Source organism: Emys orbicularis, chromosome 16 (assembly GCF_028017835.1).
Source record: "Emys orbicularis isolate rEmyOrb1 chromosome 16, rEmyOrb1.hap1, whole genome shotgun sequence".
Classification (NCBI taxonomy): Eukaryota; Metazoa; Chordata; order Testudines; family Emydidae; genus Emys; species Emys orbicularis.
This window is the reverse complement of record NC_088698.1, coordinates 14,636,669-14,780,471: the sequence shown is the minus strand read 5'-3', so window position 1 is coordinate 14,780,471 and position 143,803 is coordinate 14,636,669. Positions and strand designations below refer to the sequence as shown.

The window sequence follows — 143,803 nt, the reverse complement described above, 5'->3', positions numbered from 1 at the left end:
CTAATACACAGTAAACAAAGAGGAAAAATGAAGGGGAATATTTTTTCCCCCAATCTCTTTTTAATTATAAAAAGAATGAGGAGTCTGGTGGCACCTTAAAGACTAACATATTTATTTGGGGTTTTTTATCCACTAAAGCTTATGCCCAAATAAATCTGTTAATCTTTAAGGTGCCACCGGACTAGGATGACCAGACAGCAAATTTGAAAATCGGGACAGTGGGTGGGGAGTAATAGGAGCCTATATAAGAAAAAGACCCAAAAATTGGGACTGTCCCTATAAAATCGGGACATCTGGTCACCCTACACCGGACTCCTAGTTGTTTTTGTGGATACAGACTAACACAGCTACCCCTCTGATACTTTTTAATTATAGTGGCCATAATTCTTTGTTTCCTGTCCAAGATTGCAGTGTAACGTTACTGTGCAAGTGCACTGCTCTGCAGTTGCTGGGTTTTGCTCCAGAGCTGGCTGCGTTTCAGCACTGTATAATGTGATACCTATACAGTATATGTTTATAAATGTTTTTCGCAGAGTATTTTGGGATCCTTCAAAATTACAGGTGCTATATGTAACAACATTTTGCGAAAGGGCAGAAAAATCTGCCAGAGGGGGCCAAATGGGTCAGGTTGGATTGTTAACAGTATCTGGACCTTTTCATCTTGGGTTGTTACACTACTAGCCAGGGCCAGATAAGATGCAACAAAGGGTAGGTGTGGATGCAGATTGGCATACAGGCAGTAGCTTTAGTTTAGCTAGTACAGCAGTGGAGATGTGGCGGCAGGGACCCTGGCTCGGGCTAGCAAGGCAAGCGCATACCTGAGGTTCTGGGTGGGCTTGCCCAGCCAGGGCCAAACTCCGTGTCACTGTATCTTTACTGCTATTTTTAGCCGTGCTAGCTAGATGAAAGCTAGTGTGTATGTCTACCCAAGTTGTGATCATGACTTCGATTGCAGCAGAGACATACCCAGCAGAGACATACACTCTGATAGATCCTTAGTGGCCTATTTTAAATGAGTTGGGTTCCATCCATTTCCTAGTGAACAGACGTCTGCTTCACAATGCCACCCTCATGTTTAACGCTAATTGGCACCCTTAAGCGGTCTCAGCAAAGATGCCAAGGATTGAAGGGTGATGGTGATTAATCTCTCTCACTCTTAGAGCTGATCCATCTAGGCCAGAGATTCCCCAACTGTGCACCCCACCACGCGTGTACGATGAGGTTATCAGGGGTGTGTGAGGAATAGATGGGGCTGCACTGTAGGGAGTCAGGAGGGGCTCTGTCCGGTAGGGGAGGCGGAGAGAGGTCTGTGTGGGTGGTCTCAGATGCTGGGACCAGACTCCCTGCCTGTCTCACATGCCAACTGCTTCAGCTATCACCTGGCAGATACCCTCCTCTGCTGGGGAGGCCAGCGGGGAGCTGAAGGCTGCACCTCGTAAGTATTGACTCTTGCTGGACAGAGCCACTTCCTGACTGTGGTCCCAGGACACAGTGCCCGTCCACTTCCCTTTCTGGACAGAGCTTGCCCAGGGGAAACGGACAGGGGCGTGTTGAAGGGCTGGGGTCAGAAGGGACAGGACTAAAGGAATGCAGCCTTCTGCTCCACTCCTGACCCTGCCTCCTCAGTGCAGCCCATTTGCTTCTCCTGTGGGTGGGAGTGAGACAGGGAGGGAGCCAGGTCCTGGGAGCCAAGACCGCCCAACTGCTGCAAGGTGAGTATGGGCCCCCATGGATGTTGGGTCCCCTGGTCCCCCTTAGAAAGAGGGGGGCATGCATGGAACATGAATCTCCGCAGGGGGACTCAGCAAATAAAGTTTGGGAACCACTGCTCTAGATCATAGTCGGGCCTGCTGCTGGGGCAGTGTCGGGGAAGCCAGCACTGGTATTGTTTGTGCATCTGTGGTACCTCTTGTGGATAAATAGGACTTCAGTATTAGTCATGCATTGCAGTCAATCAAGGCCTTTCATGGAACCCTAAATCCTTATCCCCTTCCAAGAAAGCTTCCCCAAACTGATCTTGTTTTTTCTTGCTTGCCAGGTATGCTTAGAATCGTTTGTTCTCTTTTTTTTAACTATAGAGTTTGGAGAAAATTATTCAGAGGGATTTCTTTCCTGATGTTGAGAAGTTACGTGCTCAGAAGGAGTACTTGGAGGCTGAAGAAAGTGGCGACTTAGAGAAAATGAGACAAATCGCTATCAAATTTGGCTCCTCGTTGGGGAAATGGTCCAGGGAGTCACCTGCACCATGTAAGGGCTGGCGCTTCAGTGGCTGATTTCATGGTCAGGCTATTAGTGTGGCTGTGTGTCATAAGTAAAAGATATGAAGCGCTACTGTCTTTTTCTCACTTTTATGGACTGTTTTATGCTAGCAAGGTACATTGTTGTGGTGTTGAGTGACTGGGAACCCAACTTATTTAAGGCACAGAATCTAACCTTGTAGCTGCCTTCTGATCTAATTATGGAAAAGTAGTGATTGCACGGGAGTTACCAGCCTGGATGACACAATGGTGTATTGACAGTGGCTGGTATCAGCTGCTATAGAGGAAGGGTACAAGAAACCATGCAGAGGGGTGGTTATAAAATAAACGGCCCATTGGAAAACTTCTTAACTCCCATTTGTTAGAGGTCACCTTATGCTCTGAAACGTGAGGTGTTACGTCTCTTTGGAAACTCTCGGCTGTCTCTTTCATCCTTACTATTATAACTCCAGATAGTCTTGCTATGTCAAGCCCTCTTCTGAATCCTGCTATGAAGCTTTATTTAATACAATGGGGTATCCTCTTAATTAACACACTCTAGTGGAAATAGATGACCTGATTATCAGAGATTCATGTCGTAGGCCTCCACTGTACTGGTTGATACCGGCTTCTATATCAGGAATTGCTTTTAAAAATAACCCTAGTACAAGCTTTAAAACGTTTTAAAAGCATTTTAAGGTAAGAACTTGTTTAGCATCAGTAAGCGCTCAAGGAAGCAGCACGCAATGAACCGAGGGATGTGCAGTCGCAAAGTATGCCAGCAAACACCAAGTCACACTGTAAGCTGCTGTGAAGATGCTCGTAGGCAACAAATATGTGCTGGTCAGAATAAATGTGCAACTTGTTTATTTATTTTAGATCCATTGCACAAAATCTGTTTGTGTCCCAGTCATTTCAATTAAGTGAGGATGCCATTTACAGGGCTTGTGGGGGGGGTGGGTGTCTCCTTTTGGGTTAATTTCCCTCCCTCCTTCAGCCTGGTTTTAGGTGCTATTTCCCATGTCGGCCTGTAACTCTCATGCTGGGTAATTCACAGGCTTCCCCACAGTAAAACTCATCCCCTGGTTGACTTCTTGCTATGGAGTTGGGGTGTTTGCTCACAAAGGGGCAGCTGCTGCACTAGTGGGGAACTTGCCACTTTGTGGTGGAGGACATGTACCATTGAATGGGTTCCCTCCCCGTGGTATTGGTGTTGCCGTTTGCGACTGGCAGTCCCTGGCATTGCCCTGAGTGAGGGCTGGCATGAAACCCAAATCATTGCCTGCTTTTATTTGTCATTGTTTCAGATAAAATAAAGAATGCTTAGAATGTAGTCTCTTTCTCTCCCCCCCCCCCCCCCACTGAAATCAATGGGAATCTTGCCATTGGTGCCCAGCAGCAGTAGGACCAATTATCTAGTTGAGCAGAAACTTCATCAGTGGTTGGAACCGATTTACACAGAAATCGTTTTAAACTCTTCCCTAACTCTAGTTAAAGAATTCCTCCCTCTTAGTCACAATCTTTAGGTCACCTAAGACTAATGAGAGCTGGCAGACAGGTCCCCTGAAGAGGCTGCAGCTTCTTGCTTATCCACTAGGGGTAACATGATGACGTTCTGCTCCCCAGTTTTGTGTAACATGCTGGGATTTATTTCTCTGGTGCAGATGTTACTCCAGCCACATTTGAAACACCCGAAGTGCACCCAGGCACCTCTTCCTTGTTGAACAAACCCAAGATCGGGCTCAAAGCTGCGGAGGAAGGTAGGGAAGGGGCTATCCTCTTTATTTGGGTTCTCCAGCAGGAGGGGAAATACTGCTGTGCATGTTATCGGGTGTTAACCTTCCACTAAAGTGGCCCCGTCTAATATCTGCTCTAAGTGAAACTCCATCACAGGTTGGGTGGGATGTGGGTCTGCATGGATCAGTAACCGTCTCTGATGTAAGAGCTTCATTGCTTCCCAAGAAAAGGGTTTCTGCCTGTGGGCAAGATGGTAAGAGCACAGCTATTCATGTACAGGACAGTATGAACACGGACATGTCATCTGGCAGCAAACTACGTCTGAATTGTCCTTTAACGTGAATAAACGAATGATCCTAAAGGGGATGGGTGTTGAAAAGTGTCACTGATCCTTCAGTAAGTCAAGTCAATGCTACTACTACTCTGTACTTCATATGTACTTTTATTTTAGATACAGATTCCTCACCAATGCTCAAGTTAAGAGTGGACCAGTGGGGGAAAATACCTGCATGGGGGATTAATAACCAGGCAATGCTCATTACAGAAAGGGGAGTGTGAGCCCCTTCCTCAGACTTATTCCCTCATCTCTCTAGGAGAAGTGGAGAAAGAACAGAGTAAGGATGCTCTTCCCAGCCTGGACAGCTTCTTAATAAAACACACCAGTGAAGATAATGCTTCATTTGAGCAGATCATGGAAGTGGCCAAAGAGAAGGAAAAGGCCAGGCATTCTTGGCTGTACGAAGCAGAAGAGGAGTTTGCCCAGGTGGGGAAATGGCTCCTGAAAGCTGAGCTTTTCTAACATAGTACTGTGGACATGGGCTGGCTTCTGTTTAACCAGATGAGGGAGAAAGATGATTTCTGGTTTCTCCCCTTGCCTTTGACAGGGAGAGGAGAGAGTATTAAGTTCCCTTCTATTGTTGAGTTCCACTTGAACCCATTGTGATTGTTCCTTGTCTCTAGAGATGTGACTGTTGAATTATTCAGACTGATGCGTCAAGGACACAACACTGACTGCTTGCTTTTGAGTTGTGTGTGCATGAGGCAGTGAGATCTAGCTAGTGAGCTAGCAACTCCGGAGTTTAATCCTGGCTCTGCCCCAATTTGCTGTAGTATTTGACAATTCACTAAACCCCTTTGTGCTCCTGTTTTTCCTATCTATAGCCTGGGGAGAATATTGACGTACATCAGGGGTGTTGAGGATATATGTTATACAGACCTTTGAAAATGTGAAGCACTGTCTAAGTGCAAGTGTCAGAATTCTTGGCAACATCCCTTAGCGAGTTGTTGAACTGCTCTTCGTATTCATCTGTCAATGCCTTATTCTTTGGCAGACAGATTCCGGTTCTTTTTCAAGTATTGGCATTCAGAATCCTCTGTGTTGCTGATATGAAATGTTAAATATGACAGAAAACACTGAAAAAGTGTCTTGTCTAGTTACTAAAGTTTTATGGGACTTGGGGATGGGGAAGCTGTTACTGGGAGCTCTGCTGTCAGTATTTCTAGAGGACCGCTCAACGTTTAATCTCAAAGAGCTTTGTGTAATTTAAGTTTACAAAGATTCTATAATGTGCACTTTTTTGTAGCCCCATATACATCCTGTCCACTCAAAATATCTGATACCAAAGTTAAAAGGTCGACACCAGAGTAGCATTCTCAAAACACAGTGATTGAGTCAGCCTAGGGTACAGAAGAGCGATACAGAAATGCAAGAAGCCATTCCAGGGCTAATATTTGTACCTCTTCCTTTAAACTTTATATCTTACTTTATAGCAGTTGTATCTGGTCTCTTCAAATGAATCCAATCTCTGAACTGCTCTCCTCTGAAAGACAGAAGAAGTAAGAGATGAAAAGCAGAGCAACAAGGAGATGAATTATCAAGCTGATTTTCAGTCTGAAATGAGAATCTGAAATTCAGGCTTTGTTTTAAATTTGATTCCAGCGGCGACTTGAGAATCTGGCGCTTCCCTCAGCAGAGCAGCAGGCACTAGAGAGCGGGAAAGCTGGCGTGGAGACCTGGGAGTACAAGGCTCAGAATTCCCTGATGTATTACCCAGCAGGTAAAGCAAACTGTCCCCTTCAGAGGCATCAGCAGATTTGGAAACATGCAGTAGTTCAGGTGGGCGGATGCCACACAGCACCTGCATTTCAGCTTTGCTTTCCCCAACACTTGTTTGGGTGTCTGATTTGCTGTCACTGTGGTAAGATTGCACTTTGCAGCTTTTCCTTCTGCAAGGCTGGGATCTGCTCAGTTTCATTCTTTCCCACGTCATTTCTGCGTCGTTTCGCCCCGGCTGCCATTTGTCATCCTGTCGCTCATTCCCCACATTGCAGTGGGTGTTTGTTTTCAGGAGTCAGAGCTCCTTCCTATTGGGTTTGCCTTGTTAATGAGCACTTTCAGTTCCCCTCTTTCCTCCTACCGTCCTACTCAGGTCTGTATACGTGGGGTTTGCTGGTCCCTTGGCTGCTGTCTAAAAGGCAATGGGACCCTTTAACAAACCCAGACTGGGCCTAGATGCCTTTTTCGGCTATGAATGCATGGTAAATAGCCTTCATGTGAAATGTGGGAACTCTTGTGTGTTTCCTGCTTTTCTAACGTAGCCTTGATTTGTCCTTGTTTTTCAGGCGGTAGGTTAGACTAACTGCATTAGTGTGAACTTTATTTTAAATGCGTGGAAATGGCAAAATATAATTGCATCTGTACATTGCGTCTTGCAGAACTGTGTACTGACCACTGAGATTGTGTGTTTGTTTGGGGCTTTAGGCCAGCCTGCCCGTTAGTGGGCCCTCAGCCCTTTCCTTGATGGCTTGGCTTGCCATTCCAGGTGTGCCCGATGAGGATGATGTGTTTAAGAAGCCTCGAGAAGTTGTCCATAGAAACACCCGCTTTCTGAGAGATCCATTCAGCCAAGCTGTGAGCAAATCCCAGCTCCAGCAGGCAGCAGCCCTCAATGCCCAGGTTGGTTTACAGACAGGACACGCTTGTGACCGAAATACCCTTAATTGGGAGAGGTGCATGAGCTATGAGAACTGAACGTGGTGAATGCGCCTAATTGATGCCAACTTTTCTGTTCTAGTACAAACAGGGCAAAGTAGGGCCAGATGGGAAGGAGCTGATCCCCCAGGAGTCTCCAAAAGTGAATGGATATGGATTTGTGGCCACCCCCTCTCCTGCCCCTGGTAAGAAGAGACTTTTTTGCTCTGATGTAAAAGCAAAGTAGTTTGCAATGCTGACCTGTTCCACTGACCTTTTGATGTACACTCCACCCTAGGAGTCAATGCTTCTTTAATCAGGCAGCTTTGACTTCCATTCTATATGTCTGCTGAGCCAATGGGTCTCTGGGGTAGAGAATATGCCAACTTAGTGTTCTGTTAAATCTCAGTCCAAAGACAGAAACGATGCTGGGCTCGGGAGGCTCTGAGAGCTGTATGCTGCTTCGCTGGACTCGGGCTGAATGGACTAGATCGTCTTAGGAAAGGCTTATGGGAACTCTGAGGGGAGCACGGCACTTGTAACTTTCTGGTGGTGATTGTCCTCTAGTGCCTATATCCAAGGATCTCAAAGCATTTCACAGACATTTACTGCCCCCCCCCCGCCCCCCCGCGAGCAGCTCTATTCTATATAGATTTTTTTTTTATACAGTACTCATCACTGAAGTAGCTGAGTGCCTTCCAGTAGCGCATTAAGCACATCTGTCACGTGTTGTTTATTCTGTCGTCCTCTTCCCAGAGGGAGAAGTGTGTGGGGGAGTGTCATGTTTTGGGAGGGCTTTTTGTCTTGTCTTTTTTTTTTTTTTTTCTTCTTCCATTTTTAATGGTTAAATAAATATACTGGTTGCTACGTGCTTATATTGGAGCAGGCACGTCAAAGGAATGCGCCTTGCACTTGAAGTGGAAAGTGGGGAGGTTTGTGATAGTCCTCGGCTCTGGAGGGAATTCATTCCACAGTCTTGGGCCACCCCTGGAGAAGGCTCCGTCTCCTGCACCGACAAGCTTTACCCGTGTCGTGCAGAGTTCCCTTGTGCCAGAGCAGCGAAGCTGTCCACCACGGGCTTTGGCCTGGAGCTTTAGATGGGCTTTTAGATCAGCTGGACCCAGGCAATGGTGCGCTTTGAAGATATGGTCTGAGACCTTGAACTTGATTGACTATTCTATGGGAAGCCAGTGTAGAGAGCGGAGGACAGGTGCGATGTGCTTGCAGCAACCTGTGCTGCTGAGGAGATGTGCTGCAGTGTTTTGTCCTAGCTGGAGTTTCGGTTTCATGCCCAGGTATATCACGTTGCTGTAGTCCTGCCGAGCAGTGATGAAGACATGAATAACTGAGGGTGGGTCTTCGTCTGCCAGGATGGTACAGAGTGTCCTAACCAACTAGAGATGATAGAAAGCCTTACTCGCAGCTGTTGCTATGTGAGAGTTCAGAGTCAGTGAGGAATCCAAGAGTCCTCCTAGATTGTGGACTGACGTGACCAATTTTGCATCAATCAAAGGAGATTGCACCGTGGCTGCAAACTCCGCAAAATCCCTTTCTCTGCCCACCAGCATCACCTGTGTTTTGTTCAGGTTCTGCCAGCTGTTCTTCGTTCATGAGCTGATCTCAGCCAAGCACTGGGCCATCGTGGTGCTAGTGATGTGGACATGTGATGTGAAGGATAGGAAGAGCTGTGTGTCTTCTGCATGTTAGTGGCACTTGAGTCCATGTCGATTGAGCAGTTCACCTAGTGGCTGCATGTAGATATTGAGAAGGCCTGGAGAGAGAATTGATCTTTGTAGAACCCACAAGTGAGGGGTCTAATAGTGGAGGTGCAGTTTCCCTTCACTACTCTTTGGGTGCATTCCGCCAGGAAGGACTGAGACCATTTTAGCACATTACCTTGCACTCCTGCCACCCTTCTCAGGTGAGATCATAGCATCTCATGGTCAACGGTGTTGAAGACTGCAGAGATGTTCAGGAGGATGAGAGTGGAGTCTCTCTGCCCTCTAGCCACCGACAGCAGGAGAGCATCCAGCAGAGCCACTAAAGCAGTTTCGGTTTTGTATCCTGGCGTGAATACAGATTGTGCCGGGTCTAGAACGTCGACCTCCGTTAGATGAGCTAGTAGTTGGTCTCTGGCTAGCTTCTTTGTAGACTTGCTCAGGAACGGGAGGTTGGACACGGGCTGAAAGATGACTAGGACTGAAGGATCCAGGATGAGTTTCTTCAGTGTTGGTAGGACTGCTTTGTATGTGAAGGAGGAAGGGCAGATTCTGTCTCTGGATGAAGCTCTGGCTGTTTTGGTCAGGAGCGGCACTGTTGTGAAAGAGGGTCACGAACAAGCCTGCAGCAGTGTGGGTCAGATTCACAAGTCTTGTGTTGGGACTCCTTTAGGGTGTCCACAACCTCTTGGTGAGTGAATGCCCTGAACTCTGGGAATGCAGGTGGGCTGATGGGGGCAGGCGGAGTGGATCCATGCTGGTTGAGAAGCCTTCCTGAATGTGTGGGATCTTTTCAGCAAAGTAAGAGAGTTCTTTAGAGCACTTGGTGCCCGGCTCTAATGCAGGTTGTAGGTGGATTAATGATGTGGTTTGCCATCTGGATAGCTCCTTAGGAGAGATTTGGCAGCCTCAGTGGAGGCTGATAGGAAGTTCTCTAGGCAGGTAATACAGCCTCTGCCCAGGCTTTGAGGAATTCATTGTTTCATTCTGTCTGAATCAGCCTTTGTTTTCTGCCATCGGTGCTTGAGTTTGGGCCCGTCTCTTTTCATCCAGTGCAGGGTGTCAGAAAACCAAGGAAATCTGTGAGAGTGACGGGGAGGAAGGGACTGTTTGGAGCCAGTGTGTCAGTGGCTGAGGCCAGTTCAGAATGGTAATGATTCACCATCTCATCCAAAGGGCAGCCCCTGTACTAGGATAGATCCAGTTACAACACGCTGGGGTTTTGTGCCATTCTGATCCAAACAGAGTCTCTGTGATCCATAGTGCATTGCAAGCTCCTGTTCGTTTTGCAATCCATTATCGCCACTCCCAGTCTCCCTCAGCCCTACCGCTTTCTCTCCCTCCCTTCGAATAGATCTGTATCGTGGATTCTGTATAATGACCTCTCTGGTACTTAATCAGAATCTAATGGGCTCTGTTTTTACTGCGTGCTAACTGATCTTATGCTGACCTTCCTGCAACCATTTGTTTTTCATCATTCGTACTGAAGACTGGGGATCCTTGCGTCCTTTCCAGCACCTGGCAAAGCCTGCAGCTGGCATGTTCAGTGTAGATCCTTTCCATGGTGTAAATCTTCTCTAAAACAGAAATCAGCTCGGTGGAAGATCCTATTGTTTATCCTGACAAGCCAGCTACCAGATCAGGCTCTGGGAAATTGTCCTGCAGCTCTAGCTATTGTTAAAGGGATGGTGTCTCTTTCCTATAGTGAGTGTGATTGTCTCTGGAGTAATGGCTTTTCCACTGGGTGACCAGTGATTTATGCTGTTTCATAACCAGCTTCTGTTTACTGTTGTGGGGAGAAGACCGCCCCGGTGTTAGGGCAGAGGGCATACGTTCTGCGTGTTGCAGTCTCTACAAATGTCTTGCATTCCAGACTGACTCTTCTTAACTTGTTGCTAGGTGTCAATGACTCTCCTCTTATGACGTGGGGTGAGATCGAGAGCACCCCATTACGAGTAGATGGGTCAGAAACGCCGTATGTGGACAGGACACCTGGACCGGCCTTTAAGGTATTCCATGTCAGAATACATCACTCAGATTTATTGGGGGGATGGACTGGGGTGGCGGGGTAGGGGAGGAGTCACTAATAGATTAACATTGATTATTATAAGAGTTATGACTTGGCTGTGGTACTGGCTCTCTAGGTCCTATGGGTAGAGTTTAGCTGGATAAAATGCCTGGCCATGAGCCACCTAGTGCTCATGGTCCATCCCAGGCATCCTGAGGTTGGGGGTCGAATATTCTGGGGTTCTCCAGGAGTCTGGAGAAGAGGAGGGTGTCTCATTTTTGTGATTTGATCTATAAGTAGATAGGGAGCCTTAAATCAAACTTCCACTGCTGGGTGGCTTCCTTCCAGCTTCGTCCTGCTGGCCCATCACCACCAGCTGAGACATTTGAGTCCAGTGAGGTTTGGGGAGGTGATGTGGCTCTACTAGTTGCATCTCACCTTAGATGCAGGACGTCTCCCATTCCCTACCTGGAGACAGTGAGGATCTTCGGGTGTGATTCCTGAGGTAGCAGCAGTGGAACTTTTCTGTCTCGGTTTTGTCAGACCTGGGCAGTGCAGTTGGTTGGTTTTCCCGGAACTTAGCAATGATTGGGGCTTGGATGAGAGCTAAGGTAAAACAGAGGTGATACATTTTGTTCAGGGGAGATAGCTGGAGGAAATGCCAGAGTTCAGCTCAGCCAAGGAGGCAGTTACTGTTTTACCACTTTTGTTACACAGATTTTCAGCTTGGAGATCCTGCTGTATCTTCAACTGCCTCTGGCTGTCCAGATAGCAGCAAAGCCAGGAGTGGGTTCTCTTCCCCTCCCATCCTTAATGTAGATCCTTACGGGTTGGACTCCAGCTATGAATGTGACTGGTTAGCAGCCTGGAGACTTACCTGGTTTGGTGTATTTACAGATCCTGGAGCCTGGGCGCAGAGAGCGGTTAGGACTCAAGATGGCCAATGAGGCGGCTGCTAAAAACCGAGCAAAGAAACAGGAAGCATTAAGAAGAGTCACGGAAAACTTGGCCAAGTGAGATTTCTCCATAGTAAACTGTCCCTGGCAGTGGGGGAGAATAGCAAGTGCTGTCTAGTAAGAGAGTTAAACCAGCATGCATAGAGGAAAGGCATTTGGGTTAGGAGAAGGAGTACAAGGATCAGGAGAAGGAGGGGCTTTGAGAAGCAAGAATGGATACACTCTAGCTGGGAAGAGACTTTATATGTGAATAAGCCCAGTTTCTAGGAGAAGGCTGTTGGCAGTATGGTGGAGAGGCATGTACTTTGGGAACTTTCCTCCCAGGCCAAACTGCCCTTGCTCCAGGAGGGTAAGTGCCCCAACTGATCACAAAAGGCAGAGAAGTTCCAGGCCTTGATTGTTCGTGGTGGGGACGGAGAGGACTCAATGGACCCAAAGAAAAGGCCAGGGAGCATTGCTCGCATATGGGGCGCTCCTGCTATTAATCAGAGAGAGTGACAGCGGGGCTGAGGTTTAACCACACAAGTGAGGGGGGAAGAGTTCAGGCATTGCTGCCAGAAGAGCAGAATGGCCAGGTTCTGTCCTGAGCTGTGCTCTGAATGATTCAAGTGATGCAGGAGTGGAAGGAGAAGGGAGTGTGCGAGTCAGAGTTTGCAGGGCCTGGCAGGTGCTGTGTCTATTCAGTGCTCTGTGTACCCTGCTACACAGCATCGCTTTTTATTTAAAAAGCCCTTTTGCTTTTTTAAAACTACTCTGCTTCTATTGCAGCCTCACTCCAAAAGGACTGAGTCCAGCTATGTCACCAGCGTTGCAACGACTAGTAAATAGGACTGCGAGCAAATACACTGACAAAGCCCTGCGAGCCAGTTATACCCCTTCTCCAGCACACCCAGGAACCCCTGGATATAAGACCCCAGCAGGAGGGTCTCACACACCCACTAGCACCCCACCTCCTAGGACTGTCTCTGAGACTCCAGTAACACAAGATCCCGCTTCAATCACAGACAACCTGCTGCAGCTCCCTAAAAGACGAAAGGCATCTGATTTCTTCTAACTACCATCTTCACCAGCAGGGGGCTGCATAATTGGCTGTGCAGGGCTGTGTGCAAGCTGAAGGCAGTATACGTTGCCAGGAGCAAGGGGCATTTGCTTAAAGCTGCTAGAATGTGATCGAGCAGTTGCTGGATTTGGGACCATTTCTGCCCTTGAGTAGTGCATAGTTCCCACACTTGACATGCCATTACTAGAACAAGAGTGGAGCAGCCTGCGACATGCGTTTTGGAAGCAGAATATTTACCAGTGTGGTATAATTTCTCTTAGTACCATGTGGACGTGTTACACAGAATCGGTAGGGGACAAGGACGCTTCCAGAAATAGCATAAAAGGGCTTGGACTTTTGGAAAATAGCCAGAAATGTTTGGGATATTTTTTGTAATTCTCCTCGGTTTTTTAAAAAGCTTGACCCTACTGACTGCATTTGAGTGCTTCTCTTTCTGTACAGATGTGTCTATTTATAAAGTGTAGCGAGCCTTTGTATTAAGGCCTGAACCAAGGTGTGAAACTTCCTTGCTTATGACTTTGCATTCCGCTGAAAAATGCTGTTCTGCTGAGTAAAGAAGAGATGTAGGCAAGTCTCCGTATTCTTTCCTCTTCCAATCCCAATTCTGCATAGAAAGCGCCAAAATACCAGAAAGCCTCTCTAACTTTCCATCCATTTAAACTGCACTCTTCAGTGTCCAACAGGCCCCATGGCGAGCATTAGTCCTTTGAGGACGCAGGGGAGCAGCCTTCAGCGCACACATTTTCTATTAGTCTGCCCTCCTCGATAGAGTCCAGAAACGTGGCGAGTATTTTTGCCCTGCAGTGAAGTACAGCAGGAGATAGGGATGTGAGTGCGCATCTGAAATACCCAGCAAGCTGTAGATGTCATAAAGAACTTCGGAAATCTTAGAATCTGAGCAGAAAAAACAAGTCATCAGTGTTTGGTCTGAAGCACACGGGCATTTTACAAAGCTCTGACATTGAATGCAGTCATTTGAGGGAGAGGCCAGCCTGGGACAGTGAGATTTACTATTGCTGTGGCATCACCTTTCAAGTGCTGAGGCCTTGTTTTTTTAGGATATAGAGGGGGTCAAAGTGGAAAGTCAGCAGCCGTTGTAGTTTCTTGTGCACTAGGAAAGTGCTACGCACTGCCTCTGGTTACAAGGAATGCATCCCTGTCTTTTTGTGTGTCTCAAATATAATCATTGCAAATAGAGCTGCCACTGTGACCATCTGATGTGGCTTAGGGAGCCACAACACAGCTCCATATGGTCCTGATTGGTGAGTGATTGGTGGGAAAGGAAGACCTAGAAAGTTCCCTAGCTACACCTCTTCTCATCCCTCCTTCTCCCTGGCTCCTTCAGCAGCCTGGAGGAGGATATGGAGTAGTGGAGACACACCTCCCCCGGTGGCTCACAGCAACCAGGAGGCTGCAGCAAAGGGAAAAGAGGAAACTCCTCCCTTCCAGCAGCTAGAGGGCTGTGGTGCTTCATGGTGATTTGACACCTAGAACCTGACAATCGATAGAGCCTATAACCAGTGCCCATGGAGTGCGGCTCACAGTAATTGCCAGGACTCTCCCCTTCTCCCCAGGCAGGATCTGTGCTGGGGGAGGGGTCGGGGGAGTGAGTCCTGGACCTCACTGCTGTGCCCCTCTCCCAATCACTTTTGTAGCTGCTGAGGGCTAGTAGGAATCTGGTACTTCCCTCTTCCCCCAACCCTGCTTCTAAACTGTAGTAAAGATTTAGCTCCCTCAGGTATTCTAACCAATCGCTATGCTTTTCTCAAAGGTGGCTGAATGTTTGTAATAGCATCCCCTGGGCAGGGATTGGTGTAGAACTGTAGGGAATTATTTACAGTATATGCAAAAACTACTGTTAACTCAAGCAGTAGTTCAGTTTTTATTAGTGTGGTTTCAAAGCTGTCCCAGTGGGAGTGGGCGGTATGGTCCTTTCCTAGTAGGGCAGTGAGCACCATGTCAGTGTGGCTTTTTTGTAAACCTAACTGGGGCTACTTGCAATCTCTCCTTCAGTGGAAAGGGGTCTCAGCAGTTGACCTTTCAGGCGTGGTGCTAACCAGAACCTGATTTGCCCCATGCAATGCCCAGGAAAAAGCTAACATTGTTCCGGATCTCCCTCCCTGCTCAGGTTGCCAAGAACGTTAAGGCTGGTTATTCCTAAATGGTTAATGTAACACTGGAAAGTTTCATAAAATGGGACAGTTCAGTGGGACATGGTCACTTGAAGGTTGGGCAGCTGGTAGAAAAGAATCCAAAGTCGTTTCACACTCTACAGCTGCCCCTGAGTCCCTCCAGCCAATTTATGGCTTTACAATCACATTTCAAAATGCTCCATCTCCTCCGTGAATTAATCCAGTACCTGCCTCTGAGTCTCTCACAAACAACAGGAGACATTGATTAGCTAGACACACTGCTGTCAAATTTACAAAGTTGAAGTGAAGTGAGGCAAATCTAGTGTTACAGGAATCTCAGGTGTTACTTCTAACAGGAGACCCGTTTCCAGGCCGAGTTACGGTTTGTAAGGGGAGGGCATCCCCTTTGCTGCGTTTTTAAACAATAATAGTTCCCTGTTATTAGAATATGACAAATCGAGGGGTCTTAGTCGTGCAGTTTGCCTTTTCCCTATAGGTAAGCATATCAGCACTTGTAATCAATTGCATATCAGCGCTCCATTTACACTGTGACATGGTTTAGCAAAATCCATTTCTTTGCATCACAAAACGGAGAAAAAAAATTGCCAAACCTGCTGTTGTGATGCTGCTGCATTGAATATTTAGTAAATCTTAGTGAGGTGAGAAATTGCCACACCCAGTAACTCCAGCACCACTGCGGCACTGGACTATGAAAGGAAACAATGACCATTTCTTTTCTATGCACATAACAGAACTGGCTTGGAGAGGGCTAGCTGCCACTCTTAATGCCCAGATGTGAAAGGGGCATGAGATGGTGATGAAACATTGCGCAAAAGAAACCTTAACTCACTGCAGCTCTTTCAGCATTCAACAGTACTTCATAGGCCTTATGTCACTGAGGCATACAAATCTATTAGGTGGCTTGGAAAATCTATCTCCTTATTTAACCCTTCAATTCAGCAACATGGTTACCAAGTTAGAAGAAAATTTAATAGAATTGCTATAAAATAATTGCTTGTTATGAATGGACTTTACTTTCTCCTGTTCTGGGCTCTTGTTTTTCAAAACTAACTTCATAGTCTTATTCATTAGTTGCGCTGAAGCCATGCAATCGACTCTTGCAGGTGGCTATTCTTTAGTCATCGCCATTTGTGATCACTGTTCTTTGCATTTCATCTGTAAGGTCATTAACTTCCGCTTGCTCTTCCTTGGGAACGGCATCCTCTGCTTCCGGTACTGCCTCCAGTCTGGGCACTGCTTTAGGCTCAGTTTTGTAATCTGCTCTATCTGGCTTAGATTCCCACACCGGTTCTATTTCCTGTTTGTGCTCTGACTTCAACTTGCCAAGATTCCGAGAACACTCTCCCTCTTTTACAAATGAAGTTGCTGAAGGAACTCTGGATTTTGGAGTCTGCATCCAAATATGATTTAAAATCTCATCTACGTGCAACCTCCGAGCCACGTCCGGCTGCAGCATGCGGTAAATAAGATCTTTGCATTCAACTGTCAAGTTTTTAGACTTGGGAAAGTGCACTCTGTGTTCTTTCTGAATCTTTAGCATTTTTCTAATGTTTGAGTCGTCGTATGGCATTGATCCACAGACCATTATATACAAAATGACACCCAGACTCCATATGTCATAAATCTTAGGCTGATAGGGAATGCCTTGTAACACTTCAGGGGCTGCATACGCAGCAGAACCACAGAAGGTTTTACTGAGAATAACTTTGCCATTTTCATCTCGAGTCAGTCGTCTGGAAAAGCCAAAGTCTGACAGTTTGATATTAAAGTCTTTGTCTAGAAGGAGGTTCTCACATTTCAAGTCCCTGTGAACAATATCCAAATCGTGGCAGTACTTGATGGCAGAAGACAGCTGGCAAAACATGTTGCGAGCTACATCTTCAGCCAAAGCCCCTTTGCTCTTGATGAACTCCAGTAAATCTCCTTTTGTACCCAGCTCCATCACGATGTAGACTTTGCCATCAGATGTCTCAAAAATCTCATAGGTCTTGACCACGGAGCAGTGATTCACTTTTGCTAAAATCTCTATTTCCCTGGGGAGAAATCTTTCCAGGAAGTCACGAGGAGCTTTTTTCCGGTCTATGATCTTTACTGCTACATCAAATTTCAGTCGATCGGAGTAGGCAGATTTCACTTTAGCGTAAGACCCTTCTCCCAAATTTCCCCCCACGATGTAGCCTCTCTTTTTAAGGACTGCAGCATCATCCATGGTGCCAGAGGCAACAAGTGATTCATAAGTTGAAGTTGACTGTGCATCACGTATGACAGAAGCCTGTTGTTATATATTCCATGGTGGCCATCTGAGATGCCCTGCTTCTCTTGAGTTGGATGTTGTAGAATCTTCAGCATTGTTTAATGTATGATGTGGGGCTATGATGTCACAAAGCAGAGCTGCTGTTACTAGGGCTTAGTGACGTTAAATGCCTTTTTTCAGACCTACTGAAAAGCAACTGGAAGCCAAGAACCAAAGCAACATTCCAGCATATCATCCACAAGAGCTGTCACCTTGTTTGTACTGTAACATCATGGTAAAATGATTATTCCATTCACTCTCACAAGAGGAGAAGAGGAATAATTGAAGTTTTTTTTTTTTCCCATTCTTTGGCTATGGAAAGTATTTGATTCCTGTGCTTTGATATTTATATATGCTTCTTAGCCTGCTACTCCATTCTGTATTTTGTTCATAGCTTGGCTAAGAGAATTGATTAGTTTCAATTATAGGATACTTCTTGTTTGTGTGGCTTATGAAAGTAAAATGAATACAAAGGGAGTCTACAGAACAGCATACACACACAACATTAGGGAACAGCTTTCTCTTTTAAATCTGTTTGTCTAGTTTTAGAAATGTTATTCCATGAGATAATATGAACAAGGAAATGCTTATAATATTGCTTCTAAAATACATTCTATTTGCTGTAGCATAAAAACTAATAAGGAAAATCACCTGTTCAGAAAATACTCTAAAACCTCTTCCGAAATAAGTAGAGCACAGCCAGGAGACATTGTAATTATTCAAAGGCTTGAAGCTTTGCGCTTTTCAAATTTAATAAATCAAAACAATCTTTACTCTGCTTACTACCACTGCTTTTAAATGTTGAGTTTTAATAATCTACTCTAATTTACCAATGGCCATTTTTGTTGTTTCTGTTTATTTTTGCATTTTACTCCATTAGGACAGTCCGAACTAGATGCATGAGTTGCACTATCTGGCATTTATGTCAGAGCTCAATAGGATTGTGTTCTGAGTGTCCAGCACCACAGCAGAATGTTTCAATTACAAAAGAAGATTTTCCCCTAGAAGCTAAAGTAAGTGTGTGTGTGTACATCCACACCCTTTTATCTAGGGCTTCCTTTTGGGGGGGATTATTAATTTCACTTTGGGGAGGTTATTTTTAGCAATTTGAGTTTTGTCCAAAAATTGGGGCTCTCTCTTTGTGTGTATTGTAATGAATAATGTCGATTTTATACCTTACTTATTACAGTAATATATTAATGACTGCAGTACTATTTTAAAGTGCACTAGGGAACCCTTAGTGCACACCAGCAGGGTCTACATGGACTAAGTAAGATGCAGCATGTTAGGGTGTTCTAGAGATCACACCATAGAAGTCCATTCTACTGCTCCATGTAGACAAGTCCTTGGGTACAAGTAACCATTTTTGGTGTTTTTGGGGATAAGCACTGCTTTTTGTTGTTTTATATTGGGGGTGTTTTTCAGTTAAAACTAAAAATCAGAAGCCCTATATATGTCTCACACAACATACACACTTATGTGTATATATGGAGGCACTGGTTATGGTTAAAACTTAACTTACAGTTGAGTTTTGCCCTTAAAGCAGGGATTCAACCAGTTTATGTAGGAAGAATATAGCCCCAAAATTACAGCACTTATTCTTTGTGGACAGAATAAGTTTTTTTCTGAGAATTTACAAGTAAATGGTCTGTTTAAGAAATGTTGTACTTTATCAGCTCATTCTTCATCCTGGACGATCTTAACAGAATAACATACTCTTAAAATGTCCATCTCGTTAAAACGTATTGAAACCTCCTGGATAGGCTCCAGTTGAAGAACTGAAGTTGTAATTGAGCTAAGTTATTAATAAGTGTTATGTCTAATTGTCATTATATAGACTGGGCAGCTCACGATGCTCTGAAAAGGAACCACTGCGCTATAAAAGATAATTCAACTAACTACCAGCTGTTCTGTACAGCTAATGTGCATGATACAGTTCTATTGTTTGAAGGAGTCCGTGATAGAGAGAGTAAAATTCCAGTTTCATATCTTGGAAATGTACGTGCAATGTATAATATATGAATGAAATGTGAAAAAAATATTCTGGATAGCTCAAACAAAGTACAAGCCATACTCCCCACTACACTCCAACTGCTTTGGGCTCCTCTGGAGATGCAGAGCAACTGTAAACCCAGTTTAACCTGCCCCATACACACTGGTTGCTTTGCATTGTTCCAGAGTGGCAGAAAGCAGCCAGAGTATACTGGTGAATCTGCCACTAAAGGTTAAGATTATGAATATTATTTAAGGTTAATATTACATATCTTCAGATCACTAGAAATGTCCAAGATGAGTACTTGTTGGTGTCGTGTTCATGTATGAACTGTTAAAATGGATGAATCTCTATGAATTGTTAAAGGCCAGCCCAAACCGTTAGAACATCTAGTCTGGGCTTCTATATATCAGACGCTGTTACATCTCACCCAGTTCCCTCTCTATTGAACCCAATAACTTTTATGTGTGGCTAAAGCGTATCTTCCAGAGGGCATCCAGTCTTCATTTGAAGACCTCAAGAAATTAAGGCTCTACCTCTTCTTTGGTAATTCATTCCGGAGCTTAGTCCCCCTCCCTGTTAAACATTTGTGCCTTATTTCTAATTTGAATTTGTCTAGCTTCAGCTTCTGGCCATTGGTTTTTGTTATGCCTTTCTCCGCGAGATCAAAGAACCCTTTAGTGTCTGGCGTGTTCTTCATGTGAACGTACTTATTCTCTGAAATCAAATCACCTCTTAATCTTCTTTTTACTTAGCTAACCAGAATGAGCTCTTAAGTGTCTCACTGTACGGCATTTTTTCCTCAGCTAATTTTTATGGCTTTTTTCTGCACCCTCCCCATTTTTCAAAATCCTTTTAAAAATATGGACACCGGCACTGTGTGCAGTACAGTAACTCCTCACTTAACGTTGTAGTCATGTTCCTGAAAAATGCAACTTTAAGTGAAACAATGTTAAACGAATCCAATTGTCCCATAAGATTTCATGTAAATGGGGGGAGTTAGGTTCCAAGGAATTTTTTTCGGGGCAGACAAAAGACATTATACTGTATACTGTACAGTACTGTACTGTGGTTGGGAAGTACCCCTGGCTTACCCCACACAGGCACAGCCCTCTGCAGGCAAGGACGCAAGGAAGCACCTTTGCAGCAGCAGCGGCAGCTTCCCCGGAGAACAGGCTTGGATTTTGCCGGGAATGCTCCAGGCCCGCCTCTTCCTGTCCCCGCTCCGCTCCAGGCCCACCTCTTCCCACCCCCACTCCACCTCCTCTCCAGAGCATGCCACATCCCTCTTTCCCCGCCCCCCCAAAGTCCTAAGCGCTGCCAAACAGCTGTTTGGCAATGCTTAGGACTTTCTGGGAGGGAGGGAGGAGCAGAGACGCAGCGCTTCCCCGCTCCTGCCCCTCCCTCCCAGAAAGTCCTAAGCGCGAAGTGCTGGGAGGGAGGGGCAGGAGCGGGGCAGCCCCGCATCTCCACTCCTCCCCCCCCTGCCCCCCAGAAAATCCTAAGCGCCGCTAAACAGCTGTCCAACGATTGCACTAGCCCTTTGTGCCACAGCCTCCCCCTGGGAGCTCATGCTGAATTGCTGGTCCACTGTGTTCCTTAAATCCTTCTCAGAGTCGCTGCTTTCCAGGATACAGTCCTCCATTCTGTGGATGTGGCCTTCATTCTTTGTTCCTGGATGCGTAACTTTGCATTTGGCTGTATTAAAATGCAGTTTGTTGGAAGGTGCCCACTTCCCTCTGTATGACTGCCCTATCCTCATCTTTATTTGCCATTGCACCAATCTTTGTGGCATCTGCAGATCTGATCAGCAGTGATTTTATATCGACTTCCAGATCATTAATGAAATGTTGACTAATGTTGGGCCTCTGCTGGATCCCAAACTCCCTCCATCCGTTGATGATTCCCTATTAAAGACCCGTCAGTCACTTTTTAGTCCCCTTAATGTGTGCTCATTGTTTAATGCTATTTTTTTAAATCAGAATCCTGTGTGGTAGTAAGTCAAATGCCTTATTAAAGCCCAAGTCTATTACACGTACACAGTTGCCTGTATCAACCAAACTTGTAATCTTCTGAAAGAATCAACTCAGGTTTGTTTGACGAGACCTATTTTCCATAAAACCATGTGGACGGGAATTCAATATATACCCGTGTACAAGAGTTTGCCGGGGCTCAACCCTCTCTGGGGCGGCGGGGAGCCACACCGGCTCACTACACACCGGTGAGCTTGGGAAATTCGTCCAGCCGTGGGGTCTCCCTCGGCAGCTCTTGCTGTAACCGGAAGAACACGGTAAGCCCGGCCCTGCTCAGGGCGGGCAATATTGCTACGTCAGGAGCTCAGGCCCTCAGTCAGGACTGAGCAACAATAGTACAAGGTATTAAGCCCAGGCCCTAGGTCAGGGCGGGGCAACAAACGCTGAGTCAGGAGCTCAGGCCCTCAGTCAGGGCTGAGCAACAATAGTAGGCCCCAAGCCTCAAAAGGCCTGGGAGAGGGGGAGACTGCCACCCACAAGTTGGGTGGCAGGGGGGACGCAGGCCCTCCCACTCCACTGTGTCCCAGCCCGGGGCCCTAGCAGTGGCAGAAGACCCGCTGCTGTCCTGGCCGATCCTAATATACTTAAAGAACACCTTACTGTCTCTAGCCCCGCCACCCCCAGCTGTAGATTTTTCCCTGTCTTTCTACACTTCGTAACTTCTGATTTATAGTGATAGCTATTTCTCCTTTTTTCCATTTGTTATATGTTGCTTTTTTTATTTCTAATTGCTGCTTTCACTTTGCCACTGAACCAGGATGTGCTTTTAGCCAAAGTTGTCCCATTTCTTGATAGTTGAATTGTGGCTTTTTGGCCATCTAATAAACCCTATTTAAAGAACTCCCCATTAAGCTGTCATAGAGGGAAGGCCCTCTCATGGATTGGTAACTGGTTAAAAGATAGGAAACAAAGGGTAAAAATAAACGGTCAGTTTTCAGAATAGCAAGAGGTAAATAGTGGGGCCTCCCAGGGGTCTGTACTGGGACCAGTCCTATTCAACATCTTAAAAAATGATCTGGAAAAAGGGGTAAACAGTGAGGTGGCAAAATTTGCAGATGATACAAAACTACTCAAGATAGTTAAGTCCAAAGCAGACTGCGAAGAGTTACAAAAGGATCTCTCAAAACTGGGTGACTGGGCAACAAAATGGCAGATTAAATTCAGTGTTGATAAATGCGAAGTAATGCACATTGGAAAACATAACCCAACTCTACATATAAAATGATGGGGTCTAAATTAACTGTTACCACTCAAGAGAGAAATCTTGGAGTCATTGCGGATAGTTCTCTGAAAACATCTGCTCAATGTGCAGCAGCAGTCAAAAAAGCAAACAGAATGTTGGGAATCATTAGGAAAGGGATCGATCAGACAGAAAATATCATATTGCCTCCATGTAGAACCATGGTACGCCCACATCTTGAATACTGAGTACAGAGGCGGTCGCCCCATTTCAAAAAAGATATATTAGAATTGGAAAAGGTTCAGAAAAAGGCAACAAAAATGATTAGGGGCATAGAGCAGCTGCCATATGAGGAGAGATTAATAAGATTGGGACTTTTCATCTTGGAAAAGAGATGACTAAGGGGGGATATGATTGAGATTTATAAACTCATGACTGGTGTGGAGAAAGTAAATAAGGAAGTGTTATTTACCCCTTCTCATAACACAAGAACTAGGAGTCACCAAATGAAATTAATAGGTTTAAAACAAACAAAAGGAAGTATTTTTTCACACAACGCACAGTCATCCTCTGGAACTCCTTGCCAGAGGATGTTGTGAAGGCCAAGACTATACCAGGGTTAAAAAAAGATAAGTTCATGGAGGATAGGTCCATCAATGGCTATTACAATGTTCATGATTGATTACCCATTCTGTTCATTCCCTCTGGGGCACCTGACATTGGCCACTGTCGGAAGACAGGATACTGGACTAGATGGACCTTTGGTATGACCCAGTATGACTGTTCTTATGTTCTTAAGTTCATTTTCATTCATGTTTTTCAGTCTAATTTTTTTCTCCCAATCAATTCTGCTCATAATTTTCCTCCTATTTGGAATTGTCCATTTTGAAGCACCAAATATATTTATTACTGGTTGGGACTGTCCTCTGTTTGCCTGTATTGAATGTAATCAGGTCAGGATCACTCATTCCTAGTCAACCAACAACTTCTTTTAGTGATGAATTCATCTTGCTCAGTCATAAAGCGGTCCAAAACAGTTACCTCATGTTGGGCACAATACCTTTTGTGTTTTAAAATTATATATGATGATTTACTTCTGCCTTAAGCAGCCCTCCAGCCTATGTCTCCCAAATTGACATCCCCTGTAAAACAATTCCCCCCCCACCCACATTGCAGATAGGTGCTTAAGGAGTCACTCATCCTATTTTCTAGTTTGATTAGCGGTCTGTGACGGACTCCCACTAGTACTATCTCCTGGGTTTTGTTATTGTAGTTCTGAGTTATCAACAGCTCTAAACAGGTGATGGTGTCTCTAAGGTAGAGTGTACATCTCTCTTACCCCTCCATGCTTCCTAGGCAGTTTATAACCACTAATTTTAACATTCCAATCATTGAATTATCCAACCAGGTTTCAAGAAAGCCAAAATAGATCGATTTTTTTCTACATCACTGAAAATTCCAATTCCTCTTGCTTGGCACCCAGACCCCCTAACATTGCTATATAAGCAATTGAAAATTTTCTTCTTTCCGCAATTTTCTTTGCCACATAGGTTCAATTTGTTCGTGACAAGCTGCGTTTGAGTTTGTACTACGTTTGCCTTCTTAGCTCCCTCCCTGTGTGTTGCTAGTTTAATGTCCTCCTGGCTGGTCCAGCTAGCCTCCAACCAAGATTAGCCCCCACTAACTGTGAGATGCAGGTTGTCCTGTTCACACAGACCCCTCTTGCACATGAATATGGCCCAGTGTTCCACAAAACCGGACCCTTCAGCTTCACACCAGTCATGCATCCAACAGTTCAACAAACTGTCATGATTGACAGGTACTTCCCTGGCCTGGATGGCCCTATTAGCTCTCACCTAGGCACTACAGAAATAATCCACATTCTCAGAGTGCAGGAATTCCTGCCCTACTAGGGGTCCAGAAAAGTTTCAAGATTCCCAGCTCTGTCAATGTCACGTGCTTTCAGGGAGCATTCTCCAATCATAGTCCCTCACGCTCTGTCAGAAGACGACAAGTGGCCTGCAGCTCAGGAAGAATATCAAGAGTTGGAGCCAGAACTCGATGCTGAATCTTCCCCCAGTTGCAAATGTTGGGATTGCTTTGGCTTCCTCTCCTTCTGAGGATGCTTTTCTGTCCATAAGTTCTGGAACTGTAGGGTGACGACGCTGATCACTCTGGAAGAAACCTTCCATTCTGGTTCTCCATCAAAAATAAGATTACCCTTCCATGGACTACTGCACCCTGTGAAGGCAGTGTGGTCTACTCTTTCATCATGTCAGGCTACCTCAAAAAATACTGACACATGATATCATTTATCCTACAAAAGGTTTTCATTCATTCACATGCACCCTACCTTAGCTCTCTGGTTGTGGCAGTAGCTGTCCAAAGATCCAGAGGAGGACAATCACCCTCCAGACTTTCTGATCGGGAGAGAAAGAAGATGGATTCAATCAGTAGAAAGGTGTTTTAATCGGTAGCGCTTGGAATTACAGTGGCAAATTGCCAGGGGCATGAGTAAACTATGTGTCTTCATGGCTGAGTTTCCATTCACCGTCTTTCACAAGGATAAGGTGGTGATCTACCCAAACCCTAGATTCCTCCCCAAAGTGGTACGTGATTTTCACGTTAACCGAGTGATAAAGCTGCCAGTTTTTCCCCCTAGATTTCATGCTCACACAGGTGAGTCAAAGCTGTGTTCTTTGGGTGTTGAGAGCGTTTTTATGCTACAGCAAATAGAATGTATTTTAGACGCAACATTATAAGCATTTCCTTGTTCATTTTATCTCATGGAATAACATTTCTAAAACTGAACAAACAGATTTAAACAGAAGTAAAGGATTTTGTAAGTTTTCTAGTCTCTTTATTTCACGTGGAGACATAAAGGTCATGCTGTCGCTTCACAGATGTTCACTAGTGTCAGTTAATGCACAGCGGAAAGTGTAAACTAGCATCTACTGCACCCTGCATAGGCATTAGGTCACACTCTACCTGAGCAATGGCTACCTCCATTATAGCATGGTATAGATGTATTGCTATTGCAGAAATCTGTAGGGTTGTTGCTTGGAGCGCTGTACGTACATTTACAAAGCACTACTCCCTAGAGCTAGAATCTACATCAGCTGCTCAGTTTGGTAGAGCACTACCTCAGTTCCCAGTCAGTAGGACTCCGAATCTCACCTTCCATTTATGGGGTACTGTTTGCCAAACTACCCCAGGAATGGGAATATGCAGCAGACACTTGAAGAAATGAAGGTTACTTAGGGCTTGTCTTTGTGTACAGCGCTGCTGTAGCGCTTTAGTGTAGACTCTCCTATGCTGACAGGAGAGCTTCTCCCATCCCCATAGCTAATCCACCTCCCCAAGAGGTGGTAGCTATGTTGGAGACCTAGTACTGTCTACATGGGGGGGTGAGCTTGGTACAACTACAGCATTCAGCAGTGTGGATTTTTCTCACCCCGAGTGACACAGTTATGCCGATATAGGTCTGTAGTGTAGACCTGCCTTACCTGTACCTGGACTTCTTGGAGCTAGACCCTGCATAGTCGCACTTCCAACCCATCTTCATCTCTTCCTTTAAGTCCTCCTAGAACTTGACTTGGAGGAGGTGGTGGAAGGAATTGAGGCATCAGAGGACTCCACCCCCACCCCTCCTTTATAGCTTCACCCTCCGAATGTTCAGGAATGGAGAGGGGAGGGTCATGTGAGTGTTCCAATGGCCACTGCTATGAAAACGTTCCATGTCTGAACTGGACCCGCCAGCGCCTCCCAGGAGTGTGAACGTGTAAAGACCACCTCAAAGAACTCCAGTTACAGGTAATGAACCATCATTTCTTTACTGCCCGATCAATACAGCCTCCCAGGTGCCTCCAATATTACACAGTTTAGATCTCTTAGGAGAAGACAGTGACCAGCTGTGCTGGGAAGGGGTCATCAGCAACGTTTCTGTTTTGTCTGTGTTCATCTCAAAGTAATCGTTCATCTTCTAAACCTTAGTCTCTGCAGAGCTTCTGACAATGAAGTAGTAGGAGCCTGTGATATCTGAAAGGGCGTAGGTGAGGGTACTGCCTGGAGCCAATAGACAGTGGCAGGTAGCGATCACACACTGTGTCTGACACAAAACAGAGTAGGCAAAGCCCTATGGTTGGCTGCTGCAATGTCAGAGGAACTGAAATAGGGGCTGGGAGTCATTGACTAAGCTAGGGCCATTAGTGACTCCCTGAATGATGACTGCCAAGGGGCTGTATGTAGATGTAAAACATGTTCCAGTGAAGATGTGTAGAAAGCCAGTGGATACAGAGGCCTGAAGCAGCTCACTGGAGGATAGACCAGATAAGATCTATATTAATACAAAGGTGTGGTTGCCAATATCACACATGACAAGGGAGTCTGAGAGAAGCAGAACGCTGTTCCCCAGCTGTGCCAACATTTCTACAGAGCCAGGCTCGGTAACCAGAGAGAAATCTGTTCAATAGACTAGTTCTGTGGTGGGCTGCCCCTGGAGCTGAAGGCATTTTGAGCTAGTGTCTTGTATTTGGGATTAGGAACCAGGCAAACCTGATTTCTAATCTTACCTCTGCCACTGATTTGCTGTATGACCCAGGGTGATTACCTTCAGGTTTTCGTGCCTCAGCTGACCCACCTGCAAAGTGGGGGTGATTTTGCTTGGATGCTGCACAGGGATGTTGTGCAAATGAATTAACGTCTGTACAAGCTCTCAGAAGATGTAAAGCGCCATGTACGTTAATATGTAGGTTGCAATCAGGTTGATCTCTGGGGAAGCCAAAGGAACGCTGGAGAGGATCTGATAATTAGAATGGTTGTTTTTGGCACAGTGTGAGCTGCTTTTGTGAGAGGGAGAAGTTACCAGCATGAGGGATGACAGTACTTAAGAGCCAAGGGTCCAAGCTGAGTGCAGGTCCTGGCTAACCCTGGCATAATCCTCCGTAGTTTGCCGAGAAACAGAAAAATATCTAAGATCCATAGAGGATAGAGAGAGACAGAGCAGTAATGGGCCTATGTGCTGGAGTCTGGGGGCACATCACTGCTATCTCTAACATGCCCTTCTGGACATTGGAAAGGCATCAGTGCTTCTAACTTGCCGCCTTCCTCCTCCTCCTCCTCACCCCACACTCTTTTTAAGGGCTTGGGGGAGTTCTTCATTCTTATGAAAGTGAGGCAGTGATCTAGTGCAGTATGTTGTCCATGTTTCACCGGCATTGCTTTGCTCAGAGACATCCCTCTGGAACGATGTCAGCCCTTTTAATATGTGCTTGGGACCCTGGTGCTAATGTCTACAAAACCACATCCACCCCGTACAATACTTCCACCTGAAATCTTTAAAGGGGAACCAGTACTAGAAGACCTTGTATTAATGCTTCGGTGGGGTGGATAGTCAAACCTACAGCGAACCCATCTGACTTCTTTACGCTTGCCTTAATCAGGCTGGGCATCTGGGTCCCCAGAGATGAGATTAGAGCATTAACCCACTTTGCCAGGAAACCCCTTAGGTGACATTACATTAAAATAATTAGGCTAGTGTGAGATCCTGTGTGAAGCAAGACTTGCTGCATCCTTACAGCTTTATGGGTCAAGCTTTATAGGGCAAGCCTTACATGGGAACAGCTTTGCACAGAACTAGGAAACTTGGCAGAATAATTCCAATTAAGAGGCCGACGTTCAGGACCAAATAAATGTTGGAATTCTGCAAAATCAATCAAAAAAAATCCCTTGGCTGGTTCTATAGACCTGGTGCGACAGTCAGGGCTGCCAGGAATAGGCAGAGTTGGGGTAGGGAGGCTGCAGCTACTTGTGCTGCTGTCCATATAGACCAGGCAACTTTTGATTCTTCAGCCCAAAGAGACACTCCCATGCAATTGTTTTGTAAATTGCAGAGTTTGACCTTGGTTTTCCCCCCCCTACATTACACTGATGGTGCAAACCGCAGCCCCCAGGACAGAAAGAGGTGGGAGAAAAGAGGTGCCCTCGAGGTGCTCACAAGGGGCCATTCCAGAGCTTGGTAGGGAGTGGCTATTCAGATGGAAGTTTGTCTTTGCAAAGCCAAGCCTCCATCAGAACACGCAGGGGGTGTTTTCCTTCCAACCCCCTGTGAACTGAACAACAGAGCTGATTTGATGGACACCATCAAAAATGAAACCCCGCAGGGTTCACGTAGCTATAGCAGAGAGACGCAAGTCTGTGTCAAAATGTACCTTTATGCTCCTGCCTGCATAGGAGCCACGTAAGCACAGTTGGAGCCCCATAGTGTTTTGGTGGACCTAGATCTTGTTAAGCCTGAATTCATCCATGTGGGGAGAACTGGCAATGCTGACTTGCCTAGAAGCCTGAGGTCTTTCCAAGTACAACTGTGCATTTTCAGATGACTTCAGGAATTGGCACTGAGAACCAGCTCAAAGGTACGATTAATGGAAGGAGACAATCGCTTTTTGTTCCACTGCTTCAGGGAACAGGCTGTCAGAGGCTGGCTACAGCTCAGTGAGTTCCCAAACATCAAAATGATGACAGATCTCATAACAGCTTCACAGTGACAGGAGACATGTAGCAAAAGAAACCATGCTTTGTAGCAGTGTCTACACCATTCTACAGCCGGATCTGACTAGGAGAAAAAAAATACTCCTTTCCTTACATTTACACTTTTATTATGAATGTAGTGATTTATTGATGAATTGTTCAGCCATGTCGCTACCAATATAGAGATCTAAAAGAATTCATAAAATTGTTTTTTACGTCTTTCTGCTTTGGTCCCTTTTCATACTCCTCACTTCATAGTCTTGTCAATTAGTCCTCTGGGGGCTAGATAAAATACTATCCTTGGCTATCCTTTAATTATCACTATTTTTGATCCCTGTTCTTTGCATTTGATCTGTAAGATCATTAACTTCTGCTTGCTCTTCCTCGGGAACAGCAGCCTCTGTTTCCGGTACTGCTTCCAATCTGGGCACTACTTTAAACTCAGTTTTGTAATCTGGTCTATTTGGCTTAGATTCCCCCAGGGGTTCTATTTCCTGTCTGTGCTCTGACTTCAACTCTCTGAGATTCTGAGAACACTCTCCCTCTTTTACAGATGAAGTTGCCAAAGGAACTCTGGGTTTTGGAGCCTGCATCCACATGTGATTAAAAACTTCCTCTATGTGCAACCTCCGAGCCACGTCCGGCTGCAGCATGCGGTAAATAAGATCTTTGCACTCAACTGTCAAGCTTTTGGACTTGGGAAAGTGCACTCTGTGTTCTTTCTGAATCTTTAGCATTTTTCCAATGTTTGAGTCGTCGTATGGCATTGATCCACAGACCATTATAAACAAAATGACACCCAGACTCCATATGTCGTAAATCTTAGGCTCATAGGGAATTCCCTGTAACACTTCAGGGGCTGCATACGCAGCAGAACCACAGAAAGTTTTACTGAGAATAAGCTTGCCATTTTCATCTCGAGTCAGTCGTCTGGAAAAGCCAAAGTCTGACAGTTTGATATTAAAGTCTTTGTCTAGAAGGAGGTTCTCACATTTCAAATCCCTGTGGACTACATCCAAATCGTGGCAGTACTTGATGGCAGAAGACAGCTGGCGAAACATCTTGCGAGCTACATCCTCAGAGATGGCACCTCTGCTCTTGATGAACTCCAGTAAGTCTCCTTGTACGCCAAGCTCCATCACGATGTAGACTTTGCCATCGGACGTCTCAAAAATCTCATAGGTCTTGACAATTGCGCGGTGATTCACTTTGGCCAAAATCTCTATTTCCCTGGGGAGAAATCTTTCCAGGAAGTCACGAGGAGCTTTTTTCTTGTTGATTATCTTCACAGCCACGTTGAATTTCAGTCGATCAGAGTAGGCAGATTTCACTTTAGCATATGACCCTTCTCCCAGATTGATTCCCAAGACATAGCCTCTCTTTTTAAGGATTGTAGCATCATCCATGGTGCCAGAGGCAACAAGAGATTTCTAAACTGAAATTGACTGTGCATCACACACGCTAACAGCTTGTTCTCGTACATTCCATGGTGGTCAACTGAGACACCCTAGTTCTCTTTAGTTGGATGATGTAGAACCTTTAGCATTGTTTTATATGTGATGTGGGCACATGATGTCATAAAGCAGAGCTCATATTAGTGGTGACTGAATGTATAAAATATGACTTATTTCCCACAAAACTAGCTGGACAGGGAGGGAAGATAAGGAGGCCTGGAAGAGATTTTTAGCTGTATGGAGACACAGAAAAAGGTTGAATCCTTGATATTTTATGGAGGAAGAAGAGGCAAGATTTGGATACAGTGTAGATATATGGGGCAAAGGAGAGGGAAAAGTCAAAGAGGATCCTTAAGTTATGAGCCTGAGTGGACAAGAGGAGAAGTGGGTGGTGTTAACAGTGACAGAGAATGAAGGGAGAGCTGTGTAATTTGGAGGGAAAATAAGGCGTTCAGATTTGGCCATGTCAGCGTTTTGATAGTGATAGGAGATCCAGGATGAGATGTGGGATTGGATAATGCTTCTTTGCATGGAATGTGATCAGTATTGCCTATAAAAATGGGAAGTCCAAGAGAATTATTTCTAATATATAAAAGCCGTGAATCCCACCCAGCAACTTTCAGGCCGTAAAGAAGTAAAAACAAGAACAAATCCCAACTTGTTTTTTCTTTGCAGGTCACTAGTAAGACAATGGTGAATGGTAAATCCATTTTCCAACACACAGGAACGAATAACGTGGTGAGACTAATCTGGCAACACAGCGAGGGCTATGACTGAGGGGTGCTCTGTGTAAGCATCCAGTCCAGGTGATGCAGTCCCGACTTGAGCAGCGGTCATGGATGGAACATGGAATCTTACCAGTATTTGAATCCGGGTCGTGTAAAAACAGTGTTGTAGCCTCATGTGTCAGGCCCGGGTTTATGATTCTTGTGGTGGAAGTGCAGGAGTGAGAGGCATGGGCTCTAATTCTAGACTTCTTTTGTGACTTTGAGCAAATTCATTAATCTCTCCCTGCCTCATTTTCCTCCTCTGTAAAATCTATGTAGAAATCCATCCACTATGGCCCCCATCGCCTCTCCTTTTCCTTAGTGACTTGCACAAAGTCACACAAGAAGTTTATGTCAGAGCAGGGAACTGAACCTAGGTTCCTGTGTCCAAGGCTAGTACTTTAACCACTGGACCCTCCTTCCTTGTTGGAAAGGACAGTACTTTCCTATATCAGCAGGTTGTTGAGGCCAAACTACTCGGATGTTTGTCATGAGGGTTGAGATCCTCTGATATTAGGGACTATGCTATAAAAGTGCAAAGCGCCATTATAGAGTTGCTTGAGAACGGTTTCATTGTTTAGATTGTAAACAGGATTTAGGTTGAAACACATCTCCATTAAAAGCTTGATTTTTTCACTTCCCTGATTACTTAGCTCAGAAAGGAAGCTGCGGTTTGAAACACTTCTTTCTTGGTATTTTAAAGACCTTTCCGGGGTCTGTTACCTTTTCATTTCAAACTCTGATCCACAGTCATTGGGCTTTGGACATGCTCTGGTCTGACTGCAGCCAGATTGCTAACATTAATTTATAGGAAATGACCCCTTGGCCGAGACTCCAAGCTGGAATTAGGTCTAGATGCCCAACTCTGATCTCCTCCTCTATAGGCAGAAGGATCATTTACTTCCCCTCGGAATAGATGGCAGCAATAACTCCTCAAACCCTCGCCAACTCTGATTTAGCTTAAATACAGTACGTTAATTCAACAGGGAGAACGGAGAGGGAGTAAAGAAACGTAAATTGCAAAGCCATGTCAGAGTCGAAGGTTACGCGCAACCTTGCTGGGGAGGCAGAGATTCTATTGAACAGGAAGGGCTAATCGTACAGGTTATGTAGAGATCAGTGAATCTTAGCATGAGATCAGCCATGTCCCTATTTGGCCTTCTGAGCTGAACTTTCCTGTTCTCACTCCACATCTGGCTCCCATGTGTCCCCTAGTTTGATCTCTGCTTCTCTCGCTCTCTCTCGTCCCCTGCCTCCCCCCCTCTTTTCTAGTCAAGTGATTCACTTTTGTTCCTGTCCACTGGTTGACTCCTGTTCACGCTGCCTGATCAGTTTAGGGGATGGTTTAGTATTCTCCCGAGCCTTCCTTGGATCTAGTCTTCTAGACCAGTGGTTCTTAACCAGGGGCCTGGGGCCCCTGAGATTTAAGGGGGTCCACCAAGCAAGGTTGGTATTAGACTTGCTGTGGCCCAGGGCAGAAAGCTGAAGCCCCACCGCATGGGGCTGAAGCCCGGGGTTCCAAGCCCCGCCACCCAGGGCTGAAGCTGAAACCTGAGCAAATTAGCTTCACAGGGCCCCGTGTGGTGTGGGGCCCTGGGCAATTGCCTTTCTTGCTACCCCCTAACGCTGGCCCAGCCTTTTATATGCAGAAAAACAGTTGTTGTGGCACAGATGGGCTGTGGAGTTTTTATAGCGGGGGTGGGGGCTCAGAAAGAAAAAAGTTGAGAACCCCTGATCTAGACCAGTCTTTTGTCTGAATCAAGAAAAAAAAAAATCCAGACATAGTGACTCTTCTCTGTGCAGATTCTGTATTAGCTCTTTAACTAGGCAATACCTTGCGCCATATAACATTGCTGATCATTCTATCAGCTGTGGCTGATTTTTCAGACCATGCCTCTGATTTAACAATGAATTAGATTATAACCTCATAATCTCATCACAGGATGGTTATGGGAAAAAATATGGAAAACAGAGTGATAAGCATCCTTTGTTATCCCTGTTTGGCTCTCTATCCTGTGGCCAAACGGTCAGCATCTAACATGCCAAAACCTCAGCATGTTGATGGGAGCCGATTCAGCTGGGAAAAAAGGCTTCTTAACATTGGAAATTTCCAGATTCCACCATTTAAAATGATCTATGGGCCTATGTGACATTCTGTACCTCGGGGGAACACCCAGCCACCCCCATGTTCATCCTTATAATGTGATTGCGTGGTATCTAATGCAAAGTTTGTCATGTTGGGTGTCTTTGGAAGGCTCATGATGCACTGAGAGCATTGTTGTTATAATAATGTTATAGCAATGTTTGTTATAGGTTGTAATTTCACGTATATAGTTATGAGGCTGAGAATGTGTTCTCATGGCTTAAAGCAAGCCCAGGCAAAGGCTCTCCAAGAGCAGAGGGGCAGTTCACACCTCATCAGGGCATGTATGGGACAAACTCAGCCCAGCCTCACAGGAACAAAGGACACTGGCCTAGGCAACAACAAAGGATCTGTTGGACTCTCGAGTGAGTCACCCCCCTTCCTTTGGTCAGTTTGGAACTGCGAGGAGGTCATGCTCACCTGACTCTGAAGGGGGCAAAGCCAAGGGGGAAGAAAGGACATGATAAAAGGGAGAGACGTTTGCTATGCGCTTCCTCTTTCTTCCACCTACATCTACAGTAACTCCCCTTGGGATAACAAGCCTGATGCATATCAATTTCTTTGTTAAATTGACGAACTCATATAATCTTGCAGCATCCAGTGGGCATAACTGGACACTGCAAGATGGAGGTTCCTAGGGTTGTGTCTGGGACCGGAGATATTGGCTAGTGGCATTCGGTTGCACAATCCAAGGAGCAGCTTACATGCCAGAGGCTGTGCATGAACAGCCCAGGAGTGGGGGTTCTCACAGCAGAGCAGGGTAAGGCTGGCTCCCAGAGTCAATGATTGGAGTGACCTAGCAGATCACCGGTCCAGATAACACCAGAGGGGAATGTCACAGCCTAATCCTGCGAGATACTGAGTACTCGCAACTGCCGTTGACTTCAGCGACTCTCTTCTTCTGGCCTGTGTGAGGAGTTTCTGTAGGGTAATAACTGTCTGTGGGGGGTGGGGGAAGGAAGAGGGGTAGCCTTGTGTGAACAAGTCTCTAAGCAAGTGCCCTCCTGCAAACATTGCCCATTAAAGCTGATATGCTGAACAGCTCCTGTTGCTTCCCCATCTAGCTACTGTTTAAAAGTGTGGGGAGGTTTATGCAGAACCAAGCATATAAGGGCTGATCCCCAGAGTTTGCTGAGTACCTGCAAATTCCATTTGAAATCAGTGGGATTTTCAAGCGCTCAGCATCTTTTCAGGCTAGGCCTACACAGAAAAAGGTGCATGCTAAAAAAATGAATTACTTATCTAAAGTATCTTACACATGCACACCCACATGCAATACTTTACCACAGAGAGACATCACATTTTCTTTAATATCATGAGTCAAGCACACATGAATACTTTACAGTCATTTACTTCATAGTTCAAGGAAGACTTTGATCATTCACTTATGAACTTTTCATACATTACACAGCAAGACCGGCCTAAAATGTATAAACAGTGAAATCAATGCACAATTGGGCAAGAACTACAAAACCGTAACAGCCAAAAAGGGAGGCCAAGAACCTGTAAAACTTAGAGTGGCCAATATTTAAATGAAATGCTTGCATTGACTGACAGTTTTTCTGGGCATTGTTAGCTAGTTACAGATTGTGTATACAATGTATGCACAACATTTTCTGCTTGTTTCATAAGCTTAATGCATGTATTTTATCTTAATTCTGACATTGCTAAAATATGTATTTGGATTCTAATATAAAATAATTGGAAAGATTTTCTGGCACTCTGGAATAATGAAATCTATACGTTAGTGACAGTACACCCAGTTTTATGAATGGGTAAAGCCCTATCTGCAATATGTGGCTTGGTTGTGGATGCAGAATCTGGCATTATATTAAACCGGCCAACTAAAGTAGCTTATAACAAATGTTTGAAAATATCTTGGCATTCCAGCCTCCTAAGAATTACATCAGACACTAAATGGGGCCAGCAATGAGTGACTTGATCTTAAACTACAGTGAGTTGGGGACAATGCACGCAAAGTCTATGGTGTGTATTTATTAGACAGCACAAATCTTTGTGCATTTGGGTAAAATGTCAAAGCTGAATTAAACAGGGCTTTTGAGACAATTGTTATTAACGAAGATCAATATTTTAGCAGCAGCACACTGCAGGGAGGCTCGTGTTAAAAAAATCCATCACTAGATTACAGGGAAGTGGGGATGATTTTCCTGCCTCAGGTGCTTTGCTAAATCATCCCTGCCAGAGGTGACATATCACTGGGCATTGTAAAAATACTTCAGCAGCATCAGTTTGTCTTTGGAATGGACCAGATTGCGCCGAGTGTGGAGTATTAACAAAGAATGCCTTGGGAAGGATATAGCCAGACTAGACTCCTCCCGCCTCTACCGTTGAGACAAGCTGACCACTGATACACGACCAATATACTCAAGCTATCTTCCAGGAACGCATTCCCAGCAAAGTGCCGCTTGATAATATTTGGTTGTTCAGTCGTGTTGCTTCACGAGGTTCAGAGAGAGCATTTTTTAAAATGTGAAAGTAAATCAATGGCATCTTCAGGCCTTTATCCTGTCCCTCTGCAAGCCTCCGTCCTACTCTGTCTTCCGCCCAGCTGCACAGGGGCGATCATGGCTCTTTGCCGAAATATCAGAAGGAGAAAAAAATGCATATTGTCAACAGAGAGTGATGATTGTTATTCTTTCATGCTGTATATTACAAGTGAGCAAGTTACAAAGAAATTGACACATTCCTCCCTCCTCCCCCCAGGAGCCGCCTCTTTCCCTCCTTTTCTAGCAGTGGCTGCCTTTTTGGTCTTCTTTTCCACTTTGTTCTCCTTGGGTGACTCCCCTCTGATGTTGTGGCTCCAGTTCTGGTAGGGTTACCATACGTCCGTTTTTTCCCGGACATGTCCGGCTTTTTGGCAATCAAACCCCCGTCCGGGGGGAATTGCCAAAAGGCCGAACATGTCCGGGAAAATGCCGGCCGGGCACTTCCCCTCCCGCGGCTGCTCTGCTCCTCCCCTGACTCTTCGGCTCTGTTTAAGAGCCGAGCCGCCCGAGCGCTATGGGCTTCAGGCGGCCCCCTTGCCTCCGGACCCCAGCCGCCGGCCGGGCACTTCCCCTCCCGGGCTCCGGCGGCGCAGGGTCCGGAGGCATGGGGGCTGCCCGAAGCCGGTAGCGCTCGGGCAGCTCGGCTCTTAAACAGAGCCGAAGAGTCAGGGGAGGAGCAGAGCCTCTGGCCGCGGCGGCTCTGCTCCTCCCCTGACTCTTTGGCTCTGTTTAAGAGCCGAGCGCTACGGGCTTCGGGCAGCCCCCATGCCTCCGGAGCCCGGGAGGGGAAGTGCCTGGCTGGGGGCGCAGGGTCCGAAGGCATGGGAGCTGCCCGAAGCCCGAGCGCTACCGGCTTCACGGTTTGCCGGGCAGCCTCCAGACCCTGCGCCCCCGGCTGGGCGCTTCCCCTCCCGGGCTCCAGCTGCGCTGGGGAAGCGCCGGCCGGGGGCGCAGGGTCTGGGGGCTGCCCGGCAAACCGTGAAGCCGGTAGCGCTCGGGCAGCCCTTTTCGCGTGGCTGGGAGTGGGAGGGAGGAGGGGGTGGAGTTGGGGCGGGGCTGGGGGTGGGAAATGGGCGGGGCCAGGGCCCCGTGGAGGGTCCTCTTTTTTTTATTTGTTATATATGGTAACCCTAAGTTCTTGTGGCAGTTTAAGTGGCCCCCTTAGGGTATATCTACACTGCATTGTAAATGTGGGTCTGTGGGTCCTGGGCTTGTGGACTCAGTGTTTCCAGGCCTGTGCTTAAGGCCACGTCTACACTACCCGCCGGATTGGCGGGTAGTAATCGATCTATCGGGGATCGATTTATCGTGTCTCGTCTAGACACGATAAATCGATCCCCAAATTGACGCCCGTACTCCACCTCGGCAGGAGGAGTAAGCGGAGTTGACGGGGGAGTCGCGGCAGTCGACTTGCCGCCATGAGGACGGCCAGGTAAGTCGAACTAAGATACTTCGACTTCAGCTACGCGAATAGCATAGCTGAAGTTGCGTATCTTAGATCGATCCCCCCCAGTGTAGACCAGCCCTAAGTATCCACATTTCACTCTAAACCTGGGCTTACAATTGCTGGACCTGGGTCTCACTGCACTGCACTACACAGCCGGAGGCAGAGTCCTGAGCAAACCATGCCTCACTAGGAAGGGAAAGAGACCAATGGAAAGCTATATAACTCCTGTCTGTACATCTCTTCCCCATGATTTTGTAACTGGTGAGTGGTACAACCCCCTTGACCAGTTACAACTTGTGCGGTGCAGATTGTGTCAAATGGCAGCTTTCCTGCCATCACAGCTGAGTTTGTGTGTTTTTCCTCACCTTCCATGCCACCTAGTAGTGTTGTAATAGTGCACTCTAGGAAAATTGGGACAGCTATCCCATAGTGACTCAGCAGGGGATAGAGCACCCATAGGACACAAACCCAACGGAATCAGCAGCATGTGCAGCAATGCATTCTGGGATGTCCCATTTCATACAGCTGGGAAGGGAGGAACACTGACCAAATTTACAACACAAACCTGATTAGAGGATTCTGTCCACACTGAAACAAAACTAAACATCCTGTACTGAACTGATGTCAGCTTAGGCACTGGCAGGGGCAAAAAAATCCTAGCTGGCATGGCTACTAACAGCTTTCACCAGATTGGGCATGACAGAAACCCTGTGTAGGGCCAGCTGTGACAGATATAGCAAGTTCCTGCAAAATCTCATTGAATTAAGTTTTACATCTCTTTGGGTCCATTTTAGTAAATGAATGGTGTATGTACTATCGTGGGACAATGTGCCAGACAGGAATAGACTTTTGGACAAACAGTGTCAAGTGTTTTTTTCCTAGGGAGTATCTAGGGGGAGGGGAATGCAAATTCCCACCTTCAGTTATGAAAAAAACAAGCCTTTTGAAGCTACGCCCTGAAGAGAGGACCATTGTCTACTGATTAGCAGTTCCCGGAGTCTCAAGATCAAAGGCCCAAGCTGTCTAAAGGAAAAACTGAGCTTCGGGGGGCGGCGGGGGAGCTAGTTCTGAGCTAAAGCTGCTATGAACTTGTAACCACAGAAAAATCCCTTGGTGTGATTTGAAGGACTGACTCCTACCAGAACCCCTGCTGGAATTGGGGGGTGACCTCTGGTAAGCCTGTTAGCATGCATATAGGTTCTTTTATTGCTTTAGTATGTTTTCTCTGTAATGAATAAATGTGCTTGCTTAGAAAGAGCTGTGTGGTAACTTATAACTGGGGGCAATTACACTGTGTATAGGCTCTGAAGAGAGAGAGCAAAGCGCAGACGCTGGCCTGTTTAGGCACTTTGGCTTGCTGGGAGTATCACAGTGTAGGCTGGGAACTCTGAAGCCTGGATGAACTCTGGGTCAGGAGGGAGAGAGCCATGGGTCTCTGCCCAGAGAGGTGACGGCTCAGAAGAAGGACCATGGAGGGGAAAACCAGGTGCAGTAGCTCTGAACTGTGACACCAACCCTGGCACTAAGTGATCACAAGTTCAAAGTTGGAGTGAGAACAGGGACTTAGAAGCCAGCAGCTCCCATGACTTCTGGTCAGGCTGACTACAAATTACCTTCTTCACTAGTAGATACCAGCAACAAAGGAACAAATTCCCCCTGCCCTGGGTTCGGATCCTGAGCCCCTCTCTGATTGGCAGAGGGTTCTGTTTGAGGATGATTAGGAGGAGAAGCAGGAAGAAACAATATTTGGAGGTTGAGAAAGGCAAACAGCTACTCTGAGGAGCTTCCCGGCCTTTCTACCACGACTGCCCCTGGAATCAATAACCAAGCCCTCTCTCCTGCCGACACGAGTCCTAGGGGGTCACTATGGGAGGCCCCTTCCTACTCTGCTGGTGTGCCCCCATCTCTCATCATCCTGTGTCAACCTTAACTTGTAAGCAGCTCTTTGGGGCAGCACAGAGCCTCTGCCCATAGAGCACCAAGGCATGTTTATGACACACTGAATAAGTCAGGTAACAGTGGGATGGGCAGAGGCTAAAATTGCTGGCTGGCTCACTGGAGGGAGAACAGGTAACCCCAACTACTGCTAAAAATCGGAGTGCCTTGAGAAATTGTCATTCATGTTGACCTCAGCAGCAAGGCAAATAAAGGAAATAATAGCTTCCACACAGCAGCTGGCTGCAACGGAATTGGTTTCTAACTATGAAAGTGGATAGAAATCTCACCATGAGAATGACAGGGCACATTGAGCAAAGGAAACCATGGATCACAGCCGCAGTTACAGCACTCTGCGGTGTGACAGCCTCTAGAAACAGATATGCCTTCCCCTTTGTTTGTGCTTAGTGGTTTATTGATTGATTATTCAAGCATGGTGTGTGGCTTCTGGCGCTTCCCCTGCACCCAAGCATGGTTCAAAACATCTTCGATTTGTAGCCGGTGAGACACATCGGGCTGCAGCATACGGAAAATAAGATCTTTGCATTCTTGTGTCAAAGACTCAGGGAAGATCACTCGGTGTTCCTTCTGAAAGCGGAGCATTCTCTTAACGTTGGAGTCATCGTATGGCATGTATCCGCTGACCATCACATACAGAATGACGCCTAGGCTCCATATGTCATAAACTTTGGGCTGATAAGGAATGCCTTCTATCACTTCAGGAGCAGCATAAGCAGCAGAACCACAGAAGGTTTGACTGAGGATCACTTTCCCATTCTCATCCTGGAAGCACCGTTTGGAAAAGCCAAAGTCAGACAGTTTGATGTTCATGTCTTTATCCAAGAGGATGTTGTCACATTTCAGGTCCCTGTGGACAACGTCCAAATCGTGGCAGTATTTGACGGCACAAGATAGCTGGCGAAACATCTTGCGTGCTACTTCTTCAGGCAGACCTCTGTTTCTCTTGATGAACTCCAGTAAGTCTCCTTGTACACCAAGCTCCATGACTATGTAGACTTTGCCAGATGTCTCAAAGATCTCATAGATCTTGATGATAGAACAGTGGCTCACTGTTGCCAATATCTCCAATTCCCTGGGGAGAAATTTTTCCAAGAACTCAGGAGGAACATTTTTCCTATCTGTAATCTTCACTGCCACGTGGAATTTCAGGCGCTCAGAGTAGGCGCATTTCACTTTGGCAAAAGAGCTCTCTCCTAAATTGCTCCCCATGATGTAACCTTTCCTCTTAAGGACTGCAGCATCATCCATGGTGCCAGAAGCAACAAGTGCCTCGGAAGGTGAAACCTACAACTCATCTGTACATAAGCTAGCAGTGTATTCCTTTGCACTGCATGATGGTTGACTCTGGTGCCTGAGTCCTTTGGAGGTTACTGATCTGAAACCCCTTGGCATTGTTTAATAGATGATGTCAGCAGGTGAGGTCATAAAGCAAAGCTGTCATGAGTGGTGACAGACTGTATAATTCAGTGGCATTATAAAGTGAAAGCCAAGCACAGGGATAATAAAGTTTCATGCATCAACGAAAAAAGACATCACCTCGTGTTCTGGAACTCCTTAATAGAGGATTGTTCTATCTTGCAAGGGGAAAGAGGTTGGTTTTAAAAGATCTCCTGTTTGGTTTTGAAACTAAAATCGCTTCATTCCAATTATTTGCTCAGCCTAGTACGTAGGTATTATTTATCCCTGCTTCTGAGCCTGCTACTCTGTGCCTCTACTGCAGCCTCAACACACTTGAATTTTCTAGCCTAAAAATCTCCCCATCCTTTAATTTGGTCTAAAGTACTCTTCTTAGGGTGGATAGCGGTACCGATGCCAGGTTTGTACATAGGAAGGAGAGGTTATGTAAGGGGAAAGATAAGGCAATGCTCATTCCTTGCTGTTCATGACCCAATCACATAAGCACTAAAACTTCAGTATGGATATTGGGAACTCCATCACAGGGATTTGTGACAGACAACAGCTATGCGTGGCTGGGGATGTCCAGCACTGGAAAAGGTTGGCCAAACCCAGAACAGTGGGGGGGGAAACTTCAGGGAGTTTAGGTGGTTGTGAGACCAGTACGTGTTGGGGGCAGAATCCATGAAACCAGCCCTTTACAAAGGCAGGTGGTATTGTCCCATTTTTCTGATTGAGAAACTGAGGCCCAAAGTCAAGTAGCAGAGAGCAGAAGAAAACCCAGATCTTTTGACTTCCAGTCTGGTGCCGTAAACCCTGAACTCCATACCTTCATATCATGGCTAAAAATCCAGACCCACTGCCGCATTCCTAAAGAGGTGAGCTATTCCTCGGAACTGGCCTACAGAATTTGCAACAGGTGTTTCAAGATGTGCTTTGGATACAAGTCTTGTAAACATGTCCATGTGGAGTCTTATATGTTAAAAATCCCAACAGCAGACCCAAAAGCCAGCTATCAAAAGGGAGCTGGTGTCTTACTTTTAGAGGTGAACTATAATTCTTCTTCATCATCATCTTCCTATTACGCCTCTGGTGTTTAGGGCAGTGACAAAGCTCCTCCACTCCGGTCTGTTTCTGGCAAGTCTTTCAGTGGTTCCCCAGCTGTGCCCCACGTTTTTCAGCTCGGCTTCCACAGCTCTTCACCATGTTGTTTTGGGGCGACCTCGTTTTCGCTTGCCTTCAGGTGTCCATCTTATTGCTACTTTGGTGATGGAATCAGTTTCCATCCGAAGCACATGACCGATCCATCTCCACCACCTCCTGCCAATGATGGTGCTCAGATCTTCTTGACTGCACTGTGTCAATAGATCTTGGTTTGAGATTGTTCTGGGCCAAAAGATATGGAGGATTTTTCTGAGGCAGGTTGTATGGAATGAAGACAGTTTGGACACGTCATACTTTCTCATTCCCCAGCATCCTGCACTATAAAGTAGTGTTTTAGATTAATAGATTCTAGGACTGGAAGGGACCTTGAGAGGTCATCAAGTCCAGTCCCCTGCCCTCATGGCAGGACCAAATACTGTCTAGACCATCCCTGATAGACAGTTATCTAACCTACTCTTAAATATCTCCAGAGATGGAGATTCCACAACCTCCCTAGGCAATTTATTCCAGTGTTTAACCACCCTGACAGTTAGGAACTTTTTCCTAATGTCCAACCTAAACCTCCCTTGCTGCAGTTTAAGCCCATTGCTTCTTGTTCTATTCTTAGAGGCTAAGGTGAACAAGTTTTCTCCCTCCTCCTTATGACACCCTTTTAGATACCTGAAAACTGCTATCATGTCCCCTCTCAGTCTTCTCTTTTCCAAACTAAACAAACCCAATTCTTTCAGCCTTCCTTCACAGGTCATATTCTCAAGACCTTTAATCATTCGTGTTGCTCTTCTCTGGATCCTCTCCAATTTCTCCACATCTTTCTTGAAATGCGGTGCCCAGAACTGGACACAATACTCCAGTTGAGGCCTAACCAGCGCAGAGTAGAGCAGAAGAATGACTTCTCGTGTCTTGCTCACAACACACCTGTTAATGCATCCCAGAATCATGTTTGCTTTTTTTGCAACAGCATCACACTGTTGACTCATATTTAGCTTGTGGTCCACTATAACCCCTAGATCCCTTTGTGCCGTACTCCTTCCTAGATAGTCTCTTCCCATTCTGTATGTGTGAAACTGATTTTTCCTTCCTAAGTGGAGCACTTTGCATTTGTCTTTGTTAAACTTCATCCTGTTTACCTCAGACCATTTCTCCAATTTGTCCAGATCATTTTGAATTATGACCCTGTCCTCCAAAGCAGTTGCAATCCCTCCCAGTTTGGTATCATCTGCAAACTTAATAAGCGTACTTTCTATGCCAATATCTAAGTCGTTGATGAAGCTATTGAACAGAGCCGGTCCCAAAACAGACCCCTGTGGAACCCCACTTGTTATGCCTTTCCAGCAGGATTGGGAACCATTAATAACAACTCTCTGAGTATGGTTATCCAGCCAGTTATGCACCCACCTTATAGTAGCCCCATCTAAATTGTATTTCCCTAGTTTATCGATAAGAATATCATGCGAGACCGTATCAAATGCCTTACTAAAGTCTAGGTATACCACATCCACCGCTTCTCCCTTATCCACAAGACTTGTTATCCTATCAAAGAAAGCTATCAGATTGGTTTGACACGATTTGTTCTTTACAAATCCATGCTGGCTGTTCCCTATCACCTTACCACCTTCCAAGTGTTCACCTTCCCTGGTACAGAAGTTAAACTAACTGGTCTGTAGTTTCCTGGGTCGTTTTTATTTCCCTTTTTATAGATGGGCACTATATTTGCCCTTTTCCAGTTTTCTGGAATCTCTCCCGTCTCCCATGATTTTCCAGAGATAATAGCTAGAGGCTCAGATACCTCCTCTATTAGCTCCTTGAGTATTCTAGGATGCATTTCATCAGGCCCTGGTGACTTGCAGGCATCTAACTTTTCTAAGTGATTTTTAACTTTGTTCTTTTTTTATTTTATCTGCTAAACCTACCCCCTTCCCATTAGCATTCACTATGTTTAGGCATTCCTTCAGACTTCTCGGTGAAGACCGAAACAAAGAAGTCATTAAGCATCTCTGCCATTTCCAAATTTCCTGTTACTGTTTCTCCCTCTTCACTGAGCAGTGGGCCTACCCTGTCCTTGGTCTTCCTCTTGCTTCGAATATATTGATAAAAAGTCTTCTTGTTTCCCTTTATTCCTGTAGCTAGTTTGAGCTCATTTTGTGTCTTTGCCTTTCTAATCTTGCCCCTGCATTCCTGTGTTGTTTGCCTATATTCATCCTTTGTAATCTGTCCTAGTTTCCATTTTTTATATGACTCCTTTTTATTTTTTAGATCATGCAAGATCTCGTGGTTAAGCCAAGGTGGTCTTTTGCCACATTTTCTATCTTTCCTACCCAGCGGAATAGCTTGCTTTTGGGCCCTTAATAGTGTCCCTTTGAAGAACTGCCAACTCTCCTCAGTTGTTTTTCCTCTCAGTCTTGATTCCCATGGGACCTTACCTATCAGCTCTCTGAGCTTACCAAAATCCGCCTTCCTGAAATCCATTGTCTCTATTTTGCTGTACTCCCTTCTATCCTTCCTTAGAATTGCAAACTCTATGATTTCATGATCACTTTCACCCAAGCTGCCTTCTACTTTCAAATTCTCAACGTATTCCTCCCTATTTGTTAAAATCAAGTCTAGAACAGCTTCCCCCCAGTAGCTTTTTCAACCTTCTGAAATAAAAAGTTGTCTGCAATGCAGTCCAAGAATTTATTGGGTAGTCTGTGCCCCGCTGTGTTATTTTCCCAACATATATTTGGATAGTTGAAGTCCCTCATCACCACCAAATCTTGGGCTTTGGATGATTTTGTTAGTTGTTTAAAAAAAGCCTCATCCACCTCTTTCACCTGGTTAGGTGGCCTCTAGTATACTCCTAGCATGACATCACCCTTGTTTTTTACCCCTTTTAGCCTAACCCAGAGACTCTCAACACTTCCGTCTCCTATGTCCATCTCCACCTCAGTCCAAGTGTGTACATTTTTAATATATAAGGCAACACCTCCTCCCTTTTCCCCGTCTATCCTTCCTGAGCAAGATGTACCCATCCACACCAACATTCCGATCATGTGTATTATCCCACCAAGTTTCAGTGATGCCAACAATGTCATAGTTGTATTTATTTATTAGCACTTCCAGTTCTTCCTGCTTATTACCCATACTTCTCACATTTGTATATAGGCATCTAAGATACTGGTTTGATCTTGCCTCCCAATTTTGCCCTGACCCTCCTTTCTCTCTGCCATTATAGCCCACGCTCCCTCTTGTTTCCGACCCATCTCCCAGGTCTCCATGTTCCCCACTTACCTGTGGGCTTTGCTCACCTGTCCCCGTCAAACCTAGTTTAAAGCCCTCCTCACTAGGTTAGCCAGTCTCAACACTCAACACTGTTGAAAATACGCAGCTCTGCTAAATCTTGAGTTTGGTTTTGGTGTTGTATTTTGATGATTTCCAGACTGTATATAAGCTCCTGAAGGTGTTCCTGGCTTTATTGATTTTGTTCCAGATGTCCTGGCTTGTTCCACCGTCCTGGCTGATGGTGCTGCCCAAGTATGTGAATGTTTCTATACTGATGAGAACATAATCCTCGATCCATACTGGTGATGGTGAGGCAATATTAAAGGTCACGATATCTGTCTTATTGTGGTTCATTTTCAGTCCAATTTGCTGGCCGAATGCGTTGAGTTGAGTTGTTTTTTCTTGTATATGGTGTTGGGTATGTGATAGGAGAGCGAAATCATCTGTGAAGTCCAGGTCTTCAAGGGATGAAAGAGTGTCCATTTAATGCCTCTTGGCATGTCTTCTGTTGCACGCCACATTACCCAGTCGATGGCAATGTTGAAGAGGATTGCAGACATGACACACCCCTGACATACTCCTATTTTGACTTCAAAACTGAGCTCACTGTGATCAACACTGCATGTAAAGTTGAAATAGAAGCTTTTGATGATGTTGATTATAAGGAAAGAATGCGCCATAGGCTGGTCTTGTGAATGCTATCAAAAGCCTTCTCAAAGTCTCTGAAATTTATGTAGAGTTGCCATTGCCATTCTAAGCACTGTTCTATTATGTTTCATAGAGTGAAGATCTGGTCTGTGCATGCCCTTTCCAAAAACCAGATTGCTCTTTTCTGAGAACGCTATCAACTGCCTCTGATATACGCTGGACTATGATCTTACACAATACTTTGCTTGGCACAGATAAAAGTGTGAACTATAATTAGTTTGCCATCAAATTAACCCTGTTTAATGTTCAGTGCTCAGGATTGTTGCCATAATCCCTCTCTGAAGTTAAAGTGATGGCCTCAAAGATGGTCACATTAAAATGCTTCACTCCTTCCATGATCACTGTTCCTTAGGACTTAGAAGCAGCAGAGACAAAGTGAGAGCCCAGGCCTTTTTCTTATGTCTGATATAACCACACTACAGGTATATAATACAAGAAAACACATGTTTTATAAAAGCAATGGCAGAACTATACGCACTTTATAACTAGAGCTGGTGGAAAATTTTCGGACACAAGCGTTTTTCTGTTGGAAAATGTTGGTTTGTCAAAATCAAAACAGTCTGAGGGAAGGTGGCAATTTCAACAACATTTAATTTTGAAAAAAAAATGGAAATGAAGCATTTTGATAAGGTCAAAATGTTCCATAATGAGAACATTTTGCTTTGAAATGATTTTTTGGTTTGAAATTTATATTCTAAATTACAATATAATATAACAAGATCAAAATAAACAAGGTCAAAACAGAGACAACACTTTCAACTTTACCAAAGAAAAACTTGTTTCATGAGAAATTTCAAAATATTGTCTTTTTATTCTGGTTCTGAATTAATTTTGTTTTAAACGTCAATTTCCCACAGAGTGGAAATTCTGGTTTCTGACCAGCTCTAATTATGACAGGCGGGAAATACCTTGTATTAACCTTTCACAGAGATTTAGATCAGGCTGGAGACTTCCTCTGCATTTCTTTTAGATCTTCTGGGGAATTTTCTTTACACACCTCAGCTAGAGTTGTCTCAGGTAGGAGAGGCTGAGCTCATGATTAACTCCCCAGTTTTTTCTTATTAATTCCTCTGACCTCCCAGAAAGCAAACAAATCCTTTGTGTGACTTCAAGCTCCCAGCTTCCCAGAGTGGATCAAAACAACTTAAGACTCTGGTGTCCAGCTCCCTCCAAATTGAATTTGGAAGCAGTTAAGTCTCCTTGAAACTGATTAATGCAACATGCATCTGTGTGCAGCCATGCAGACACCTTGCAAACTTCTCTTTGGGCTGTACAGCACCCATTTGTAACAGTCCTACATGGCAGTTAGGAATGTATTTATATCTTTATGCTAACTTGTGCTCTATAGATATACATTAACATCACTGATTTGCTCTCTCACTTCTTGGGAAAGCAGAAGGGACGGCCTGTCCAACTGCCAGGGAAGGGTTAACCATACTTTGCTCTGCAATGATACCTAATGGGGGTGATCTCTAAGGGTAGCTCTTTCTCCTAAAGGGTTGCCAAGCACTGGAAAAGGCTGGTCAAACCTGGAGTTTTAGAAGTTTCTGAGAATGGCAGTTGTGGGCAAAACAGTCTCTTGGGTTGGGCTCAGGGCCAGTGCTACCATTAAGGCAAACTAGGCGGTTGCCTAGGGCGCCAAGATTTGGGGGCACCAAAAAGCGGTGCCCCCAGTTTTTTTTACAGCGTTCCTACGCCCCCTCCCCGAGTGTGCGGTCGCCGCTCCACTTCTTCCACCTCCCAGGCTTGCAGCGCCAATCAGCTGTTTGACGCCACAAGCCTGGGAGGGGAGGAGAATTAGAGAGGAGGCGGAGCAGAGGTGAGCTAGGGTGGGGAGCTGCCGCGGGGGGGTGGCGCCTCAGGGCAGAGGGGGGAGTTGCTGCGGGGGGGCGCCTCAGGGTGGGCGGGGGGCAGGGAGCTGCCGCAGGGCTGGGGGGAGGGGCGCAAGGTGGAAGTTTCGCCTAGGGCGCGAAACTTCCTTGCACCGGCCCTGGTTGGGCTATGGCCAATTCCTGCCAGCAGAAACCAGCCTTTTACCAAGGGAGTGAGTTGCACTTGTTCATGTTACTACTGACTTCTTACTTAGGTGGTAGAAGCTACTGTGGGAAAAGGAGTAACGTCCCTGATCACTTTATATCTACCTGCCAAATTGTAGCATGTTATTAAGAGCAGGTCACTGTGTGAGATCGGTCTCTCCCATATTGCTTATAAACTAGGCATAATCAGTCAGAGGGTGAATAAAAAGATACAAGTGGATTGCTGTACTGTAGCCCAATAGATGTATACAAATATATTGGAACAGTATGCACCTAAGGTGAAATTCTGGCCCCATCAAAATCAATGGCAAAACTTCTATTGACTTCAGTGGGGCCAGGATTTCACCTGTTCTTATGAACCAAAGAGACAGTCCTATACTCACTGGCCCTTAACTCTAAACAAATTATTAACAGACTAATCCTCAACAGGTCACAGAAGCCTTCAGGCATTTAAACTATAAGAAGCATAGCTCAGGTATGATCTTAGTGTGGGTTCCGGAAGGTGCTGTATAAAAAGCATAGTTTATTTTGTTTTAGACAGCACCCATAGTGTGAGGCATTTTACGAAACAAAGGCAAAGACTGGGTTCCTGCCCCAAGGAGCACGCAGTCTGATTACATATGTGATGCAATGCGTGACAGTAACAAACCAAAGGAGTAGGATGGAGTGAAGAAGGAGAACGAACACAGAAAGCTTCATTAGAAAGGAGTTAAGGCTGAAAGTGGGTTTGCATGGACTGCGCTATTCTGCAAAGCAATATTACTTACCTTACAAACATTCCACATCTTTAAACCCCCCAAACATCAGGCTGCCAGGTAGTGAACTTTGAAGTCAATTTTTAGATATTATAATTTAAAAATGCCTTTTCTGATTTCCCCCCCAAATGTCTCAGAAAAACCCTAAGCAGGACTGAGACATGGCATGCAAAGTTTCAAGACAATGGTTTATTATGGCAGAGTGGGAGGTCAGTTGTTTGAATAATTAGGCTTACAAAGGGAAACTAGCTTCTGCTTAAGTATTGGGTGGTTACTGCTACTCTATATCAGGATCACATGGTTACTCATTTATAGTGTGCACACATCTTAATGGAAAGAATTAATTCATAATAACCTGCTGAAATTAAAACTCACTCTCCTCTCCCAGCTTTATAGGTCTGCAATTTGTGATACTGCAGGAAGTATTGCTGCACCCAGGCAGTCCAGCCTCCTTCCTTACCAGCTTGACTAATTTCCAAGATGCTCTGAATTGCATAATTAGTTTCCTGTATATTTTCTTCTTTTCTTCCTCCTGGATGGGCTTTGACACCTGGGATGAACTGTCACCGCAGGTATGACAAAACAAACTGATTTATATTATTTTGCTTTAAAATGTAATGCTTTTTGTAATTATTGAGCCTACACATACAGTGAAACTAATGCATGATGTGGCAGTGTTGGATACTTGATTGCAGTAATAATTGTTAGCATGATTTCTGCGATGCTGAAAAACTCTTTTGGGGAGTTGGCAGTATCAGCAGAGGCATGTGAGAACATGGAGTCACTCACTCCCAGGGCCGGCTCCAGGCACCAGCTTAACAAGCAGGTGCTTGGGGCGGCCAAAGGAGAGGGGCGGCACCTGCGGCAATTCGGGGGCGGCAGGTCCCTCACTCCCTCTAGGAGCGAAGGATCTGCCGCTGAACTGCCGCCGCCGATCGCGGCTTTTTTTCCCCCCCCAATTGCCGCCGCCGATCACAATCGCGCCTTTTTTTTTTTTTTTGCTTGGGGCGGCAGAAATGCTGGAGCCGGCCCTGCTCACTCCCATATTGTAGCTCAGACAGCATGGCGATGGGCTCCCTAGGAATATCTTAGAGTGGTTAGACAGTAATAATATTGTTGCCAATTGGCCCAAGTGATAGTCAATTTCAGGGCATAGCAGCAAGTCAGTTTCCATTGAGAGAGAAATTTGGATTGTGGAGTCAGGTATCTTTCCTGTGATTGATTTATTTACAACAAATTCATAAGTGATCACAAAGACTGGACAGGAAACTCCTCAAACCTCAGGTCAGTCCCAACTAGACAGGAACAGCTGCCTCCATCTCTGTTGATCCACCTCGGAAAACTGTATTCTGCTCTAACTGTCCATTCCCCTACCATGACCAGACCCCTGCTTGCTCTATCTGGGTGCACCTTAGTCCAATGCCTTAGCACCAACCTTTTCCATAACAATATTTAGCGTGTACATTATGTCATGAAACCAGCCCTTTACAAAAATGGGAATTGTTGTTTCCATTTTGTTGACTGAGAAACTGAGGCCCAGAGAGGTAACGCTGACTTGCCCAAAGTCACATGGTAAGTCATTAGTAGAGTGAAGAATAAAAACCAGATCTCTTGACTCCTGGGCTGGTGCCCTATTCCTTGGCCTCTCTACTTCCAAGGCTGGCTTGAGATGTATTGGCGAGGAAGGTTGAACTGCTGCTGCCTGTACTTTTCTGTTCTCTAGAGAGAACTTAAATCTCAGTGATTGTCAGGTTGGTACCTTTAATCATCACTAACATGGGGACAGACTGTGATTCCCTTACTCAAAGTGATTCATTATTTACTCCACAAGGACTACAGATGGCTTGTAGTGTAAGGTAGTATTCACTGTGAGTGATGGTATCACAAACTGGCCCCTATCTGGAGTTAACATTTCATTGAATTAAATTATTTTTTAAAAAATACAATCTTTTGCAAGAAAAAAGCCATACAAGGTGGGACCTTGCTTTCAGATGTGCATTCTTCCAGTCGAGTTATATCTCCCAGCACTGGGGGCTTCTGAACAGCTGACTGTGCTCTGTGTCTTCAGTGCAATTTGTGATTGTCAGTGTTTACATACAAAGGTAATTCAGGGATATATGATCAGTAAACTGCAGCACGCTGTATTGCAGCAGCTTTAACTCTTTTGTGGGTATTGGAACTACTGTGCAGGGGAGACCTTGCAAAGAGTGTAAATGCTCTCTGGAGATAGCACATCAGCAGGAATTGCCTGCATGCTGCTGCACAGGGGGAAATGGGGGCTGGCTATGTGAGGGGCAAGACTGGAGGATCTGCTGCTACCAGTACCACAACAGATCTTTCTAGGCATTCATGACTTGTACTATGACATAGTAACAAAGCTAGGCACTCAGATCCATGGTGATGAGCATGATATAAATGCATAGATGGAGAGATGAGTTAGACTGTAAGCTCTTCCAGGAAGTCTTGGTGTTGTGCTTGGATAGTGCCTAGCACAAAGGGGCCCTGATCGGAACTACTAGGTGATACCACAATATAAATAATTAGTCCTTCTCCATGGCTGATGGAGAAGACTCCGTCCCTCCTTTGGGCCCAGGGAGTTCCCCTGCTCTTCAATGTACTTGGGCTGGATTTGGACCTACAGAAGGGTTACTGAGGGACTAACTATGAAATGATTGTTTACCACCTCAAAGCTTACTTCACTGAGTCACTGATCTACTAGAACCTATATTAAAAATCATAGTGGAAAAGAAACTACATACTCCCCAACTGATTTTAAATTACGTAGCCCAGCAACTGACTGATGGCCACTAGCTACAATTCTTACTAGCAGATTTTTAGTTTTAGAGGGACTTTCATTGTCCTCAGAGAGATGAGGTGCTGTCTCTCTAATGTCCTGGGACGGACACAGCTACATTTCATTGTCCTTTTCATTTTTAAACACTATTGTGTACAAAGCATCCCATTTGAGATGTTTGGGGTGTGTGTGTCTGCACACCACTTCAAAGACCATTCATTTAAAATACTGTAGCAGGGGGAGGACCAAATTGTCTCTAGTACTGGTGATAGCCAATCAAAGATTTGCACTCAATGCAGATTAAATCTTGGGTTCTCAATGTGATGAGGGCAGCCACGAAACAGATCATAATATACGCACACTCGATGCAACCAAGTCTCAATTCTGCATCTGCACTAATCCTGAACATGGTTTTGTCCCGTCTCTTCCCCAGTCCCCTCACTGTTTGCAGGATGAATGGACAGACACCAATACTAGAACTAGGGGCAGCTACTGGTCAGTTTCCCAGGTTGTGTCCGCAGTAGACTTCCCCCCCCCCCGTGGCAATTCCACCAGGGGTAGCAATGTCTGGAGCTCTAGTGCAGACAGAGTCCTGCAGCCCCCCCCCCCCCCGGGGTTTTAACCGCCGCGTCCCCTCCCCGTGTTCAAAGCGGCCACCCGCGCGCCCAGAGCCGCTCGCCTCACCTTAGTTGGGAGGCGCATATGCAGATTACCACCCGAAAGCCCCGCCCCCCGGCGCTGATTGGCTGCCGGTCTTTGTTGTGGGGAGGAGGGGCCGGAGGGGGGGTGCGGCCGCCATCTTGTGTGGAGCCGGAGCCGGAGCCAGAGCCAGGCGAGCGGCCCTCGGCGCGCGGAGCCTGTTCCTGACCTTCTTGCCGCCCCCGCCAGCCTCTTGTCTTCTCCCAGACCGGGTGTCAGGGCGAGCCGCAGCAACAGCAGCGAGAGCCGCGAGCTTCCAGCGGGGGGGCTCGGTGCGGACGGGGCCCGAGCGGCCCGGCGGCGGCTCCTCCTCCCGCTTCCTCTCCCCTTCTTCCCCCGGGTTTATGGTGCTGCGCTGGGGGAGGATGAACGGAGGATAAATGGTGCCCAAAGCGGACAGCGGCACCTTCCTCCTCCTCTTCCTCCTGGTGCTGAGCATCACCGAGCCGCTGCGGCCAGGTACGGGGGCCGCGAGGGGCGGGGCCCCAGGGGTACCCAGGCGGGGGGCGCCGGGGGAGGGGGCCGAGGGAAAGGTGCGTGTGAGTGGCTTGCAATTTGAGAGGGGCGCCGGGAGGCTCACGGTGATGCAATAGGGCCGCTAGTGGAAGAAGAGGGCCAGGGAGGGGCGAAGCTTGGAGGGCAGGGGGCGGGCTGTGCAGTGGGGTGTGCTGGCCCTGCCTGCGGAGCAAGTCAGGGTTTGTGGGGTTAACCTTCTCAGTGGAGGCATGGGGTGTGTGTGTGGTCCTTTCAATGTTCTGCTTGGGGGGAGGCGGGGAGGAGTAGCATTGCACACAGGGATGCTTTATTTGTAGTGAGGACTGTGCTGCTCAACGTTTGTTTGCAGGCTGCGCTAGTAAATTTTGTTTATACCACCGTTGCCAGGTAGGAGGACTTTGTAGCTGATCTGCTTCTGCCCCTCACTGCATTCAGGGGCTGTTTGCTCCCCTCATTCCCTTATCCCACACAGAACTTCATGTTGTAGTGGACCCTTCGTTAGCAGCTGGGAGTTGGATTGCGTTATTTTGCAAAGTGGTTTGTCGTTGTCGTAAAGATTTTTCAAGTTAATAGTGTTTTCAGTTGTCTGAAAGTTTTGTACCTATTGTAGTTACATGTAGAGATGACTTATAAGCCCCTAGTTGGGTAGTAATAGATCAGTTTGTATATTGGATTTTGTTTTGTCAGAGGAATTTGGGCTTTGCACATAGGTGTAGGAAAACATACTGTGATGTTTTGTTTTAATGAGCAAGAACTTAGTTCTAGCTGGAAATCATTTCTTGTATAATAAGACTAAGCAGGCTTTTATAGAAAATTGAACATTGTTGGGGTTGTATTTTTAGCGGAATACATCTGCGTTAAAACTAGTTTGTATTATATGTGGGTTGCTGATGTGGCCAAGAACTGAGAAAAGTTCAGTTTGCCTCCATCTTGGGGCCTCGGAGCTGATTTGAAATTCAAGTTCTTGATGGGAGAACCCTCGCTGTGTTAAATTGTGCATGCAGATTCTACAGCAGTCTTCACTGTTAACTCTTCAGTAAATATAAAATGATGTTGGCTGTGATTGAACAAGGGGAAACGTCAGTCACTCAGTTTATGTTGGTCGGTCTTCTTGATGAAATTGGCATTATGTGGATTGGGAGTTAATATTTTATAACCTTTGAAAACTTCAGTAGAAAATATGTAACTGTTAGTGTTGAAAGATCTCCATGTGCTACTGCGGTGTGATTCAAAGTTTCCTTTCCTACCAGAGTCCCTAAATTCCATTTGATCACTTAAAGGATTCTCTTCTCCTTGACCCCTCAGTCCCCATTCCCTGGTTTCCCAGTTGTGTTTGGGTAGTGATTGTATTAAAAATTAGGTCAGTGGCTTTTTTAAATGGAATTTGGTCCACTGGGGAAGCTAATGATCCAACCAGCGGACCAAATTCAGTGACGAATCCTGGTCATGTGCCACCTGAAGCACGTTACGCATATGCTAAGAAGTGACTCATTAAAATGTTAGTCAAGATATGGAAATTTGAAAAGTCATTACTGTTTACCTCTTGTAGCTGCTGCTTATCTAAAAGTACAGTCTATTTGTATTCTTATTCATGTGTGTCATGGCAGGACTCTCTCATCTCTTAAAAAGTATTGACACCAGAGAGGAGCTGTAGCAAGGCATAGGTTGAGCCAGGACCCTACTGTTTAACACTCAGTTCATTCTTGAATGTGGTTGGCCATTTTTGAACTGAGATAAGGGTAAAGTTCTAGTCATAATTTTGAATCTTCTTGGTTTTGCCTGTTTGCATCATAACTTTGACTTTCAGACAAACTGTTTTATGAAACAGTGATGTTGGGAGACCTCTTTATGAGACAGTATTTCCCAAACACAGTTAAAACATAGCTGGATCAAATAATGTATTCAGTCCCACCAACACAGTTCAGTGCCATGTTGTAACTGGGTTCTCCTGATGAAATTGGTTTTATAGTGTAGTAGGAGCTTGTATTAACATTTCTATAGTCATAAGTTTTCTGCATAAGAGAATATACTGTTTTAAAACTAACTAACAAATTAGCTGATAGTAAAAAGACTGAGTATAAATCAAGTCATCTAAGTGTAATAGTCAGCAGAATTGCTATTTACAAATACTCTATAGAGATACAGACTTTCTACATACTCTTGCAGATTGTGAAATTTGACCCTAAACACTGATGGAGTGAACATCTGATCATTGTAGTCTTTTAGAAATTCATGAAACAGAGTGATCCATATTGGATAAGACCATTGGTCCATCTAGTATGACATCACACCTCTCAGTGGCCAATCCCTCATGTTTCTTAGGAAGTTCCGACCTTCATTGCGGTATGTTGCACTGTTGCAAGCCTCTTCTTACATTGGTGCAGTATGTCTACTTCAGGGAGTTTGTGCTGGTGTAGCTACACTAGTGAAAACATCCCCAATGTAGACAAACTTTAACTCCCCTTGTCTCCTCTTCAGGTCAAATAATCCTAGCTTTTGAAGGCGATAACAGGTTCTCCTATACCTATAACCGTATCCATTTCCCCCTCTCTGGACTCTGATCTGTTATTTTGAGGTAATCAAAATCAGATACAGTATTCCAGATGGAATGTGCCATTTGTTGTTTGTGGAATTTCTTAATCCGATTGTGAATATACCCAAGCATCCTATTTACTTTGAATGCTAATGCTGTGTGGGCAGAAATCTTCATTGAGCTGTCCATGGGATAAAAGGGAAGGTCCTTTCATGGATTGAGAACTGGTTAAAGGACAGGGAACAAAGGGTAGGAATTAATGGTAAATTCTCAGAATGGAGAGGGGTAACTAGTGGTGTTCCCCAAGGGTCAGTCCTAGGACCTATCCTATTCAATTTATTCATAAATGATCTGGAGAAAGGGGTAAACAGTGAGGTGGCAAAGTTTGCAGATGATACTAAACTACTCAAGATAGTTAAGACCAAAGCAGATTGCGAAGAACTTCAAAAAGATCTCACAAAACAAAGTGATTGGGCAACAAAATGGCAAATGAAATTTAATGTGGATAAATGTAAAGTAATGCACATTGGAAAAAATAACCCCAACTATACATACAACATGATGGGGGCTAATTTAGCTACAACGAGTCAGGAAAAAGATCTTGGCGTCATCGTGGATAGTTCTCTAAAGATGTCCACGCAGTGTGCAGAGGCGGTCAAAAAAGCAAACAGGATGTTAGGAATCATTAAAAAGGGGATAGAGAATAAGACTGAGAATATATTATTGCCCTTATATAAATCCATGGTTCGCCCACATCTCGAATACTGTGTACAGATGTGGTCTCCTCACCTCAAAAAAGATATTCTAGCACTAGAAAAGGTTCAGAAAAGAGCAACTAAAATGATTAAGGGTTTAGAGAGGGTCCCATATGAGGAAAGATTAAAGAGGCTAGGACTCTTCAGTTTGGAAAAGAGAAGACTAAGGGGGGACATGATAGAGGTGTATAAAATCATGAGTGATGTTGAGAAAGTGGATAAGGAAAAGTTATTTACTTATTCCCATAATACAAGAACTAGGGGTCACCAAAAGAAATTAATAGGCAGCAGGTTTAAAACAAATAAAAGGAAGTTCTTCTTCACGCAGCGCACAGTCAACTTGTGGAACTCCTTACCTGAGGAGGTTGTGAAGGCTAGGACTATAACAATGTTTAAAAGGGGACTGGATAAATTCATGGTGGCTAAGTCCATAAATGGCTATTAGCCAGGATGGGTAAGAATGGTGTCCCTAGCCTCTGTTCGACAGAGGATGGAGATGGATGGCAGGAGAGAGATCACTTGATCATTGCCTGTTAGGTTCACTCCCTCTGGGGCACCTGGCATTGGCCACTGTCGGTAGACAGATACTGGGCTAGATGGACCTTTGGTCTGACCCAGTACGGCCTTTCTTATGTTCTTATGTTCTTATGTTCTTATGGTGACTCCCACATCTTTTTCTCAAAAAAGCCCACAACTTCAAAGCCTGTCAGTATATATAAGAACTTTAGACTTTTTGCCAGTGTTGTTTTCTTTACACTTAGGCCTGGTCCCCACTAAGCCCCCACTTCGGACTAAGGTACGCAAATTCAGCTACGTTAATAACGTAGCTGAATTCGAAGTACCTTAGTCCAAACTTACCGTGGGTCCAGACGCGGCAGGCAGGCTCCCCCGTCGATGCCGCATACTCCTCTCGCCGAGCTGGAGTACCGGCGTCGACGGCAAGCACTTCCGGGATCGATCCCAGAACATCGATTGCCTGCCGCCGGACCCTCCGGTAAGTGTAGACGTACCCTTAATGTCTTCAAATTACCAGCCACAAACAAAGCGCAAACTGTAATGGTGTAAATGAAATCATCTTGCTGTATCCCACTTGTATTGGATCTGATGACTCCAGAGATGCAGACTGGAAAAGACTTGCTCACTTAAGTGAAAGGTGTGTACGAAGTTCACTTCATATTGCCTTAAAATCAAAGGTGTTGGAGGCACAGTGCTTTTATTGGAAGTCAATAACAGGCTAGGAGATGCATGTTCTGGGGCCAGGTCCACCTTTATTAAGGTGGTGGTGGGGGCAGTCTTGGAAAGGTTTTGGAACGCTGAGGACTTCAGTCTTCCCAACAATGGTTCTCCTGTCATTTTCTGAAGGCTCCTGTGTTGCAGCAACTGTCTCATTGATTTAGGAAGGATGGCTGCAGCTTACGTAAGGCTGTTCTCCGATAACCAAAAGGGTGGTTACAGAGCAATATGAGACTTCCTACCTTGGGCAGAAGGTGCTGCTTGCATAACTCAGTCCATTCTAGTCACGCAGCTCCATATTCTATTGTGTTAATTCTAGACTTGCCATGTGCCCCTGTTGTTGCTATAGAATATTTTAAAAATAAAGACTCAAAACTTTCCTTATTTTCTCCAAGCCTTCACACAACCTTTTTAGAGCAACCTCACAGAAAATAATTTGAATGGACCTACATCTTGTATCTGGCATGTTTTGTTTTTTGCAAGTTAGTACTAAGAGCAAAGCAAATTAGAAGAAAAATCAACCATGCTATCTTCCTAGGGTTGTTATAAATTTGTTTGTTTTAGGCTATTGTGGTCACCCATGACTTTATCAAGCACTCCTAAAGCACTAGACATTAGGCCTGTCCTTAGACACTTGGGAGGCTTTCAAAGGCAAAAGGCAGTTGGGTGCCTAACTGCCATCAAAAGTCCATGGGAGTTTGGCACCTAACTGTACCTTTGAGACTCAGTTATTCTGTTGTACATTTAAAAAGTGAGATTCTATTTTTGATCAAGAGAATACATTTAAAAATGTCTAAAATATTCGGTATAAGGCACTGATTAAGTATTCAAGGGGCATTACTTTTTTTTGCTCCGGACAGTACTTGCATTATTGGCTGTGTATTTTTAAAAGCTGAGGATGTGAACTTTGAACTATAAAATATCAGAATAGTCCATTTATTAGGGCTGTAAAACTATTAAAAAAAGTCGCAATTAATCACAGTTTTAATCGCATTGTTAAACAGTAATAGAATACCAGTTTAAATTTATTATACATATTTTTGGATGTTTTTCTGCATTTTCAAATATATTGATTTCAATTGCAACATAATGCAAAGTGTACAGTACTCACTATATTTTAATTACAAATATTTACACTGTAAAAATGATAAAAGAAATAATATTTTTCAATTCACCTTATACAAGTACTGTAGTGCAGTCTCTTTATCATGGAAGTGCAAGTTATGAATGTAGAATTTATTTTTTACATGGCTGCACTCAAAAACAAAACAATGTAAAACTTTAGAGCCTACAAGTTGAAACATGAAGGGGCATACAAATGTTTAGCATATCTGGTATGTAAATACCTTGTAGTGCCAGCTACAACAGTGCCATGCGGATGCCTGTTCTCATTTTCAGGTGATGTAAATAAGAGCGGGCAGCATTATCTCCTGTAAATGTAAACAAATTTGTTTGTCTTAGCGATTGGCTGAACAAGAAGTAAGAATGAGTGGACTATATAGAGTAAATAATTTAATGTTTAAAATCTTGTGTGACTGAGCTAATTAGCATTAGTTACAAGACTTGCCAGTGCAGGTAGTTTAATTAAAATTTGATTTCAATCTTATCGTTAGCTGTGAGGTTAACATTTTGATTTGCTTTGATGCAAGCGTACTGCCGGTGGGTGAATGTTGTGCTACGGTTTGCCTTACGCATATGCTGACGCATGACATGCATTTAAATCACCAAGAGTTTAATTGTCATCCTCTCCCATGTCCCAAACAGTTTTATAGGTCTTAACATCACTTTTATAATTCAACATTTTTGTATTTAATGTACTAACACTAAAATGTCATAGATATGAAATACAGAATTGATCCCTTTCTTAGATGAAGAAAGCTAATCACAAGACATGTTAAAATTGTTTATGAATGATCACCCGTATTTGTGTGTTGTGTAGAAAAAGTGCACTTTTATGACTGAATGGTTTTTACCCTCTCTTTTCCAGTTAAATTAAATACGTTCTTCAGATACTAGCAACAGGGCCGCCCGGGGGGGGGGCGGCAAGTGGGGTAACTTGCCCCGGGCCCCACAGGGGCCCCCACAAGAGTTTTTCCTGACAGCCGGGACTGGGTGGGGAGTGGAGGGGGCGGTACCAGCTGCTTCTCACACTGGCCGCTCTGGGTCACTACTCCGTGCAGTGCAGCAGCTGCCTGAGAGAGCCCGGTTGGGGCGGCGGTCCACCCTGCCTACAGCTTGGGCCCGGCTGCCGAGGACAGGGGCTGAGTGAGCCAGAGGCCCCCCTCTCCACCGGCACGTTTCCGGCCCGCTTGGCCCCAGTCTCCAGCAGCTGGGGGAGAGGAGGAGGGAGTGGGCCGCCACCAGGCTCTCGCAGGCAGCTGCTGCCCCGCACAGAGCAGCGACCAGGGATGTAAATAACGTGAAAACAGTAACCATGTAACTGATTAAAATTCTGTTGGTTACACAGTTAAACGTTTACCCAGGGAACTAGGAGTGCGGGGGGTGCTGCAGCACCCCCACGTTTTACGTGGGAATCCCTGTCCTGTATCCCAGCGGGCCCGGGGTCTCAGGATGGGGTGCAGGCCCGCGTGCGGATCCCGACAACTGGGATGGAAGCTGGCAGCCCGGAGGCTGATCAGAGCGCAGTGATGCAACACCTCATCCACACTGGCACTGTGGCACTCCAGAGGGGGCGCAGCAAATGTTATTCCACTTGCCGAAGTGGAGTACCAGCAGCGCTGTAGCCGCGGAGTCAAAGCGCTCTACGTGCCTTGCCAGTATGGACAGGTAGTGAGCTAGGGTGCCCAGGGCTCCTTTATTGCACTGTAACTCGCAAGTGTAGCCAAGCCCTAAGTTTGATATGAAAGATGGAGAAACCCTTAGCTAGGTCCCCACTCAGTGTATGGAAAAATATATAGTGTAAGACTTGAATTAGCAAATCGATTCTCTGGAATTAATCTTGTCCTTTTCTTGGTTTTGATCTTTATCTGTAATGCAAGAGTTGTAACTAGCTCTAGAATCTGTCTTCATGAGTAATGCCTCTTAACTTCTGAGCTCTCTTTCTAATATGAATTAGATAATTTTTTGTAACTTAATCAAAGAAGTTTGTTGTTATCCTGAGAGATGATTATAGCTGACATTTTCTACCGAGTTTATTAATTGTAGCAAAACTTCTGTTTATATTCTATATGTTTATCCAATAGAAAATTGTCTACTTCATTTATCGTCTCATTATGGGATACAGAATATAGAAATAGCTCAGTGGCAGTTATACTGTGGACTAAATAATTGACTGAAAATTAGTGTTTATAAAGTGAATTGAGTGTTCATGAAAAGGGCAAGATTGACAGCCCCAGAGAAGGAAGTATCAAATCCTCTGAAGAAGTAGAGCGTGCCTCTCTCCTAATCTAGAAAGACCACCTCTGCTAGTGAGGTTTGTTGAGATTCAGTGCTAATCATGCTTTGTCCTCGGAGATTATCTACAAGAGAACCAACTGTGGTGGTAGGTTTTTTAGCATAGACACTTATTCACTGAGTAGTGGACTAAGCCCCCGACTAATTTGTCTCTTGAAATAACTACTGGATTATAACTCTGTTGCTAAAAACCTGGGCTGAAGTTTAACCTGCAACCTAGAAATGGTATGCTCTGTTATCTCCCAAGCCAGCGATTTCTGGAGACTCCAATGTCTAGGGTGACATTTTAACCTATTGTCTCTTAATTAAAAAATCAGTCTGCTAACCCTTTATGAGGTAACAGCATTTTAATGGTATTTGTTAATTGTATGGAACTTTTGAGAAAATGAGCTAGATATTGTAGAACAGGACAGCATACAGGACTTGATGCCTATAAGCACAGATTTTTTTTTTTTTTTTTACTCTGGTCACCGTGACACCCTCCGTTCCATTCAAGTCACTGTTGTCATGTTTATTGTTTATGGTACTTAAATGAAACATTAATCCATTTCCTAATTAATATTTTTAAAAAATTGACTTACTACTTGGTCATACAGCAGAACAAAATATTCAATGAATAGGTTCAGTTAATTTTACTGGCATTTATCCCTTAGTACTTGACCATTTGTAGAGATGGTTGACCATTGCAAAGTGTGTCTAATAAAATCTTCAGTCAATACTGGTGGAATTAGTCAAAATTTATTCGTCAAATGCTATTTGACTGTACTTGCTACATCTCTCACTTTTCTATGTCTTGGCTTCCCGATTTCAGTCCACTGCTTTTTTTTTTTTTTTTTTTTTCCTTCTTCTTCTCTGTAATGGATCACAGTGTGTCTTCTCCTGAGTTGTCATCTACTCTCATGTGCGCTACCTCCTTGCCATGGTCAACCATGCCTTTCTATCCATGAGATAGGACTACTGTATGCACTCTACATTGGGCTACACCTTAAAATCATTTGGGAAGTAAAGCTACTGAAAAAGGCATCTATGTTAAGTGATGTTTCTCTCGGAATGCACATCTATTCCATGTTCTGTACTGGCTGGATCATTAAAAAAGATCTAAAAGTGTGCATATGTTGATCTAAGACTTTATAGCACTCACGTATATAGTGTATTATTCTTTAAAGGGAAATTACCAGAGGGCTGCAAGACAATTCTGCCTACTGGTTACTAGTGCATTTTTGAAATGGAGTATACTGAAGCCTATCTATAAGGGTGGATTGATCTAAATCACTGACTTTTTAATCATGATTTAAATAATAAATTGTAATCTTATGCATTCTTACATTTTAGGTATTTTCGTAAAGAAAGGTTGATTATCATTGGTTGGTAATCATTAAAATATGATTTGCAAAAAAAATAAAATAGCCTTTTTACTAAATTTGGTACTTTTTTGCTAACCAAGAGGATATACTATATATACACACTTATTTCAGCAATTATATAGCTTAAGTTGTTTAATGTTAGATGGTGAATGACATATTTCTTATTTGTTAGATTAATTTTTTTTACTCATGATTTGTGTCAACCATGTGCACTTGAATGGAAGTTGGAATTCAATAAAAAATGCACAAAAACATCATATTAGAATTGTTTTTTAAAATCTACCTTAAATGTGCTGGCTACATTTTAAAAAAAGGTTTATCAAAATATTTTGTGTTTAAAAAAAAAAAAAAATCACTTTTAAAGCAGAGGAAGTATAATCCGTAGTTAATGAATTTAACTGATTGTTTCTGATCACCATGTTCAAGATTTTTAGAACTAGTAGAGCTCGTGCTCTCATATCTCATTTTTATTCATAGATTGGAAGATTTCCTGATTGTTTCCCAGTAGATTTTTCAACTTTAAGTGAACTAGTCATGAACTGAACTAGTTAAATGAACTGAAATGAAGAAAACTTTCTTTCTGCATCTGCGAAAGAGGCTACTACTGTCAAAAGCTGGTGTAGCACTTCAGCAAACTCTGGCTCAAAGTTCATTGTTTGACTTTCTTTAAAAGTTCAGCAGTTAACATTAAATGAAATGGTAAATTAAACACAAAAATATTAATTCTAATTACTATAGTAAGTTTAGGTCTTTACAGAAGTTATCATTTCAAAATTATTTGAAATTATAAATTTATTTAAAAAATCAAATCCAACTTAAATAAAAATATCTATATTTTTTATCCACCCTGCTGTTTGGTCTATATTGTCATTTGGATTGTACAGAAAAAAATTATACTTTGAACAGCATTCCTTATTGGATAAAATTTCCAACTTCTTGAGGATGCCAGTGCTCTTGTCTTCCTTCACTGAGTTTTTTACTCCTATGTCTGTTGGTCACATCTTTTGGAGGGATTAATATGATGCAGGTGTAAAAGATTGCAAAAATATAGTTTAAACATGAAGGTTAGTTCTAATTCCGCTCACTTGCTTGTATTGTTTTGACCATCTATAAAATTCACTAAAGGATAAGAATCTTGGTCATTAGGGACTCCCTTTTTTTCCCCCCCTTTTCTTTTGTAGTAAATATTTAAACATTTAAAACCCCACTACTGTGGAAAAAAATTGGCATTATGCAGATTGCATTCACTTTGCAGTTTCATTTTAAAATTCTAAATTTAAACATTGAGCAATAAAACCTTACAAAAATGTGTGAAGTTCCAAGCAGCATGATCAGTGGAGTGGACATGGAGGCTTTAATTCAGAACTTTCTTAAAGGGCCCTGGAGCAAAGGTGGTGGTGGTTTTGGTTCAAAACTTATCATAGATTGCTCTCATTTGACTTGTGCCAATATTTTTGTTACACACTTGCTCCTTGTTTACTTGCTGTCATGATGTAATAGTTACTCAGGAAAGGTAAGCAAGCCTGTTGATTAGTGGGCCTCCTTAGCACTGACTTAGAGGTAAAAAACCACTGTTCCATCCAAAGTCCTACATTACATAATCCACAATATTTTTGTTTAATCGAGGCTGCGAGTTCTCTCCTTACTTCGGCTTCATATTAGGAAGCCTGAGGAATTCGGAAAAATATATTTTTCCTGCCTTAGCATAAGAAATGTGTCCACATTTATAAACCATTGAAAGTCTGTTTTTAAGAGCACAAGGGCACAGCATCTGTCCTCTTCAGAACAAAGAATAGAAAATGAGTTGGAATGTGACACTTGTGAGCAAGAGGAATCTGGCTGAGTTCCGAGCTTATATGTATGAGGGGCAGTTAAAGGAAGGTCGAAAATGTTCTATTAGAATTTCTTGGAATGATGCAAATTCCATGAATGGAATTGAGGTTAATCTGGCAGTAACTTTTTGTGCCAAAACACAACCAATAAATAATATATAAAATGTATTAATTAGGGCTGTCAACTAATTAAAAAAAATTAATTGCGCAATTAATTGCACTGTTAAATGGTATTCTATTATTGTTTAAATCAGGGGTCGGCAACCTACGGCATGCGTGCCAAAGGTGGCACGCGAGCCAATTTTTGATGGTGCGCGGCGCGGGCTGAGCCACTCAGCCCGCTGCCGCTCTGGGGTTTCCAGAGCGGCAGGCTCCTGCCAACAGGGGTCCCACCGCCGGTTCCACTCAGCACCTGCTGCTGGCGTGGGTGAAGGAACCCCAGGCTGGCAGCGGGCTGAGACCCTGGCTGGCAGGAGCCAGCGGCCGAAACTCCAGAGGGGCGGTGGGCTGAGCCGCTCAGTTGCTGCTCTGGGGTTCTGGCTGCTGGCCCCTTGCCAGTCGGGGTCCCCCCCCGCCACTGCCCCACTCACCTTGCGCCGGCCCCCTGCCAGACAGGGTCCAGGCCTCTGGCCCTGCTCAGCCCTACCAGCCACCCGCTCCACTCACCTCACCTGCCGATCTGGGGTTCCAGCCGCTGACCTCCTGCCAGCCGGGGTCTGGATCTCCAGCCTTGCTCAGCCTGCTTTCCGGCCTGGAGTCCCAGCAGGCCGGCCTGGGCTCTGCTCCTGGCCTTGGATCAGTGCTCTGCAGCCTCCCCGCTGTGGCCCACTGTCCCCAGCCTGGGACAGTGAGGGTTGCACAAAGGCAAGAGGGTCCCTGCCAGTGAAATTTAACTGTTTGAAGAAAATTGCGTTTGCAATGCTTTCAGCATTTGGATCCACATACCTGTGTGAACAGGTATTTTCACACATGAAATCTGTCCTCTGTCCCTCTCGGAGCCGATTAACAAGTGATCACTCAGAAGCCTGTGTGCAGCTTAAAGTATTCAAGTACGTGCCAGACATTGGAAAACTCAGCAAGGAAAAGCAAGGGCAAGGATCACACTAAACTGATAAGATCTGCATTTTAATTTAATTTTTAAATCTTCTGAAACATTTTGAAAACCTTGTTTACTTTACATATAACAGTAGTTTGGTTATATATTATAGACTTATAGAGTGACCTTCTAAAAAATGTTAAAATGTATTACCGGCACGCGAAGCCTTAAATTAGAGTGTATAAATGAAGACTCGGCACACCACTGCTGAAAGGTTGCCGACCCCTCGTTTAAATATTTGTGGATGTTTTCTACATTTTCAAACATATTTATTTCAATTACACAGCATACAGTGCTCACTTCATATTTATTTTTTGCTTACAAATATTTGCACCGTAAAAAACAAAAGAAAGGAGAGATTAATAAGTTTGGGACTTTTCAGCTTGGAAAAGAGACGGCTAAGGGGAGATATGATTGAGGTCTATAAAATCATGACTGGTGTAGAGAAAGTAGATAAGGAAGTGTTGACTACTTCTCAGAACACAAGAACTAGGGGTCACCAAATGAAATTAATAGGCAACAGGTTTAAAACAAATAAAAGGAAGTATTTCGTCACATAATGCACAGTCAACCTGTGGAACTCCTTGCCAGAGGATGTTGTGAAGGCCAAGACTATAACGGGATTTTAAAAAGAACTAGATAAATTCATGGAGGATAGGTCCATCAATGGCCATTAGCCAGGATGGGCAGGAATGATGTCCCTAGTCTCTGTTTGCCAGAAGCTGGGAATGGGCAACAGGGGATGGATCACTTGATGATTACCTATTCTGTTCATTCCCTCTGGGGCACCTAGGCACTGGCCATTGCTGGAAGACAGGATACTGGGCTAGATGGACCTTTGGTCTGACCTAGTACGGCCATTCTTATGTTCTTATGACAGTGATTTCTTGTCAGTTTTACAAATTCTGCTACCCAATATGAAAATTGGGCAGTAGTGGTGGTTATCAAAATGTGCTTACTAAAGGCAGGGCCTTGTGTTTATAAAGTACATAAACAGTCAACAATTTATGTAATATTTATGTTTATCGTTGAAAAGTCAAGCTTTCAAAAGCTAGGCAATGGCAGAAATGACAATTGTTTGTAAACCCTTACTTCTGCTCCTTTATGTGCATTATGATGCAGTCTTTAATTAAAACAATCACATACTAGTTTTTCCCCACAAGATTCCTGACCATTTAATGAGCAGAACACCATCACATGCAATTGTACAGTTAATCCACTGAATAAATAATCAGCAAGGTTTGAACCTAGAACCTTCAGTGGTGCTGCAGAAACCTCTGCTACTTGAATTCGGGAAGTAATAACCACCTTCTTTCTGCTAGCTACTGTAATCTTCTGTGGAATAGCTGGAGGGTGCACATGTAACTCACTGAAACACTGGACTACTTATATAAAAGTAGTCCCATTTTACTGATGACAATACTTAAAGTGCACAGATTTGGAGTTGCTTTCTGATGATAGGCAGTGTGGCTAAGTGGCAGAATGTAGAGTCTGGCGTATTGGAGACCTGGATTTTATTGCTAGCTCTGAGAGCTGACTTTGTACAACCTATTGGATTTTTCTTCTGCAAAGTGGACATGGACAAGGCAGAGTGTGGAGGGGCTGATGCTTTTCCTTCTCATAGACTCATAGACTTTAAGGTCAGAAGGGACCATTATGATCATCTAGTCTGACCTCCCGCATGATGCAGGCCACAAAAGCTGACCCACCCACTCCTGGAATAATTCTCTCCCTTGACTCAGCTGTTGAAGTCCCCAAATCATGATTTAAAGACTTCAAGTTGCAGAGAATCCTCCAGCAAGCGACCCCTGCCCCATGCTGCGGAGGAAGGCGAAAAACCTCCAGGGCCTCTGCCAATCTACCCTGGAGGAAAATTCCTTCCGGACCCCAAATATGGTGATCAGCAGAACCCCGAGCATGTGGGCAAGGTTCTCCAGCCAGACCCTCATTGACCATTGTTACTAATTACCAGCGATGGCACGTTATTGACCTATTGACTAAAATCACGTTATCCCATCAAACCATCCCCTCCATAAACTTATCAAGCTTAATCTTAAAGCCAGAGAGGTCTTTCGCCCCCACTGTTTCCCTCGGAAGGCTGTTCCAGAACTTCACCCCTCTGATGGTTAGAAACCTTCGTCCTTTTTCAAGCCTAAACTTCCCGACGGCCAGTTTATATCCATTTGTTCTCGTGTCCACATTAGTACTGAGCTGAAATAATTCCTCTCCCTCCCTGGTATTTATCTCTCTGATATATTTAAAGAGAGCAATCATATCCCCCCATAGCCTTCTTTTGGTTAGGGTAAACAAACCGAGCTCCTCGAGTCTCCTTTCATACGACAGGTTTTCCATTCCTCGGATCATCCTAGTGGCCCTTCTCTGTACCCGTTCCAGTTTGAGTTCATCCTTTTTAAACATGGGAGACCAGAACTGCACACAGTACTCCAAATGAGGTCTCACCAGTGCCTTGTATAACGGAAGCAGCACCTCCTTATCCCTACTAGAAATACCTCGCCTAATGCATCCCAAGACCGCATTAGCTTTTTTCACGGCCACGTCACATTGCCGACTCATAGTCATCCTACGATCAACCAGGACTCCGAGGTCCTTCTCCTCTTCCGTTACTTCCAACCGATGCGTCTCCTCAGTGTTTGAGCATTGGCCTGCTAAACCTAGGTTTGTGAGTTCAATCCTTGAGGGGGCCATTTAGGGATCTGGGGCAAAAATCTGTCTGGGGATTGGTCCTGCTTTGAGCAGGGGATTGGAGTCACTAGATGACCTCCTCACGTCCCTTCCAACCCTGATATTCTGTGATTTGCGGCATTGCTTATATTAGGGGTTAGGGAATTCAGAGAATTAACACCAGTCAGAAGAGCTGTTTCCAGCTCAGTCCTCTGTAGGACAGGTTATCTCTGTAAAGGTGGCGATTGTCTCTTTATCTATGTGATCTGTTCTGGTCTGTGTGGCTGCTCTAGAATGTTTCAGGAGGGTAGGCAGGACTGGGGAACATATGCACAGTGCAGATTGAATGCTCAGAATTAAATACAAGCTTCTAACAAGTTCTTCTGTGCATGCAAATAGGAATTTTCTGTGGCTTATTCCTTGGTCAAATCTGTCTTGATTTTCATGGGGATAGCAAAAGGCACTTTTCTAACCGTAGGACTATTGCTCCTTGTAACTTCATGTTCCTACTCCAAGCCCCTGAGATGCTAGAAATATTTAAAAGAAATAAATCAAGTCGTCCATTTGCCAACAATAACAAAATTCCCCAACCAAGGTAAAAATTGCCTGTTTTTAATTAAATTCATTCAGCTAAAATGGTGCAAACATTTCTGAGAAACTATCAAAGAAAATCAACTGGAGGCAGCAAACGTCCACTGAAAATTTGCCTTACTGTCTTAGAGCTGCTGTAAACCAGTGGTTCTCAACCTTTCCAGACTACTGTACCCCTTTCAGGAGTCTGATTTGTCTTGCGTATCCCCAAGTTTCACCTCACTTAAAAACTACTTGCTTACAAAATCAGACATAAAAATACTAAAGTCTCACAGCGCACTAGTACTGAAAAATTGCTTACTTTCTTATTTTTACGATATAATTACAAAAAAATCAATTGGAATATAAATATTGTACTTTTATTTGTGTACAGTATATAGAGCAATATAAACAAGTCATTGTCTGTATGACATTTTAGTTTGTACTGACTTAGCTAGTGCTTTTTCTAGTCTATTGTAAAACTAGGCAAATATTTAGCTATGTTAATGGTACCCCCTGGAAGACCTCTGTGTACCCCCAGGGTGAGAACCACTGCTATAAACTACCAGGACCTATGTAAATGTACAATGTGATGTCACTAGGGTGCATCAGAAGGAAGTACAGTGGCAATGGTCAAGTGAAGCAAAGAAACCAGGTTTTGGATGAGTGGCTACAGATGGAGAAATGTCTCTTTGAGGCCTATAGCTGAGAGGAGATCCCATTGAGCTATGACTTAATTTTTGTATCCTTCTTTTGAGACCAGTGTTTTGTATAGGGACTTTGTACTGTAGAGCACTCTTGATCAGAAATGAAAGATGAGCTTAAAGTGGACAGACATATTCAAGAGACTGTTCTTATTTGACAACCTCCCATCTGAATTGACCACTCGATAGTATCCTGAAATGTATTGAGTACAATGTTACATGTCTTTCATTAGAAGACTAGCTCCATTTGAGCGCCTGATTTTTGTTAGTGCCTTGAGTGATCATTTAAGACAGGTTTCATGATGTTTTGTTTCATGATCCTTTATTTAGGTGCTGATAGTTTGATTGTTGTATAAGACACAGGGGGAGACAGTTCCTGCCCCAAGAAGCTTTCAGTCAAAACCAGAGACCTAATTAAAGTGGATAAAAGCAAGAAAATTGATTTCTCTGTTACCTGTCCTTAATTTTGTCCATTGTGCTTGAAAGATTTTCAGTCCTCTGAAAAGTGGGTAATTTTAAACGCAGACAACTTATGGTACCACTGCCACCATGCTGGATCTATCAAAGATATTTTGAAGGATTCTCTTGCCTTGATACTGAAGAGCATGTAGATTTAACTGTGACAAGTTATCAGTAGAATTGTTAGCATTCTTTTCAAATGTATGTGTTAGGTCATATGCAGAATACATATAGAAATATAAAGTACCACTTATGTATGCATGGCACTTGCTTTTAAACTTCTATAAACAAGATGTGTATGTAATATATAATGGTTATGATTTTCAAAAGTTATTAGTGATTTTGTCTGTATTAATATGTAATCCTTAGCCAAATTATTGGCTAAGATAAATATTTGGGTAAGCACATGCTTAGTTCCTATTGATGTTAGTGGGAGCTAATCATAGACTTGAAGTTAAGCATGTGCTCAAGTGCTATTCTTAATCGGGACCAAAGCATCTGCACACCTTGTTTGAATTGAGAGCCAGCTGAAGTCCTCAGACCAGTATGGTGTATGTTGCATCTCTTTTAAAAGTGGTAGTGCTTCAAGCTCTTCTTTTTCTGAGCTGGTAACTTTGCTAGATTTCAGTATGATGCAAATTTAATTCAGTTTTCAAAACCTTATACAATTTTATCTATATATTTATCACATATACCTTTTTGAGTCATGTGGCCTCTGGTATTTTTATTGGAGGCATAATTTATGACTTGATTAAACGGAAGTAATTCGCCAAACTTGGATCCCGAGTTGAGTTTCGATGAAACCGATCTCAAAAGGCAGATTGGTAGGTGAGGGAGAATTGAGATATTAACTTCAGAGAAGCATTCTTGTAGATAAACTGCTTTCTGGTCTACGAGGGATCCATACTTCTGAAGCTGAAAAAGTAAGAGTGCTGTTGTAAACTGGTGGAATAACTTGGCAGAAAGTCCTAGAAGGATTCTTCTGCCAGAGATAGTGATTATAATTAGTAAAATAATGTAATATTAGAAAGTATACACTCCCTAGACTGTACAACGGAAGGGGGAAGATGAGCTGGAGTTAAGTACTTCTTCACTAAAGAGCAGATAGTGCTCCTGCCATTCAAACAACTTAAAATACATATGAACTAAACTGGAAAATACAAGTTACTTGCTTTGGGATTTAAAGTAACTGATTCTGGTTAGCTCAACATGATGTTCTTGAGAATTGTGCTTAAGGACGTGACCTTTTAATGTTCAGGCTTCTGTCTAGTAAGAATAATGTAGGGAAAATGTCCTACATAGTGCAGAAGAGTTAAATCAGATGATACAAAGGCCTCTTGGGGCCAAAAATACTGTATTTGTAACTGAGGAAAGGTGTTAATTTACTGTATGAAATTTGTGGAACTGTACCAGGTTTTGGGTTAAACAAAATTATCTTTTTATTGTCCAGGAATTCCAAGAACTTGCTAATGTTAAACTGGGACCCATTTCCTGCTACAAGTTCTTTCCTCTCACATAAAGACCTAGATTTCAGAGAAATGAGATGCTTGTGATTGGATTACATACACTGGATCCTAAATTTTCTACTGTGTGTCATTGACTTGAAAAGTAGTACTTGGCAGGAAATTTTTATCTCCCTCGACCATCTTGTGTAAATGATATTGTTTTAACGTACTGACAGTTTTATCCTTTATTTCTGGTGTTTGATCAATTACGTTTCCAACTGTTTTGTAAGTTTTCTTTTAAATTTCAAATTACAGGTTCACGACTAGCTCTGGCAAGACTTCTTTCAGGTGAGTGTCTCGTCTGGACAGATTACATTACTACTTAATACATTGACCAACAGGCTGTCTCTTCTTGGACTCGTTAGGCTTTTGAAGTTTAATATTGGGTTCCATGTTTTCCTTTTATAACTGACTTGAAAACTAAATTAATATTCCAAATTCATTTTTTTCCATTTCCTATCTACCTCACCCCTCATGCTTACCCCATTGGTCATCTCACAGCTATTGATAAGCTGTTGCTATTCCAGAAAATGTACTACCACATTTGATGAGCATTGATATTGTCTAAAGGACAGAGTTTGTTCTATTTAGAAATATGCTGATGAATTGAAAAGCCATAGTGGTGATTGATAGGGAGGAAATGTGGCTTTGTAGTGAGTATGGAACTGGTAGCCAGGACTCATTGGTTCTGTTTCCAGCTGTTGCTGACTTGAACTCTGACCTTGGTGTTACCAGTTTTGCCCATTACTTTGGGGTACGCTCATTTATTAGGGTTACTTTTCTGGGGTGGGGGGTGTTTCTGTAATTCTATCAATGTACTGCTTGTCATTTGTGTTCTCATATGGAGCTCTACTTCTCCGTTCTGCAAGTTCCCTCCCAATGGAGCTATCCTGCAGGACCCCGGTTCCCCAGGGCTGGGTTCTTCCAGCCCCAGAATCAGACGAATACACACACATTAACAGAGCGTGTCTGAGAGGACCAGGTTAATCAACACTCCCAAGCTGACTCCTAATATGTCCCTGGACTTGGTAGGCTGGGTCGAGCAGCACTTCCAAGCTGTCACCCTCATATGCCCCAGGTTCAGCATGTCCCTATCCCCACTTTCATGTTATAATTGTTCTGGTGGTAGGGTGTCCAGATGTCCCGATTTTATAGGGACAGTTCCGATTTTGGGGTCTTTTTCTTATATAGGCTCCTATTACCCCCTGTCCCGATTTTTCACATTTGCTGTCTGGTTATCCTATCTGGTAGTAACCTACTTCTATTTGCAAATATAAGCAAACCCCACAGGATTTTTGGGCACTGCCGGGATCTTTAGCTTAGTTACGAGGAGTGTTGCTGCAGAGCGAATGGGGAAGCCAAAAAACACCTACGAGGGGCAGAGGGGAAGAGAAAGAGAAGCAACCAGCTTAACCATGAAAGTTAGTTATTGCTCGGTAATAACCATACACGGGGAGCCAAACAAACACAACAGTTATAATATTAAATCAAACTTAAATTTGATTATAAAAGTCAGGTTTAGAAAACTCAACTGTAACTGATCACACAAGACCAGGTCAGAAGGCTATGCCTAGAGAGAGCGAGAGCTGGGTTTTCACCACTTTGTGAAGCTTGAATCGATCAGAGTTCCCTGGTGGTGGTGGTAGCTGAGGGTCTGGAGTGCTGGAGACAGGCAGAGCCCCCAGCACGATCAGTCAGGAGAAGATGCAGTCCCAATGGAACTGATGCAGATTTTGGATCCAGGCATCAGAGCACTTACTTGAGCATGGGTAGGGGCTTTTGTAGGGGAAAAACAGTGGTTCAAGGGAGAACACTAGATTTGTTTCAGAGTAGCAGCCGTGTTAGTCTGTATCCGCAAAAATAACAGGAGTACTTGTGGCACCTTAGAGACTAACAAATTTATTAGAGCATGCTCGGGGGTCGACCCCGAGCATGCTCTAATAAATTTGTTAGATTTGTTTGTGGGTAAACTGATGTCTCAAGGGAGTATACCAAAGTTGTTTTTTTCAGGCTAGACAATAGGAACTGCTCATTCCTGGCTATGGGCAGTGTTCATTCAAGGGAGCTCACCACACAATTAGGCAGCTTCAGTATTTTGGATACCAATAAAGGATTTATACTAGAATTGGTCTGATAACTACTGAGCTGGGTGTGTGCAGGCGTGCATTCATTAACATCTGGAGCAGAGATTCCCCATCATGCAGTGCTTCCCTGCTTTTCTGGTCCCATAGTCCAGTGCGGTTCTTGCCTTGGAATCTCTGTTCTCCATTCTGTATGCTAATGGAGATGCCTCCCTGTCTCATCTTCGATGCAAATGAAGCTGGTCCGGAGGGGTTTAGGTGTCTTTTCCACTGCCTTTTCATTGCTTTTTGTAAGTTTTTTTTTTTTTTTTTTTTTTTTTTTTTTTTCCCCCCCTTCTGATCGGCTTTGGCTCAAGCAGAGGCTGGGGCGGGGGGAGGTCTTTCGTGAGTCAGACAGGCTGGGTATTGTGCTCTGGTTTCCCCCAAGACCACGGAGCTGATAGGCTAAATGTTGCCCAATGTTACCTTTCTTTTCTTCAGTTTACCCACTTGTAAAAAAGATATACTACTTAATAGGGTTCTTGAGGCTTGATGTTTAAGAAGTACTGTCTTTATATAGTCCCTTTATTCAGTGTTCTGAAGGTATCTTGTATATATGTGATCTTGTGCCTCATGTTTTTCAAGTCTATTTCTACATCCTCAAAATTAAGGGAAAACCAAACACTCATGAACCTTCTGTCCTATTAGTAAATTCAAACTAAAGATGTCGGTTAAAACTGTTTTTTCATGGGCTATTTCTAGCACTATTTTTGTCTTTTTGAGGACAAATGTCATCAGAAATCCATCCAAAACAATTTAAGCTACTTTCTACATTTCACGTTCTAGCACAGTGATTGTGTGTTTGACCCTTATAAGAAAGGTTTCAGAGTAGCAGCCGTGTTAGTCTGTATCTGCAAAAAGAACAGGAGTACTTGTGGCACCTTAGAGACTAACAAATTTATTAGAGCATAAGCTTTCGTGGGCTACAGCCCACTTCTTCAGATGCATCCGAAAGCTTATGCTCTAATAAATTTGTTAGTCTCTAAGGTGCCACAAGTACTCCTGTTCTTTTTGCATTATAAGAAAAAGGATCCTGCAAGAACAATAATCCTGCTTCTGAGGTGTCACAACAATTGGCACATACCCTAACCCAAAGATGTCTGTCAGATTAAGTTTTTTACAACTAAAACTTCCCAAAGCATACTAAAACAGCAAGCCCTACATACAAAAATCCCTCCCATATTCATCCTGACACTTTTTATCTCCTTCCAAAAAAGTCTGCAAGCTCTCTTCCTGGGTTTAATGGCCTAGCAGCACTGCTAAAGTAGTGCTTAGCCCAGGGGTGGGCAAACTTTTTGGCCCGAGGGCCACATCAGGATTGCGAAATGGTATGGAGGGCCGGGTAGGGAAGGCTGTGCCCCCCAAACAGCCTGCCCTGTGCCCCCTGACTGCCCCCCTCAGAACTCCCAACCCATCCAACCCCCTCCCGGGATCCCTGACCGCTCCCCGGGACCCCCTGCCCCTAACCGCCCCCCTGGGACTCCCCCATCCATCCCCCCCAGCCCCTTTCGGAATGTGGCCCTGCGACCATGGGCGGAGGACTCAGGAGGAGCAGGGGCAGCCGCGCAGCCAGAGAGAAGCGGCGGTTTCCCCTTCAAAGCGCTACTTCTCTCCAACCAGCTGCATGGCCTCCCAGTGCCACTCCTGAGTCCTCCGCCTGTGTTCCCTGTGCTCCCACACCCGCCTGCTCCCCTGCCCCCGCAGTGCAAACCCACCGTGGGGTGTGTGTCAGTGCCGAGCTGCCCGAGTGCCCAGCCCTGGGGCCCCCTGTTGTTGGGGGGCCTGTGCCAGGGCACCCTGGGTTCACTTGTAAATCTGCCCCTGAGCCACGCCGCCCGTCCGGAGCCAGCCATGCCGCTGCGCTGCCGGCACGGCGAGCTGAGGCTGCAGGGAAGGGGGGACAGCAGGGGGGGGGCCGGGGCTGGCCGGGAACTCAGGGGCTGGGCAGGACGGCCCTGTGGGCCGGAGTTTGCCCACCTCTGGCTTAGCCTCAAAAGGAGAGAAAACGGTAGACTCCTTCAGCTAGAAGTCCCATCTAGTCCACTTTGGCTGGAGGTTTGTGGAAGATGAGAAGTTTTTAAATGTGTAAAATATTGGGCTAGAGTTGGTATATAGAGATGCCACTTGTGTGAAGAAGGGGGAGATCCACAAGACTGACAACCTGGGTATTTCTGTGTTGTCTATACTGGTGTTTGTACATCACCAGTGCGTTCTCCATACTTTTTAGTTAACAATGGGACTTGAAGAAATTACTTGATACTGTGCACTTGCTTCTTGAGAGAGAGCACTTTTTCTACATATAGACTTTTTGTTTATGTAATCTCCAACAAGATATTAAATGCAAAATAAATACATTTTTATACTTGAATGGTTGAAAGTATTACTTCTAAAAACCAGCAAACTTCTTTAATCAGTTTTACATTTTACTGAGCACTCTATCTTGATCTGTAAAGGAGGGAGAATTGAGAGGAATAGGGGGAATAGTACAGAAGAGATTTTTCTAATATTACCATAATTATGCATATTATTGATACTGTATCTTGGATATTTGGTATTTCTAGTATTTCAGTCTTGCTATATTTGGTTTCCCCAGGGTAAACACAGTTTTTTGTTTTGATTTTTGAAGACAAGTAAAATATCTAGTGTCCCTCCTCCCACCATTCTTAGTAATCATTATCGGATTGCATGCAAATACATAAGGGATGAGAGGGATCAGTTGTTTGAGAAATCACATAAGCATAACTGGTTTTAAAAGTGTGCAATGATTAAATATGTGCATCTCGAACAATTCAAATGTTGTGACAGCTGCTACCAAGTCTTCAGAAGGACCTCTGTATGATGTAGGATATATAGGCATAGTCTCCTACTATGACCTAATGTAGTTGAATCAATGTGTTCCATACATGCTATGCATAATTACCTTTTACAAAAGCTCTGGGTGGTCAAAAGATGTTGCATTTCTCTTTGCTAATGCTAATTATTCTTCAGAGGTGCAAGGGAGTTTTATTCTATTACATTTCTGGTGAATTATTGCCCTGGCCTTTGCAGCAAGGGACTAGGATTCCCTGAAGCATTATTTAGTTTTGTGCTGTTATGACCTAGAAATAGGCTGTCAGTCAGATGGGATTCTTGATTTGAATCTAGTGATTACTTACACCTTGTATCTGTGCCTTGCTTTTAGATTCTAACTTTGGAGCAAGTGTTCAGTTTCCCATTGGTTCAGTACCTTCTTAGAAAGAAAACATTTAGTCTCTGCAACCAATTCATTCAAGTCTTGGCTTGGTATTCTTGAACACAGTATATAGCACTGTAACTTGGAAAGGGTGTGTGTAGAAATGGAGAGAGAGTTTTAAGTCAACATAAGTGCAGAAACGTTAGCTGCAGTGCTAACAAATTCTCTTGTAATTTTGGGGGGTATTTTCTTTAATTCAATAAAAACATTTTTTACTAATAAGTTATGTAATTGGAAGAACTGTCTCATAATACTATAGACAGAGTACATATTGATGCCTGGAGCTAAGATTGTCCAAAAGTTTTAAGTCTAGAGGATTGTAGATGTTTGTAACTCTTCTTTCTCTCCCCCCCCCTTTTTTGGGGGGGGGGAGGGGATTGGTTCAGAAATGGCACATTTGATTTCAGCCCAGAAGCAAACTTCGTTTAGAAAAATAGAGTTAAGATGTTTGAGAATGCCTACTGGAAGGAGATGCCCTTTTCCCATTTTAAAAACTCTGTATACAGTATTTAGTACCTTTATTTTGAACACTTGCTCTGGCATTTCAATGGTATTTACCAGAAACTTGGAATTTGGCATGGCTTTAACTGCTAGGTCACAGATGTATCTCTTTAGTGGTTTAGTGGAGATTGGTTGTGGTTTGTTACTATTGTAAGGATTTAAAAAGTCCACTTCTTAGACCATTCACTGATTGTATTTTTATCAGTGTTATTTCCACCCTGCACTGAAGTGTGAATGTAAAGAAACTTTTTATGGAGTCTTGCCTTCTTCCATATGGTGATTGAAGGCACATAGGTAAAGGAGTTAAGACCCCCTGTGGAGGATGGAGTTCCGTCAGTGCAGTAATGTGTTAAGTATGGGCACACATCAAAAAGTGAAGATACAAATATTTCAAAGCTTTCATTTGGACAGTATTGTCCAAACTGCATAGTGAATCAGGCAGTTCTGTGTAGTGTTTTTAAAAAAAAAAAAAAAAAAAAAAGGTGATCTTATCATTAAACTTCAAAATGTAGGGAAACAAGGGTTCAGAGCTAAGACTGACAGGAACCTTATTTTTGGTATTTCCAGAGAGAGCTTCACTTTGTAGTCAGTGTTCCTTTAGTATAATTTCTTTGTATGGAATCGAATCATATTACAGTTCCTGCTTTTCAGTTTGAAACATTTTGTTATGTGGCATTGGTAGTGTGCTTGGCATTTGGAGAAAATTATTCATTGATACATTCTGTTGATTATTCTAAACTTACTTTTTTAAAAAAAATTCTCTACTTAGACTTCTAAAATGTAGACACATTTGTGATAAAAATAGTCTAATGTGGGAGGTATCGACACCGGGAAGATAGGTATGGCATGTAATTTGCAATCACTTACCTTTCTTGCTTGAATATGTAGAAGAGAGATCAAATGAATAATCAAGGCAACATTATATAAACCTAATTATTTAGTGCATTTACGATCCATATAAGGCTGTAATTCCATTGAGTATTTCTGTTGACCTCATAAACTACTTGAGCATTGCTTAAGTAGTTTAATGCCACTAATGACAATATCCTTTTATCTTGGCCTCTGAGTGTATAATTATTTGTGCATAAAATAGTAACGCTTTGGTTGTTTGCTGTTAGTATTGTACTTTTGCTTCTTCTACTCCTGTCATTGCATCCCTTTTCGCCTCTACAACCGCTCCCATGCGGTGTCCTATAATCCTCATTCTGTTGATTCTGCAAGTCAGACAGAGATTTCTCTTGTTACACAGTGCGGTAGAATATCTTAATTTACATCCCGCATGTGTGGTTTGCATTTAAACAAAAGTACTCAAGAATTATTTATTTTTATATATATTAAAAAAACTGGTGTGATAAAGTGCAAATTAAACTCTGCCACAGCTGCAGATAAAGAGTGATAGAAACTTGTAGCTGGCTAGAATGTAAAGGGTTTATTTTTTTTTTTAATTTAATTTCTGCAGCATTTCCATTCACAAAATTACCATCGTCTCCAATGCAATGCCACATTTGCAATGGCAACAAGGTATTTCCGACATCACTAAGTTACTGACATTGATTTCATCATTTTAGTGCTGAAGTGTGGACATAATACCATAAACTTATGAATAGGAATATTTGGAAGTTTCAGCCCTACTGCTTACATTAACTGGATTTTTCAAATGTGGCCCTTGTGATTTTTAATCTCAAAAACCTTCTGGTTATCTAAGCTTCACCTTTCCTCCCAACTCCTCCTTTTTCCTCTCTCCTTTTTCGAGACCAGTTGGTACTTGCTATAGTTATATTCTGAAAAACTTAGTTTTCATTCTCACTTTTCTCAGTATTTGCATTATTTCTTATGGTGTTAGAAGTGGTTCATGCATTGTTTTTGGATTGTTGGATATGTTCACGCTGAATAAAATTCTGTAAATGGGTCAGAAGTGTCTTGCCTAGTTGTACCATATGTTGTTGTCAGTTGTAGTCTAGCAGGTCTGTCTGAGTTCTTAGCTATTTTGTGACCTGAGTGTTCGTTCTGCGTAGGTGGTGTGTTAAGAAGAGGATATGCCTATTTTTATTTTCTAGCTCTAATGTGAACATTCCTGTGCTCTGTAAGGTAAAGTGATGCTTATAAAGAAACCATTAAACTTTGGTATGCTGTAGGAATTTATCCACACGGTATCTAAAGTAAGTCTGCCTTGATTTGTGTTTAGTTTGGAAGTATACATTTCAGTAAGAAAACAAAAAACATAATAATCCTTATTTAATTTAAAAACAAACTTCATTAAGATGGAGCTCAGGTTGAGAATACATGTTAATAATTGAAGGCTTAAAAAAATAAGGATTTTGTATCTTAAATTTAAGTCACATAAAAAGCCCTTGTAAATCTACATCTTTCAGAGTTAAGATAAGGTTTTTTATCTTGTTTGGTTTTTGGGTTTTTTTGTGCCTAAAATTGTGAAAATATAGAAATGCAGCTGTTCTCCAACCTAGATAAACTGGGAGAACTCTAGTTCACTAATAGGAAAGCAGAAATGTTAAGTTGTTTATAACATAGGAGATTCAGGGGCATATAGTCACCTTCTTTAAGAGATTTTAATTGCAGTGACAGATGGACTTCTGGTGATATGAAGGTGAGTCCACTGAGGTTAATGACATCTTGCAGTCAGATGAACAGCTCTAAACTCCCCTTTAGACTGAGTCGTTTGTATTGATCTCTGCAAAATATTTCAAGGAAAATTGAAAGAGCAGCAGAATTCTTAAGCTGTGGTATTTGATAGAAGGGAATGATGAGAGCTTTGGAAGTCTTTATTTCTATAATAGTTACTTTTAAGGGCAGCAAAACCATGATGTGAAATAGTGTAAATATGCCCATATAGTTAGTGTTTCATTTAAAGGCTGTACTTGTGTAGAAATTCCGCAACGGGTGTCTTAGTAAATTATAAAAAGCAACAGAGGGTCCTGTGGCACCTTTAAGACTAACAGATGTATTGGAGCATAAGCTTTCGTGGGTGAATGCCCACTTCGTCAGACGCATGTCAGACATATTTCGTATTCACCCACGAAAGCTTATGCTCCAATACATCTGTTAGTCTTAAAGGTGCCACGGGACTCTGTTGCTTTTTACAGATCCAGACTAACACGGCTACCCCTCTGATACTTAGTAAATTATGAAGACAATCGTGGATATGAAAGCTAGTTCACAATGAGTCCATGTGTTCAGAAGAACTGCAAATTAGATCGGAAATTGTAAATGCATAGGTCCTGTTGTACATATGGCTTGATAATAGTAATTTGGAATTTGTAGTGTCTCGGTAGGTATAACTAGTTTTTTAAAAAAATTACCATAATAAGCTCTTTATTAATCATCACTGGTTCTAAAAACCAAGTAAGTATTCTAAAAAGTGGTAATGCAAAAAATGAGCAAACTTTAGGATAATGTGCATTCATAGGTAGCTAGAAGGGCCCTCTTAATCTGTAATTGGTATTGGAAACATTCTGATAGACTAGGATCTGTGGGTTTTAATTTTTTTTTAACTCTGTTTTTCAAAGCACAAACTATTTGGGAATACCTGTAAGGAGTGGAAATAAGGATGTACTCGATCTCACTTGGGTGGGTGGGAATAATCTCACTTAATTTCAGATGATGCTTTTGTTCTGATGTTATCAGCATATTTTCATTAATCGATTTACAGAAAGTTGGGGAATTGCTCTAATCAGTTTGCATGTTCTTCCTAGAATGAAGAAAAGTACTGATCTCTGAGAATACTGAAATTAAAAATATAGGGTTAGAACTTCAGTTGGTTTAAATTAGAGAGTTAGGTTGATTTAATTGGGGCTATCTATGCCTACATGGACCAGCTGAGGATCTGGCCTGTAAATTTTACACGTGGCTTTAAAATGTTGACCGCTTCAATATAAGGCTCTTGCTGTAAAGCTGTCTGATAAAGTGCTTCCTCAAGTGGTAGTCTGGGCAAAGAAAGTCCTATTAATCTTCCCCTTTAAAACAGGGAGACAGTATGAATTAGAGATCTTATTGAAGGGCCAAGTTGCTTAAATATTGTCTGTAGTGTGCATAGTGGTGGACAATTAGTTTTCTTTGTAGCCTTATTCAGGATAGAATATATCTCTTTAGGGGGAAAAAACTTTCCTTTTTGTTTCCATAGAGCTCCGCTGTACCCCAGGGCAGTTTGCATGTCGCAGTGGTACCATCCAATGCATCCCTTTGAACTGGCAGTGTGATGGATGGCCCACCTGTGAGGATGAGAGTGATGAAGTTGACTGTCCAGGTAAGTAGAACTAAAAAGAATGCTATTCTCTGAACTGTTACTTTGTGTGGCAGTGTTATGCTTCAGGTTTGGTTTTTATAAAATGACAGTTAGCAATTCCAGGTTCAAACAGACGTCACTATGGGAGGACACTATTACGTTTGGTAGAGGATGTTCCTTATGATAAACCTTGACTCAGCTTTGCTTTTCAGCTTATACAGTAACATCACAAGCAATTTTTCCTTGATTGGGTTACACCTCCATTCTTGCAATCTATGTGTAGGTATTCTAAATGTGAAATGAGTTGCTAGACTGTTTTAATTCTTAAGGGACAGGAAAAACTACCTTTACAATGGAATCAAACTGATACCCTTATCTGCAGTTGAATTCTAAACTTGTCTCTTGCCCTTAAAAATGTACCACACAGAAACTGGATTGAGGCACACTGTTGGACAGTGTAGGGGAGGTTGCCCTGTTGTTGCCTATGCTGTGCTGTTCACTTGCATAAACAGAACATGTCAGTGCAGGAAGCAATCAAACTGTTATTTTTTGCCCTCAAACTTGCATAGGGTCATTTTTCAAGAGTTGATCACCCATCAGCTCCATTATTCTAAGTGGGAACAGCTGTGCATTGGTCTCTGAATATTTGGCCTCAGTTGTGACCAAACACTCTTGGAAATCTGGCCAGTACAATTTAAGATAATTTAAAAACAGGAGGAAATGCCCAAGGCTTTCTTTTGGGATAGCGAAGTAGAAATCTGGAAATGACAACTAGAATTAAATTGCAGCTTGGGTTAGATTTTTAAGTCAGGGTCTTTAGGGAGACCCAAACTACACTGAAGTATTGCAGTTTTTGAGTTCATTCTCTGTTTGAACTAATGAATCAGAACTGTTGAGCATCTAGTGAACTCCTTTGGGCTGCCCAGCTGCATTCTGAATTCTGGGCCTGAGAGTTATTTTTACAGTATTTCCAATACCTGCAGTAGAGTAAGTATTTTATAGGAACAGTCTCTGCCAAACTTTGCTCATTTCTTACATCCTTTACATATCTGTATAGAGCACACTTTGTGTGGATTTCATGAGCCTGACATCCATAAATCCAGAGCTTGTGTCTTAGCTAGCATCTATGCAGCTATCTTGCATATTGTGTTCAGGGTTTTACCTGAACAAAATTCATGCTATGCATATGGCTAAATGGGGAAATCAGTCTCATTAGGGTTAACATTTTGTCAAATGTAGCAGATTTGCTGGGTAAAATAGTTTTTACTAGAAAGCATTTCAACTTTCAATTGAAGGAAGGATTTATGAAAATGTGGGGTTGATATCTCCTATTCGCCATAAACTTAAGATGGTTACTCATGCTGTCATAATTGCTCTTTAATATGGAAAGAAGCTTTACAGATATGGAAATGGGAGGATTGTTGGACTGCTGTAGCAGTCCAGAGGCTGGAAATTGTTAGTCATGCAATTTTATACAGTAAAGGTTAATGAAAGGTGATTAGGTTCTTGTCGTCTCGGAGTGAATGCACACTATAATGACTTGTTACTGTGGTGTATTTCCTTTTCCAAAGGTCAATGAAAGGCCATTATCAGCTATATCCTATTGCCTGCCTATTTCTTTTAGGGCCTGGTTCTATTCATGTTAGCAGCAAAACTCCCATTCACCCCAAGAGGAGTTGAATTGTGCATGATATGGGACTTTCCCAATAAATTCAGTATGTTCTGAGTTTAGCTATTGTCCCACAAGCAACAATTTCCTTTTGCTAGCAGCAGTTCCAATCTTTTTTTTCCAAAACCCATTTTGTCAATAAATGGTTAATTGCCATTAACCAGTCAGGATAAGTATACAGGATGCATATTTTTGTTAGTGAGCTGTAATATTTGTCTTTCAAAAGCCAATGTTAACTTGAATAGCCTTTTTGTCTTATAACATCCCGTTTTCCCTCTCTCTTCCCTTCCTAAAATACAGATTTATTTTTAAGATAGAATTATTTTCAATTCCAAACTTTAGTTTTAAGCTCTGGTATGTAGAAATGCTTACTTTTCTTCCATACTCTTGCATAAATATTAGTGGAATCTTTGCATCTGTATATGTCCTTGATCCATGGCTCTAGTAGGATAAAGCCCTTTGACTGCTGATTCTGTCTGCATACTAGAAATTATTGGGAGGATTTACACAGCATGTGCTTGCAACTCCTTTCTGCTTTAGTCTTGGAGTCGCATGAAATAATTCTTTTCTGATCCTTATCAGGAGTAATAGATTTGAAAATAAGTCATGCTGAAACAGTATTTGCTGTAAAATTTCTAGTAAATAAGAAGGTCATATCTATTAAGGCCTTTACCATTTTAGTGAGTTTCAAGTAGTAATTTCTTAATTGTTAATACTAGTCTCTACTTCTAGCTACTTGCAGTTTAAACTTCGATGTAAATGGTAAGAATCTAAGAATGCCAATATATATTCAGAGGTAGCAGTAGTTGTGCTTTTCCACCTTCACCCTCTGTAATTGTACCAATAGGAGATGAGAACTTTGATATTTTTCTTACTCCTCTTTGGATTCCCCAATTTCTTTTTTGCCACTAAAAGAGCTCAACTGTGTGGATCAACTTCGTTCAGTAATGAGAATAGTGGGAGTGGGCAGATAAACAGCCAGAATTGTGCAGAACGTCTTCAGTTCGTTCTGCTTATACTTTATGTAACGTGGTAAACAAAATAAAATCTGTTCATGGACAGGGAATGTATGTCCTAAATTTACCCTGTTAACTCTTTTTCCAAATCTTCTCAACAGCAGTTGCTTCAAGCAACTATAGTTGACAATCATCTCTGTCTCTTTCTGTTTTCTATAGCACCTATCACTGGAGTAAGCAGTGCAGAGTTAGCAGTTCGTGTATTTCTGACTGTTAACATTTAAACTCTTGTGATCAGACACTGTATCACAGCCCTTTTGTATAACTTCATCTTCACCCTGAACTAATTGCCCTACAATAAGGCTTTTTCCAAGGGCCCTTGGTCAGGAGACCTCAATGTTTCAAAATGCTCTCCAACAGAACTTTATGGTTCCATTCCTGGGTCTGCAATCCAACTGGTAACAAGGTGTCTGTGATGAACCCAGTAATCTAGGAGCAACATCTTTGAGAGGAAACTGTGTTGGTCTCATCCAACATCCACTCAATTATTTTTCGTAACATGACCTTTTGTGAATCCATAGGAAGAACTCCTATGTGGTCCTGCACTCCTTCCCACCCACCCTTCTTCACAGAAAAACTCCTAGATACAGTCAGCCAAAGATATGGCCAGCATTAAATCTTTATAAACATAATCATTTAGCAGTAGTCTGATTGCTGTGAACTCAAGCCTTTTGAAATTATTCTTCTGACTTGGTTCTCATGAAAGCTTAAAATACACATGCACTATATGTGACCTGAATTAGTCGTCCCATGATGTTAAGTAATGTTAGCCAATAGGAATTTATTTGCATAATGTCTGGGCTAAACTTATTGAATGTCCTTTGCACAATGAAAGTAGAAAACAGGTAAAAAACCACTTACAATTGGAAGTATTTAAAAAAAAAAAAATGGTGGGTTCATTTTGGGCCCAAAAGGCAGTTAATCTTGAGATGATCTAGTTCCCCTCCCACCTCCACTATAAATGAGAATTGGAAACTTTATTATCCAGTAGGTTGTTCTGTGCAGTTAAAACTGTCTTGTTGGACAAAACAGCTGGAGAGTGTGAGCGTGTGTATGCTTTAAAAACAACAATAACAAAAAAATTCCAATAGCTCCTGCATTTCCCACAGATGAGCACATTAGCAGCTCATGTATGGAAACCAGCAACCTTTATGGAAATGTCATACAGAAATCTACATTAAAAGAATGTTTGGGTCACAAAGTCTAGCACTGAAATTAGGAAATGCCAGAATGTAGGTTGCCTTTTGTGTATGCATTGAGATGGTTAATTACATGATTACTATTTTCTTCCACAGGAAGTCGGTCTCATTCAGCACATCGGAGGGAGGGTGTTTGCTGAATGAGCAGCTATTAAATAGCTTCATCCTCATTGTGCGGTCCGAGGACTACTTTATTGCACACTGTTCAAATCCTGCTCTGAACATAATTAGTAATTTCCTTCAGGGCTGTTCTGTAGCACTTATCACTATAATATTGGAGTTACCTATCAGCAGTTTAGCTGTACTTGTTTATTACACCATTTTATCTTGTGATATAGGGTCACTCCTGGTTAGTTGCTCATGTAGAGACTTTTAGGCCTTTGGCCTCAGTTAATTTGCCAAGGCTATTGTCTTACAGACTTGAGGCCTGTAGGCTTTTGCGCTACTGCCTTAATTCATACCTATAGGCTATAGTCCCTCCTCTTTTGTGGATCCCCAAAATCAAAATATCCCAACTGAAGTGTCTCTTTGCAGGCTCAGTTCTTCTGCTGGGTTGATACAGGGCCAGTTCAGTCCCAGCTTCAGTAGCTTCCTGGCCTGTCCCCACCTCAGTCTGTTTATCCTGTTTGAATCAGGGCACTCTTCAACAATATTGAGCCTGGGGAGGGCAAAGTGGTTTTTTCACTCTCCATGGGTTTACTTTAGTGGTCCTTCTGCATGTACCGGGTTATGTATGAGCTGATACTTATCTCAAGTAATTAGACCTTCATCTGCCTTGGGAGTAAGTGGAAAGGTGTTAGCCTGTTGTCTGGAGATTTCCTTGACAACCATCTTAATTTTGTCCAAGAGTTTTAAAAAGCTTTTGAAAATGTATGGAACAGAGAAAGCTCTCGAATAACCACACTCATGTAACTGACAAACTGAGCAGCAGGAGCGTGGACTGTTCTATGCAAAGAAGAATAGATAAACTCTGGGAATGACGCATCTGCTGGAACAGCTAAAACTGCTGCTTGTCAAGCTCTGTGCTGCATTGATGGAAACCCTGCCACAAATATTTAGCTTAATCAGCAAGACTCATGTAACAGTTTGGCTCTTTTCCGTGGTAGGTGTTTCACATTGGCATCGTCTGTATAGTTTGTGTGTCTTCTTACAGGCAACTACAGTACAACTGAAATATATAATTACTATTGTCATTTTTTATTTTGTCTGTCTTGAATTCAAACCTAGAGAGACATTCATGAAAGAGTTTACCTTTTGGCTAAATGAAAAACTGCCTTGCATGTGCGTTTCTTTTCTCTTTAGGCTTGACAGGGGACCAACGATCTTATCATGGGAAAGAAAACGTGGACTCCAGGTACAATCGAGGAAGAGGAGGAGACACAACCCGCTTTCACACTGTCAATGTGGCACAGCCTGTCCGGTTTAGCAGTAAGTTGCAGACTGGGGAACCTGGTTCAAATTCCTAGAAGTCAGTTCACAAAATTAGGCCATTTCCTCTCAAGACAAAGACTTAATACTTCAGGATGCAGGATTTTTTTTTATTATTTATTTTTTTTAAATATTAAAAGTAGTGGTTCCAGAGTTAGTAGACAGTAAAATGTCCAAGGACTCTTAACTTTTTTTAAAGTTGGCATTAAATTGCATGCTTTTCTTGAACTAAAGTGCCCCGAAGAGCATACATGCCAGAGATCTAAATATTTGTATACTACCCTTTTGACAAGGTTATTTGTAACACTGGTATATATAACATGGTAATTATGAATTGTTTCTTTGAGAATGGAATCCTAAAATACATCTTTGTCCTTGTGTTTTATTGTTGCTAATATATTAATATAGAATAGTACTTCATAATAGTGGTTTTGTGAAAAAAGAGTTGCAGTTTTCTGTTGTAAATTATGGGCTTTAATTTTTCTGGGCTGCTTTGTCTTCAGTTGGAAGTATGGGTCTTCAGCGGGTGTGAAAATCTGGTCTTTTTTTGTCTTGAGAGACTAGTTTCAGCACAGAAGCATTCTTTTTAAACCAGTGCCCCAGTGTTACAAATACTTATGCACGTGCTTTAAGTAAAGCACATGAGTAGTCCAATTGGCTCATTAAGGGTAAGTTCAGGTGCTCACATTTATAAGTGGGGAATAAAATCTTACTTATTTGAGTTTGCTCTAGAAAAATGGTGGGATAAAAATTAGACCTAAGTCATTCACGTTTGATACTTTAAATTTTCAACAGTGAGTTCCTAGGGAAATAATTTAATTTTTAAGAAAACTGTGAACTATAATAGCAGTTTATCTGATAGTATGAGTGTTAGCCTTTAAGGAAAAATGTTCTTAAGAAATAAAGCACTTTGGAAATTTGTCACCTCTCACCCCTCTAAAGAAAAAAAAAACAACCACTCAGAAGTCAGTTACCTAAATTTGTTAATGATCACTTTAACCTGTCCTTGCTCAGCTGTCGTGAATATATGCCAACCTTGGCACAGGTGCTCTTTACTTAACCTTGATGATGATGATAACTAGGCTGAGGTACTTGCCAGTCAGAAAATGACCCAGTCTTGGTAAATGGGAATACTGTGTAAAACTTTTTGCATGGCTGTTTTAGCCTAGGTTTTTAATCCCTAGCATTCTTATTGTGATAGAGACTAAACTAAAAGCAGATACATAGGAGTGGAAAATCCAAATAAGTAAGGCTTAAGAATTTCTTTTATTGGAAGCAAGATGCAGAAAAATGTTGCTTCACCATTTAATATGCTATTTAAAATAAAATCCCTTTTGACTAGAGTAGAGAACTCTCCTACCCTATGCTGAAATGACTAGTGTTAAACTTCTTAAATGCTGCTTTTTGGGTGGTTAATGCAATTTCTGGATAGTAGTTAAGTAGAGTTGAAGAGCTAGATTCCAGCAGGAGAACTAGTCTGTAACGTGTGTGGTGGTAACTTTACACAGAATGCATTTTCTGTAGAATGAGGAATTTCATTGATAAGTGGGTAAGGGGACAGGTGTTGAAAGCGGTAGTGAAATTTTTCAACCATTCTTTCATTGTTCTGATCGGTCTTTATTTTTTTTATAGTATTGCTATAAACAGAAGCTGTGTCACAGAGGCAGACAGCTAACACAAGCCAAAATTAAAATAAACATTTCACTAAGATTAAAGAAAAGCAAACAGGTTTTTTAAATATATTTTATAAAATTTGTTATGGATTGATGGACTTAACTAGTTTTGGTAAATTGTTGATTTTTGAAATTACTTAATTCTTTTATAACAAATTGGTATGGAAGTAGTTCTGGTGGCTATAACTTAATATGACATGTAATCCAGTGTGTTGGCAGACCATTCTATCTGTTCTTACGCCACTGTGGTAGCGCTTTGTCTCTGAAATGTAACTGCAAATAATAGTCAAGGAAACCCTATTTTATAAAAAGGCTTGAGAGCTGTACTTCAGGAAGTAAGTGGTAACTGTGTTAACCCACTGCATAAAACTTTTCCTCTCTTCCCTGAAAGCAAGCTGTTGATCATGCACTTAAAAATAAATCAGGCAGAAGAAGGGTACTGAGATTTGAGTATTTAAACATGATTTATCAGGTCATGGATTCAGTTATGCTATACTACCTATGTCTGTTTCAATGAACTCCGCATAAATGTGACTCCTCAAATCCTGATTACGTCATTTTCGTATTTGGGTCAATAATATGATATTGCATGCAACTTGTATTTATTATTTCATTCAAAGCATTTGAACGATTACAGATTAGTCAGATTTTTATTCGTTTAAGACATTAAGTAATTCTAAAGACATGGGTTGGAAGATCACAAAAGGACTTCAGAGCTGTAAAAACCTTGATAATTCTCTAGCATGTGAAAAATGAATATTCCACTTTGTTGAATTTTAGCAAATTTAGAAAGAACTTGGGTATGGTAAATAGTTGTATTATTTCGCTACTTTGATAGAGATCACTGTAATTCCAAAGAAGGTTTTGGGGTCCTTTTGGTTATGAACAGAGACCAGATAAATGCTCTAGCAAGAGTTAAATAACTGGTGAGGTCACTGTGCCCTGGCAAGTGTTGCAGAATTAATGTTGCCTTGCTTCCAGTCCATACCAAATGCAACAGCTAAGATAACCTTTCTTCCTGTTAACTCTGATTGTGCGCTCTCTCTCTCTCTAAGTCCCGCCACTGGATGCTCATCCACTCCAGTAGTGTCAGCCTTGAATGTCCATTTCTTCCACAAACATTTCCATGCTTTCTTCTGCACTTCACCTTCCTTATAAATTGCCCTCCCTGAACTAATCCATAAGACCACCTTCACATCCTTCTTAAAGACCCACTTCTGCTGTGAAGTCTACAAGAAATGTAACTGGTTACCAGTGGCTGTGTTTAATGACAATAGAGGAACATGGATACTATTTACTTAACAATTATTACTTGTAATAAAAGAAGGAAAAATCTTTGGAAGCATCAAGTTGTGCATGTTGCTGACTTGTGTAACTGCATGATCATATCATTCTCTTCCTCCTGCTCCCCACTTTTTTCTTCCTACTGTTTATTACACTTCTTGCTGCTTGTTTCAAATTAGACTAAGATCTTCAGGGCAGTGATGGGGTGTGATCAAGACTTTTTTTATGTTTGGTGTCTTGCGTGGTAGAGCCTCTAACCTGATCAGGGCCTTTGAGTGCTACCACAGTGCAAGTGAAAAGTGGTGAAAAGTAAATCATGTTTAAATGAAATCCTAGAAAGACAAATTTTGTCAAGAAACTTTTTCATCAGGAAACGTCACCGTGTGTGTGTGTGTGTGTGTGTGTGTGTGTATGTATGTATGTATGTATGTATATCATATATGTGTACACACACATCTCTACCCCGATATAATGCTGTCCTCGGGAGCCAAAAAAATCTTACCTCGTTATAGGTGAAACCACGTTATATCGACCTTGCTTTGATCCGCTGGAGTGTGCAGCTCTCTTCCCCCCCCCCCCCCCGAGCACTGTTTTACCATGTTATGTCTGAATTTGTGTTATATTGGGTCGCGTTATATCGGGGTAGAGGTGTATATAGTGTTCTGAAAATATTTATAATATATACTGGCTTATTTAACTAGTAGGTCTATGTTGTCTCAAGTTAAGATCCTAATTTTGGGGGATGGTTTTCCCTTCTATTCTCCATGTTTCCTAGGAAAGTGCCCAACAGGATGGCATCACTATGAGGGCACAGCCAGTTGTTACAGGGTGTATTTAAATGGAGAGAACTACTGGGATGCTGTGCAGACATGTCAGAGGGTGAATGGATCGTTGGCCACTTTTACCACAGATCAGGAGCTCAGGTTCATCCTGGCACAGGAGTGGGACCTAGAAGAGAGAGCCTTTGGAAGGAAGGACCAACGTAGGTGAGTCAGGAGGAAAAATAACCATTTCATATTGGATGAAAGTGATTTTTACATGAATTAACAAATAACTGCTAATGTTGTGCAAACTGAGTAGTTCACTTTGCTTAGAATTTAATAAAAATTTATTTAAGTAACTCTGTTACCATTCTGACTAAGCTACTGCCAATTGTCATCAGTTTTATATATTAACCAGCATTAATGAATAAACTGCAAACTTCATATGATTGTTTGCAGTCAAATAACTTTTTTCAGTCTGAATGTCTTTGCATTGCTGAACAGAAAACAACTGTAGCGAAGAATGAATTATTTTAGTGCGGTGTGCATTATGCTGAGGTTTTCAGTGGAGTACTGGGAGAGTTCTAGTTTTCTCTAAACGTTTAAACTGAATGTTCAAGTTTATTGGCCATAAAAGACCAATAACACTGACAACGTTGCTAGCGTGAGATAGGAATGAAAGGGCCATTCTGAGAGAAGTCTCTGAACATCTGCACTAGTTTAGTTTGAGGCGAGGATGTTCTCAGCTGTTCTATTGGAGAGAGGACTACTCCCCCAGAATATAATTACTTAAAAAATAGAATTACCATTATTTTATCCATGGTCTTTCATCAGTTCTCTGCTGTGCTGTCCTGTCACCAGTACTATTACTCTTTTGTTACTGTTGCTACTTCTGGTTCTAATTCAGCATCAGACAGGAAATGCATTTGACAGATATTTTAAGAACATGCACTGCAGTAAGTTGTATTTGTGGTGCTTCAAGATATTTCAGCGCTATCACAGCAACAAAATTATGAGCTTGATCTTTGTGTATAGTTTTTACAAATCACAACATAACGTATATCAGTAAAATAAATACTGATATCTATGTAATATTATCAATCCCTTTTTAAAAAGAAGTTACTGTTGGTGAATATATTCCCAAAATGTGGACTTGGAATATAGCAATGTAAAGCATTAAAATATTTTTAGGTCAATTTAAAAGTGGAAAAACAGGAAATTTAGTAGTAAAGTTCTGTATTACTTGTTCTCATTTTTATGGTAGTATTTTTCCCCTCTTGCTTTTTGGAATCGTTTAAAAATGCCTATTTTTTAACTATCTAGGTTCTGGGTTGGATATCAGTATGTCATAACCAACCGAAATCGTTCTCTAGAAGGTCACTGGGAGGTGGCTTATAAAGGTAAGTTTCTGAAATTAGATGCTAACTTCCATGCAGCTCGCTTAAAAATAAAGCTAGTTAAACATAAGCTTAAAACAGCTATCCTCAAGCATGAATGTAATCTATAAAGATACTTCTCTCCCCTTGAATGAAACTTGCTGTAATTCAAAGGGAGAACTGGTTCACAACATCAATTGGAATGGTAACTACCACTTTAGTTTAGGCTTTAGAAATTTCCTGGTACTAAATGACTGCAAAATATAATAGAATGGAAGATTTCTATCCTATGTGGGGGTTTCCTTTGAGAAAGATGGGAACTACATTTGGCTGAATTTTGTAGTTCCATATACTAGCGGTTAATCTTATTTACAGAATCTCCATAAAAAACATTGTAGTCTGTGGGAAACCACTTTGTAGAATAAGTAGGTTTAGCTGTGATGAGGTAAGTTTGTGGTTTCAGTGTAAAAAGAATAAAGAACACTGAAATGCATGGGTATTGCCTTCTCTCATTTTGTAATCTGACCACATTTTTGGAAGAGCCACTCAATTCTCCAGACACCTGTGAAAGTATTTCTACCTCTTTTATTACTCAGATGTTAATCAGAAGCTCTTTGCAGCAGGCTCAGTGTTAACAAAAATAAGTAAACAACTGAATAGTTTTATTAGCCCAGGAAATTCCAAGATTAAGCTTTGAGCAATCTCAGAGTTTTAAATCTGCAGTGTTACCAAAGTGAATGTTACATACAAGTAATCTACAGTTTAATTTCCCACATTCCCATAAAAATTAACAGGTATCATAAACAGGTAGGTATTGAAATAGGTGTCTGTACCAGAATGAGTGGCAAAATTGTTTCACATTGGTGTTTTAAAGTGAGTCTAGTTTGTACGGGCCAGAATTTTCCATATAGCAGGTATCATTTGATTCCTCTGATACAGAGTTCATTGAAATAACTCTTAAAAACTCAGCGACACTATCACCTGTTTCTTGTTCTAGTTTAATTTTCAAATTGTTTGAAATGGAGATTGAAATATTATTTGCATTTATACCTTCTCCAGAACAAAGATAAAGCACATTGACTCCTGGGTACGAGGAAGCTTGCACCTACGTTATACTATTTATACCCAAACAGAAAGCTTCAGTCTGCAAGGCTGTCCGTTTACAGCTCTAATAGCTGTAAACCTCCTTAAAACTTTTTCAAAATGTAAAAGAAAACTCTTCTGAAATGCTGATGTACAGTGTTGTCTAGACTGTAAATAGTTTGTCTCCCTTAGTTTATCCAACTGAACGAAATGCTCTGCCAGTGCAAGGCTGCCAAGCTGATTGACTTTCAAAAGCAGCTGGACTCTCAAAAGTGAATGTAGCCTTTTGGGTTCTGTTTTTTAAACCACCCTGGATGTTTGCTTGCAGTAACGTTCAGATCAAATCTGTCCACTGCCCCAGTACAGCAAAGCATGTCAGCATGAGTCGTTCCATTAAAGTCAATGAGTCTACGTGTTTGTGTAGAATTAAGCACGTGCTTAAATGCTCTGCTGGACTGGTGCCTTGACATGTGGAAAAACAAGCTTTCGGATAGGCAGTGCTGCAAAGTCACCTCATACACACCATGCATTTGACGTCGCACCTTTTCAAGGTAAGGTGGCATGTTCTGCAAAATGGCATCCTCTGTGCATGATACCAGACAAAACCACATCCAGTTTTATGATAGAACTGGGTAGGGGACAAACCATACAAAATCAGGACAGTCCAGCTTAAAACCAGACGAATGGCCTGCCTAAGTAACATACAGCTCAACTGTTCCACAGTAACATTGGCTTTACAGTGCCATCAGGAATCGAAGTACTTAAACCTATTTTTGCCACGAAAGTGAGCAGATCTGACTCTGAATATTCATAGAGCACTTCTCTGTTAAGCCAGGAAGTACCACTTTCACAGTTGCTTTAGAAGAATAGAGCAGCACTTCAGTGTTTCTCAAGGGGGGAAAAATTGCAAACTCTTTATATTAAATTAATGGATCTTGATGGACAAAAAGTATCAGTTAACCTATAAAACCTGGGGAAAATACAGATCTCTATTTCTCCTGAAGGGAAATGTCATTGCTCTTTACTGGGAAGCTGACTCCACTACCATCTGCTGGTGAAACTATTTAGAGCAGTTATAACTTTATTTTTTTCTTAATGTGTACCATTTAATAGTTAATGTTACAATTCTGACTTTTCATTTGTCAGATGGTGGCATCAATTCATGTTTTCTTGATGCCATAGAACCTTGCTTTAAGAAAGTTTATTAAAAGTAGACTATGGGGGAAAGTTTCAAAAGTACCTAAGTCCCATTTTCAAAAGTAATCATTTAGCTACTTTTGAAAATTTTGCTCCATGACAATTCTGTATAGTTTGGTGGATGGACTCTCTTCTTAGGAGATAGCAGTAGAGATCCTAGTTTCATAAAAGAAATCTCTCCCATCAGGTCAAACACTACTTCAGCAGGCTGTCAGAGGATCATTTTATCATTTAACCATATGATGTGTGGGAGTCAGGGCATTAAGACCAACATTTTCAAGCCTGGGTACCTAATGTTGGGCTCCTAAATCCATATGCACTGATCTAATTTTTTTTCACAGCTGCTGACCCTGGAAGTCAATGGAAGGGTCCAAGTGCCCCTCAACTTTGAATATCAGGCCACTTACGCTTGATTGTCTAAATATTAATTTAGACACCTTAACTTTAGGCACTTAGGTTTGAAATTTTTGACCCTATTACAGAACACACGCTTGGCGCCTCTAATCTCCAGCTACATTATCTGTATCACTTTCGCTTGTCATTAAAATGTATACATTAGAGAAGTTGCCAATATGGAACATTCATGTTATTTGGATTGTGTCATGAATCACATTTAATCAGTGTGTTCTATATTTCAATTATACTGAATTTCTCCAGTTGAACAGATTAGTAGTTTAGTATTGCTGATAGCAAATCTGAGTTTAACAGACAAAGGTGATTTATATTAGTATTAGGGCTGTCAAGCGATTAAAAAAATCAATCGCGATTAATTGCACTGTTAAACAATAATAGAATACCATTTTATTTAAATATTTTTGGACGTTTTCTACATTTTCAAATATATTTATTTCAATTACAACACAATACAAAGTGTACAGTGCTCACTTTATATTTATTTTTGGTTACAAGTATTTGCACTGTAAAAAAATAAAAAATAGTATTTTTCAATTCACCTAATACAAGTACTGTAGTGCAATCTCTTTATCATGAAAGTTGAACTTCACAAATGTAGAATTATGTAAAAAAAACCAATGCATTCAAAAATAAGTGTAAAATTTTAGAGTCTACAAGTCCACTCAGTCTTACTTCTTGTTCAGCCAATCGCTCAGACAAACAAGTTTTTACATTTGCAGGAGATAATGCTGCCCGCTTCCTGTTTACAGTGTCACCTGAAAGTGAGAACAGGTGTTCGCATGGCACTGTTGTAGTCAGCGTCGCAAGATAGACATGCTAGATGCATTAAAAATTAGTATGTCCTTTCATGCTGTCGTCAGACGCCACCAGTGTGGTGCTCTGCTCTGTTCAATGATAACAGTTGGCTGCGTGTGTGTGTGTTCTCCCTGTGTGCTGTCCCAGCTCTGCGCAGATCACTGGCACAGCAGATCTTGAGCGAACCGCTCAATGACCACAGACTCTAATAAGGTACGAAGGCACCCGGCCAGGTTTATTGTCAAACGAAGCACAGTAATAGTTTCCTGCAGACTCTACAGGACATACTCCGAAGACGTGCCCCCTGACAATGGACCGGCTCAGTCAGTGGCGGGATTTGCCACTGCCCCCTAGGCCAGACAAAGACGTCCACTCAGGGAAGCATTCTTATACACCGGTACAAACAGGTTTTGCATCATTGAATGCACTGAGGTACAGCCCCTCTATGCATTACGGTGTTGCCTTTCTCATGGTGCAGATTGGTTAGAACAAATAAGTCTATTCATCATATTGTCTATTCATCGTATTGTCCTTTCATACTGTCTTTAGACTGGGTCTGCCTGTTCCTTGTTATCTGTGTGGGTGCCATCCTGGCATACGTTCATCTTATTAGTACTTACATGTGTATACGCTCTTGCCAACTTCTGTGAGCAGGGCCTGCCTCTGGCTCACAGCCTAACTTTGCTTTATGTTAGCAATGTCTTGACCATTACTTCAGTTCAGGCCTCAGGCCTTATACCGGGCCTCTGATACCAAGGGTTTATGTTTCAGGGCCTCATCTTACTACATTCCCTCACTTTTTGTCTTTTTATGGGGAGGAAGTTTACCCATCGTCCCAGAAAAGCATAATGCATGGACTGAAGATAACAGTGTGTAGCCCACTGGGTTATGTGGTCCCTTCATTTTACCATCCATACACTTATGCCCTATCTGTCCTTAGTCTGCACATTCCCTCGTACGACTGATGGACAGATTTTATTATTTAATTTATTTTTAGTCCCTTATGGTGGGCCTGGGAATGTTGGGCCCAGGACCATGACTGAGGAATGTAGTATTATGATTGAGCCTTAGAGGCACTCTCAAAATATATATAAATAATATGGATATGGCATATATATTTATAGTCTGTATGGACATATGTATAGTATGTATACATACATATAACACCACTTTATATTTAAGCATAACAATTCTTTTTCAATCTGTTGTATTTTGGCCCTTGTGGTACTGCAGATAGCAACCAACCCACTTTTATTAGGGCAATTACAGTTACCATTTGTGTTGTTAGTAGTAGGCTGAGTGTTTTGAAATACTGGGATAGGGATTGTGATAATGTGTTCCACGGTGCTATGTATATGAGAAGTAAAACAGAAATTTGGAGTAGTGACACTACCACTGAGGCCTTTATATATAAATATACTGTAATTAGTTACTACCCAGTACTGCCCATCCATGTTATAGATTACCCTTACTGCTTGTTGTCACCCTCTGGTAAGCTTTACTGGGCAGGAAACAGAAGTGGCTAGCTTCTCTGTTCCATTGGTTGAACTGCTCTGTGATACACCAGTCGATGTAGATCCAGTTGTTTTTTATGGATGCTGTCTTCCAGATAACCTACTGAATGGACAGTAACCAATTTATCAAATATTGCGGTGTTAAGATGTAGTATTGGTATTCAGACACTGAGCAAGATTGTTTTGAATAACATTTGTCTTAGTTAGGATGCAGTGTCAGTAGCCCAAATTATGACGGGTACTAACACAGAATTTGTTTACCCAATTGCAGTTACTGTGTAACTTAATTTTTTTTTACCAATTTGTTTTTTTTCCTAGCCTTCATGTTTGCTGCCATTCATTTGTTGGTTTTTACCTGTGTGTTGGTTAAACAGTTTAGCAAGGTTATGCTGAACAAGAAATAGAACTGAGTGGACTTGTAGGCACTGAAGTTTTACATTGTTTTGTTTTCGAGTGCAGTTATGTAACACAAAAATCTACGTTTTAAAGTTGCACTTTCATGACAAAGATTGCACTATAGTACTTGTATGTCATGAATTGAAAAATACTATTTGTCATTTTTACAGTGCAAGTAATTGTAATAAAAAATAATATACACTTTGATTTCAATTACAACACAATACAATATATATGAAAATGTAGAAAAACATCCCAAATATATTTAATAAATTTTAGTTGGTATTCAATTATTTAACAGTGCAATTAAAACTGCGATTAATTTTTTTAATTGCAATTATTTTGAGTTAATTGCGTGAGTTAACTGTGATTAATCGACCACCCTAATTAGTATATTATTTAAACTGTTTGCACTCACAGCAATTTTTTCATAGTTTTTGAAAGGGATTAGTATAGATGGGTAAGTGTAATCCCCATTTTACAGGTAGGGTAGTTGTGGCACAAAGACCTTGAATTATGTCGTCTCTTGCAGTCAGTGGCATTGCAAAATAGAGTCCAGGAATGTTGACTCCATGCATTGTGCTCAGTCCACTAATCCACAGCTGCCTCTCATGCCCCAAGACATACACAAATGTGGGAAAATGAGATTACCTTGTGAAAACATTAGCATGAAAAACATAGGGTTAGATCCTCAGGCCTGGCTGTTGGAACCCATCACAGTTGCTGCGGGTGGGAGAAATAAAGATACTGGTTAATGACTCCAGACGGCCATTACAGCACTGAGGGATCAACCCAAACATGGCCAAGAAACCACAATGGCTACAATTTCCCTAGCTACACTCTGGGCAGCTTAAGAGCTGTCAGATCTCTCACTTGGGATTCCTCCATGATGATGGAATCCTCAGATAACCAAACCAGCATTGCAGGGTGGGCTGGAGCAAATCAGCTGCAGTGGGATCAGGATCTGTCCATGTTAAGAATAAGATTACAAGGGTATATAAAATGACATTTTGGCACCTTAAAGTGTAGCTACGGCAGCCTTTCCTCTTAACAAACACCTTTTATCTTAGGAGACAGCAAGTTGTCTTCCTGTTCCTCCCAACTCCCTTCCACCTCAAGGAGCATTGCTAAAATTAAAGGATAGTAGCCTTGTACTAGAAGTTGGCTGTGCATGGAGTAAATGACACTCTAGAGAGCTTTTCTAAAGCTTCATAAACCTGCAGGCTGCTCACACCAATAATAAATTCTCACCCTAGGTTCCTCAGAAGTATTCTTGCCTCCGGATCCTATCTTTGGTACGGCTATGTCTGAAAATGAAAACGTTCTTTGTGCCCAGCTTCAGTGTTTCCATTTACCCACCCTTCGGCACCATGGTTTACACAGCTGGTACGCTGAAAACTGTTATGAGAAATCTTCGTTCCTCTGCAAAAGGAGTAAGTTGTAATACAATGCAGACAATCGGATAAAAACGTTTGTGCAGATGACTTATAAACACGCAGAGCTCTGAGTAGAAGTCTGTTTTGTCCTTTGTGCCTCTTGTCCTGCACCAATGAATTTCAAACAGCTGCAAAAGTTCTCTGAATTAGTTGCCTGTTTAAGTGGAGAATTAACACCATTGGTTGCCAGTTGTAGAAAAAACGATTAAAGCATTTGAATGTAAAGAAGTAAGGCTTTCTTATTCCCTCTCAAGCTGTGTAAAGTCGTCTCTTTAGAGGGATGCCCCTGCTTCACAATCTTTTCCGATGGTATTGAAGATGAATGGTATTAGTGGCCCTTTTCGGGAGAAAAGTTACATCATTTTGAGCTGTTGTTGAAGTCTGACTTTGTTATAAAGGAAACAGGATAAGATTAACTCTCACAGAAAGGGAGGAGAAAAATAACTTCTATCTCTGGTGCTTTCTGCTGCTTGCACTCTAGGTGCTGAGAAATTTCAGACACAGCACATGGTCTTGACTGCTACTCCTGAGACCTGCCAAACTTCTAACATCTGACTGTTTAAGGCATTGTTTTTAGCTTGCCTTTCTGGTCACTAGTTCTAAGCACAGTGTTTCAATGACTGGAGTTGTCTTGTCCAGCTAAGCAGACTGTTAATGGACAGAAGGCAGGAAGAGAGACAGGAAAGAGGAGAGAGAGAAGATGGGGAAGAAAAACAATACATAAGGGAAGGAATGACAGCAGAAATTGAAGACTTACATCCTAGGTGGTCAGACAGTATTACCACCTCCACCAGCTTTGGCTAAATTCTGTTTTCCTCTCTCTGACTTGGTCTGATTAAGGCATCTTTCAGGATCAGTACAGCAAAGGGCCCAACAGTGGCATTTATGGGTCCTAGGAGATGGCAGGAGCAGAAGTCCACTTGCCCTGCTGTTTTTCAAATGACCCTCAGATAAGAGATGTCTAAAAGATTGGCAGCTACGTCCTATTAACATTGACTAAATAAAACACACTTTGCCTTCAATTATTAAAAAAAAAAAAAAACCAAAACAACCTTGCATGTCTAGAATCTTTCAGCTTTCTGTCATGCCAGCCCATGGTATTACCATAACCCTTGAGGATTGCTTTTCACAGTTCTTTTAATGTAAACAATCCAGTTTGTACTTGTCTTTTCATTTCCAGCTTTTGCTTATTTTTAAACAATTTTACATACAGGTTGAGTTGGGTGCCTGTTACTCTGGCAGGAAGAGCTGCACAAACGATTTCTTTTGGTGAGGTATTGATACACATTTCTGTTCCAGGCCAGACCTGTGTTGATATCAAAGACAACATTGTTGATGAAGGCTACTATTTCACCCCAAAAGGGGATGACCCCTGTTTGAGCTGTACCTGTCACAATGGGGAACCAGAGATGTGTGTGGCAGCCCTGTGTGAACGGCCCCAGGGTTGTCAGCAGTATCGCAAAGACCCAAAGGAGTGTTGCAAATTTACATGTTTAGACCCAGGTAAATGTTTTAAATTGCATATTTTCGGCTGAGTGAAATGAGATCTAACGCTCAACTTGATGGCGTCTTTGTAACATGATAACTTTGGAATGCTATTTCCCATCAATTACCACATTCCAGGGAAGGTTCTAGGTATCAGTGGGCACAAACCTCTTTAATTTGGTGCAAATTTGGAACACTGGAAAAGCCTAACTTACAGGAGAAGCAGGCTCCCACTCTGCCTGGTGCTGCAGGCAGAGGAATGTCTCCTGTGGCCCCCTGCTACATACAGGTACAGGTCAGAGGCAGCAGCTTGACTTGTTGGGTGGAGTGGGGAGTACAGGTGGTGGAGGGAGGAAGTAGGGAAATGGTACTGGTGGGGATCTTCTGGGGAAGCAGGGATATGGAAGGGGGTGGACTTGGTGACTGGTGGGCAGCAAATCTGGGACCCTCAAGGAAATGCAGGGGGGCTGGGAGGATTGGAAGCAGGGCCTGAAGTGGGGAGGGGGGCATCTGGAGATGGGTGGAGAGCACAGACCCTTGTGTGAGGAGTGACAATGTGGGACTCTGGCATGAAGGAAGGGATGAGGAGACTTGCAGGGGCCTTGTGAGGGTGGCACACAGAAAACTGAGGAGAACCAAGATATTGCTCTTCATCTTGGTGGGGCTTGGTATGTCCTTGACAGAAACATTAATGTTAAGATGATCTTGCCAGGAACGGATTAAAAGTATTTGAATCTGTATTGGTAGAAAGTAGCCTTTTATTAAACTTGTGGTACACAGTGCTCCCTCTCCTCTTTCCAGGTGCCTCTGATGTTGCTGACACAGAGTGCCCTCCTTTCTCCTCATTTACCCCACAGGAATAGCTTCAGGTTCAGTCTGGAGGTGTAACCCAAGAACTTAGACTGGCCAACAGTGGCTAAAAGCCTGCTGCTGGTGGGACTGAGTAGGGGCCCATGTCTGCCCCCTCCCTCCCGAGTGTCCTGATGGTACCTGCTGGCTATCTATGGATAAATGAGGGCAAAACATTCTGCAGTTTTGAGCCTGTTCTTTATATTAGCTGCTGTGCCTAATCCCCAGAGTGTATTTTAATGTATCTTAATTGTATGTGTAACTTTGAATGTTCGTGCTCAGTGCATTTGCAGTGTTGGAGCTGTGTTGGTTCCAGGGTATTAGAGAGACAAGTTGCTCAGTATAGACAATTATTTCAGTCTGGAGATGAGCTCATAAGAAGCCTCTTCTTTCTATGTTCATCAGCTCTCCAGAGTTGGGGATATTCAATGACATTGAAAGGCAGCAGATTCAAAACTTGTAAGGTTTTGACACAACATGTAATTAGGCTGTGGAATTCATTGCTCCAGGATGTCACTGAGGGTAAAAACATAGCAAGCTTCAAAAAAGGGTTGGATACACAGATGGATAACACGACTGTTCAGAGTTGTTACAGTTAATGTTATGCTGGAGTCTTGGGTACGTCTCCTTTTCTCTGGTGTCTGGGTGTATAATCTTATTCATGTACTTCTATTATTTTTGTTCTTAAGTTGATTTGTTTCAAGGGCTTTTTGGTGGTGGTTGGTGTTTCAGGTTAGAAAGGGGTGTCAGTGGTGTGTGTCATTCTTACCATATGGTGGAAAGTTCTTGGGAATATTGATACCCAGGAAGGCGGTGACAATGAAAATTATTTGGTTCCTTGCCTGCCACGTGTATGTGGTCAGTCTCTCAAAACATGTAGACAGAGTTCTAGTGAGTGGTGGGCAGGGGCCTATCATGGTACATATTACCACCATTGACTTGGGGGGATAGAAGAGAAGTCCCAGCACCTTAATTCAGATTAGGAAAGTCTATAGGTTCAAATGCTTTTGGTTCCCTGCACAGGACCAGCTAGATGAGGAAATTCAAAGTCTCAGTGTTAGGTGATGTAAAGAGGGTTTAAGTTTATATGGCACTGATGAACTTTTGGGGTAGAGGAAAGCTAACAAGAGATGTTTCCCACAGAATCAAAGTGAAAACAGCACAGAAAATTGGCAAGTGTTTGTTGTTTTTAAACTGGAAGATAGGGAACTGATCCACAGGGTCTGAGGAGCATTCAGGTCCCAGTAATATCTACTGGGAATGTTGGGAACACCAAGAACTCCATATAAACATAAAGGAGTATCTGTAGATGGTAGTGAAAGATAGGACAGAAATTACTACTGAAATGGAGAAGGGACGGGTTGAAATCAGTGGTACAGTTCAGGGCCAAAATACCCATGATGTCTACTATGAGGTAAATTTAAACCTGATAAATAAACCTGTATGTGCCTGTATACCAATGCAAGAAGCTTAGAAGCAGAAATAGGTGACCTAGAATGCCTAGGAATGGAAGGGCACTTTGCCATAAGTGTTGCAAGGATTCTGAGAATTATAAACTAGTGAATTCTTATTTCAGTACTGAGTGAATTGGTTGAAAATTTAGAAATCTAGATCAGTGGTTCTCAGCCAGGGTACGCAGAGGTCTTCCAGGGGGTCCATCAGCTCATCTAGATATTTGCCTAGTTTTACAACAGGCTACATAAAGAGCACTAGCGAAGTCAGTACAAATTAAAATTTCCTACGGACAATGACTTGTTTATACTGAACTATTTACTATATGCTAAAATGTAAGTTCAATATTAATATTCCAATTTATTTATTTTATAATGCGCTAAAAATGAGGAAAGTAAGCAATTTTTCAGTAATCTTGTGTTATGACATTTGTATTTTTAAGTCTGATTTTGTAAGCAAATAATTTTTAAGTGAGATGAAACTTGACTCCTGAAAGGGGTACAGTAGTCTGGAAAGGTTGAGCCACTGATCTAGATGCGGTAAATCAGCAGGGTTTCTATAAAGAAAAATAATCTCCAGTCCAGAACTCTGAGCATGTCATCATCTAGTGCAGTGGCTCTCAAACTTTTTTATTGGTGACCCCTTTCACATAGCAAGCCTCTGAGTGCGACCCCCCCCCCCTTATACATTAAAAACACTTTTTTATATATTTAACACTATTATAAATGCTGGAGCAAAGTGGGGCTTGGGGTGGAGGTTGACAGCTCGCGCCCCCCCCCCTGTAATAACCTTGTGACCCCCTGAGGGGTCCCGACCCCCAGTTTGAGGACCCCTGATCTAGTGGATAAAAGGGAATTGCTAAACTATAAAGAGAGAGAGTCTTCCTTCAAGCAGGCCAGCAACTGCTGCAGATTAGGGGAAAAAACCTTCTCTTATGGACAGGTTTTCGTAATTGTCCATTACTGAAATTCTTGCACTTTCCTCTGAAGCATCTAAGTACTAGCCACTTCTAGACCCTGAATGTTGGACCAGATAGACCACTAGTGTGATCTGGTATGGCAATTCCAGTATACCTTGGTTCAGACAGCAAACAGAAGCTTTTGAGCTTGTTTTTGTGTTTTTTTTCAGTAATGTTAAGTAAAGACTGAGTTTATTTTTAACAAACCTATTCACTCTTCAGTTTCCCCTGGTTTTCGTTGAGAATAGCATGATGCTACTGTTTGTCAAAATTCAATCAGAACAATAGCTTTGAACAAAGCAGCCTGGACTAGAACTCATTTTGTTTTTTAGGCCTGGTCTACACTAGGAGTTTATGTCGAATTTAGCGCCGTTACATCGAATTAACCCTGCACCCGTCCACACCACGAAGCTATTTAGTTCGACATAGAGCTCTCTTAAATTCGACTTCTGTACTCCTCAAACGAGAGGAGTAGCGCTAAATTCGAAATGGCAATATCGAATTAGGCTAGGTGTGGATGGAAATCGACGGTAATAGCTCCGGGAGCTATCCCACAGTGCACCACTCTGTTGACGCTCTGGACAGCAGTTCGAGCTCGGATGCTCTGACCAGCCACACAGGAAAAGCCCCGGGAAAATTTGAATTCCTTTTCCTGTCTGGCCAGTTTGAATCTCATTTTCTGTTTGGACAGCGTGGCGAGCTCAGCAGCACTGGCAACGATGCAGAGCTCTCCAGCAGAGATGGCCGTGCAATCTAATAGAAAGAGGGCCCCAGCATGGACTGATCGGGAAGTCTTGGATCTCATCGCTGTGTGGGGCGATGAGTCCGTGCTTTCCGAGCTGCGCTCCAAAAGAAGGAATGCAAAGATCTACGAGAAGATCTCTAAAGCCATGGCAGAGAGAGGATACAGCCGGGATGCAACGCAGTGCCGCGTGAAAATCAAGGAGCTGAGACAAGGCTACCAGAAGACCAAAGAGGCAAACGGACGCTCCGGATCCCAGCCCCACACATCCCGTTTCTACGAGGCACTGCATTCCATCCTAGGTGCGGCCGCCACCACTACCCCACCACTGACCGTGGACTCTGAGGATGGGATATTGTCCACGGCCGGTTCCTCGTCGGAAATGTTAGCGGACGGGGAAGATGAGGAAGGAGATGAGGAGGACGAGGCAGTCGACAGCGCTTGCACCGCTGATTTCCCCGACAGCCAGGAGCTCTTCATCACCCTTACCGAGATCCCCTACCAACCGTCCCCATCCGTTACCCCGGACACCGAATCAGGGGAAGGATCAAGCAGTGAGTGCTTTAAACATCTAAACATTTAATTTTAACATAACTGGAATATTTATATTGTTAACAATGGGGTTTTCATTCACTCATTTAAACATAGAAACTTTTATTTATAACACAACAGGAATATTAATAATATCAGCAATTGGGTGTTCATGATTTCTTTGCCTTAGACAACTATTTAGTCCCAACTATGTATAAAAAATCAAATAATGTCCGGATTTTCATGATTAGGCAACCACAGGACGCTCCACTCTGTAGTCCCTTCCAGTACAGTTACACCAAAATACGGTCTATATGTCCGGGAATTGACAGAGAGTCCTCCTGGGAGAGCTCAGCATAGCTCTCCTGGAGGTACTGCTCAAGCCTGCGCATCAGGTTCCTTGGCAGGGCGATCTTGTTAGGTCCACCGTGGTACGACACGTTCCCACGCCATGACTCTATCAAGTAGTCCGGGATCATAGCACGGCAGAGCATGGCGGCATACGGCCCTGGCTTCTGCATGCTCTCTCGAAGCATCCGTCCCCTGTCGCTCTCCGAGATCCTCATCAGCGTGATGTCGCACATGACGCCCTGCTTTGAATTAGGGAGGGGAATGTTAGTATTGGGACTGCTTTACAGCCACGCGGTGGAGGCGGCAGAGGGGCAGCATACAGGGATCTTTCCCTGGGACAGCCGCGAGGTGGTGGGACAGGGGCAGAGCTCATGCTTCCCTGATTGCTGCCAGCAGAGAGTGGCATTGCTTTCAGTGCGAAAGGAGCCCAGTGCTACTATTAAAGTTTTAAGCTGCCACAAGTCTACGGCTTACCATGTTTTCCTGCTACAAAAGTAGAGGTGTCCTGCCACGCTTTTCAGATCGCAACTGCAAGACCCCAGGCACTGAAGGCGAGGGCCGAAAATTCGACCTTGTCCTGAGTGCGCATGTGAAAGGTGCAGTGCATGGTGTTGTTCACAGAGAAAGACTATGTTCTTTGTTAGCAACTTCATTTATCTGTCTCAGGAATTCACTCCCTTTTTCCCATTCCCACAGACACATCTGCGACTGTCTCCCAACCCAGCCTGGCATCACACTCCCAGAGGCTAGCGCAGATTAGGAGGAGGAAGAAGAAGACGCGTGAGGACATGTTCTATGAACTTATGGACTGCTCACGAGCCCAGGCAGCCCAGACGACACAGTGGAGGGAGAACTTGTCACAAATGCACCGAGCAGTCATGGAACGGGAGGAGAGGTGGCGCCAGGAAGACCAGCAGGCTACTCAAACCCTGCTTGGACTAATGAGGGAGCAAACGGAGACGCTCCGGCGCCTTGTGGATGTTCTGCAAGACCGGAGGCAGGAGGACAGAGCCCCGCTGCAGTCTATCTCTAACCGCCCTCCCCCGCCACAAAGTCCCACACCCCCCTCACCAAAAGTCCAAAGAAGGAGGGGCGGCAAGGGCCGTTAAAACTTTCAGTCAACCCCTGCAGACTGCTGTAGCACTAGAAGGCTCTCGTTCCACAAAGTTTGAAAAGTCCTTTCCTACCCATCTCACACAAGCCCCCGTCCAAGTTTCCTCCCCCCCCTTTTCATGTGCGGTTCATAATAAAATATCTGTTTCTGTTAAGTACTGTTTCCAAGATTTTCTTTTAGAGGAGATTCTGTCTGAAGGGGGGGAAGGGGTTTGGTAATTGGACAGGACAGTCACCTTTAGCAGGCTACAGAGGCGGGGGCAGGTCCAGCATCAGGACACATACACAGTGCAGTCACCAGTTACCCTGGTCAGTCTGGGAGGTGGTTTTCATGTTCTGGGGGGCGGGGGGGTTGATCTGTGACTTTGTGGCGGGGGAGGGCAGTTAGAGATCTTATGCCGCGGTCCTTATCCTGGATCACAGAGCCACGCAGCAGGGGGTCTGTAACCCTCCGCCCCCTGCCAGAAAGTCACTTGGCCGACACATACACGCAGTCCCGCCCAGGACTGCTGGCAGGCTCCGTTGAAACAACCAATCCACCACTGCGGAGCCTGTCATTCCCGGAGTTTAGAAGCATCATTTGCATCAGAACACTAAACCCGCCCCCCGCCACAGTCTGCGTCCCCGGTTTAGAACATTCCCGCGAAAACAGTAAGAAAGAGAACGTTGTTCATTAACAAAACGGAACAGATTTTATTTGTTGGGAAGGTGGTGAAGGGGGTATGTAACTTGGAAGGATAGTCAACAGTAACTGGGTAAAGAAACGGGGGCAGGTTCAGCATCTGTGTCCACAAACTAAACAGTCACTGGAGACCCTGCTCAGTCAGGAACCTAGCTTTCAAAGCCTCCCTGATGCACAGCACGTCCCGCTGGGATCTTCTAATCGCCCGGCTGTCTGGCTGGGCGTAATCAGCAGCCAGGCTATTTGCCTCAACCTCCCACCCCGCCATAAAGGTCTCCCCCTTGCTCTCACACAGATTGTGGAGCACACAGCAAGCAGCTATCACAATGGGGATATTGGTTTCGCTGAGATCACAGCGAGTGAGTAAGCTTCTCCATCTCCCCTTGAGACGGCCAAAAGCACACTCCACCACCATTCTGCACTTGCTCAGCCGGTAGTTGAAGAGTTCTTTTTCTGAGTCCAGGGCGCCAGTATAGGGCTTCATGAGCCAGGGCATTAGCGGGTATGCAGGGTCCCCGAGGATCACTGTAGGCATCTCCACATCCCCAAGAGTTATTTTGTGGTCCGGGAAGTAAATACCTTCCTGCAGCCGTCTAAACAGACCAGAGTTCCTGAAAACACGAGTGTCATGAACCTTGCCCGGCCATCCAACGTTGATGTTAGTAAAACGTCCCTTATGGTCCACCAGTGCTTGCAGCACCATTGAAAAGTAGCCCTTTCGGTTGATGTACTGGCTGGCCTGGTGGTCCGGTCCCAGGATAGGGATGTGAGTCCCATCTATAGCCCCACCGCAGTTTGGGAATCCCATCTCCGCAAAGCCATCTATGATGAGCTCCACGTTTCCCAGGGTCACTACCTTTGATAGCAGTACCTTGACGATTGCCTTGGCTACTTGCATGACAGCAACCCCCACGGTAGACTTGCCCACACCAAAGTGGTTCGCGACTGACCGGTAGCTGTCCGGCGTTGCAAGCTTCCAGAGGGCTATGGCCACTCGCTTCTGGACAGTCAGGGCTGCTCGCATCCGGGTGTCCTTTCGCTTCAGGGCAGGGGACAGCAACTCACACAGTTCGAGGAAAGTCCCCTTCCGCATGCGAAAGTTTCGCAGCCACTGGGATTCATCCCAGACCTGCAGCACTATGCGGTCCCACCAGTCCGTGCTTGTTTCCAGGGCCCAGAATCGCCGTTCCACAGTATCCACAAGACCCAGTGACACCGAGATGTCCTGGGCGCAGGGTCTCGTGTTTTCTGAGAGCTCGGAGCTACTCTCCGACTTCATGCCCTCACGGTGGTGCCGTAGCCTCCTCTCCTGATTTGTCTGCAGCTGCCTCTGGTAAAGGTGGATGAGAAGCTGCGAGGCGTTGAGAACTGCCACAACTGCAGCGATGGTCGCAGCGGGATCCATGCTCGCACTGCTGTGGCGTCCGCGCTGTCACTGATCAGAAAAGTGCGCGAACTGATTTCCCGCCGGCGCTTTCAGGGAGGGAGGGAGGGAGGGCGGGAGTGACGGACGGATGACGACAGGCACCCAAAAGCACCCTCGACACATTTTTTTTACCCAGAAGGCATTTGGGGGCTCGACCCAGAATTCCAATGGACAGCGGGGACTGCGGGAACTGTGGGATAGCTGCCCACAGTGCACCGCTTCCAATGTCGACGCTTGCCCCGTTAGTGTGGACTCACAAAGTCGAATTACTGTCCTTCGTCTGGACACACACGTTCGACTTTGTAATATCGATTCCACATATTCGATTTAACTAAAATCGAACTACTCTCGTAGTGTAGACATACCCTTAGTGTGTGCTAGCCAGTAGATGGTGCTGTTTATCACTGAACAGAATTTGGTGCAGATAATCTGATAATTTTATTAGATTCACTTATTTAAAAAAGCAAATGTCCTCACTGTTTTCATTCTTCTGTACCAGCCCAGTCATTTGGATATACTTCATTCAAACCAGCAAGTGGAGAGAGAGCACTCTATGCAATTTGACATCCCCTGCTATGTAAGGTGCTTGCCAAGTCAGATTCCCCACTTGTTTCATCTTCATTAGGTGGAATAGTTCTCTAGGTAACTGAGGCCTGGTCTACACTAGGCTTTTATGTCGAATTTAGCGCCGTTACATAGAATTAACCCTGCACCCGTCCACACCACGAAGCTATTTAGTTCGACATAGAGCTCTCTTAAATTCGACTTCTGTACTCCTCCCCAACGAGAGGAGTAGCGCTAAATTCAAAATGGCCATATCGAATTAGGCTAGGTGTGGATGGAAATCGACGGTAATAGCTCCGGGAGCTATCCCAAAGTGCACCACTCTGTTGACGCTCTCGACAGCAGTCCGAGCTCGGATGCTCTGACCAGCCACACAGGAAAAGCCCCGGGAAAATTTGAATTCCTTTTCCTGTCTGGGCAGTTTGAATCTCATTTCCTGTTTGGACATCGTGGCGAGCTCAGCAGCACTGGCAACGATGCAGAGCTCTCCAGCAGAGATGGCCGTGCAATCTAATAGAAGGAGGGCCCCAGCATGGACTGATAGGGAAGTCTTGGATCTTATCGCTGTGTGGGGCGATGAGTCCGTGCTTTCCGAGCTGCGCTCCAAAAGACTGAATGCAAAGATCTATGAGAAGATCTCTAAAGCCATGGCAGAGAGAGGATACAGCCGGGATGCAACGCAGTGCCGCGTGAAAATCAAGGAGCTGAGACAAGGCTACCAAAAAACCAAAGAGGCAAACGGACGCTCCGGATCCCATCCCCACACATCCCGTTTCTACGAGGCACTGCATTCCATCCTAGGTGCGGCCGCCACCACTACCCCACCACTGACCGTGGACTCTGAGGATGGGATATTGTCCACGGCAGGTTCCTCGTCGGACATGTTAGCGGACGGGGAAGATGAAGAAGGAGATGAGGAGGACGAGGCAGTCGACAGCGCTGGCACCGCTGATTTCCCCGGCAGCCAGGAGCTCTTCATCACCCTTACCGAGATCCCCTACCAACCGTCCTCATCCCTTACCCCGGAGACAGAATCAGGGGAAGGATCAAGCAGTAAGTGCTTTAAATATCTAAACGTTTATTTTTACAAGAACTGAAATATTTATAATATTAACAATGGCTTTTTCCTAAAGTGCTTAAACATGTAAACAATTATCTGCAAAAAAACTGGAATATTTACAATAGTAACAAAGGGTTTTTCATGATTTGTCTGCCTTAGGCTCTTCACAATTTAGTTCCAAGTATTTAAAATTTTTTTTACAATGTCCGGTAAATCATGATTCTGCTGCCCAAGACGCTCCACTCTTTAGTCCCAGTGCACCTACGTGAAAATCCGGTCAATATGGCCGGGGATAGAGGCGAAATCCTCATAGGAGAACTCCTCGTAGGTCTCATGAAGGTACATTTCCAGCCTGTTCATCAGGTTCCTGGGTAGGGCGATCTTATTAGGCCCTCCGTGGTAGGACACGTTTCCGCGCCACGACACCATCAGGTACTCTGGTATCATTGCCATGCAGAGCATGGCGGCAAACGGCCCTGGTTTCTGAAGGCTTTCTCGAAGCATCCTTTCCCTCTGGGACTCCGAGATCCTCAGCAGGGTGATGTTGCTCATGACGCCCTGCTTTGAATTAGGGAGGGGAATGTTAGTATTGGGACTGCTTTACAGCCACGCGGTGGAGGAGAGGGGCAGCATACAGGGATCTTTCCCTGGGACAGCCGCGAGGGGGTGGGACAGGGGCATAGTTCATGCTGTCCTGATTGCTGGCAGCAGAGACTGGCATTGCTTTCAATGTGAAAGGAGGCCAGTGCTACTAGTACAGTTTTAAGCAGCCAGAAGTCTACGGCTTACCATGATTGCACGCTACAGAAGTTCAGGTGTCCTGCCACGCTTCTCAGATAACTGCAAGACCACTGCAAGACCCCAGGCACTGAAGGCGAGGGCCGAAAATTCGACCTTGTCCTGAGTGCGCATGTGAGAGGTGCAGTGCATGGTCTTGTTCACAGAGAAAGACTAGGTTCTTTGTACACAACTTCATTTATCTGTCTCAGGAATTCACTCCCTTTTTCCCATTCCCACAGACACATCTGCGACTGTCTCCCAACCCAGCCTGTCAGCACACTCCCAGAGGCTAGCGCAGATTAGGCGGAGGAAGAATAAGACGCGGGAGGACATGTTCTCAGAACTAATGAGCTGCTCCCGAGCCCAGGCAGCCCAGCAGACACAGTGGAGGGAGAACTTGTCACAAATGCACCGAGCACTCATGGAACGGGAGGAGAGGTGGCGTCAGGAGGACCAGCAGGCTACTGAAAAGCTGCTTGGACTAATGAGGGAGCAAACGGAGACGCTCCGGCGCCTTGTGGATGTTCTGCAAGACCGGAGGCAGGAGGACAGAGCCCCGCTGCAGTCTATCTCTAACCGCCCTCCCCCGCCACCAAGTCCCACACCCCCCTCACCCAAAGTCCAAAGAAGGAGGGGCGGCAAGGGCCGTTAAAACTTTCAGTCAACCCCTGCAGACTGCTCTAGCACTAGAAGGCTCTCATTCCCCAAAATTTTAAAAGTCCTTTCCTACACACCTCACAGAAGCCCCCGTGCAAGTTTCAACCCCCACGTTTCATGTGTGGTTCATAATAAAATATTAGTTCCTGTTAATTACTGTTTCCATGATTTTCTTTTGGAGGAGAGTCTGTCTGAAGGAGGGGAAGGGGCTTGGTAATTGGACAGGACAGTCACCTTTAGCAGGGTACAGAGGCGGGGTCAGGTCCAGCATCAGGACACATACCCAGTGCAGTGACTAGTGACCCTGGTCAATCTGGGAGGTGGTTTTCATGTTCTGGGGGGGGGGGGGGTTGCTCTGTGACTTTGTGGCGGGGGAGGGCAGTTACAGATCTAATGCATCACAGAGCCGCGCAGCAGGGGAGCTGTAACCCTCCTCCCCCTGCCAGACAGTCACATAGCCGACACATACACGCTGTCCCGCCCAGGAGGGCTGGCAGGCTCTGTTGAAACAACCAGTCCACCACTGCGGAGCCTGTCATTCCTGGAGTTTAGAAGCATCATTTGCATCACAACACTAAACCCGCACCCCGCCACAGTCTGCGTCCCAGGTTTAAAACATTCCCGCGAAAACAGTAATAAAGACAACGGTGTTCATTAACAAAACAGAACAGATTTTATTTTTTGGGAAGGGGGTGAAGGGGGTATGTAACTGGAGAGGATAGTCAACGGTAACTGGGTAAAGAAACGGTGGCAAGTTCAGCTTCTGTGTCCACAAACTTAAAATTCACTGGTGACCCTGCTCAGTCTGGAAACTGTCTTTCAAAGCCTCCCGGATGCACAGTGCGTCCCGCTGGGCTCTTCTAATCTCCCGGCTGTCTGGCTGGGAGTAATCAGCAGCCAGGCGATTTGCCTCAACCTCCCACCCCGCCATAAAGGTCTCCCCCTTGCTCTCACAGAGATTGTGGAGCACACAGCAAACTGCAATAACAATGGGGATATTGGTTTCGCTGAGATCACAGCAAGTCAGTAAGCTTCTCCATCTCCCCTTGAGACGGCCAAAAGCACACTCCACCACCATTCTGCACTTGCTCAGCCGGTAGTTGAAGAGTTCTTTTTCTGTTTCCAGGGTGCCAGTATAGGGCTTCATGAGCCAGGGCATTAGCGGGTATGCAGGGTCCCCGAGGATCACTGTAGGCATCTCCACATCCCCAAGAGTTATTTTGTGGTCCGGGAAGTAAATACCTTCCTGCAGCCGTCTAAACAGACCAGAGTTCCTGAACACGCGAGCGTCATGAACCTTGCCCGGCCATCCAACGTTGATGTTAGTAAAACGTCCCTTATGGTCCACCAGTGCTTGCAGCACCATTGAAAAGTAGCCCTTTCGGTTGATGTACTGGCTGGCCTGGTGGTCCGGTCCCAGGATAGGGATGTGAGTCCCATTTATAGCCCCACCGCAGTTTGGGAATCCCATCGCGGCGAAGCCATCTATGATGGCCTGCGCGTTTCCCAGGGTCACTACCTTTGACAGCAGTACCTTCACGATTGCCTTGGCTACTTGCATGACAACAACCCCCACGGTAGATTTGCCCACGCCAAACTGGTTCGCGACTGACCGGTAGCTGTCCGGCGTTGCAAGCGTCCAGAGGGCTATGGCCACTCGCTTCTGGACAGTCAGGGCTGCTCGCATCCAGGTGTCCTTGCGCTTCAGGGCAGGGGACAGCAACTCACAAAGTTCGAGGAAAGTCCCCTTCCGCATGCGAAAGTTTCGCAGCCACTGGGATTCATCCCAGACCTGAAGCACTATGTGGTCCCACCAGTCCGTGCTTGTTTCACGGGCCCAGAATCGCCGTTCAACAACATCCATATGCCCCATTGCCACCGTGATGTCCTCGGCACTGGGTGTCGTGGTTTCAGACAGGCGTGTGCTACTCTCGGAGTTCAGGTCCTCACCCCGCTGCCGTAGCCTCCTCGCCTGATTTCTCTCTATCTGCCTCAGTGAAAGGTCGATGATGAGCTGCGATGCGTTGACAACGGCCACAACTGCAGCGATGGTCGCAGCGGGATCCATGCTCACAGTGCTGTGGCGTCCGCGCTGTCACTGACCAGAAAAGTGCACGAACTGATTTCCCTCCGGCGCTTTCAGGGAGGGAGGGAGGGCGGTAGTGACGGACGGATGAGGACAGTTACCCAAAAGCACCCTCGACAAATTTTTTTACCCAGAAGGCAATGGCGGCTCGACCCAGAATTCCAATGGGCAGCGGGGACTGCGGGAACTGTGGGATAGCTGCCCACAGTGCACCGCTTCCAATGTCGACGCTTGCCCCGTTAGTGTGGACTGACAAAGTTGAATTACTGTCCTTAGTGTGGACACACACGTTCGACTTTGTAATATCGATTCCACATATTCGATTTAACTAAAATCGAACTACTCTCGTAGTGTAGACATACCCTGAGAGTATTTGGAGTTCTCAAAGACTAGGCAGACTGACAACATAGGATTTTTTTTAAGTCACTTAGAAAGATTTTCTATAAGTTTCTTCCTGATGTCAGACTGGTATTGCACTTTTGCACAGTGTCTAACTGAAGCTTCAGTGCCCATGGCCTCTCATGCATTAACTACTATGCAAATAGGTATACAGACTGGCTAAGATCCAGAACTCTCTCTAACCAGGGTTACAGCCAAAATGAGAAGGTGCAGTCTCTGTGGAGCCACAAAGTTTAACCCAGCATGGCCAATTCCTTTTGCCTCAATTATTTTAAGGGGCTTTGGCCATCTAAAAGCACAAGATAGGAAATCTATACCTGGGGTACCTGGGACCTGCTCCTCTAAAATTGTTTGGAAGCAGGTGCCTTTCTCTCACTGATAATCCCTACCTCACTGAAGCTTATGTTCTCTGCTACATTACCTAACTGGCACAAGAGAAACCTTTGCCCTAGAGCACTCATACCAGAATGTTTTGGGGGTTTTTTTGCTTAGGGGGAGAAAGGACTAATGTTCACTTGGTATTAAGGTACATCAGACTTTGTGTTGGTACAAATACTGTGTACTGTGAGTTATGATTTTACAGGATGGTCCAGGAGAAATTGATCTAAGTTTTCTTGCTTGCATTTGTCTAAGCATGTATTGATTCTGTTTTCTCAAGGGAGTTATTGGATGATTATGGCTTTGTGTTCCAGGTATTAGCTACCTATATGTAGGTATAATGCAAGAAGTAGTTATAAATTGTGCAGAAGAGCTTCAGTAATCACTCAGTACACATGCAACATACTGATCACTTGAACAGATACTTGAAAGCTGGTTGTTTTTTTGTTTTGTTCTTGGGCCGTACAAATTGAAGTTCATTCTGCACTGTATTACTTGTAAGTTGGGATGTGAATTTAAGTCTTGGTTTCCCTTTAAAAGGGGCTTATCCAAAAAAACAATTTTTTTATTTATTTGGCATTTTTCTGCATAATAAAATCACCTAATTATATTTCAGGTTACAAAAGATGTGGTTGTGTTTCAGAACACCCTACCGTATGGAATGTGTGGAGATTCTTCTCTTCCCCCTCCCCCCCCCCCCCCAAAAAAAAAACAAAAACAAACCAACCCCCAAACTCTTCTACTGAGTGTGTGGCAATAGAAACCTAGCAAGTGCTTATCGGCTACAAATCTGTCCAGAAGCCATGCTTATCATAAGACTGATGTGTAAGTCATGTTCATGATTAAAAGCTGCTAGCTTCTTCCTGTTTTATCAGTCACATTCAGTATGAAAGTTAAGCTTAAACTTGCACTAGGAAGGGGTCGGGGGAATGACAGCTTTCCTCCTCCTATTATCAGCAATGTTAAGATTTGCCTATACCCTAGCACCAAATTCTTATCTTAAACTATTTTAGTGCAACATCAGCCAACAGACAGAATTGAGATGACCTGGGATAACCTTGTTGCGGTGTTCTTTAATCCTTGTTTATGCTGTGGATTTTAACTATTTCATGAATGCAATTTTTGAAGAGTATATTTTACCTCTCTGTACTCCCTGTCTTAAGACGCTTCATTCTCTAGTGAAACTGAAGACACCTTAGAAATAGCATTGTATTCTTGTCTGAGAAGCTAGTTTTATTTTATTAAGTAACTTAATTGTTGGGGAAGAGATTCATTAAGCAGCTGTAAAACTTAGTTCATAATGAAATCTGCGCTGGTGGTGTTCAACACTGACATTTCAAAATGAAGCATGTCAATTTTCCCCTCTGGGGTTTTACAGATATTAGGTGACTAAACTAGTAAGTTGCTTTCTTTAATCAGCGCAGATTTGTCTTTGTCAAATATTTCTGGATATCTTCCCAAAACCCCTATCTCAGGAGAAACTGTTTAATTTACCTACTGTTGATTAGTAATCATCCAAAGAGAGACCATGGGGAAATAAATCTTGCTGCTGAGTTGGCAGATTGTAAGCTCTTACTGTCTGGGTAAGCAGAACTGTAATAGTACACAAGACTATTTTTTAAAGGAATTGGGAAGGGAGGAAACACTTCAGTGCTAGGAATTTGCTGAGCAGTCACATCTGCAATACTTCAGAAGACACTTTATCCATTTTGACTTGTTGAGGAAGAATTATTGTAGTGCCTTGCATTTACAATACCACAGCTGAGGGGAAGTATGTATGTGGTTCTATTTGCTCTCTGTGGGTGTGACAAAGTAATATATTTGTGTGACATCTGTTCAGACAGATCCACCCGTATCTTTCAGTGTATTTTGTTTCTTTTAATATTTCTATGAATTGGAGAGCTCAGTGTGTAGAAGCCTCTGTAGTGACTGTAAATTGATGCATAGTCATAGGATACTGTTGCTGTCTCCAATTCCGGAAAGCTGTTGTACACTCAGCTGCCAGCATTTGGTGCAATATACAATTTGGGAATAAAATGTCACACTAGAGACCTATGTTCTGTACCTCTATAAAAGTAGAGTAGAATGTCTTCCATTCCCACCTTTTATCCAGGACTTGATTTATGGTACCAGGACAAGCAGGCAGAATTTCTAGGCAGACCTTTCAGGACCGTGACAAGGATCACTTTGAAAGAGGGCTGTGACCAGAAATGGGCTGAGACTTGCAGCTGTGGTAGATGTCAAGAGAATACATGGAAGCAGAAGCAGGCAGTATATTGTGTTGTGGGCAGGGGTGAGGGGGTGAGTTGGGGATGACCACAAACTCATGATTGCGAGCAAAAAGAGGAAGGCTGTTGTGTTAATGTGTTCACACTGAGCAAATGAGGTTAAAGGGGCAGCTTTAGATAAAAGTGAAAATGAGAATTTGATAAATCCACTTAACTTTTTGTTGTGTGCCATTAGGAGGAGGCAGTGGCGAGCTAAAGAAGGGGATACTGGAGAGGAAGATAGATAGGAGAGGGACGCTGCAGAAGCTTGTTAAAGCGAAAGTAGAGAAAGTACTGTTTCATTTACGTTGTTAAATGCAGAAAACTAGGAGAATAGCAGAAAGGAAAATCAGATGGCAGGTGAGGTAGGTTTTATATCCAGATTTATTGTTGATACATTTTCAGTATTTTAGCTAAATGTAAGTCATTTGCAAACCCTGCATGTGATTTTTATAGTTGTTTGGGTGGTTGCTTAGTTGCTGCTTGTGATTAAGCTTAGGGAACCAAGATAGTTCTGGGTTACGGTGGCGAGTCAGGAGGGTTGGTAAAGCTATTCGGTCGAAATACAAGATACATCTCACTTGCTGAATTTGACAGAAAATGAAGGAAAAGACTTGGAAGAGCCTCATCCTACATCCCCACTTCCACTGCCTTTTCAGAAAAACACACACACGCTTTGTAAAATGGCACTTAAACTATTTCAAGGTAAATTTTGCTATATTTCAAATGTCAGGCAGCAACTAAAGAGCAGTGCAAGCTGGGAATGGTGGCTTGGGATGCATAAGCTTCTGAAGGGGGAGGCAAATATTGTCACTGGGAGTGGAGAGCCCAGTTGGGATTGTGGATGTTCTCCGAGGTCGTTGGACAGCTGGGTGGGAGATTTCTGGCTAACTTGTGAGGGGGCACATATCGATGAAAGTCCATTGCGTGGGGTGGGCTTCTACTAAGAATTAAAAATAAGATTGTGTGTTAGCTGTGAGACAGTAAATTATAGAAACAAGCAGTGTGTATAAACACTAGAGGTGGGTTTCATAACCTCATAAACACATAGAAAATAAACCCATTTGAAATATTTCACAGCTATAACCTCATCTGACAGTTTTATTACTATAATAGCACCAACGCAGAATACTAATAGGAGTACATCATGCAGAGGAAATGTTTTTTTGTGTTAATTTTATTATCTAAAGTTAAGTAGTTCGATCTTAGAATCAAACTGTAAAGTGTAAAAGACCTTTTGCAAAAATTCCTTGTAGTAAGTCTCTCTAATAGAACCTTAGCACAAGTCAGACTATTTTGTATGTGGATGTATTAATCTGTTGTGAGTGATCCATAAAATGCAACATAGGAAGTTGGGAAATGTACAGCTGTAAAAGAGCAGCCCTTCCAAGGAACAGCAGCACTGAAGACAGTGCCCAATTAGTAATTCCTTAGCACAGTTGCTTATGTTCCCATGTTTTCTGGCTGTTCTAGTAGGCAGTCTTTGGATCAAGTGATTTGTTTTCAAAATCCATTATAGAATTGTGCTCATTTTATAAAATAACTTGGTGCATGACATAAAAAGTGCTGGAGATTTGTGGTGAAGTTCATTCTAGAAGCACAATACTTAGGATAAGGTTTCAACCCTTCCAACAGCTCATGCGCAGAAGTTTGCAGAGATCAGTGTAATCACTGCTTTTATTTAACAGCAATATGCAGGTAATATACAGCTGTGTTCTCTTCATCCAGTGCAGACAGTCTTGTCTCTTAGCCATTGCTGTACCTGAAAGAGAAAAAGCATGGATAAAGCTAAATCCAGGCGACTCTGAACGGCTAGCCTTCATTTGATACAAGACCTGCTGCTAATCAAGATAGGATGCAGTCTTTGAGTCATGTAGAACTCATCTCTGTTACCTGGATGTTCAGGATCAGTCACTAAAAATGCTTTCCATCTTTGGCTAGCAAGAAGACTGCTGAATCCTTGGACGGTGGATCTAGCTTTTGTGGACTATCTGATGGACATCTTCAGGTTGGACTGTTGTAATTGCTTCTGTGTGGGAATAGGCAGAAAGTTCACAGCAGCTCATTCCTGAAGTAAAACAAGCCAAACAGAGCGTGTCTGCAAAGTGCACTGACTCCATGTTCATGTCGAGGTTCTGATGCTGATCTACAAAGCCCTTAATGGATAGGTCCACATTATCTCGAAGATGTCCTCTCCCTCTGCAGCCCACCGCCGGAATTTCAGTTGTCTGGCACGCTGCACCTAACAAAGCCATGGGGTCCCAAGAGCTAGAGGCAGAACCCTCTCAACAGACCAAGTCTCTGGAATGGAGACCAGGAAGAGTTCAACACTTGCTGTCTAGAAGTTTCATGTCAGACTCTTTGCCAAAGCATTTGTTAAATAGCCACAGTGACTGCATAAACTGGCAGCGCTTGCAGATGTAGAAGCTGACAGCTGAAGTGAAAGTAGAATGGAGCATTGACTATCACTTTTGGGCATATATCACTATTTTGTTAATATTTGTTCATGTAAAACACCAAAGTTCTGCTGTGGTACGCGCTTTATAAATGCCCAGATTCAGCACTGGCTGCCAGCTTTGGTATCTCAGCATCCTGTCTTGCATGTTTTGAAACAAAACTTATTTCCAACTTCAGTGAGTTCATTTAAAAGTTAAAGTAGCTGTAATAACATGATTTGAATTGTGACCTTATCAAGTTTCAATATGTACGGCTAACTCAGTTAAAAATTTAAACCTTTTTAAAGATTAAAAAACTCCTACTCTATTTTAAAAAGGCTGTATATTAGAGCCAGGTAATGCCATTTGTAGTGTCAGCGTTACTGTGTTCTGATAGTAGGACCAAGGGAAGTCTCCAGGCTGTTGAGGAAGTTATACCGGAACCTTCAAGCAGTCTGTGGTGAGCACTACCATTCTGTGATAACAGTGGAGAAGATTTTATGGCTTGCAGAAGTTTTACTTTCTATACCTGTCATGTTTGGCAGAGTATTATGGCATATGGCTTTCTGTGGAGTGGTGTCTAATTAGAATATGGGGATGGTACATTCAGATGGACAACCTAACCTACCACTGTCTTGGGATTTGAAACTGCTTAATTACCAGGCTTCTACATCATCTCAATACTTAAAAAACCCTTTTATCTTTATTAACATAACACATGGGTAGCAATTCAAAAGTGAACGAGGCAATAATTTGTGCAATAAGTGATTAGTCAGCTAAACATGATATTTAACAAAGCATTAGTTAAAGGTGGTATTTTGTGATATTCGTTAGCACTTGTGACAACAAAGATTTGCAGTTTGGCCTTTCATGCAGGCCTTCTTTTTAACTATCCTCTTCCTATAAATGGATTCTCCCAGCTCTGACGTAGCTGACGGGAGAAGGCATGTGGGAGACATAGTCTGAGTTGGGTGGGCCAGGTAGTGGCTAGTGGATCTGTGAGCTGCCCTGATTCAGTGGCTACAAACCCGTCGGTGGAATGTTTATTTGGGAGAGATGTGCACACCTGGGCTTCTAGTTAGTAGAGCTTGTGATCTGCAATAACTGCTGTGGCCAAGTTGGATAAATGCCCATGTCCTGCTTCAATCCCCTCCTAACCCTGTGGTGGTCCTCTACTTAAAGGCCTCTAACATGAGATTTATGTGAGGGGACAGGATTTGGCCACTTGTGTATATTTTCATACAAAAAATCTGCATGTGTACCCTCCTTAAAAATGATGATGATTCTTATTTATGGTACAAATAATACACTTCTAGTGCATGCCATTTGAGGAACATGGAAACTTTCTCAACAGGAGGTCCAAGGATCTGGAACTAGTGGATATGGCGTAGAAGTGGGAGTGTAGATATCTGGTACAATTCCTGGATCTGCCATTGGCTTGCAGTGTGACCTTGAGCAAATTGGATGGATTTCCTAATAACTTTTTTATTATACAATTTTCTGCATGTATGAAATATAGATAAGTTTAAAACCTAGTTATTAATTTTCACTCTAGGTTCATACTTCCCCAGTATTGAAAGAAAACTTCAAGAAAAATAACACTTGGTCAAAGTAGTAATTGTTTTTTTGTTTTTTGTTTTTAATTTAATTCACCTAACAGATGGCAACAGTTTATTTGACTCGATGGCAAGTGGAATGCGGCTGATAGTAAGCTGCATTTCCTCCTTCCTTATCTTATCTCTGCTGCTCTTCATGGTCCACCGGCTGCGCCAGAGACGCAGAGAGCGCATTGAGTCTTTGATTGGAGTAAATTGTAAGTATTCTGTAACTGCAGTTTTAGCCAGTTGTGTTGTGGCTGTGTTGGTCCCGGGATATTAGAGTGACAAATGTGGGTGAGGTAATATCTTCGTTGGTGAGAGAGACCAGCTTTCGAGCTTACACAGAGCTCTTCAGGTCTGGGAAATGTACTCAAAGGGTGTGTCTGCACTGCGATTAAACACCTGCGGGTGCCCTGTGTCAGCTGACGTGGACTTGTGGGGCTCAGGCTGCAGGGCTGTAAAATGTGTAGGCGCTCGGACTGGAGCCTGGGCACTGGGATCCTCCCCCGTTTACTCATCAAAGGATAAACCTGGGAGCTTAAATTCATAACTTTGCTAGGTACTAAAAATTATGGACTGAATAGAGACACTGATTTATAGCTGTCCCCTTCACCTTGATTGGTTCCTTGAAATATGTGTTTACTACTTATACTAAACAATCTGTTCCACCTTGTATTTAGCTGTGACACTGAGTACACTTCCCAGCTGAAGAGCAGCTCTGTGTAAGCTTGGTTCTCACCACCAGAAGTTGGTCCAATAAAAGATATTGCCTCACCCACATTGCAGCTTTAGCTCAGTTATATAAGCGTGCTTCCAACGTGGATTAACCTAAACTGCACACAGGCATCTTAGTGTGGAATCCAAGTGTCCACATGGGGTGATAGTGTGGAATAGCTTCTGCGCCTTACATTCACAGCCTAGCTGTTGCACACTAACTTCCCCATGAATTCCCTGTGTAGACAAGCCCTTAGTAATAGAATTACAAGTCTCTACCATGTAAAGAGAGCAAGTGGAAATGGGAGTCTGGCTATGAGCTGACCTGTTCAGTGGCTGTATCTGAACACCTCTGCATACTGGCTCTAATTGTCATGATTTTCAAAAAAATTAATTCGGTGGGGCACGCCTGATCTTTCTAAAGATCTTGTACTGACACCAGTCTTGTTTCTCCTTCTCTGATTGGTAGGCTAATGGGTAGAAATGTTAGTTAATGTGCCTGATTAGTATACTTGCTCACATGATAAAGTCCTCATTTGACATGGTACCCTTATCAAGAGTTCCAACATTCTTCTCTTTATCCATTCGTTGAGGGAATATCAATGGTAATAACATTTGTACCATGCCCCAAGGTGTGCTTGGGCACCTTGTAGAACAAATAGACAAGATCCCGACCTTAAAGAGCTTTAAAGTCTAGAATTTAGATATGACATGGGTGAGGACAAATGAGTGGGGGGAGAGAGAAATGATAGATGTTTCGTGGTGGTTTGCTAAGGTTTATATATGCTTCTGGATGACTGACATTTAGGCATGGCAGTAGCATTGTGGGATTTAGGGTGAATTTGAATGAGGCAAAAGTATGGCTTCATTATGTAGGTTTTAGGAGAGATTCTGTGAATAAGGGGCAGAATGGAAGAAGGCGCAGAGGTCGGCCTTAGTCTGGAGGGAAAGGAAATGGGATAAAGCCACACATTTTCTCATATTTTATTCTTTTAAACAGTGCACCATTTTAACTTGGGCCGCAGGATGCCTGGTTTTGATTATGGTCCAGATGGTTTCGGAACTGGCCTTACTCCGCTGCATCTTTCAGATGATGGGGAAGGCGGGGCATTTCATTTCCATGACCCCCCACCACCCTATACAGCTTACAAATATCCTGATATTCAGCATCCTGATGACCCGCCTCCTCCCTATGAGGCGTCCATCAATCCAGACAGTATCCTTTGTTCTACTCCAGGTACGTGGGCAGGAGTTTTGATAATTTTACAAGCTTGGTAACAAATATCTTACGAGGAACACTCCAGTCCTCTTTTGTTCTGCTTAAAGGGAAGATAATCTAAACTAAACTGGAACGTACACCTATTTTAGGGATTCTATGATAGAAGAGCAATGATATATTTCAGGATCGAATCTTTCACTTTTTGTGGCAAATGTTTTAATACAAATCTTGTTCTATAATAATTTTACTCTTAATACTAAAATTCGCTGGGCCTCTAAATCCGTATTTGTATGAGTGCTGCAAACTTGTTTTTAGCTCTTAGACTTCACCTCTTTAAAGTTTTTTATGACTTAAATATGATGGAGGAAACCTAAACTACAGCAGCTGGAGGCAGGAGAGTGAACAGTCTCTTGATAGGTAAATTTGGTGTATGCTGGCGGAGTAATCACAACAGGAGGGTTCTTGATGCTGGAATTCGTTTCCTCCATGCCTTACAGAGCACACCTTCTGTGCACAGCTCATCTATTCATACAGGCCTTTGCCTGATGAAGGTTGTGTTTTGTTTAATTGAAGGTTTAGTCCTTTAGTTGTCGTAGGTGGTCAACTAAAAGTTGATATTGTTGTATTACATCCTGAGCTGAGATGAAGCATGAATTTTTATAAAACAAACGGTAGGTCACTAACACTTCAGTACTCTTGATACCAGGATGATGGACACCTTAGGGTATTTCGAAGTTCAAAAAAAAATTGACAAGTGTCTTCAATATAAAGCTTTTTTGAGGAATGTTTTTTTATTTTGTTTTGGGTTGAATGTTTATAAAGGTAACTAAAATGTAAACCAGTAATATGCTCTGAGAGCTCTACATATACATGCAGTTACCATCACCTTTGAGTATACTCTTGCTATCCTGGAATTCTTGAAGTGTGCATATGTTAATGGCACACAAACGAGGAACACATCCAAACAAAACTACCTAAATAGGGGAGACTCAAATGCAGCAACAGTCTCTGTACCCTGAATTCTGAGCCATTGAAGTTATAAATGCCAGTATTTGGCATCAAGGAAGAGCAAGGTGGAGTTTAGGGTTCATAGTTTAAGAGATACTGACCTTAAATTTAGGTTTTGCAGATGCTATCTATCAGAAGCTTTTATGAAACTTCAAAACAAAAATAATTTTGGTGAAAGCAGTTAGTATAACTTTAAACATTTTTCTATAATAATTCCTAGCCAAAGCATTACAGCACTTTCAGTGCTTGAGAACGTTGCAAGTAAAACTAACTAGAAACATGAAACTGACTTGTCTGTTTCAAATGTCCTTGGATGAATAGCCTACAAAAATAGCAGAGTAAACTAGACTTTGCAAAATGTTCTCATTTTTAATAGATTTGTATGTTAGTGATACAGTAATGGTATTTATATTTCTAAAGTGACTTAAGCAACCAATCCCTTACTTATTTTAAAAAGTGCACATTCATGAAGTGCTGCACACTCAAAGTATACGTGTTGACTAATGAGTCACATCCTGTCATGTTATTGCTTATACCAAATATTGTCTCTTTGGACCGACTAGCTAGATTTAACTCCTGCAATGTGTGCCAGTTACTTGTTTGGTCTTTCTGGGGTTAGGTGTGAGGAGCACCTCATATGACAATCAAACAAACTTAAATGCAACTTCCTCATAGAATAACCACCCAGAGTACACACTGATAGGCCAGAGCTTTCTGATTCTTCTTGCCTTTCTCCCTTGCAGATGGCGTTCTCTCCCAGACAGTGCAGAGCAGTCAACCATCACTAGGAAACAGTGATTTATCACCACAGCTTACTGAGGAATCTCATCCTCCCTCAGTTGGCCCTTCTTCCGTGGAACTAGAAGATTCTGCAGATAGTAGCACCTTCCTTGTACCTCCCGACACGCCCCTCAGCGAAAACACACCGGCAGACACTCTTGCAGGAAGCCGCCACAGTCACTGTTCTCTTAACACCATTGTATAAAGGATAAAATGCTTACTGCTGGCAGAAATAATATGAGCAACTGTTTGCACACAGGTGTACAAGCAAACACTAATCCATGGGGTGAACTTCAGAAGGAAGCTCCACTTTGATTTTGAGCACCCTGCTTTTATGTTCTAGTATAGGACTGTGCCTCTTGTTTTTGGCTGTCATTCATTCACTAATTAGTTTGTCCTGTAAATACGGATTGTGGAACCTGTACTTTTTTTCCACTGGCTATGGGAAAGAAGGTGCAGAGAATTTTCTTTGACTTCTTCTAAAGAGGAAAAAGCATGGGTAGCTTTTTTCTTTTTTAAACACAGAGCAGAAACAAAAAAAAATCGACATCAGAAAAAAGCTTGTTTTGAATTTGAATACCGTGGGACCCAGGAAGTGGACACTGACAAGAAAAGAGGAGAAGGGGCAGTCGCCATGTAATCTGTTGTTGTCTCTTGTGCTCCAGTGCTACACTCATGGAAAAACTGGAGGATGAAAAGGATCAGCATAACGTTTGATTTCTTCTGCTTTCTGTGGAAATGGGTATTGAGCAAAACAAAACTGGGATTTGCAGTTGCAACTTATTTATTTCTCTGTAGCTGCAAATCTTGTACTGAGAGGTAAACTTCTGATTCATAAACAAGGATGTGTCTATAATACTGGCATCTCTTTAGTAGAGGCACAGCACATGTTAGGTAGTGCTTTGGGGAAGAGATGGGAAGGGATTAACTCCCTAATTGATACTTCAGTCATTTGAGATTTGTTCCATTGTGTTAAACCTTTAAATCATCCCTTTCCATTAAATCTAGCTTCATTTAAATTAGCAAAACTAACTTGTGTACTACAACATGAGGCTCTTGTCAATCACTCACTAAACTTAACTTTCAAATTAGGCAAAGATGGATTCTATTGGCTTGGATTTTATGAATATTGAATACTTTTTTTAGTTTTAGTGTTCTCAAAATGAAGTGGGATTTTAATGTACACGGGATTTCCTTTCTCTTCTACCCCATCTTTCTTGCATCTGATTCTCCCTGACTTTCTGTAGCAGTCCCCACAGTCAGAGCAGATCAAGTTAGTCATATAAGGAATTTGTACTGAACACTTCTCATGAGTGTTGTCCTGTTGCCTTATGAAAGGTAGCAAGCCTAGAGGGACAGGAAGAAAGCACTGCATGGGAAGGGTATTGTGCTGTTTTGGTTAATTTTGCTAGTTACAGAGAAATGGTACAGGATTGATTAATGGGATCCTATCCCAGCAATGTGCTTTCCCAGCGTAGCTGACCTTCCCCCCCCCCCCCCCATTGTAAATGCTGCTACTTTCTATTTGGTATCTTGCTATCTGCCCTATTGTACTTGGGGAGTGGCTTGATAGTTCAACCTGTTCGCACAAAACACCTGATTTTCATCACCCAGGTTGTATTTAGTGTCTCTTGAAATTCAGGCACTTGCTAACAATCTTAAACCCCTTGGAGTGTAAAACACAGCTCTCACATGTGCTGCTAATGCAGGTGTGAGTGCATTAGGAAGCACTGTTAGAAAAGTCCCTCCACTTGGGGAATCTTGTAAACATGGCTTGTTACCATTCACTGTTTAACTTATAATCTGTTTTAAAATGAGTGGCACAGTTCTCCACCCAATGGAGTCATTGCCAGTTCCTCCTCTTAATTCGAGTCCTGGTCCAGTCAAGTGGAGGGGATAGCAGAAGTCAGAGCCATGCATACAGCTTATGACTATATCAAGCATTTCTGAAGTATGAAAATAAAGCGGGTTTTGTGCACTTTTGGAGCACATTCATACGTTTTATACATTGTATGTACTGATTTTTCTTTAGTTTTATCTGTACGAGTGCGTGCGTGTTTCTGGGTGGTGATTAATAAATACATGCTGTAGATGGTACCCTTTGTGCTGCATCAAACTAGGTGAAGCTAAGCTCTGGGATATGAGTTTGTCTCCCAGGCTGCAGAGTTAACACTTCTATAAAGCTGGCTACACTATGTGATAGGACAGAGTATCCCAGTTCACATGGTTAGGATACAAAGTCTCTACTCCGAACTGTTCCAGAAAGGATTTTGTTAGCACCGGCCAATGGCAAACTTCTTTCTTATCGTTCCTTTAAAGCCAGGTGGAATATTCATTCTATATAGCTTCCTAGCGCAATAATGAAAGGCCTTTAGGCTTGTTTTTGTCTCTTCTAATAGCTTCCTGGCTGAGGTGAACAGATACCTTACCTCACATGTCTCACAAGACTGCGTGAATCTGACCTCAGTCAGTTTTTACTTTCACGTGTTTCTCAGTGGTACATTTATATGAAGATAAGCTTGGTTTCAACTCAATTTCGTGATGGCTCATGGTTGTAATTATTCCAAATACGGACTCTTTTCTGTAGATGTCTGAGTGTAATATTTTTCATAGCTTCTGATCTATTCCCACTTCAGTGGTGGAGTAAAGGCTACAGCTTTTCCCTGTTTTTGTTAAGATTAACAGTAAATGGGAAAACTCTGCTGTGAACAAAGCAGCTCACTCAGTACAGATCTTGTTTACCTCTCCATGAGCATCTAATTTGGCAATAAAATGGTCATATTTCCCTTTTTACTAGATCACTGTAGCATTTTTCATATATAATACTCCATCTTGGAGTAAGATCCTTTGTCTCTGAAAATGTCATTTCTACCAAGACTTCAGGACCAACTGGGGAAGAGTTAGTTTCTATGAAAGCAGTTGACTCCTTATCAGAACTTCCGAGCCAGTGGAAAGATGGCAGCTGTGAAGCTCCTGTTATGAACCCAATTCAAAAGACACTAGTGCTCAGCCTAGGAAACCCTTCCTCTTAATGCCAATGGGTTGATTATTTCTTTGGAATTCACATTTATTTTACACATTGATTCCTTATCACCACACTCCTCTGGTTGCTGTTATTAAATAATAGTGGTGTATCTTGAACCTTTCTCCAAGCATGAGGGAGCGAGTTGAAAAGATTCCTGTTACTTCGTCATTCCTGGCAGTGCAAGTGAGTGAAAAATGTGCACTTCTCTCCAGTTTGAATAATTGTTCATTGCAGTTAGTTTTGCAAGGTTCCAAGACTGTTCCATCTAGGGTTGGCTAATGGGCTCCATTTTGGCTTTGTACAAAATACTCTTCCTCAGATCTCCCTCCCCTACAACAAAATGTGGTGCCATATTGTTACGGTTTTTGCTGTTCCTCCAAGAACTGTTTAGATATCCACTTGTATCGATGTTATCAACTGTGCATGCCCATGTATTCTCACTGCAGCGTCTAGTGTTCTATTGGGTGGGTTAATAGCATATTTTAATTTCAGAAAGCTAAATGGTTTTAATTCTATACCAGAGATTAAAATTATGGTCATGTAGGTGTGGCAAGAGTTATTTTATTTGCATAATGATGAGTCTTGGAATAGTTTGAGGTTCAAAATTAGACCCCTGTCCTCTCATGACAGGGCATGATTGAACAGAAGTGTGAAACGGATTTAACATTAAGGCCTAATTGTGTGGCCCTTGCTCAGGCAGTCATCTCGTTGAAGTCCCGGTTCAAGGGGAGCTTTCCAGTGTAAGGATTGCAGTATTGCACTCTTAAACGTTGTCAGTCTTCATTTGGAAAAATCAGCTTCATGAACTTTAAACTGCTCTCCTTCCCCACTAAAGCTATAAGGGTGTTTTGAGGATTTTTATCAAATAATGAATTTCTGCACACACACTGAGTTTGGCAAACTAAGTGTTCTTCCCTTTAGTGGTGGATCTCAGTTTCAAAGCACTAATTTTTTCTGTACAAAGCATAGTTTCTTTCCTCTAGAAAATATGCTTTCCCATTAAGTAGGTGGGGGAAAGAAAAGTTATCCAACAGTTTTGTTTTATGTGAAATTTCCCTCTAAAGCCCTTATGCATGACTTGGAGGCTAGACCCTTAAATTACAACTTGCAAAGATAGTGAGGGTGAATCAGTAGCAGCCCATGCATTTGGGTTCTGACGTTGATTCCACTCCGGATAAAATATTGGATAGATTGTCGTTTAATTAAAGATCTGCTTCCCATATCAATATTCTGGATCAACCAGCTGCTGAGGTACAACATAAGATTTTTTTTTTTCAGTATTGTGCACCTTGCAGAGCAGAATGTGTTGGAGGTGGTTCTAGAAGAGACATGCTGCACTCTCAGCCACTTTCATCACCATGCTGTATTGTGATCTGAATGCCAGACTTTTGTATGCCTGGGAGGCTGCGAGAGAGAGAGAATGAGACCCAGCTTTTTACCTTCTCTTGAAAAATACTTTCAGCCAAGGCTGCATTTGCAGACTCCTCCTGTGTAGTTGATTTGTGACTGAATGTAACCGTGGCAGTGTATAAAAGATTTTGATATTCCATCAAATTACCATGTAGAAATGAAATTTGATACTGTAATAATTCTGTCTGTGTGACATTTTATGTTTTTATGTTTTAATTTCTTCTTTGGGGTTGGCACTAAATCTTTTTTTTTTTTTCTCAAGATGCTGTGAGAAACATTTCATCCAAATGCCAAATAAATGGTGTTCTGTAAGAGAAATGGACTGTTAATGTTATGGTGTTGTTTGAATCCGCTCTGTTCTGAACAGTAAAGGATCCGCTGGTCAAATCAGTCTTAAACCCAGATCTTGCAAAGTCTTGTGCACATGCTTAACTTACACACTACGTGTAGCTCCCTAGAAGTCCCCTTGAATGAGTATTGATATACTGTTAACTATCACAATAAATTCCATTGATACCATTTCTTTGGAGAAAGGACCTTGTTTCTATCCCTCAACTAACCAATTGAGGCAAAAGCCCCACCCATTGTTGCTGACCTGGCTTGGAACAGTGTTTTATCATTACAGTCTGTGGGTTAAAGCAAGTCATTGAGTCAGTTACATGCCTGATCCTGCCACTGTTATTTACCCACAATGCATTGGGACAGGAGGTGAGGCATAGAATTCATAGAGCCAGTGTCAAGTGTCCTATAGATGGCAGTCAGCTCTCTCATAGAGGTGCTGCGAACAAAGTCTTTCCACAGTGTGTTCAGTAAAGAGATTGCACTGAAAGTGAATTAGGTTTAAAATTTAAACAGTTTTTAGCCCCTCCCATTGTTGTCAGCTGTTGGCCAAATGGTATTTGAAATGTCACTTGGATCTACACTTCTCAAGATAAAACTAGACACATTAACATATGTTTGCCCAGACCTACCTGCATGAGCTTAGTAAATATGGAGACCTTCATATGTAAAGCTTTTGCATGGTATCTGGATAAAATAAAGTGGGCACCTGCTGCATAACTCTTGAATTCATCAGCTAACCTCGCAATCCATTCCGTTCCCTTCTCCACATACCTCAGCGAGTCTGTTCATGTAGGATCAGGTCTCTGGGCTACTCAGCAGCAGCTGCTGGACCATTAGCTGGTCTTCCCTCTCTTCCCCTTGCCAGTTGCTTAGTGCTCAGTGTGCCACTGGGGTAACCAAAGGCAGGGAGTGACTTGTTTGGCTGACGGGGAGGCCCCTAGTTCCACCTACCTAAGGCCTTTTGTTATCTGTGTTTACTGATTTTTCTCTTCTCCCCCCCCCCCCACACAAAAACCCCTCTCCGCTTTTGAAAACCCACTCTTTAAGTTTTAAAGATGTTTTCACCCAAATTTTAGCTTTTTCTGGATTTTTTTTTTCCACAGGGGAAGCATAGGAGGCCCATGCTGAAGGGCTGGCAAGGTCAGGAGAGGGCTCTGTCCAGCAGGGGGCCAGTACGGACGGTGCCGCCTTTCACTTCCTTCCTGACCCCAGGCCTTCAGTGTGGCCCTGTCTACTTCCTCTGTGCAGTAAGGGAGTGGGACGGGCAGCCAAGACAGCCCAACTACTGCAGGGAGTGGAAAGGTTCCTTGACACCCGCATGGTGGATATCTCCTGCCTTCCCTCATCCTACTGCCCTTTGTTTTAGTTTTTACCGATTTTTTTTTTTTTTGGCCTTTTTGTAATTTAATAAAAACTGGGAAATTAAAACACTTCCCCCTGATGCCCACCTCAGTAGCCTGCCAAAATCTGGAGAACTCTGTGGGAGGCCAAGCTGGGATCGGGTAGCCAGAGCTTCTGGCTGGAAGCTGAATGCCGCATGGGCCTGATGTTCATTCCCACTCCTGTGCTGTCTCTAGAGCCAAGACTGGCATCTGGGTGGGTGGCGTTTAATGCTGGTTTATATAGCAGGGGCGGTAACTGAGCTTCAGCACAACTTGAATGGTTGAGGTGTGCGGGGCTCCGTGGAGTTGGGAAGCCTGGCTCCTCCTCCTCCCCAAGCTTCCATTTTATCTGTAAGAGGCAGGCGTGAGTACGACAAGGGTGGGAGTTTTGGTAATATTTTTGATTCCTATCTGCCTCAGTTTCCCTCTGTGCTTTGCATTGCTATGCACAGATTGTAAAAGCTGCTTTGGAGGCAGAGCGGGAGGCATGAGGTGTTGGGTCACCCAACTGTCTAGGGTGGTGTGAATGGGGTCTTTCAGGACTGGCTGAAACCCACTCCTATGAGTGGAGACTAACAGGCAGTGGAAGCCCCAAGGGCAGAGGCATTCCCATCCAGTGACTGACAGCTCAGGGGAAGGAGACCTCCATCACCTCCTGCTGGGAGACAGAGCGAAGGTCCGGAGCTGGAGAACAAAGAGGAAGGGTGTCACATGGCTGTTAAGAGCTGAGCCTGCAGAGAAACATAGGAGCTCCTACCAGGGATAGAGCCACAGAGACAGCAAACCAAGATGGTTCCTACAGCAGCGTGGCTCAAAAGCGCCCTGGCTTGGCCAGCATGAACTGTCTTCACCTTTGCTTCTCTGTGCTAACCTCAGGACTGCCCAGTGCTGCATCCGGCTGATGAGTAAATCCTACTTTGTCCCTGCAAATACATGCCGCGATGCATTGATCCCTGAAAGGGCAAAAAGTCTCTGAATGGGCGTCTGTCTCCGTTGGACTCGTGAGCAGAGCTTCCTGTGTGAAACAGGAGTGCTGGAGCCCTCTGGCTCGGTCTTGGAGGCTTTGAGGCCACGTGGCTTACCCTTGAGGAAGTGTGGGACCCTTTGGGGGTCGGGCAAACTGAAGAGGTTCCTCCAAGGTCATGTCTAAAAGCTGGGGCCTAGCACTGATCCGGTGTGATACGGTTCATTGCGAAAGCAGCTCACTGTAAGCCCACTAGACTGAAAATAGCCCATGAGAGGCGGCACTGTTCATGCCCCCCATCCGCACATGGCGGATTTTTCTAAGTCAGTTAATTGGCTGGGTTGGTTTCCGGCATAGTGTGTTTTTTTGCTTTGACTCCCTGCAGTGCTGTGAACACTTAAATCGCTGCCCCAAAACTTTGTTAATGCAGAGATGGGCAGAGCCCTGGGCCCTTCCAGGACACCGAGTGTACCTGTTCTTAAGCCTCGGAGAACCAGGCAATCCAGAGCTAAGGTAGGTACCATGGGGCTCTGAGAGGAGCGTTAGATGGTGTCTGTGCTGTGGCAGTGCAGACTTTAGTGGCATCAGAGTCTTTGCTGTTGCTCTGTCAGGCCACAGCTGCTTCCCCACGCACGTTACTGAAAAGCTCTGAGCGTGGGCCTGTTGTATCAATAGTTTCACAATAGTGCAGTATAGAAAGACGGCGACACAGATCTGTCCCTATCCAGCAGTGTTCACCTGGGCAGTAGACCCCGTACTTCCATACCGTTTCTCCTGGCCTCCCTAGGATTCGATATTTGGACACATGGGAGACTTCCTATTCTGTGGCCTTTATCTATGACACACTGAATTCCTCTTTTATTGTAATGGGGCTTCCTCTTTAGAATGATCGAAATAAGTGGGAGACATTTGGGGAGTATTTAAGGAGGCTGCCACTCTCTTCTGTTACCCTTGGGAGAGCGAGCACACCAGCCCTGCTTTTCCAACGCAGAGCTCAGAATTACACCGGCGCAAGATTCCATAAGGAGCTAGTGAATTACACCTTGAAAATCTAGGCTAAACCATCATGAAAAGCTGCCCATCTGATTGTACCATACACTTCACAGTCTCTTGAATTCAGAAAGCAGGTATCTTTCTAGACCTTCAATTTAAGATGCATTTTTTAACAGTTTCATTGGGTTTCTCACTTTAACATGCTCCTGTATGTCTCCCCGCCCCCCGTGAAGTCCTTTGGGATGTCATTGAATGAGAAACGCTCTGTCTAGTAAGTTGATGTGTGTGTAAAGCTTGTTATTTTATTGACATTCTAGGTCTCTGATGGGAGGGTCCCAATGACAGATTTTGCTTTTCTCACCTTTATCGATACAGTTTAGCAGATGTCCGTTTTATCCCCCAGATCTTGACTTTCTTCATTCCTGTACATTGGTCACTGCTGTGGGGTTTGCTTTCCAGGATCCATCCAGAGAATGCAATCCTTGCAGCAAACTGAAACTTTGCCCTATCCAACCTGAGACTGTCTCCGAAGGGAAAAATTGCATTTATGCAGCTATGTCTCCTATTGCTGGTGATACGTTTTTCTATCCTTCAGACCATTCTTCTTTTATTTGTGAGGAGTGACAAGAAAATGATCAAGCATGTCCTGGAAGTTGATAAATAGATGTTATAATTTATGGGTAAAGAGAAGGGGGAAAGGGGCCTAGTAGTTAAACTGGAGCTGAAAGCATCCACCAAAGGACAGTTCTTGCTAATCACGGTTACACTAGTGTGTCCAGTGTGAACACACACTACTTCTGCTTTCAATTTCCCTTTCCCGTCTCGTTTACATCGTAGGGGCCGACCAATGCAGAGTTCAAAGGTGCTCCAGATTTCAGACTTGGCGTGATGGGCCAGATTCTCTGCTAGTGTAAAGCTTTACAGCAGCGGAGTATCTGGACTATGCTGCGCCCACTTCACGGACCCATTGGAAGCCACCTGCTATGAAATTAATTTATCTTTCAGGCATCCGCATCCCTGCACTGTTCTCTAATTTGCAGGGGCCATTCCAGAACCAGGTCCCCCACTCCCACCGAGTTGTGCTCATAACTGCGGGGAATCATCCAGTGCCTAATAGTGTCACCCAGCTCCTTCATTTCTTCCATCCGTCAATTTGAGTACCATGGAAAGCGCCTGCCATGCTGCTGTCTGCCTCCAGAGGGCAGCAGCAGCAGGCACAATGTGTTCTGGCTGCAGTCTCTGAATCAGGCTTGCTGTTAAATCAAGTTACTGTGACGCTTTCTGCAGGCGTCCAGAATTGTGGGTGATCATGTTACCCAACTGCCTTAGTGAGAGAGAGATTTGCTGCTGCTAAGCTGTGTCAGCTCCCTGCTGCTCCGGTCTGTTAGCCAGGCCAGAAAACTTCTCAGGCCACTGCCAGTCTAGTCTAGCCTTGCCTTGCAGGGAACTCTTCCCAAGACCTGTTGGGGGGGTGGGGAGGGGCAGATTATTCCACAGATCATCCCTTCCTCTGAAACCTCTGGTGCTAGCCACTGTCAGACACAGGACGTTGGACCAGATGGGCCCCTGTCCCCCATCCCGAACCACCTGGATGAGCATTCCTCTGCAGTATCCAGCCCCTGTCATGGTCCGTGCACTGCAGTTACCAACCCTGCTGTCTCCAAAGACCCGGAACACCCCCCCCAGCCAGCTGGCTCCACTGAGGATGGACGCCTGGCTTTAACATAACAGCCTCCTACTAAAACAAGGATAAGTCTATTACTTGAGAACACAGATTGACAGGATACCAAGCTGAGATAATAGAAACAGAAAATGGTTACAAAGAAAACAAAAGTAGAATGCGGTTCTGAGCGATTACATGTGAACTTAGCAGGCTCCAAACTTTCTCTAAGGCACTTTTCTCACCTACAGCTACTTCTCAGCATCCTCAACCCACAGGGTTAGGGATCCACTGTTCAAAGAGAACATGTTGGCTTCTTTGTGACCCTGAAGTCATGGATAACAAAGGGATTCTCTCCCCTTCCTCTTACAGTCCACTAACCCTTTGAACTGTGTTCTTTAGAAGTATCCCCACATGAAGTGCTTCTCCCCTGCGGTTTGTGCTCCAAGAGCCGGTGCCGTGCTGTGTTCTCTGTCTGATAACTTGCTCTTTTGTTGACTTAAAATGCAGATGAAGCGTCCTTTGTTTTGGTTTCATAGTACTTGATTCACAACCGATTCCAAGGCAGACCCGTCCATCAACATCCCCCTGTCCGGTGGGGAGATGCATATTTTTTAATTAACACCCGTACACGGATGACCTGCAGTGACCAGGCCGAGGTAAGTTTTCATTTGACACCTTACACAATGTTCTTTACAGATAAATATCAGGGCGGCAGTGTGCTAGGTGTGGCGAGTTGTCAGGCCTGAGAGGAGTTACAGAACTGTAGGCCCTCTGCCAGTCGGCACTGAGGGGCTCTTAGCACTTTAAAATGTTGCTACTTCAGCCTTGGTTTCTTCCAGCCTAAAACAATATGGCTCTGGACAACAGCAAATTCATCCTGCTAAAATTGGACCATGCACAGGACTTGGTTAGTGGCTCAGCAACTTGCTATAGTACAAATGCCCTTTCTTTATGGCAGCCACCTGACAAAGGGAAATCCTGCTGTACGAAGCTGTTGTGTGTGGTCTGGTGCAAGGTACAGGAATTGTCAGATTGGATCAGAACCAAGGCCTGTCGGGTCCAGCGTCCTGTGTCTGACAGTGGCTAGCACAGAGGTTTCAGAGGAAGGGTTGATCTGTGGAATAATCTGCCCCTGCCACCCCAACAGGTCTCATCCTGGTCTGGACTAGTTGGAGATGGGCTTAAACCCAAGTGGAAATGTAATCCCCATCCGAGGAGCTGCTGTGCAGATATAGACTCCTGGGGCACCTTGTCGTAGTTCTTTTATTCAGGGATTCAGAGCATCTCTGTCTGATAACTGAGCACGTTAAAAGCTAAAGCCGTAAGGCCTGGCTGCCTCACTGGCGGGGATGTCACTACCGCCACGTTACACCGTGACCGGGATCTCCGCCTAAACGAAGGGATCAAGTGCACATATAACTAGTTCATATCACAATGGCTACTGCCCAGGCTCCTTCAGGGCAGGTCAGTAAGAAAACTTACTTTTCTTTGTGGTGTGTGTGGGGGGAGGGCAAGGTTCACACAGGAGAGCAGCTCTTCAGCTTTGCAATCAGGTGCTCCTCCAGGAAATGCATCTCCTGTCGTGTCTTTATTTCACGTTGTTACCTGCTTAGAACGTTCCGGGGTGGTGGAGAACACCAGGGGGTTTGGGCACTCGCTCCAGAGCACCTTGTCGCTGCTGGCGCCTGTGGTGGCGTTGTGGGTTGAAGAGGGATGATGGTAGCAGAGCTGAGGAGCAGAACGTTGACAGCAAACCTCCTGGCTGAGCGCCTGGGTCACAGGAGGCCTTGGCGAGCGAGCTCCCCCTTTCTCCGGCACACAGGCCGGGTGCAGGGTTGAGCCTGGATTTGTTTGCGGAGATTGAAAGATGTCACTGCTCACGACTGGTGGAGGGAAGCGGCGCCGTGAATGAGTGGGTTGTGAAGTCAGCCTTCAGCTCACATACATCTGCTCTCGACACTGCCTCCATTGTCATCTATTCTGGTTCGCATACGAGTGTATGTGTACGGATGGTCTTTACCTCCCAGCTCCACCCCCTGTTAAAAGTGATCAGGGGCTTGGGAGAGGGGCTGTTTTAACACTTTCTAGCACATGGATCTGGCACTGCAGTGCTTTCCAGGTCACTGATCATCCCCCGTGATAAGTGTCTTGTTCCATCACCCCGGGTGTTCTGCAGGGGCTTTAGATCTCGGCTAATCTGCAACAGGTCACTTAGTTTGATGGAATTGGCTTCTCTTTCTGTTCACAGAATGTCCATTTTTGTAGCTATTGAAATTATTCAACGTTTTTTGTTAATAATTCCAATTACCCTTGACCATGTGAATTGTGGGGCTTAGCACTGATCGGTCAAGTCCCATGGGATTGTACCTGCTCCCAGCTCTCTCGTTGGGGTTCTCGTAGGAATGCTCCCAGAAAAGAGGAGGAAGATTTGCTTTCCAGGAGTAAGGTACCTGTGCGCCTCCCACCCTCTGTGCCAGGGCTCATGTTACTAAGACTTGCACACCTAAATGTTTGCAGATGGCGCAGGCAGAAGGGAACTCCTGGGTGTGCGGCATGTTGCCCAAAGGCTGCAATCAATATCTCACAACTGAAACCACTGGTTTTCCCCTTCAGCAACGTTTTCTGGTCTTTCAATACGGACGGACGTCAAGGGCTTGTGTTGTGGGAATCCTCTGCCATGCACCGGTGGCTGGGGGAGCCCAGGGGGCTGCCTTCTTGGTCTGAAACCCTGGGAGAGAAAGGGCTGCTTCTCCTTGGAGAAGTTGGGAAAGCTTTTGCAATTTGAGCTGCAACTCACCCATGCCTGAGGAAATGCACAGAGGGATCACCTCAGCCGCCACTAAAATGCAGGCTTCTCTGGGGGAGAGCGCAGCAGCTGTTTGAGGGTCTGATCCAACTCCCATTGAAGTCAGAGGGACCGGGCCTGGGCCCTGAGAGCACATAGTGCTGCTAGCAATAGCCTATTGCCGTATCCAAATGAAACCAGCGGGAGAATGACAGCGGCTCACCCTCCATGGTGCTGTGTGCAGTATCTGTGCCCAGGGAGAGACAATTCAATTGTGCGATTTGTCCACCACGTGACCGCTCCCGTGGGTGCTGGGGGCTTCGTGATTATCCCAAGAAGGCAGAAGCTCTGGATTTTGAGACTCTGCTGGGTGGCCCCTCCCAAAAGGTCCATATTAAGTCGCTCTTTAAATGGAACAGCCTGATCTGTAAAATGGGGACAAGAACGCTCCCTTTCTCCTATTTCTGGCTGATTTCGATTGGCGGCTCTTTGCAGCAGGCTGGGTGGCTCTGTTTGGACAGTGCCTAGCGTGAGAGGCCTTGGTCTCGCTCGGGACATCTCGGTGCCACTGGGCTACCAGTATAACTGGTGGTCGGTAAAAGGAAAGTTCTGCCCAGATTTCACTGGATCCCTGTAAAGTCTCTCCGAGGCTCTGCCTCCCTCTATTTCCTCATCCCGCTGCCTGTCACCGTTTAGCAGCTGTTCAGCTGCCCTCAGGCCTTTTCTTAATTGCTTTGGCAGCCTGGAAGAGGCACGTTTCACAGGCTGTCACCACTCTGTGCTGCTGGGGAGAAGACTGAGGGCTTGTCTACACTGCTGCCGTGGCAGCGCTTTCCACGTGGCGTGTGTAGTCGTGGCAGAGCGCTGGGCGAGAGCTTGCCCAGTGCTCTAAAAAACCCACCTCCACAAGGGGCGGGGCTGGTGCACTGTCTACACTGGTGCTTTACAGCGCTGCAACTTGCTGCGCTCAGGGGGGTGTTTTTCCACACCCCTGAGCGAGAAAGTTGCAGCACTGTAAAGTGTCAGTGAAGACAAGCCCTGAGGCAAGCTGCTTCCCCAGCCCGGTGCAGTCCCACCTGCCCAGAGGGAAAGCCCGATGCCCTCCAGAGCTTGCTTTTCACTTCTCTACCCTGTCCAGTCAGGGGGCTGCAGTTGTGCCCTCCGCAAGACTCAGAGGCCAGGTGTCTGGAGGGAACTCGATCCCTCTCTCCAAGAGCACTGGCTCTTCCTGTGTGTTTTATTCCAGCACCCTGAGAACTGGCTCCTCCTCATATCCATCTAAAGCAGCCGGTCAGACCTCAGCAGGGATTCCCAGCACTCGGGTCGCCCGTCCTTGCCTTTAGTTGTTCTTCCAATGAACTTCTGCCTTCAGCGGGTAGACTCCCCTGGGTCGGGGCTTTGTGTGGTGTTGACACTTGTTTTTCTACCACTGTAAACTTGCAGGGCACTTTGCAAACGTGGCTCAAGTCCCATTCTTGGGCCCAGGAGCAGATCCTCCAGTTTTCATCCGGATCTCAGCATTCCTTGCTCCAGGGCTGCTCCGTGGGCACAAATGGCTTCTGTTTCTGCCACTGCTGACTCTGATGTGACATCTGTGCCCCCCCCCCCCGCACCCATGGAAGCTGGGGTAACACTTGTCACATGGGGATTCTGGGCTGGAAGGTGATCTAGAGAAGGGTACATTCCCCTTTGGCCTGGCATCTTTCATGGTGCATAGAGAAGCCCATCTTTCCTGTCTGATGTCAGAGGCACTATCTCTGCTTGGAGCTGGAGGGCTGTCCAGCTCTATTGCTCTTACGTTAGCTGCTGCCCAGCCTGCAGCCACCAGCAATCCCAGGCAGTGAGCTCTGCTAGTATCCAAGTGTTCTTTGACAATCGAATACTCTCAGCCCCTGGCAGACTGTGTCTAAACGTCATGTTGCTTATTGTCCCCATATATTTGCTCTTCAAATTGTTTCTCTATTAAAGCCCATAAATCCGGGATTCTGCTGCAGTTCTACAGCTGACCTGCTTTACGCAGTTGGGGTTTTGTCGGTGCTGCAGCACCAAAAACATCAGGGGGGCGGGTGTCCAAAGCCACATTCCATCCTGTTCTGTGGTGAAGCGCAGCGCAGGGCGTTGCTGTCAAAGCAGCGATGCTGCCGTTTCTGAGAAGAGCGTGAACGTGGCTGCAAGGTGTCTGCACTACACAAACAGCCTCTCCTCAGTTCCCTGTGGGCCTCACGAAGGCCCGTTTACACCCGCCAGGCTGCAAAGGGAGCTGAGGGGCTTTGCCTTTTTAGAAGACTAGCGCCTGTCGCTGTACAAGACTTTTCCAGCCCTCCAGAAAGCCGTTACCGAACCTCATGCCACCGAGCAGGAAATGGCAGCTTCCACCTCTGCACGGCTCACAGCTGGGGTGTTGGCTCCCCACCCCCTCCCTTTGTTAAAGACAAAGGGCTCTTGGGGGGTTTGTTGCCGTACACAGAAGGCACCGGAGGGTTCCCCCCTCCCATTCTTTTTTTTTTTTTTAAACAAATTAGACTGATTGCCTTCTGCGGGGCCACAAGGCACTCAGTGTCTCTCCAGCCTTGGCGAGAGATGGACCTGGCTGCCTGAAAGAGAAAAGGGTACTTTAGACAGCGCAGTGCTGGGGAAGGGCAGGAGGAGCTCCAGCCGGGCAAACCCCCAGGCAGAGGCCTTGCTTTAAGGGCCGGAGGAGGTACCAGGGCTGTGGGGAAGCAGCCAGGGAAGGTCCACCCCCCTGGCCGATGAGTGGCCACTTCAGACTGTTCTTTGCCCCTGAGGGAAGGGGCTAGATGAAGACTGGCAGTGGGTCACTGAGGCGAGGTGGGATTAGGGGATTGGGGTTCCCTGGGGAGGGGAGGACCCCGAGTGAGGGGGTACTGCTGCAGGGCAGTACCCAGGAGAAGGGGCGCCACGGGCCAGGAGGGACGCGGGGCCTGAAGTAAAGTGGTGGAGATTGATAATGAAAAGACAAGTAGCGACAGCAGCAGAGACACCGGCCAACAGGAGGCGCTTTGAGGTTGGGATGCACCAATTCCTGGACGACCAGCAGGCGGCGCCGCGACAGTGAGTGCTCGACTTGTTACAGTGGGCCACATCCACACAATAGATACACTCCCCATATGGCCCTCAGCATGTCACATGGGCCGCAGCTGTGTGCTGATTGGGCCATACAGGTTGAGAACCACTGCTGTGGAGGCTCCAGGCTCTCTGCCTTAGCATGGCCTCTGCTCTCCATGGCTTGTGCAGTTATTGGGCGTTCTCCTATTTGTAGAAGTGCACCTGTCTCAGGGCTGGACAACAAGGGGCCGAATGCTGCTCAGGTTAACTAGAGTAAATCCAGATGAACTCAGCAGAAATCTGTGCAGTTGCCCCTGCTTTACGCCACGAAGAGAGGGCGGCGGCCAAGTGCAGGCCTGCCGGTTCGGATTGGTCCCCAGCAGTGACTTGTCCCAAAGCACTCGGGGGAGAATATCACTGAGTATTTATCAAGGGAAATCCAACTCTTCCTTTTTCCTAGGGAACAAACTGACACCAAAGAGCTGTTTGTTTGCAGCCAAGCTTCCATCAGGCTGGATCCCTGAGCTCAGAGACGGGGGATATTTATCCCAGCAATAGCTCTGCAAAGGCATCTAAGCCAAGGGTTGTAAGCACAAAATATTAGCACTTGGAGAAGAGTAATGGGCCCCGTTCTCTGTTTTCCTGGCCGCTGAGAGTGTCGTCAGGCTGGAGATATTTTAGGGCAACGAGACAGGCAGCCAATCGTGCGTTCCGACCTGCGCAGTGCAGGGAAAGGGCCGTTCTTTGGCAGTAATTGCTCCCTCCGTGAGGCCCTGTGATGCCGGGCTGATGTATGGGACGCGAGGCTGGCATGGGACGCTTGCATTGCCTTGGAAGGCTGCTCGTTAGGGTGTTGAAGGCCCACGTAGCCGTTCCTGCTGAGGAGCAAAATGCCCTTGTTCAAGGGCATGGCCGGCGTCCCGCCTGACAGCGTGGTGATCCCCCAGGTGAGCTGGCTGAGCCAGCGGCCCCTTAGGTCTAGTCATGCTCGTCCTTCGGCCTGCTGCCCTGCTAATGAACGTGGGGGCCGCCCTGGCCTTATGGTGGCTAGCTGGGGTGGAAAAGGGCCATCAGAAGTCACTGGCCATGAATGCCCTGTTACCATCCTAGGCTGGGAATTTGCTGCCAGGACCCTCAGCTGCTCTTGGATTCTCTCCCCCCCCCCCCCCCCCCGGCCCTTTGTACTCAGCCCTGCCCTTGGAAGAGAGCTGCCCGCAGCTGCAGGGCAGCACAAAAGGGCTGCTGTGGAGGGCAATTAACCCTTGCCCACCTCTTCTCTCTCATGCTGGAGCTGATGGGGCAGCTGTCTCGGCTAGCGCTTTGCTGGGGGTTGCAAACTGCTCCCCCCATTTTTGTAGGGGGTGGGGCTGAAGGGGAGCAGGGCCCTAGCTGGACTCCCTCTGGAGAGGTAGGTGTGCATGTGTGCACGTGTGCACGTGTGCAGTGCTCCTGTCTGTGATTAAGTTATCAGAGCTTATTGCTGTCCTGGTGCTTCCCCCTTCCCAGCAGCTCAGCTGGCCCCTCCCCACTGCAGCCAGCCCAGCCCTCCTCCCAGGACACGGGGGAGATGGGCTGCAGATGGCAGCGAAGCTCCCAGATTGGGAACCAAGCGGTTTGATGAGATGGTTTGGGCTCCGGCCTAGTGAGGCTGGGTCTGTGATCCCTGCTTCCCATTTACGCAGCACCTTGCACTCTGGAAGAGCCTTGCAGAGGGCATGGAGAGGAAATATCAGCCTGCCCTGCAAATGCAGCCAGCTCTGGGGTGGAACATAGTAGCTGCCTGGTGCTGTACAGCAATGCAGGGTAGGAAGGCAAGAAGGACACCTCTTGTGAACTTCCTTTCCCATCCGTGCTTTTAAAGGACAGTCCTTTCCCACAGGACAGTAATGCTGGGACAGCCATGGAGATGGGAGTCTTCTAGCCCCAGAACCGGCACAGTGTGGGTAACCGCGGGCTAAAGCACACCCGAGCCTGCCCCTCTACTGGACCTCACTCCTAGCCTGGAGGAGCCAGCTGTAGAAGTCCCCAAGGAGTTCACCTGCCATGTCCCGTTGGCACTCAGAGAGTACAAGTGAACGAAGGGGGGTGGGAATTTTTGTGAACCAGACGCCTGCCTGCTGGTTAGCCAGACTGTGCCCTGAACAGCCATCACCTGAGCAGCTTTTGGTGGCATGGGCTGGATTTGAGCCCGTTGATCTACTCCATCGTTGGAGACCATTCCTACCCTGCACTATCGCTGCAGGAAATCCACCCAGCAGTTCATCCGGGGCTCACTCGAATAGCTGAGTTTGCTGAAGCAGGAGATGGAGCTTGGTACTTGCTCTCTTGTCTTGGACGCACAGAACAGGGCTGCTGTTTCACCAGTGCCCTCATCTCAGGAACCAGGGTGTAGATGAGATGTGTCTGTCTCAGCCTCCTCCAGCCCCCTGTGCAAATTAATCTGCAATTTCTTTAATCCTAGGGATGCCGATCCTAGAGCTCATAAACTGATCCCAGCATAGTCTGTAGCCACACGTATTCACCATAGGATCTGGCATAACGGAGCTAACTCTGTTCCCTAAGGACCGCTCTGCAAGTCCTTTCAGGCACTTGGTTATCGCCGCTCGAGGACCAATTGCTCCTCCCAGCCGCCGTGGGAATGTTTTCTTCAGTGTTCGTGCACGTTCTCCACAGGCCCGGAAACATTCTCTGCAGGCGACCGCGACACCATCACGTCCCAGTGAAATGAGGATGAATAATATCGGCACAATGGGCAGCCCAGTTATAAATCAACCACCCTGGAGGCGAGGCAGGCTGGGGCTTGTTTTCCTTGTGCCTGCGTCACAATCCTGGCCTTCAGCTGCTGAGTCTGGACTTCTCAGGCCTTAGGACAGCCGGTGTTATCACCTCAGACACAGGGGGGCACTGTGGCTTAATGCCCTTCGCCTGCTCAAGGAGAGAGGGGAATGGATCATCTACCCATGCTCTGTATTCAGTGAATGCAGTGCACAGGGATGGTGACTGATTGACCGCCCTGGAGACATGGGCCATAGCAGGGATATCTTTCCTCCCCCAGCCCTGCCAGGGTGCCTCAACCCTGACCTGGAGGGAGCCACCCCTCAGCGTGAGAATGGAGCCACGTCCAGGGCCTGCTCAGTCTTTGGCCTACCTGCCGGAGCACTAGGCCTGTGGCTGTTGTCTGTAAAGCAAGGCCCCGGCCACTTGGAACCGAGAGCAGCAGCTCACTCCAAGTGGGCCATGGAATCGCCGTTCCTCAGACTATTGCCACAAACCTCCGACCATTGCTAACGTGGGCTGGATTGGACAAGTGACGTGCGTCCCTGTCCCAGTCCCTGGGGTGCCCTGTCATTGGGGTAACCAGGCCGACCAGGCCCCTTTCTCAGTGTGATGGGGAGTGCTTCCTGCTCCTAGCGGGTACCTCTACAATTCTCACACCCCTCCCGGCTGTGCTGCCTCCCTGACTGCGGCACCTCAGTGTCCTTCAGCGTTTCACGCCCTGTGGCTCTGGGGAGTGGCGCTTCTGGGGCGAGGTGAAACCCCCAGGCATCAAGGGACTGGCGAGGGAGCTTCTGTCAAGGGTTCTCATTCTGCTGGCCATCAGCAGGGCCGGGAAGGGAAGGGATCCCACCCTGGGGCTGGATGTGTTTCTAAAAGATCTGCTCTAGGGATTATTTTGGGGGAGTTCCCTGGCCCGGGTTATGCGGGAGGCCAGACGGGTCCCTTCTGCCCTTGGAATCTGTGCAGCACTGCACAGGCAGCGGGGACCATAATGCGGGGAGGGTGGATTTGCTTTTTTCCACTGCCAGGAAATTGGACTCCTGTCTCCAGCAGCTACTGACGTGATGGTCCCCTGGTCTGATCTAGTTAGGCAGGGCCATTGTAAATCTCTTCCCACCCATTATGGCCTGAAGGCATCTAGCAAAGCCTAATCCCTCTGGCATTCTTACTCGGGTGGTGTAGCAGGAGCGGAGCGCAGGCTTTTCCAGGCTTGGGTTTGCACAGTCCCATCAGCAGCCCTTGGCCAGCCACGCTGGCTGCGTTAGTCCCTCCCTGGGGTATGTGGACAAGGCTGGAGGGAGGTTCAGTGGGTGTTAAAGACTGGCTGCCCCTTTCTCTCCCCTGAAGACACAGAGTCCTGATCAGTGGATCTTGACTAACGTGTCACGCACAGGGCGCAGGCCAGGATTTCCTGCTGGGGGGCTCTCCTCTGGGGCTCCCTTCCGAACACCTGCCAGAGGCCGTTCCTGGCAGGAAGGCGTCTGGACAGCCAGTGCAGACGTGATCATCTCCCCGCCCGCGCTTTGGATCTTGTTGCCACATCAGCGCCCTCTCCCTCCCGAGGGCGGCTGTCTCTGGCCTAGCCCGACTGTCCTCCTCGCGCGTGGCTGGGGAGGTTTGTCTGGACCCAGCGCCTTGCATCCGCCTGCAAGGAGACAGGGCTCATAACTCCCTCTTAGCTTTATGCCGCTCTACATAGGCTATGAATTATTGACAGGCTGCGAGGCGCGTTCGCTGCCCTTGGTGTGAGAGGGACGGGGCCTGCCCGCGTGCACTGCTGAAGGAGCACAGAGGGGCGTGTTAGTTTAGACACTAAGAATAACCAGGCAGACAACCCCAGCTTCCCAATCGATCGCAGCAGGACTGCAGAGCCGCGCTGCAGGGGAAATTGTTGTTGGCTCCTTTCTCTCTTCCTACCCCGGGCTCTGGAAACGC

At 44.3% G+C, this 143,803-nt stretch overlaps 4 protein-coding genes and 1 pseudogene across 6 annotated transcripts in view; 2 read left to right on the top strand and 3 right to left on the bottom strand.

Moving 5' to 3' along the window:
• The window catches only part of ESS2 (ess-2 splicing factor homolog), a 14,080-nt gene extending 832 nt beyond the window's left edge, over positions 1–13,248 (top strand). Inside the window, exons 2-10 of the mRNA XM_065417978.1 lie at positions 2,079–2,247; positions 3,902–3,997; positions 4,568–4,737; positions 5,914–6,031; positions 6,797–6,930; positions 7,049–7,151; positions 10,563–10,672; positions 11,569–11,684; positions 12,396–13,248. Of these exons, the coding sequence (XP_065274050.1) occupies positions 2,079–2,247; positions 3,902–3,997; positions 4,568–4,737; positions 5,914–6,031; positions 6,797–6,930; positions 7,049–7,151; positions 10,563–10,672; positions 11,569–11,684; positions 12,396–12,681 (1,302 nt within the window). The 3' untranslated portion in view covers positions 12,682–13,248. The remainder of the gene's footprint in view (positions 1–2,078; positions 2,248–3,901; positions 3,998–4,567; positions 4,738–5,913; positions 6,032–6,796; positions 6,931–7,048; positions 7,152–10,562; positions 10,673–11,568; positions 11,685–12,395) is intronic.
• Positions 13,249–15,954: 2,706 nt separating this feature from the next.
• Positions 15,955–17,067, bottom strand: LOC135890481 (testis-specific serine/threonine-protein kinase 2-like). Its single transcript, XM_065417902.1, has one exon. It carries the CDS (start codon positions 17,047–17,049, stop codon positions 15,955–15,957), a length of 1,095 nt encoding a protein of 364 aa, XP_065273974.1. The 5' UTR covers positions 17,050–17,067.
• A 12,111-nt stretch (positions 17,068–29,178) lies between these two features.
• On the bottom strand, positions 29,179–30,291 carry LOC135890487 (testis-specific serine/threonine-protein kinase 2-like). The gene has a single exon (XM_065417908.1). The coding sequence runs from the start codon at positions 30,271–30,273 to the stop codon at positions 29,179–29,181; it is 1,095 nt and encodes a 364-aa protein (XP_065273980.1). The 5' UTR covers positions 30,274–30,291.
• A 9,252-nt stretch (positions 30,292–39,543) lies between these two features.
• Positions 39,544–40,533, bottom strand: LOC135890480 (testis-specific serine/threonine-protein kinase 1-like; annotated as a pseudogene).
• An 11,797-nt stretch (positions 40,534–52,330) lies between these two features.
• Positions 52,331–124,952, top strand: DGCR2 (DiGeorge syndrome critical region gene 2). 3 transcript variants are annotated; one of them, XM_065417595.1, is made up of 11 exons: positions 52,331–52,409; positions 70,848–70,880; positions 80,584–80,706; positions 85,872–85,997; positions 89,730–89,940; positions 91,039–91,115; positions 97,747–97,923; positions 99,226–99,429; positions 119,802–119,954; positions 121,454–121,690; positions 123,424–124,952. In XM_065417595.1, exons 1-11 carry the CDS (start codon positions 52,331–52,333, stop codon positions 123,663–123,665), a joined length of 1,662 nt encoding a protein of 553 aa, XP_065273667.1. In that variant the 3' UTR covers positions 123,666–124,952. The 3 variants fall into 3 exon arrangements, with proteins under 3 accessions (XP_065273667.1, XP_065273668.1, XP_065273669.1); XM_065417596.1 differs by lacking the exon at positions 70,848–70,880; XM_065417597.1 differs by lacking the exons at positions 119,802–119,954; positions 121,454–121,690; positions 123,424–124,952 and adding an exon at positions 104,991–105,491.
• Positions 124,953–143,803: the final 18,851 nt, after the last annotated feature.

What these genes read in the sequence shown, in the direction of transcription:
- LOC135890481 (XM_065417902.1), bottom strand. Translation starts at nt 17,049, where the DNA reads ATGGATGATGCTGCAGTCCTTAAAAAGAGAGGCTACATCGTGGGGGGA.
- LOC135890487 (XM_065417908.1), bottom strand. Translation starts at nt 30,273, where the DNA reads ATGGATGATGCTACAATCCTTAAAAAGAGAGGCTATGTCTTGGGAATC.
- DGCR2 (XM_065417595.1), top strand. Translation starts at nt 52,331, where the DNA reads ATGGTGCCCAAAGCGGACAGCGGCACCTTCCTCCTCCTCTTCCTCCTG. An exon ending in ACAGCCTGTCCGGTTTAGCA is followed by an intron (nt 85,998 to 89,729) that starts GTAAGTTGCAGA and finishes CATGTTTCCTAG; the next exon opens with GAAAGTGCCCAACAGGATGG. An exon ending in TATCCTTTGTTCTACTCCAG is followed by an intron (nt 121,691 to 123,423) that starts GTACGTGGGCAG and finishes TCTCCCTTGCAG; the next exon opens with ATGGCGTTCTCTCCCAGACA.